Here is a 137,691-nt window from a genome sequence, read left to right as displayed (position 1 = left end):
CATGTCCCAGGGCTGAACAGGTGACAAGCCTGGAGAACACGGTTGCCACTCTCCTTTAGAACCAAAGAGCAAGTTACATTAGTCTCGAAAGAAAGAAAGAAAGAAAGAAAGAAAGAAAGAAAAGAAAGAAAAGAAAGAAAACGAAAGGCGCTTTCATTCTGAAAAAAAAGCAGAGGCACGCCAGGTTTCTGTGGGAAATCTCCCCTCTCCCCTGCCTGAAACTTTGGGGCAGCCGAAGGACTTGTGCTCCTTCTGCATTAACAGAACCGTGGCATTTCTGTCAGCCCCCCCCCCCCCGCTCTCCGGATCCGACCCACAAACATGCCACGAAAGCGCGAGGAGCAATCACGTTTCTATTCAATTCCATTCCCTTTCGTCCGCCCAGTTTGACCCGAGTTCTAGAGGAAGCTTCTGTTGTTTTGAAAAAAGCTTCTTCTAGAGAGAGAGATTATCTGGTTTCCATCCAAGGGCGAAAGTGTTCAGCAAAGAGCCCTCGACAAAACCTTTCGTGTTTCATTTAAGGAAAGCCTAGGGGCTTTCTTCTTCTTAGTTTTCAGAACTGGATGACAACTGGAACTGAGAACAGCGCCACCCTATGCTGGGTATGAGTCTCTGCAAAGGAGGGAGCATGATGCCACCACCCTGCTTATGTTCCAGATTGAGGAAACACGCAGCGTTGACCAATTGGTTGTATGTATCAGCAGCCTTGGGGGAACCTGTGACCCTTCAGATGCTGCTGGAATATAATATCCTCCATCCCTGACCATTGCATGGAAGCTGGTGCCCAACAACACTGGAAGAGCCACTCAGGTCAAAAAAACCATCTGTGCAGCTTTGCAACTCCAGAATTACAGGGGAAGGCCCCACACCCCTTTATCTGCATGTATGCAAAGCTAGACCCATCAACTGACACTTTTTTCTTTTTTCGTTTGCTTCTCGAGACAGTCACCAACTTTCCCAAGGTGGTCCTTTTGAAATCAGGCAGGGCTGCGCAAAAGAGAAGCAGGAAGATGCGGTTCATCGGTGCCGCTGACCGTTTTAGGGGACATCTAAAAGTCATGGGATGTGGGTGGCGCTGTGGGTTAAACCACAGAGCCTAGGACTTGCCAATCAGAAGGTTGGCGGTTCGAATCCCCGCGACGGGGTGAGCTCCCGTTGCTCGGTCCCTGCTCCTGCCAACCTAGCAGTTTGAAAGCATGTCAAAGTGCAAGTAGATAAATAGGTACCGCTCCGCTGGCAAGGTAAACGGTGTTTCTGTGCGCTGCTCTGGTTCGCCAGAAGCGGCTTAGTCATGCTGGCCACATGACCTGGAAGCTGTACGCCGGCTCCCTCAGCCAATAAAGTGAGATGAGCACCACAACCCCAGAGTCATCCATAACTGGACCTAATGGTCAGGGGTCCCTTTACCTTTACCTAAAAGTCATGCACACCCTTGGGAGCAAGCTGAGGAGCAGGCTGAACTAGCTAGCCAGGTTTTAAGGGCCAAGGCCTACTTCTAGATATCTGAAGTGGTAATTCAAGAAAACGATGGCTCTGAGAATGTGCAAAGTGCACTTCTCCCTAACCCCTGTGGAAGTAGTGTCCACACATATTCAGGAGTCAATTGCAATGTTTTTCTGGAAATCACTGAGGATCTATCAGACCCAGAGGACACCCTCCTTATCTCTCTCCTTGCTCTCTGAGCTTTTTGAAGCATTACAGTGGTACCTCGGGTTACATACACTTCAGGTTGCATATGCTTCAGGTTACAGACTCCGCTAACCCAGGAATAGTACCTCGGGTTAAGAACTTTGCTTCAGGATGAGAACAGAAATTGTGCAGCGGCAGCGGGAGGCCCCATTAGCTAAAGTGGTGCTTCAGGTTAAGAACAGTTTCAGGTTAAGAATGGATCTCCGGAACGAATTAAGTAATTAACCCGAGGTACCACTGTATCATCATCATTATTATCATGATCACTATAATTAATAATTATTATTATTTAGTACCTGCCCTTCACTCCAAGGTCCCAGGGAAAGTCACAACAACAATTAAACAATTCAATGAACTTCACTCCTATTGTTCTACCAGCCTTGTCCAGCTGAAGATAAGAGATCTCAGGTGGCGCAAGGGGTCAGTGGGTCGGGCTGTTAACCAGAAGGTTGCTGGTTCAAGCCCACCCAGGGATGGCTGTGAGCAAGATTCCTGCTTCGCAGGGGGATGGACTAGATGAACAATGGGGTCCTTTCCAACTCTCTTGCTCCTCAAAAATATTCAGCCCGTTCTCCCTTGCTGTGTTTTATGTTTGGAGTTTGCCTCCCAGAGCACTTCCTTCAAATCCTTTCTCAAGGCTTACTTGTTTATATCCACTTGCAGCTATAGGAAAGCCTGTAACCAAACCTAGGTATGGGCAACTGAAACAACTTCACATTCTTTCCCTCTTGAGCTTAATAATAATAATAGTAATTTATTATTTATACCCCACCCAACCCGCCACTCTGGGCGGCTTCCAACAGAATATTAAAATACAATAACCTATTAAACATTAAAAGCTTCCCTACACAGGGTTGCCTTCAGATGTCTTCTAAAAGTTGGATAGTTGTTTATTTCCTTGACATCTGATGGGAAGGTGCTCCACAGGGCAGGCAGCATCACAGAGAAGGCCCTCTGCCTGGTTCCCTCTAACTTCAATTCTCACATGAGGGAACCGCGAGAAGGCCCTCAGAGCTGGACCTCAGTGTCTGGGCTGAATGATGGGGGTAGAGACGCTCCTTCAGGTATATTGGACCAAGGCCATTTGGGCTTTAAAGGTCAGCACCAACACTTTGAATTGTGCTCGGAAATGTACTGGGAGCCAGTGTAGGTCTTTCAAGACTAGTATTATATGGTCTCCCCCCCCCCCCATTCCTTTGCCCCGACAACCCATGTCAAAGTTTCATTATAGGCTCCTTGTGAGAAGTTTCCTTATACTGAGTGAAACTACAGTGGTACCTCTGGTTATGAACTTACCGTATTTTTTGCTCTATAAGACTCACTTTTTCCCTCCTAAAAAGTAAGGGGAAATGTGTGTGCGTCTTATGGAGCGAGTGCAGGCTGCGCAGCTATCCCAGAAGCCAGAACAGCAAGAGGGATTGCTGCTTTCACTGCGCAGCGATCCCTCTTGCTGCTCTGGCTTCTGAGATTCAGAATATTTTTTTTCTTGTTTTCCTCCTCCAAAAACTAGGTGCGCCTTGTGGTCTGGTGCGTCTTATAGAGCAAAAAATACGGTAATTCGTTCTGGAGGTCCGCTTAACCTGAGGTACCACTTTAGCTAATGGGGCCTCCTGCTGCCAGCGCATGATTTCTGTTCTCATCCTGAGGTAAAGTTCTTAACTGGAGGTACTATTTCCAGGTTAGCGGAGTCTGTAACCTGAAGTGTTTGTAACCTGAGGTGTTTTTAACCCGAAGTACCACTGTATTTGTATTATGTAAGCTGGCTAGCAACGGATCTCCAGGATTACAGACCAGGATCTCTCTCTGTCCTGTCTGGAGATGTCAGGGATCCCCCCCCCCCCCACTGAGCCAGCATTGAGAGCCCCACCATTGAGAGCAAATGTGTCTCACTCACCTTCCTCAGCTTGTAGCCTACAAGGCTCAGGTCTGTTGGGCAACCCTAAACAAGAGCATTCTTAAGTGAGGTTGGCATATACTGCAACATTTTGTTGCAGCTGCCCCCCCCCCCCAGTTATAGCACCGAATGAGCATTCAAATGCACTTGTTGAAAATGGAAGGGGGCAGTTCACACAGTCAGATGCGGGTCTCAAGTGTTAAGAAATCAAGCAGCAGGAAATCAAGAGATATTGTGGATCTGTGAATGGCCTCACAACCGATTCCTGGGTTCAAACTGAGATAATTAGAGCAAATATACTTAGGATGTGACAGGATGCTACAATTTCCTTTGTAATCAGAGCATTCTCAATTTCCAACATTTTGAATATTAGAAGCGCAAGAAAAGAAGCAGAATGTATGAAGAAACCCGTCAAAGAAGATGAAATTAGGTAAGGCGGAACCTTAAAACGCAACTGTATGTAATTTGGGTTATAAAAATTGACGTTGGATGAGCAGGAAGTCCCTAGTTTTGCTGTTTTGGAATATAACTGCTGAGTAACAAATGTAACTTTCAATATGGAAGAAGAATAAAATATTATTATGTAAAAATATTAGAAATATTCTGCCCTCCCCTCCGTTTTTAAGCTATTCATACCAATTTTACCTTGCTTGTGAATCCCCTCGGCATATTGCCATTTCTGGGAAACAGTTACTTTACAAAAAAGAGAGAGAAAATCTAGCACAGACAAACTATCTTGAGTAAGAACAGATGTAAAACAGAGTGTACTAATAGTGCTATCCTATGAATGCCTACTCTGAAGCAAGTCTTATCAAGTTCAATGGGACTTACTCCCAGGGAAATTATTAAAGGACCTAAATTTTCAGCCTTTCAGGAAAGGTAGGAGGATGAACTCTGCACACAGGAAGGCCCATTTCGCTTTCTCGTAACCACTTTGCTACTCTGTTAACCACTGGTGTTTTTACACTTCTTTTGAAGTCGCACCAAGCATTTGCCAGAAATAGTTATTGTTTCTTCTAAACTCAAGGCCTTTGAGTATGTGACTGCTAGGGGGAAGAGGAGCCTAGTCTGTCCTTTAGCCTTTCTCTCTCTCAGCTAAGCCACAGGCAGAAATTCAGCAGGTGTCACTTTCCCTATCTCTACAAGGGGGAGACCACACCTGTTGAGTCAATACCTGTCTCACAGCAATTAAAATTGCTCCTGCCAGAATTAAAACTGCAAACCCGATTCCCAGCCTCAGGAAACCCTCAGGATGACATATTTATTTAGCATTTATTCTGATTTGCTTGCACAAAATTTATGCAGGAGTCAGACTATGTCCAGTCCAGCATTGGTTATACAGTGGTACCTCAGGTTAAGAACTTAATTCGTTCTGGAGGTCCATTCTTAACCTGAAACTGGTCTTAACCTGAGGTACCACTTTAGCTAATGGGGCCTCCTGCTGCCGCAGTGTGATTTCTGTTCTCATCCTGAAGCCAAGTTCTTAACCCAAGGTACTATTTCTGGGTTAGCGGAGTCTGTAACCTGAAGCGTCTGTAACCCGAGGTACCACTGTAATATGATTGCAGGGAGGTTATATGACAATGAACATCCTGCATTCATCCCGATTTGCTTGTGAGGTGTTTAACCATTTGTTCCTTCCACACTTTTTAGTGTGTCCACTTCCAGACAATCTGTTTATTGAGCATTTCTCCCGATCTGTTTGCAGGGAAATTAGGTAAAGATAAAAGGTAAAGGAATCATGGACGGTTAAGTCCAGTCAAAGGCGACTATGGGGTTGCAGTGCTCATCTCACTTTCAGGCCGAGGGAGCCGGTGTTTGTTTACATACAGCTTTCCAGGTCACGTGGCCAGCATGACTAGACCGCTTCTGGTACAACAGGACACCGTGGCGAAAGCCAGAGTGCACAGAAATGCTGTTTACCTTCCTACCGCAGCAGTACCTATTTATCTACTTGCACTGGTATGCTTTTGAACTGCTAGGTTGGCAGGAGCTGGGACAGAGAGACAGGAGCTCACCCCGTCCTGTGAATTCGAACCCCCAACCTTTTGATCAGCAATCCAAGAGGTGCAGTGGTTTAGACCACAGCCACTGGCAGAGGAATGCGGGGCGGCGGGGCAAGCACACCGCCCCTGGCACCATCGGGGAGGGTGGTACCATCGCAGCTGCCCCCCTGGACATGTGCCACGCACACCCCCACCGCACTGAGTGCCACACCCCCCGCAGATGGCGTGTCACGCCCCTGCCTGCTCTCCACCCCCAGTGTCAGAGCATGCAGCTTCGCCACTGACCACAGCGCCACCCACATCCCTATAGGGAGATTAGATGACATTGGCTATTCAACGAGTATCCATATTCTGTCTTGTTTGTGGGAAGGTTAGGTGACATTGCAAGAACACAAATGTTATCCCACATTTTCCAGTGCATTTCCTTGTCACAGAAAGGCCTACATTTTGGGGAAAGCAGGTCTGTTGTGCAAGAATCAGAGAATCATACAGCTGGAAGGGACCCTGAGGATCATGTAGTCCAGGCATGTCCAAAGTCCATTTCGGGGGCTAATCTGGCCCACTGGTCAGTTTAATATGGCCCCCGTGGCAGTTTGTTTCCTGGCGTAAAATCCTAAAAAAAAACCTCAACCACTTCAATCCTAAAAAAAGGTCAATAACTTTGGTTGGCCCTTTGGTTGGCCCCCATGGCCCTTCACTTCATCAAATCCAGCCCTCTTTGGAAAAAGTTTGGACACCACTGATCTAGTCCGACCCCCTGCAATGCAGCGACATTAGACACTGATACTAGAGATACAGCTCCCGGACAAGCAGCCCACCTGGGGACTAGATAAACTTCTTGACTTTATCCCCTACCTAGGACTCTCAAAACAGGAAGGTTGCAAAACAGCTTGCAGGCTGACAATACAGAACTGGTCCAGTACGTTTGGTTTGGTGGATCCTCTCACATTGCATGGACTAGGCTCCATGATCACTGCAGATGGTGACAGTAGTCACGAAATTAAAAGACACCTGCTTCTTTTAACTGACAAACCTACACAGCATCTTAAAAAGCAGAGACATCACCTTGCCAACAAAGGTCCATATAGTTAAAGATATGGTTTCCCCAATAGTAATGTATGGAAGTGAGAGTTGGACCATAAAGAAGGCTGATCGTCAAAGAATTGATGCTTTTGAATTATGGTGCTGGAAGAGACTCTTGAGAGTCCCATGGACTGCAAGAAGATCAAACCTCTCCATTCTGAAGGAAATCAGCCCTGAGTGCTCACTGGAAGGACAGATCCTGAAGCCGAGGCTCCAATACTTTGGCCACCTCATGAGAAGAGAAGACTCCCTGGAAAAGACCCTGATGTTGGGAAAGATGGAGGGCACAAGAAGAAGGGGACGACAGAGGATGAGGTGGTTGGACAGTGTTCTTGAAGCTACAAACATGAGTTTGACCAAACTGTGGGAGGCAGTGGAAGACAGGAGTGCCTGGCGTGCTCTGGTCCATGGGGTCACGAAGAGTCGGACACAGCAGCAACAACAACAACAACAACAAGGTAACCAGAAATATGCAAAGGGGGGGGGGGGGAATCCCTGAAGAGTTTACCTGGGAGTTCCCTCCCATCTCCTACAAATCAGGCTGCCACGAATTTCTTTGCAAATATAGGTGGCTTTAGGAAATTTGACCTAGTTTCTTTAGATATTAATAAAATAGTTCTAGTTTGATGTTCTCCTTCTTGGGAGCGGGTGGGGGTGAAACCAGACAGGAACCCCCCTCCCCCCAAATTTTTCTTCCTAAGTGGAAAGGAATTCCTGTTATGGCTGTGTAGCCAGCTGACTAATTTTTAGGAGTGGAGAACATTTTTAGGAGTGGAGGCCTGCGTTAGCCTTTGGCAACTTAATGCCCTGCAGATGTCCTGGACTACCAGGTTGGGAAATGAAAATCTGAATGAAAAGCAAGTATAAAGTAATGGGTAGATTAAGTACAGTGAGATTAATTGGAAGTCAGTTTTAAATTTCTTCTATATCAGTTTTATAATTGTGTTCAGTATCAGGAGTGTGGGATGTGAAACACAGGAGCAGCCAATTACAACACTCCTAGAGTGTACATGTTTAGACATGGGGAGGGATGTTTGTCCAGCCAGCAGGTAAACTTCCTGTTTCCCTCTGAGCTGGGACAGACTTCCTCTGCATGTGACTAGAGGTGGGTGTGGCATCACCTGTGCAGGTAAGGCAAAAGCACAGGGCAGGGGCAGCCATCTCTCTCTCTCTTCTCTTCCTTCGAAGAAGCAACATCTCTCCTGAGTGAAAGATGCCCTCTTGGCTCCCAGCCAAGAGAGGACAAAGGGACTATCTTCTTATAAGATAGAATCCAAATGTATATTACTTTATTAAGCTCTCTGCTTTCTGGGATCTGATTGTGAACAGAATGTGAGTAAACTCTTTTTTATACTTTTGTAAAGGACTTTGTCATGTCTTCTATTTTAAGAGGGAACAAAGGGGAAATTACCACAGTAATTATTATAGAGGTTCTAGCGAACCTGAGCACACGTTGCCATTGCGAACTTAAAATAAAGGGGAATGTTTTACTCTGCTGATATTTTGAGAACTTGTTAGCACAAGTTGGATAAGGATATAATCAGTCAATATATCCTCTCCTGCATCCCTGAACATTCCCACAAGGAGTATATAGGATGATAATTATATTAATCTTCTTGTATATTATAGTGTGGTGGTTTGTTTGATTCTTCTGTTATTTGTTTGTTTGATTGTATGTTTGTTTACTTTTATGTACCTCTGTTCTTTCATAAATGTATTTATTTTAAATTAATAAAGCTATATTTTTAAAAAATGAAAAGCAAGAGAGAGAGAAATGTATTGATTTGGATGTTAGCTGGTCGGCATCCATCTGTCTCGAGAGACAAAGGCGTGTGCACCCAGGGGTGAAGTCAAACCACTGAAAAAAAATTAGCGCAGCAACGAAGGGAGTGGGTGGTGTTACATTCATAAAGAATAAGTGTAGAGCCTAGCCCATGAAGAAGGAAGTCTAGGTTTATAAGGGACCACTGTATTTGTCCCAACACTTTACAGAAAATGATGAGTCACTGTTCTCAACAGCTCTTTGGGAAACGGCATGTTCACACAGAAGCTGCAAAGTGAGAAGGGCCATAGCTGAACAGATTTTGTGTCATAATTAATGCCAGGGAGCATAGAATCTGTTGGATTAGCATTTGAAATGATTTAAATAAGAAAACTGCAAATTTTAATAAGCATCTTCACATTTCTTAAATATTTTCATTGGAACACAGGGTACTAAAACACATTTTACAAAAAACCCCAAAAAACTACACACATTTAATTTTAATCTTTAAAAGAATTCTTTATTCATTTATTGAATTTATATACAGTGGTACCTCGGGTTAAGTACTTAATTCGTTCCGGAGGTCCGTTCTTAACCTGAAACTGTTCTTTGTGGGAATGTTCTGGGGTGCAGGAGAGGATATATTGACTAATTATATCCTTATCCAACTTGTGCTAACAAGTTCCCAAAATATCCGCAGAGTGGCGCAGCGGAAGCGTGCTGGGCCCATAACCCTTTGTGGGAATGTTCTGGGGTGCAGGAGAGGATATATTGACTAATTATATCCTTATCCAACTTGTGCTAACAAGTTCCCAAAATATCAGCAGAGTTTATAGACATTCCCCTTTAAGTTTGCAACGGTAACGTGTGCACAGGTTCGCTAGAACCTCTATAATAATTACTCTGGTAATTTCCCCTTTGTTCCCTCTTAAAATACAAGACACGGCACAGTCTTTATAAAAGTATAAAAGAGTTTACTCACGTTCTGTTCACAATATGATCCCAGAAGGCAGACAGCTTAAAAAGGTGACATACATTCAGAATCTATCTTGTAGCAAGATAGTCCTTATCTCCTCTCTTGGCTGAGAGCCAAGAGGGCATCCTTAGATGTTTCCTCATTGAAGGAAGATGGCAGAGAGAGAGAGTGGCTGCCTGCCCTGTGCTTTTGTCATTACCTGCACAGGTGAGGCCACACCCACCTCTGGTCACATGCGGAGGAAGTCCGTCCCTAGGAAGTTTACCTGCTTGCTGGACAGACATCCCTCCCCATGTTCTAACATGTACACTCTAGGAATGTTGTCATTGACTGCTCCTGTGTTTACATCCCACATTCTTAACCTGAAACACCACTTTAGCTAATGGGGCCTCCTGCTGCTGCCGCGCCGCCGGAGCACAATTTCTGTTCTCATCCTGAAGCAAAGTTCTTAACCTGAAGCACTATTTCTGGGTTAGCAGAGTCTGTAACCTGAAGCATATGTAACCTGAGGTACCACTGTACTGCCCTATCCCCAGTGGTCTCAGGGCGGTTCACAGAAAAGATCACATTATATAAAATCAAAATAAGAACACTAACCCAATAACATCCCCCCAAAAAGAGCCACATTTTAGAAGGGTGTTGGATGTCAATCAGGTCAAAGGCCTGGTTAAAAAGGAATGTTTTTGCCTGGCCCCTTAAGGTGTATAATGAAGGCGCCAGGCGAACTTCCCTGGGGAGAGCATTCCACAGACGGGGAGCCACTGCAGAGAAGGCCCTGTTCTTGTGTTGCCACCCTCCAGACCTAATCTCCATATGTGTATAAAGGTCCTGGGCTGTCCAGATGACAAGGCACACACACACACACACACACACACACACACACACACACACCCCCCTCAGCCTCGCCGATGTGATCCAAAGGAAAGCAGAGCAATACGTCTGGCACCAGCTTGGCTGCAGAAGTTGCCGGAAGGAGATGTGCAAAGAACCATCCAACCCTCTTAGGGACTCCGCTCTGGATTTATGTAGGGCTTACCCCCTAAACCAGGCACAGGCAAACTCCGGCCCTCCAGATGGTTGGGACTACAATTCCCATCATCCCTAGCTAATAGGACCAGTGGTCAGGGATGATGGGAATTGTAGTCCCAAACATCTGGAGGGCTGGAGTTTGCCTATACCTGCCCTGAACCTTTTCTCCTCCCAAAGGTAGAAGAAGTTTAGGATCAGAGTTTTCCTTCTCTTGGATGGGCTACCTTCCCAGGTGGATGAGCTCCACACAAAGGTGGACTTTGGGCAATCAAAATTTGCCAACGCCCCTGCTTCTCGTGGCCCGTTCTACAGCATTGTTGTGGTGTCTCCTACCAGTCGTACTACCTTAAAACTGCCTGTACCCCTTCTGCCCCTACAGCGCATGCAGAAACCACCTTATTGACCTATCGACCTGCTATTGATCTCGTCCGCTCAATCTGCCTGTCTTCCTATGCCAGGGATGTCTATTGATTTAATGGCTCCCTAATATGATACATGGGATGCAGGTGGTGCTGTGTGTTAAACCACAGATCCTAGGACTTGCTGATCGGAAGGTCGGTGGTTCGAATCCCCGCAACAGGGTGAGCTCCCGTTGCTCAGTCCCTGCTCCTGCCAACCTAGCAGTTCGAAAGCACATCAAAGTGCAAGTAGATAAATAGGTACCGCTCCGGCGGGAAGGTAAACAGCGTTTCCGTGCGCTGCTCTGGTTCGCCAGAAGCGGCTTAGTCATGCTGGCCACATCACCCGGAAGCTGTATGTCGGCTCCCTCGGCCAATAAAGCGAGATGAGCGCCGCAACCCCAGAGTTGGCCACGACTCGACCTAATGGTCAGGGGTCCCTTTACCTTTACCTTTCATATGATACATGCTTAAATGGGGTGGTGGTGGTGGAGTTAAGCTCATAGATTCTATGGCTCCCTTGAGATGTGACTGCTCCCTCATAAGCCATTTAAGTTAGGAAGGCATAATTTTGGTTTGTGGTTGAGCAAAGGTGGGGGAAGGCAGGTTTGCATGATAGCAAAGTCCTTATATCTGCACATGACAGTTATCGAGAGGCAGAGGGACCTCTTGGGTTGTGGCGAAGGTGTGAGTTAAGCTGAGGACTTCCTTGCTCACACCCTCAGTCACTGTTCAGTACTAGCTCCCCTCTGTGAGAGATGCTGTTCCCCCAATCCTGTGCCTCCTTCAGGGATTCCTCACCTAGCCTCAAACACCTACTGAGTTCTCAGGGGTTGATGGAAGTTCTTGAGCTGCAACAGAGGGTCCTACATACATTTATTTGCACCTGCAGGCTGTGTACATGTAGAGTTATAGCTTTTTTTTTACAACCTTGTGTTCCTGTAGCTGAGCTTAGATGAACATTTGCCTAAAAACAAAGGAATGAACTCCCATTTCCAAGTCTTTTGGGAAAAGGTCACCCCGAAATCAATAAAGCGATTTTTGTATATGTGACTGTATAATGTATTATGTAATATGCATGTATTACAATACAGGAAAAATAGAGATTATACTTGTACAATGTTTTGTACATTGTACAAGGTACAGGGGTACCTCGGGTTACAGATGCTTCAGGTTACAGACGCTTCAGGTTACAGACTCCGCTAACCCAGAAATAGTACCTCAGGTTAAGAACTTTGCTTCAGGATGAGAACAGAAATTGTTTGGCAGCAGCGCAGCGGCAGCATGAGGCCCCATTAGCGAAAGTGGTGCTTCAGGTTAAGAACAGTTTCAGGTTAAGAACGGACCTCCAGAACGAATTAAGTACTTAATCCGAGGTACCACTGTATGTCATAACACCAGCGCTCCTTGCAGCCTGCTGAATGCACCTATGTCTGAGCAGTTCTTTCCTCTCAATGAAGAGACGGAAGATCACACAGTTTGGCCCTTATTGCATAGATTAATTTGAGGTTGCAGTTCGTCTTTGTTTCTGTTGCAAGCACCATAAAGTTTCCACATTGCTTTGATTGCACATTCTGCACAGTGATGATTTCTTGGTATCTGGAGAATGGATGGCTCCTGCTTTAGGAAGATTCAGGAAGTTCCAGGCAGCTGTAAACATTCTAAACAGTTCCATAAAGTTTTAAAAAGTGCTAATACTTATGAGTAGTAACGTTACATATACAGTGATTTCAGCTTTTCATTTCAAGGTGACCTTTTTTCACAAATGACAGGACTCCAAACTTCCATCAGCCCCAGACACTTTCTTGCAAACATGTGTTGCTCTTCTTTCCTTTGGACCACATCAGTGAGACTGAGGGGGGCAGGGTCTTGCCGTCTGGGCAGCCCAGGACCTCCAGACACACTGCCCAGGCTTACACTCCAGAGAGATAACTGTGGTGCTGCTAACACGATAGTTTGACTTCACTCCTGGAGGTGCACTCCATTGTCTCTCGAGACAGATAGATGGCAACACGATGGGTTGTGGAAAGGAGGATTTAAAATTACATTTAATCAACTTTTGCAGAATTATAATGTTTTCAGGGTCAGTTGTAAATGGATCCATTCTGACTATATCCTTTTAGTTCTTCATCTACCCCCATTCCCCACCCTCATAAGGTTGTACACATTTGGGAACCTGCAAATACGCACATTTTAAACTCTCCTCCCTGTATCTCTGTGGCCCCGAGAACAGACATAGTGCAGCTGCTTACACAATTTGTTTTTCAAAATTTTCCACTCTTGTTTGTGGCTGGGGCCCTTGCCCTTGCTATTCCTGCACCACTCTCTGACCTTTTCATTTCTTTCAAATGAACAGTATGTGCACCATTGCAGACACAGATAGTAATAAAGGAAACAAAAGATGGCGGTGAAATTGAGAATTTCCCCCAAGTTTGTCAGTTTCATCATTGACTAGAAAGGTATTGGTGAAAACTCCCAGTTTCACCAGGGGATGGGAACATGAATGAAATGTTGAGAAAATGAAAGACTGCACGCACTGTCAAGACATTCATCAACCACAACATGAGAGGACCGCAGTTGTATCGAGTAGTAAGTCAGTACAGAACAGGATCTGGGGCAGTTAAGCAAGAAGGTATCTTGTCGTGCATTAGCTGGAGAGAGTGTGTGACTGTATTGAATTCAGTGAATGCAAAATTTTGTGAATGGTGGTATTGTAACATAAAACAGAGGTGGGGAGAATCCCTGTGATCATAAAAGACCTGAAAATGTTTGTGTGATTTCAACCTGGTGGTTCTTACTTCATTTAGATGTTTGTAATGTGAAGAGGTAGCCAATGATGGCTACAATGCTTACTCACATTATAGATGCCTGGCCTTTTCCTTTCTGCAAACAATTTCTGCAAACAGAAATAACACAAGGAAAGTTCAACATCATGTGCCCATAACTGGTAGACCAGCTAACTTATCCTGATAGGGGCTGGACTACATTAAGGTTACCAGATTTTTTTCAATGAATCTGGGGACACTTTTTTAAAAAAAGATTTTTATTGATGCAGCAAGAAAAAAAGAAAAAAACACAAATACCAAATTACATACAGGAATAACCATAGACACATAATTTTCTTAGCAATCAATAAAACATGTATTGGTCTTAACACTAAAGACCCAACCTCCCGTCTATTCCATATTTCGATTTCATATTACTTATTGCCAATACACACTTTTATCATAATTAAACTTTTTCTTAATATATCTAATTTCTTATAGCTACCTTGCAACTATTACTGAAGTTCCTCGAATGCTGCAACAGAATTTAAACTACTATATTTATTTTTCAGATATTCTTTGAAAACCTCCCATTTTGAAACAAATTCCTGTTTTGATTTATTCTTTATTTTTTCTGATAGATCATCTAATTCAGCATATTCTGTTAGCTTTTGGATCCAATCTTGTATAGAGGGGATTTCATTACTCTTCCATTTTGCCGCGATCAGAACTCTTGCTGCCGCTGTCGCATATAAAAAGATACCCTTCCTCTTTTGCGGAATATCCAAATCTGTTATTCCCAGGTGGTAGGCCTCTGGTTTTTTATTGAAAGAGATCTTTAGCATTTTTTGCAGTTCTGCATGGATACTCTGAATCTGGGGACACTTTTCAACTTCCTACTAAATAGATAGATTTTGTCAGGGGACTGAATTGTAAATCTGGGGACTGTCCCCAGGAAATGGGGACGTCTGGTAACCTTAGACTACATGGACTTTGGTCTGGTTCCAGCAAGGTATTTATTATCAAAGAACACGTATTAAGGGTTCCTTAATAGTTAGGTGATCTTGCAAATGCATTATTGCTTTGTGAATTTGTAAGACATTGGTTGGCTGTTGGTATCCATCTGTCTTGATTTAGCAACACCCTGGGACGCAAGCCTGGGCAGTGTGTATGGAGGTCCTAGGCTGCTGAAATGACGAGACCCCCCCCCCCCTTGATCTCGCTGATGTGCTCCAAAGGAAAGGAAAGCAATATGTTTGGCACCAGCTTGGCTGCAGGATTTGCCAGCAGGAGATGTATAAGGTGCCATCAAACCATTTTAGGGACTCGGCTCCGGATATGTGTATGGTTTGCTCCTTCTCCCAAAGATGTCCAACAAGGCAGCAGACGTTGAGGATCAGAGTTTTCCTTCTCCTAGATGGACTGCCTTTCCAGGCAGACAAGCCCCTCACCTGCCCCTCACTTCCGTCCACAGCATAACTAGAAACTGCCGTCTTGACCATTGGACCCACTACAGTGGTACCTCGGGTTAAGTACTTAATTTGTTCCGGAGGTCTGTTCTTAACCTGAAACTGTTCTTAACCTGAAGCACCACTTTAGCTAATGGGGCCTCCCGCTACCACTGCGCCACCACCGCACAATTTCTGTTCTCATACTGAAGCAAAGTTCTTAACCCGAGGTACTATTTCTGGGTTAGCGGGGTCTGTAACCTGAAGCGTCTGTAACCTGAAGCATCTGTAAGCCGAGGTACCACTGTATTGGTCTTCTCCGCTCAAAGATTCAGTGTTTCTGTTCGTTTCAATGGGACCTTCTTAAGCAATGCAAACTGCAGCCCCTCTTCCTCCGAGTCAGGCCCACCTATAGATGTAAATTTTCTAGATTTTTATAAAGTCAATGGGGGGGAGACACATACCTGAGTTTTATCCCAGGGAGGGGGAGGCATTGAGGGGGTACAGCAAATGTTTTTGCAAAAACGAAGAAGAAAGAAGGGCAATATTTCTCTTTAGCTCTCTTTACATTTCAAAAGTCACTTTGTTAATTTAGGAACATAAAATGCATTCTGCATAACTTGGTTTACTACGGAGTTGTCATGTTTGGTATGTTAAAATTACAGTTTGTTCAGATAATAATTACAAACGGGATTTCTTCTTCAAAGTTTTTGTTACACATGGAGCTGAAAGCTGCCGAACTGTTAGGAAACTAGAATCTCTTTGGTTTTGCCACTTTTGAGGAGCAGGCAAAAACAAAGAAAGCCGAAACCATCAACATTATAGTAAAACATATTATTATTTATTCTGAAAATTATTATGACTCCTCCAGTCCTCCACAGTGTCGAGCAGAGATAAATACTCATTTCCATAGAAAGAGCTGAGAAAAAGAGGGGTGGAGGAAGAAAACACTATATGAAACGGAATCAACCTCTTTTTCTAAGGTATCACTATGTTTCTGTTTCTTCCTATTTGTAATCATATTTATCATGGACTTCTAAAAACTGAAGGCTTGCCCAGATTGAAACAAGCTTCTACACTTTCATATGTCAGTTTGTTTCTTGATTTGCTGTGAGTATTTCCAGACATGGACCAGTTTCTTTCACATGCTGCAGAAGATGGAGGAATTTGAAGTAGATAAGAAGCAAGAGGTGTCTTTCTTTCTTTTTCTTTTGGAGATTTACTCAAAAAAGCTAAACAATTTTGCCTCCCCCTCAATTTTTTTTTTTTGCCGGATTTTCACTTTTTGAAATATGGCAACCCTAGCTGTGCAAAAGCTTTGCTATCACATTGCAGGAGGGATATACAGTGGTACCTCGGGTTACAGATGCTTCAGGTTACAGACGCTTCAGGTTACAGACTCCGCTAACCCAGAAATCGTACCTTGGGTTAAGAACTTTGCTTCAGGATGAGAACAGAAATCGTGCTCCGGCAGTACGGCAGCAGCAGGAGGCCCCATTAGCTAAAGTGGTGCTTCAGGTTAAGAACAGTTTCCTTTTTTAAAAAAATAATTTTTATTAACCGACCAATCAAATCAAATCAAATCAAATCACATAAATTCCGAATTACAAAGCCAAATTTTAAATTTTTGTTGGGGGTACCCATATTTCAAGTTCCGAAGGGGATTCCAATCATCTTCTTGCTGCTGCATCAATGTCCACAAATCTGTTCAAATAATGTTCACAGTTCTATTCAGTCCTATCTTGCTGTTTCCACATCTCCTCTTGTTATTTTTATATATTTTTCTTTTTTCTTTGTGATCTCTTCTGATAATCTCCTTAAGCAGGTAAACACAAATTGTAATTCTGTGTGAATTTTTCCGTTCGTCCAATAACCTTATCGAGATGGTTTCCATATATCATCACTTCCATAAATAAAAGCACTCTTTCCATCATTAATCTTCGCAAATCTGTCGCCTTCTTTTGTTCTCTGAAGAGGTTCGCACGCTGTATGAAAACAAATGAATTTTCTCCTCCCAGACATAAGTCTTTCGACAGAACTTGCCAAAATGGCGACGCTGTTTTTTTACTGCGTCATCCCAAAGCTCTTGTACTTTCCACGATCTCCTTGAAACATGCTTTTGGTTAAAAATTATCTCCACACAGTCTTAAATCATCCAGCTTAGGTCATTTAAGCGGCATTTCTGATTTGGGGGGGGGGTATTGGTTAATCACATAAAAGAAAGAAAGGAAAGTTCCCCCCCCCATCCAGTCCCGTTGCCGACATACCGAGCCTTGGTGTGTCTTCTCATGATGTATTCCTGTTTATCCGACCCGTCTTCTTTATCAGAGATCTCTTCAATTAGCAGTCTTTACTCCCCATGCTTCCTTGAAATATGTGCATTTGCTTCTTTCTAACTGTTTCTTTTGAAGTTGCTGCAGCTAGTGGCGCGAATTAGAGACAGCATCCAGGAGAGCCGAAGTCCACACAAGGGCTTTTTGCCTAGCGCCCCCACCCCCTCGAGTTCGGGGGTGATATATGTGGGCACAGCAGGCAAGGGTAGTCCCCCCCATCTCCTTGGGGGGGGCAGGGAGGCTGCATACTCCCATCACAGCCTCTTAATTACCTCGTGTGGGTCGGAGAGATGTTATTGTCGGCCATCTTCCAATGCGCCCCTAGTGCCCCCCCCCCCAGGTTAAGAACAGTTTCAGGGTAAGAACGGACCTCCAGAATGAATTAAGTTCTTAACCAGAGGTACCATTGTACTTGGCAAAATCCCAGACCAAATTCCTTGGTCAAATACCCCCTTCTAACAAAAATCCTGGCTATGCCCATGTTCTATACCCTGCAACATTTGAAAATACCTTTCCAGCATTAATAATAATAATAATAATAATAATAATAATAATAATAATATATTTATACCCCACCCATCTGGCTGGGTTTTCCCAGCCACTCTGGGCGGCTCCAAACAGAATATTAAAAACACGATAAAATATCAAACGTTTAAACCTTCCCTAAACAGGGCTGCCATCATATGTCTTCTAAGTGTGCTGCTTGCTTCGTAGTTTCATCATACGCAGATGCTGTATTATCATCACTTACACTTCTGCCTTTGAATCTTGGATCCGGCATATTTGCAACACCATGAAGTGGATGTCAACAGCAGCAGCAGCAGCAGCAGCAGCAACAACAACAATAATGGAATAGGATGCACCTATTTTCATCGGAGAAATGTTGGAGAGTATGAACCAAGCCAGCAAAAGGGAGCCCCATGCAAATACGACATCCTTCTTCCTTCTCTTCAGACCACGTCAGGGCCCTCCAAAAGGCAGAAATGCATCTTGCTCAGTGTACAACGCAAGGCTTGCTTGTAGTCAGTATACAGAGATTATAATGACCTGACTTAAATAAAAGTTTCAGAAATCATTTTGGGGGACTAAATATAGGAACACCTTGTCTTAAGTGTTCTGATCATCTTTCTAAAATACTATTTCATAAGGCTTTCTTCTTCTTCAGTTTTTTTTTGGGGGGGGGAGAAAGGCTTTGGGGCAAAATGGGGGAAGTCCCCCCACATCTGTCTTTTCCTGTTTGAGCCTTTGCATCTTTAGGCCCACCCACACACAGGATCAAAGGATTAGAGTCCATCTGGCATCCCCCCAAATCTGACATCAAGGTCCCAACCTTGTTGTTTTTCTTTTTTCTTTTTTTAAACCAAGCCAACAAAGCACAGACCTATGTGACTAACATCAGGTGTCATTTGCCTTTGGTCACAAGTTCATGGGACAGATTTGGGCTCCCATTAAAGGATAAATATATATAGGGATGCGGGTGGGGCTGTGGGTTAAACCACAGAGCCTAGGACTTGCCGATCAGAAGGTCGGTGGTCCCTGCTCCTGCCAACCTAGCAGTTCAAAAGCATGTCAAAGTGCAAGTAGATGAATAGGTACCACTCTGGCGGGGAGGTGAACAGCGTTTCCGTGCGCTGCTCTGGTTCTCCAGAAGTGGCTTAGTCATGCTGGCCACATGACCCGGAAGCTGTACACCGGCTCCCTCGGCCAATAAAACACCGCAACCCCAGAGTTGGCCACGACTCGACCTAATGGTCAAGGATCCCTTTCTATATATATATATATATATATATATATATATATATATATCATTGTGCATCTCTTCTGTATGATTCTGAGGCATCAACTGTCACCATCAAGTCATGGTATTACCACCTCCGTTATTGGTTATTGGTCTGAATCTCCCTCTGATCTAAGCAGCTATTTCAGTATGAAGAGTTCCCGGAAGATGTCAAATTCACATAGAAAACAGAAATTAGCCCAGCGTCGATTGGAGTGGGCGGTGTTACATTCATAAAGGATTACTGTAGAGCATAGCCCATGAAGAAGCCCATAGTCTAGGCAGGGCCTGATTAAGACCATAAGTACATAAAAGAGTTTGGTGCCCCCATATATATCTAATTCAAAATATAAACAATGATAAAATTTCATTTTTCGAAATGAAACAAAACCTATAGTGAGGTGGAAAACAATGTTTATTTTTTTATACTTCCACTTTATTGAAAAAATTCCCCTACTTTTTCCAATTGCAAAATCTTTTTGCAGACCCTCAAAACGAATCTTATGTAACACATCTGCTTCTATACTTAGTAGAGATCAGGCATCCAGCCTGCCTTGTTGCATGGTTGTTCTGTTGGGATTTTTAAAAATATACTTCGACTGAGAAAACGAATGCTCAGATGAGAAATTTGTGACCATTAATGTTAAAAATGTCTGTGGCGGCCCCCTTCTCTTGATGCCCCAAGCACGAGCTTATTTTGCTGAATGGTTAATCCAGCCCTGAGTCCAGATCTTCAAAGGACTACTGCATTTGACCCAACACTATGCAGAAAATGTTGAGTCACTGTTCTCAACAGCTCTTTGGGATGCAGCATGTTCACACAGAAGCTGCAAAAAAAGAAGGGCCATATCAAATTTTGTGTCATTATGAATGTCAGGGAGCACAGAATCAGTTTGACACAAGTACGAATAGCAGTTAAAAACATTTTCAAAAGAAAACTGCAGATCTTAATAACCAACTTCATATTTCATAAATTGATTTTAATTGGAACACAGAGTACTTAAACACATTCCTTAAAAAACCGTTTAATTTTAATCTTTTAAAACTTCCTTATCTCATATGCATCCCTTCATGGAGATCAAGCAGATGTACATTTTAGGGCTGTCATATTCTGAAGATCAGAAAAGAGGACACATTTGCCGGCTTCTACTTTGGATTGCTGTGATGACTCTCATTTTACATACCCACGAAAAAGAGGAGGTGTCCTGGAAAAAGAGGGCATATGGCAACCCTACATTTTATCCTCTTTCTCACCCTATAAAATAAGCTTGGGTTGACAAAGGTCCATATACTTAAAGCTATGGTTTTCCCAGTAGTGATGTATGGAAGTGAGAGTTGGACCATAAAGAAGGCTGATTGCTGAAGAATTGATGCTTTTGAATTATGGTGCTGGAGGAGACTCTTGAGAGTCCCATGGACTTCAAGAAGATCAAACCTCTCCATTCTTAAGGAAATCAGCCCTGAGTGCTCACTGGAAGGACAGATCCTGAAGCTGAGGCTCCAATACTTTGGCCCCCTCATGAGAAGAAAAGGCTCCCTGGAAAAGATCCTGATGTTGGGAAAGATTGAGGGCACAAGGAGAAGAGGGCGACAGAGGACGAGATGGTTGGATAGTGTTCTCGAAGCTACGAACATGAGTTTGACCAAACTGCGGGAGGCAGTGGAAGACAGGAGTGCCTGGCGTGCTCTGGTCCATGGGGTCACGAAGAGCCGGACACGACTAAACGACTGAACAACAAGTATTGTCCCACCCCTGGTTCTTGAAGCTGCGTACGCACAACTGTAAGCCACAACCCACACCTATCCTGTAGTTTCTTGAAATATACTTCATCTTGATGAATTTCCCCTAAAACCAACTACAATCTGATTTGAAAATGGAAGCCATATGAAAATATCCACATCCTCTGTGTATGTGTGTGTCCAGTGGTGTCAGAGCCAGCTCAAGACATTTTGGCACCTGAGGCAAACCACAAAATGGAGCCCCCCTTCCTGACAGTGAAGAAAGAATAAGGGAAGATTTAAATCAGGAACAAGGGGCATATAAAGATCCACATCAAAAATAAAATGAATGAACAAATGTTTCTCCTCATCTTTAGAATCTGCAAATTCATTGCTTTTTAGTTTTTAATAGCTTTTGGTAGTTTATATTGAATCTTCATTGTTGTATTCGTTTTGTTAGCAACTTACATTTTGGGCTGACTGTATAAATTCAGTTAAGAGTAAATAAATATATCCTAGTATGACTGAGGGGTTTTTTGTTAAAACTTTTTTCTGTGACCTGTTTCCACATTAACACCCAACAGATTTTTGCAGATGTATCCTAGACAGCACTAGAGTTGCCAACTGTTACTAGTCCTTCTTCTGTGTAGAAATTACTCAGGTGACACTTTTCTCACTCGCTGCCAGGAAAAGCTTCGCCTGCTTCATGTTCCCATGTTTTGAAATGCATGGAATCAGGATCAATAACAACCAGTGGGTCTAATAACAAAAGGTGGCCGTAGAGTATTCTTGGTCTAGATACCACATTCTATTCTCTCTCCCACAAATGCAACAATTATGATACATAATTGTTCTGTGGGCACTAAATATGCTCAGTCTTCATTGGACTATACTGGTAGGGGTCCCTGCTTTAGGGTTTCCCCCTCCTTTTTTAAAAAAATAAAGCACATTAGCAAACCCTGGGGTTTTCCTAAGTGTACAGACTTCTGCGTGGGCAGTGCTGTTTTGGTTACATAAGGACCAGTGCTAAGAAAATTAAGGGTTTTTTTTGTTAGTATACAATACTGTGGAATCCTAAACATTGTGACCATGTAATGAGAAAAGTTCTGTTGTTTTAAAATTAAATAACAAGGGAGGGAGTGCCATTAACAGATCATGAATAGAGTAAATTATAATCTTCATGGATATACGTAGCTTGGGGGAAATTGAGCCTGGGGTTTTTCCAGTCAGCTTTGATAGCAATATGCAGCATCCTTCTGGTTTTGTGACAAGTTCAACAAGTATTTTTAGATAATGAAAAGCCAACTTGTGACCCAGATAATATGAAGCCGTTGAGCTGGAGGTGTGAGGGGTGATTTCTGGACACGGTTGCGTCTCAGGGTAATACACAAGTCATACCAAGCTGTCACAGGATCATGACAATGGACTAGTTCATATATTACACATGCAGGTTTAACTTTAAATATATATGTGGCAGTCAGCTACAGCCAATCCCAGCTTTCTGATAACTGGGTGTCTATAATGCATATGTTTTTAAACATACATCACTCGGGGCAGGGGAGACATGCTCTTTTAAAAAACCATAGAGTTATATCTTTAAAAGTAACATTTAAAAAAAAAAACCACAAAGGGAACAATGTTGCAAAAGCAATCAGGACGCATCACTCAGATCAAACTGGATTTTAAAACACGTGCTTCATTGGTTTACCTGAGATGCGGGTGGCACTGTGGGTTAAACCACAAAGTCTAGGCCTTGCCGATCAGAAGGTTGGCAGTTCGAATCCCCACGACGGGGTGAGCTCCTGTTGCTTGGTCCCTGCTCCTGCCAACCTAGCATTTCAAAAGCACATCAAAGTGCAAGTAGATAATAGGTACCACTCCGGTGGGAAGGTAAATGGTGTTTCCGTGCACTGCTCTGGTTTCGCCAGAAGCGGCTTAGTCATGCTGGCCACATGACCCGGAAGCTGTCTGAGGACAAACGCTGGCTCCCTCAGCCAGTAAAGCGAAATGAGCACCGCAACCCCAGAGTCGTCCACGACTGGACCTAACAGTCAGGGGTCCCTTTTCCTTTACCTTTATCATTGGTTTACACGCCCTTGCCATTTTCTAAAGAACAGAAGTACCTCCCAGAAAACTCAGCAGAACATCTGAGTCAACATCTTGGGGGGAGATAAGAAACCTTCATCTTTGGTGTCTCCATGCAAAACTCTCCCATTTTTTCTTGGGGTGGGGGAACAACACAAGGGAATTATGTAGTTTAAAAGCTGCTGGTTTAAACACATGCAGGTGGTCCAGCAAAGACATTTCATTTGTTTCCGCCTCTGTTAGGAACATAGGAAGCAGCCTTATATCAAGTCAGAGCAGCGGTTCATCTACTCAGTATTTTCACTGGTTGGTAGCAACTCTCTGTTTCAGATATTTTCTCAGGTCTGCCTGGAGATGACAAGGACAGAACATCTTGCACGCAGAAGGTGTGAGGAGTCCCAGAAAACTCCACAGAGTTGTTGCTACTCCACAGTCTCAAATTTCAGCAAAAGGACCTTTTAGCACATGCAGTCTAATCCTATGCCTCCTTGCTCTGAATTCAGTGAAAGAAACATACATCAGGTTGCAGCCTTAAAGAAGAACACACAGAGCATCGAAAATCTGGCACCCCGTATCCCCCGTGAAAGACCTTTTGCTGTTTTAGAAAACAGTTGGAAGATCAGTAACTCGGCCTGCTCCACTCAACGATGAAATTATGAACAGGTTCTGAAGAAGATTGCGAATTTTTTCTGACAGTTAATGGTGACCCACAATTTTTCCCCCTCCAACAAGCAGCTGCAACGGCTGTTGACGGCTGATGGAATCTCAACTGCATCTCACTAAAGCCCAGAGAGAATCGCCTTCCTCTCTTCTTCATGAAAAAAAAGTGCCACTAAATGCCTGACTGCTCACCGTGAACAGGAAGGAGACTCGAAAGGTTGAGCTCCCAGCATGGCTGAGTGCTTTGCTTTTAATTGCTTTAAATGATATGCTTACAGGGGTTTTTTAAAAAAAAATGCAGAGAGTAACCACAACAACAAAAGTGGACTATGCACATATAGCCAAAGTAAAGTGAAAAAGGAGTCAAGAGAGGGGCATTGCATCTAAGTCACAAAAAGTGGGAGCTGTCAATCAATTGACTGAGAATTGAAATGGAGAGGAGACAATGTGCTTTTGCAACACTTTGGTAATGTTGTAGCAATGGCAATCTCCTGCTTGTCATAGCAATGGTAATGTGCTAGATCAGCCATAGGCAAACTCGGCCCTCCAGATGTTTTGGGACTACAACTCCCATCATCCCTAGCTAACAGGACCGGTGGTCAGGGATGATGGGAGTTGTAGTCCCAAAACATCTGGAGGGCCGAGTTTGCCTATGCCTGGGCTAGATGGTAATCCAGCTAGATGCTGAATGATTTTAACTGCATTTTTACAAACATGCCACGGACTACCTGAATGAAGCTTGCTGACCACTGGTGATCCACAGGTGACATTTTGAGAACCCCTGCCCTAAGTCATTTCCCCAAGTTTCCCTGAGCACTTGGGGATTCTATTAGCAATGCTGAAAAGGCTTTAAAAATGTGTAAAAAGAAAATGCATAAGCTACTTTTTCCAAGGGGTTCACAGATAAAAGTATAGATAAAACATAGCTAAAATCCTCAAGCCAATTAAAAAAGCAAATATACAGAAAAGCAAATATACCAAAATAAGCATTTAAAAAATGATTGAGGATAAGTTACTCAAACCCTGAGGGGTTTTCTGCCTACTCGATCAAGTCCCTGATTGTCGGTTAATGCCAACACATCAAGCTGCTGTTAACGGCACAGCTACAGAAATAGGCTGAATATTTGGCAATCTTGATTGACAGATGCCATTTACAACAGGGTTCCTGTACCATTGACAGCTGCATCGAAGTGGGAATTTCCTCAGGTGCACCCCTGCATGACAGACTGCACCTGCCAGTTCTTTTTCTGCAGTAACTGCAGTAACTTGGCATCTGGTTGCTTTATGTTAAACTTTAATACCAAGGCTATAATCCACAGCTTTTAATGTTCCTAACATTTTTACTGACCCAAAGGCCCCTGGGCCTTAAATAGCAGCACACACAGCACACAAACTTTTCAGGCAACACTCTCCATGGCAGGAAATGTTGTGCCTGGTTCATTTCTGCCTGAGGACACTCTCTCTTAGATGCAGAAGCAGGTTCAAGGTAGAAGGTGGCAGCTCTAACACTCCTCTGCAAAATACAGGTGAAACTCGAAAAATTTGAATATCGTGGAAAAGTTCATTTATTTCAGTAATTCAACTTAAAAGGTGATACTATAGGGACGCAGGTGGCGCTGTGGGTTAAACCACAGAGCCTAGGACTTGCCGATCAGAAGGTCGGCAGTTCGAATCCCCATGACGGGGTGAGCTCCCGTTGCTCAGTCCCAGCTCCTGCCAACCTAGCAGTTCGAAAGCACACCAGTGCAAGTAGATAAATAGGTACCGCTCCGGCGGGAAGGTAAACGGCGTTTCCATGCTCTGCTCTGGTTCGCCAGAAGCAGCTTAGTCATGCTGGCCACATGACCTGGAAGCTGTATGCCAGCTCCCTCGGCCAATAAAGCAAGATGAGCACCGCAACCCCAGAGTCGGCCACGACTGGACCTAATGGTCAGGGGTCCCTTTACCTTTACCTTTAATATATGAGATAGACTCATGACATGCAAATGATATGTCAAGCCTTTATTTGTTATAATTGTGATGATCATGGCGTACAGCTGATGAAAACCCAAATCAACAATCTCAGAAAATTAGAATATTAAATGAAATCAGCAAAACAAGGATTGCAAATAGAGCAATATTGGACCTCTGAGAAGTAAAAGCATATCTCGCTTTGCATGTCATGATTCTATCTCATATATTAGTTTCACCTTTTAAGTTGAATTACTGAAATAAATGAACTTTTCCACGATATTCTAATTTTTCGAGTTTCAACTGTAGATATTCTGTCTTGCTTCCAAAATCATGCAAAGCTAAAAACAAATAACAAAAAACACAGTGTTCCCATAACAACAATGACACCCAGTGCCTAGGGACAGCAGACGAAAAAGCTTTCAAAAAAACGGGGAATATTCAGGCCAAGGCCTTTTTTTAAAAAAAGCAGGGGTTTTGTTATTGTTTTATTGGCATCCTAAATCAAGGAAGAGACTGATTGTGGTGAAGCTCAGTCAGAGGAGAATTCCATAAGTAGCTCTCAGTGCAGAGAAATCTCTGTCCATGGTAGCTGTCCATGAGGCAGACTTGAGGGACCCAGACCAAACTTCCCAGGTTGAACAACGCATACAGGAAGGGAAAGAGGGGAAATTGTAGTCCTTAAAGTAAATGTAAAGGTAGAGGACTCCTGGACGGTTAAGTCCAGTCAAATTTGACTATGGGGTGTGGTGCTCCTTTCCACTTTCAGGCCAAGGGAGCTGGCGTTTGTCCACAGACAGCTTTTCTGGGTCAAGTGGCCAGCATGACTAAACTGCTTCTGGCGTATGGGTCACCATGATGAGTGCCAGAATGCATGGAAACACTGTTTAGCTTCCCTCCACAGTGGTACCTATTTATCTACTCGCGCTGGTATGCTTTCAAACGGCTAGGTTGGCAGGAGCTGGGACAGAGCAATGAGAGCTCACCCTGTTGCAGGGATTCAAACTGCCAACCTTACGATCGACAAGCCCAAGAGGCTTGGTGGTTTAGATACAATAAACTTTATTGCACTAGCCAAAGGCCTTGGCATCATTCACAAAGGAAAGGAAAAGAAAAACAACAATAACCATAAAAACATCAGGCACTGCAAATACAATAAACCACGGTCACATCTCCTAGAAATTATTTATTGCGTACGATAGAATAGCAGGGGGTTCTCAGATAGAATGTTGTAGAGTTGTGTTTTTAATATTTTGTTGGGAGCCACCCAGAGTGGCTGGGGCAATGCAGTCAGGTGGGCAGCATATAAATAATAAAATATGAATCATCACCATCATCATCTGATGCAGCCCTGGATTTTCACGTGAGCAAAGTCCCACCCACTTCTTCCAATGCCTGATACAATACTGGATAACAAGGATTACCGGGCACTGAAGCAAGAGGGGTAAGTAACACTCCCATAGTATTTCCCTGGCATATTGGACCACTGCATGTGAAGCATAGTTATTGGACTAGATCAGATGGAGCAATCCAAAAGACCACAACCACATGAAGCTCTCGCATTTGGTTTTGTCCTGCCTTAGGGTCCTGGGTATAACTGGAGACTCGGTGGCGTTGGCTCCCAGATAGCATAAGACTTGAAAGGTGTTGTTGCTAGCTAGATCACCGTCTAGGCCAGTGGTGGAGAACCAGGCATTCTGGGTAAATCACACCCACTTTCCCTGCACCTAAAATCATACATGATGTCCGCAGCAGGAAACTTCCAAGTTGTGGCTAAAAATGAAGTAAGATCAGGAATAGACTCTCCTCATTCTCCCTTTGAATCAAAAGTCAGCTCTTTTAAAATTCAGGGCTGTGGGAACTCATAATCTGCCTGGAATCTACTCTCCCCTCTTATTTAAACCAAGGATAGGCAGGCTATAGACATGTGAAATCTACTTGGTGGTGTGTTTTTTACTACAACCCCAGTTGCGAAAGACATACACTTATAATTAACAAAGAGGGTTAAGTACATTTTGCAGCTAGGAATTACTGTATTTTTTGCTCTATAAGACTCACTTTTTCCCTCCTAAAAAGTAAGGGGAAATGCGTGTGCATCTAATGGAGTGAATGCAGGCTGTGCAACTATCCCAGAAGCCAGAACAGCAAGAGGGATTGCTGCTTTCACTGCACAGCGATCCCTCTTGCTGTTCTGGCTTCTTAGATTCAGAATATTTTTTTCTTGTTCTCCTCCTCCAAAAACAAGGTGCGTCTTGTGGTCTGGTGCGTCTTATAGAGTGAAAAATACGGTAGTTTTCAGTGCCACAGCTCACAGACCTTTCACACAAAAGTCCACTGTGGGCTAGCTTTCTTCCATTCAGCAACCGAATTTAGGTAAATGGAAGTATTTTTGTTGCTGCTGTTGTTACATGATCGGGAGGTGGAAAAACCTTGCTGACCCACCGCAAATCACAAGTGGATTCCCATCTCCCTCCTGCCAACCTCTGATCTAAGAAATCACAGACAGCAGATAGCCGAGACGTCCAAATCGCATGAGGTATCCAGTCCCTTCTGTACATCAACATTGACTTTTGGACTGGAGAGAAATCATGCCCCATGTACAACTGCCACTGGTGGGAGATTCAGGGCGCCTTTTGCCTTCCTCTGTAACACATAACTTGCCTGGCTGGCTTCCGTGTTTCTAAGCTGCTTTTGAAAGCTCCCTCCTGTAATCTTCCTACTCTGCTTATGGCACACTGCGGTGGGGAATGACACAGTGGGTGGCTGTTTAGAGGGTGGCTGATCCTGCCTTTGAACTAGGACTTTGGATAGCAATGCGATGATGCCAGCTTTCTATAATTATCTAATTGACTCCCAAATCAGATCAGCCTGATGTCCACCAAGTAGCTTTCGTAATACATGCTGGAAGTGGCTCCACAATGGATGCAGGGTAACTGCATTGTTGGATGATGGGGAATAGTTGTGCGTTACAGTGGTACCTCGGGCTACAGATGCTTCAGGTTACAGACTCCGCTAACCCAGAAATAGTACCTCGGGTTAAGAACTTTGCTTCAGGATGAGAACAGAAATCGCATGGTGGCGGCAGCAGGAGGCCCCATTAGCTAAAGTGGTACCTCAGGTTAAGAATGGTTTCAGGTTAAGAACGGACCTCCAGAACGAATTAAGTTCTTAACCCGTGGTACCACTGTACAGAGTTGGAGAGGCAGCTAACCAAGTATTTATCCAAGTTGTTCCCTGGCTGAAGGCCTTTTTGATAGGGCGTCATTGCACACACACACATCTCAGCAAGCTTCATCTCCAGAACAGGAATTCATTTCCTTTTCCCAAGTCAGACTGTGGGTCTGTCCAGCTCAATGTTGTCCAGTGTTCTCTAGGGTTACAGATTGGGGTCTTTCCCAAACCTACCTGGAGATGCCAGGAGCTGTCCCTGGGACTTTCTGTGTGCTGAGTCTTTGTGCCACAGCAGTCAACCCCTACTGGAAACAATAACCTGTTGCTTAGATTATTGGCTGAAGGGATGAAAGAGATAAGGACACAGTGGTACCTCGGGTTACAGACGCTTCAGGTTACAGACGCTTCAGGTTACAGACTCCGCTAACCCAGAAATAGTACCTCAAGTTAAGAACTTTGCTTCAGGATGAGAACAGAAATCGTGTGGCGGCGGCAGCGTGAGGCCCCATTAGCTAAAGTGGTACCTCAGGTTAATAACAGTTTCAGGTTAAGAACGGACCTCCAGAAGGAATTAAGTTCTTAACCTGTGGTACCACTGTATTTCTCTTCTGCCTGTCCATGCCTGAGCACAGAGCTGGCCTCTGTAGATCAAGGGAGACCAGATGCAAATGAGGACAAGACTCTTCTACCTATGCTAGGGGATGAAGGAGGGGAATTTCACAGCAGCTGCAGCTCCACCTGCTTGCATGGTGAACTGTGTTGACCTAATTTCCCTTTGCCACACAACTATTAGCAAGCTGCAAGACAAGCCATGCCATCTTTTGCAGCTGGCTGTCTTAAGCTTTCCCACGGCCCATTTCCCCCTCATATGTAAAAGTCTCAAGGTGCCAACTTTTATTGGCTCCTGCTCATCTTCCTAACAGTGGCATGATCTTTCCAGACATTAGGAGGTGATAACGCTAAATAAATTCAGTGCTGTGAAAAGCCCCCACTCTACCCATTTCTGCCAGGGACACTGCTGTTAAAATCGGAAGACCATAGGTCATTTGGCAGCCCTAGTTAGGTCAGAATGAATGCCTAAAGACAGCTTGTCTCTGATCCTAAACAGATACCTGGAAATAAATCCTGATTTTGGTAGAATCCATGTAACGTGTATTGAGGATTACTAATTTTTTTAAAAATTAACTTATTGATACTTATTCAAAGATATACAAAAATACACACCCATTACAAAGTATCTTTTTAATAATATACTGAGATAAAACAGCTACTTAGTCTAAAAGAGAACAAAGTCAGGAGGAAGAAAAGACAAGGAAAGGAGAAACCTGAAGAATGAGGAAGGAGAGAAAAGGGAAAGAAAGAAAAAACTAAAGAAGGATAAAGAATGTGTGTGTGTGTGTGTGTGTGTGTGTGTGTGTCTATTTACTACCTTAATTTCCCAACTCTAAACACAGAATGATTTAAAGAACAACCATCACCCATCAATAACAACTCATGTGTACAAAGGATAATGATTTGGAAGGAAGACACGCCCCCCAATAGCTCTCTACTAGAGATATTTATTAAAAATTCTAAACATTCCTTCACCCAAAAGGAGTCCAAGTTGTTAATAATAAGAATAAGAATAAGAATGTGCAATAAATGCAAAAGACCAAAACCAAAGAGCAGACCAAAATGCAAATGTATGCCCCTTTCCACCTGCCTGGGCAAACAAGACTTAACCGGGCAGCTCTTATTGTCCTTCAGTCTAGAGTCATCCAGAAGAGGCTATTGAAAGCAACAGCCACTGGGGGGCCTTCATAAGCTTTCACAGGAAAAAAAAAGTGAAGCCAACTTTACAGTGCTACTTGCAAGGTTTAGGGAAGCTTCGCTGCCGTTTACAGTAGCATCTTCAAAGCAGGTAGTGTTTTTCCCTGAACTGTGACTGTGGTGCAAGGAGCAGACAGACACATCTAGATTCCAGACAGATAAGGAGATTGAATGCACCGCCAGCCCTAAGAGGTTGGAAAATCAAACAAAGCAAATAATACTGAAAGCAAATTGGAAGTGAAGGTGCAATCCCTCTTAAATCGAATACTTAAGGAGCAAGGGGGGGGGGAGGAATAAGAATGTGAAGATGAAGGAGAAGATCATTTAATATTAATTATACTTCTACCCTCCTGCCAACCTAGCAGTTCGAAAGCACGCCAAAGTGCAAGTAGATAAATAGGTACCGCTCTGGCAGGAAGGTAAACGGTGTTTCCGTGCGCTGCTCTGGTTCGCCAGAAGCGGCTTAGTTATGCTGGCCACATGACCCGGAAGCTGTACGCCAGCTCCCTCGGCCAATAAAGCGAGATGAGTGCCGCAACCCCAGAGTCAGTCACGACTGGACCTAATGGTCAGGGGTCCCCTTTACCTTACACTTCTACCCACGTCTTCCTGAAAGGATTTCTTTCCCCTTCAATTTATCCTCACAACAACCCTGTAAAGTTGCTTAGGCAGAGAGATCGTGAGTGGCTCAAACTCACCCAGGGAGCTCCATGGCTTAGCTGAGATTTAACCTGGGTTTTCTTAGACCTGGTCCTGCAGGCTAACACTATACTTGACTTTCCGGATGGGCACCTTCTTCCCTGCACAACCTGATCAAAATGCTATTCGCTCCCTCTCACAATCTGTGGCAAAAATGGCCCAGGATACCAAAAAATGTTTGATAGATATATTTGTTTTCCCATCCCTAGCCCCACCTTTTAGTTCACAAACAGCCCCTCCAGTCTCCTCTAACATCCTAATACATAACAGAAAAACAAGGGAAAGCATCAAGATTCAATAAAACAACAATGGAGCCACACTGATAACAAATGCAAATTAATACAGCTAGTAGTGACTCTGAATGCTCCTGCAGTGACACACACACACAAACACACAAACACACATACATACACACACACACACACACACACACACACACACACACCCATGGATGCCAAGCATCAAAAGTATGGTAATGTACAGGTTTTTCCCACCCACTTTCTGAACAAAAAGCTGGCCTTTCAGAGAGATGTGCCATAACTGTACAGTGGTACCTCAGGTTACATACGCTTCAGGTTACATACGCTTCAGGTTACATACGCTTCAGGTTACAGACTCCGCTAACCCAGAAATAGAGCCTCAGGTTAAGATCTTTGCTTCAGGATGAGAACAGAAATCGTGCTCCGGTGGTGCAGCAGCAGGCCCCATTAGCTAAAGTGGTGCTTCAGGTTAAGAACAGTTTCAGGTTAAGAATGGACCTCTGGAACGAATTAAGTACTTAACCCGAGGTAGCACTGTACAGGTGTTGTTCTACAGGGATGCTGACAGTGCAATCCTAAAACTTGTCCACTCAGAGTAAGTCCCATTGGGTTCAAAGGGACTTACTCCCAGGTAAGTGGGGCTAGAATTGCAGCCCTAATATACAAGACGGGTCAGCAAACTTTTCCAGCAGGGGGCCGGTCCACTGTCCCTCAGACCTTGTGGGAGGCCGGACTAGATTTTTTGGGGGGGGGAATGAACGAATTCCTGTGCCCCACAAATAACCCAGAGATGCATTTTAAAGAAAAGCACACCTTCTACTCATGTAAAAATACCAGGCAGGCCCCACAAATAACTCAGAGATGCATTGTAAATAAAAGGACACATTCTACTCATGTAAAAGCACACTGATTCCCGGACTGTCTGCGGGCTGGATTTAGAAAGCGATTGGGCCGCAACTGGCCCCCAGGCCTTAGTTTGCCTAGCCATGCTCTAAGAGCAGCAACAGACATAGCAAAGCCTCTAACAGCAACGCCAGAGTTTAGAATCAGAAGTTGTAAACACAACAATACAGGCATGGTCCAGTCTGTTAAAATCATTTTTAAAGTTCTGTCAGTTTTTATGGGAGACACAAGTGCAGCATGGCAAATATGCCAGTGTTAACTGAAAAAGACATTTCATTACCTTGTGCTTTCATTTATTCTAGGCCAGCATGATCCTTATTCATTTTAGGGTGTATGAATATCCCATGAGCCTCAGCAGCATCCAGCCATTCAGCTGCTTTGAGCCGCAGCCATGAAATGTAACAGAACCAGAGAGCTGTCTTCTTTCTGAGACAACCAGAGAGGGGGAAGTGTGGGATTTTTGAGTGTCGGTCTTTGGTGGCCAATGACTGTGATCTTTCTTTTCCCCTCATGTTATCATTACATCCAAGGATGACAATTATGGTCATCTACATATCTCAAATGACTGGTTGTCCTCACTCCTGTCTGAATCATCAACTCTTGGGTTTTTTCCTTCTCGCTTTCTTTTATCACTCAGGGATGGTTTGTCACAAAGGGTGGGTGGGCCTTCAGACCTAATGGAAATATGGGTTTCTACAAACACAAAACCCCATTCCTGTTAAGTACTAGGGACTGCATTTTCAAGAAGACACGTTCTACGTCTGTATTAATGTTCAGTTGTTTTGATTTGAAGGCCTATACATTTGCCAACCTTGTGCCCTCCATATATTTTTGGACAGCTCCTGCCAGACACCAACAGAACATGTACACAAGTGTGTAGCCAACTAGGGTTTTACTTAGAGTAGACCCATTGAAATGGAGCTCAGTTACTCATCTGGATTTCAGTAGGTCTACTCTGGTGTGGACTAGCCATGGATACTACCCTAGGAGAGGCACTGAGTCTGTTCAGATTTTAAAAAGCTGTCTATAGAAAGTGGAGCAGAAACCTACACGTTTATCAAGTAGCATCAGTACCACCAAAACTAGCTCTCTTCTTGAGATCCCTGCCCTGAGGTCCCACCTGCCTGCACTCATGCCTCTCTTCTGCTTGCTTGGTCCACCTCAGGCATAGGCAAACTCAGCCCTCCAGATGTTTTGGGACTACAACACCCATCATCCCTAGCTAACAGGACCAGTGGTCAGGGATGATGGGAGTTGTAGTCCCAAAACATCTGGAGGGCCAAGTTTGCCTATGCCTGGTCCACCTCATCTCTTTAGCTTGTTTCCTAGCAACCCAGGTGGGAGTGGTTGTAGGGTTGTCAGGACATGAACCTGTGAATTCTTTTAAGAGAGCATCACACCTAATGAAAATAAGCTAAGTGGACAAGGCAGCAAGCCACGATGAGTGTGCAATAGGTGACACAAAAACCACGATCTGATAATGCCCCCAGATACTTGCTTTTCAGAAATGAAAGAAGGCATTTCAAATCTGCCTTTTCGTTGTTGCTAAATCAATAACCACACCACAACCACTTCCAGATATGCTGTAACAATCGAGAGAAGCTACCCCAGCAGGTCAGGTATACAGTCAGTCTCCTTTTGTGATCAGCCCATGATGCCAAACACCCAATGGGAGAATAATAATGAGAATTATTATTATTATTATTATTATTTATTATTTATACCCATCTGGCTGGGTTTCCCCACTCATTAGATCCCAGTATTTAATAATCTACTGTAGTGATAGCTAGATGTTGTGAACGACAGCTGTGATCACCCCTGACTGTTGGCCATGTTGTTCAGTGCTGATGGGAGTTGCAACATATAAAATCTTACTCCTGATCTAGCGAGAAAGAGTGAGCCAAGGGAGTAGCACGTTTTCACATGCAAAGCTTATTTTGAAAATGTATTTGTACTTACAAGCCCGTGAATGGTCCTAAGGTGCAAAAAAAGCACAAAATAAAAATGAACAAGCATAAAGGTAGAGGCTAGGCATTTGCAATAAAGCCCAAAGGGTTTTATTCACATGGGAAACTAGTTTGAAGCAAGATTCACTGTAAGCTGCCTTGAACTTAGTTCAGATTTTTGACTCTGCCATGAACTATTTTTGGAGGGACCCTTTTTGCTTTGTTATATGCTTTTATACTTTACTGGTAGACCTTATGACGAATTGTAAGAGGTTTTAATTTCATGGAATATTTATCAATGAAATATTTCCATCAACATATTTTTTATTATTTAAATTTGGTTATATTTTGTAACATAGTGAATTCTGAGCATTGTTGGTGCTGAAGACAGGATGGGGGTGAACTTGCTTTGTGTGTCTTAACCAAACACTCTTCTCCCTATTATTCACCCTCCCCATCTACAATACAGTACAAAATACCTTGTTTGGCATTCATCCTTCCTTGTTCTGTGGCTGTAAAGTACTTAAAGCACATTGAGTACTAAAGTGCTACAAGTGTGACCAGCAACAAGAGGTTGCCATATGGAGTGCTCCGATTCTGAATTTTAGGCAACCACACCCTTTTCCAGGCTTATGAAGAATTGGGGCACATCCACGCCAATGGCTTCCCCCAAAGAATCATGGGAACTGTAGTTTGTTAGGGGTACCTCCAGGATTCTATGGCCTGTCCTAAACACATAGTGTCATTGTGTTCTTGAAATTGCTATCAGGCTATAGGACATTGATTTTACTCCTCCTGCTACCACTGCTTCAGGCAATCAGTATTCTAAGCATTGGATCTTCAATGTTTTAAAGAAATTCTAGCCCTAACAATCTTGGGAGGGGGTTCCCCACTTCTTAACTTTAGTGGGGCATTTTTCACCGCCATGATGAATCCAGATGGCTCGTTTCCCCTATAGATAAGACACAGCTCACAAAACTGATTGTCTTCTGGGAGTTTGTCCAGATTCCATAACACACTCAGGTTGGTTGATCATTCAATGGCATCACCAACAACTGATGTCAACCGCAGTCATTCTTATCCAGAAAAATGCAATGAGGTAACACTGGCTTTTTTTATTTAGAAAAAGACTGGAGCTTTTATTGAATATATGCCATTGGGGAGGGAAATTAAAGATGGAAGTCCATCAAGCTGACTAATATACAAGAAACCTTTTTTCAGTAGTACTGTGAGAATAACATTTGGAACTTTAATTCAGCACAACAGCCATTGTATCTTTAGTTTCTCTCTATATATACATCTTGCAATATACTCTCAGATCCCTCCAAAATATAAAAATATTTTGAGTGAACAACTTCTCTGAGGTGAAAGCCATGACAATAAATACTGATGAGGTTATTTGTGATACTTCCGCTTCACTCTAGAGCAAAATATATAACTTTATTAGCCATACATTCCAAGATAATTTAAGAAGGGATATACACAAGAGGAGACAACTATGCACACAGCCAGAGCTTTGTCCCCTGATGGGACTGCAGCATTTCCCTGTCGCTGAAGAGAGCAGCTGGTTTTTTTTTACATTGGAAAATGGCTTGCCTCTTCAGCCAAGGGGCTTCCTGCAGCAAAACCAGAGCTCAAGGTGAGCACAAAGGCCTCCGTGAATGTCCTTATTTAGAGCATTGTGTGCCGAAAGAACCAGAAACTTTGAAAAGTGCAGCTGTGCCAAACCCTGGCTATACAGACAACCTGAAGAACACGCGAGGGATACATAGAAAACAATTTGGCATCTCGACAGTTGGAATGTGGCATCCTCTTTACACAGCCACTGGGAGAGAAAGTGGGGCTTGGTGCCCACACAATGGAAGCCAATGTCAACCTGCGAATGTGGTGCCAAGTTGGGAATTCTGGAGTCCTGCTCCTCATATCTCAGAGATGTGCCTACTAAGAAAACGTAAGACATCTCATCATGGAGCCAACACATACAAAACAAGCCCTCTTTGTGCATGTGCAGGAGGGCATCAAAGGTGCTCTGTCTAGTGACTGGCTGCATTCAGACACCATGATTAAACTACAGTTTATTGTGAGGCAAATGAGTCTAGGAGGGCCTTGGCTTCACGTGTTTCCTCCCTCCCCTCTCTAGCACATCCACAAGAAGTTTTTTTACTTCTGTTTTTGATTAACTACCGTTTGTTGTGTCCTCTAAACTTGGGCATATCCATGCCAATAGTTGGACATAGTTAATCTTAACTACGGTTTTCTGAAACAATCCAACGTCAAGCCATGGTTTATGAAGCTGTCTTGTTTCAACAAACCGTAGTTATGATGAGCTACAGTTTAGGGTTCAGACACAAGCGAAACTGTGGTTAATCTAAAACCTCCATTCTCTGTGTGGTTGTGCGGGGAGGAGAGGAGGGGAAATGCGTGAGTCCCAGACATACTTAGGCTCATTCCCACCATGATGATTTATCATGTTGTCCAAACGAAGCCACGGAAAAGCAACGCATTAGTGTCTTAGTTGCTGCTACTGAGGAGCAGGCATTGACAAGGAGGCCACCGATGCAAAGCTGTCATTCCACTGCCTTCCAGAAGTACTTGACTGAGCTGCTGCTGCTGCTGCATGCGCCTTGAACTTTTGCAGAAGATCTTGGGCTTCTTGCTTGTCTTGCAATGGGCTTTCTCCATACTCAGCCCTGAGCCACTCTCTGACCTGGAGGGACGAAACAAAGAAAAGGCAAAGAAAAACAATGAAACACAGCATAATATAAAAAGGGTTTGAGCGGCTTTAAATGTTTTAGGTAGTTTTAAAATTGATTTGGAAATGATTACAGATCTCAGGGAGGGATGGATGCAGTGCCGGATTTGTGTATAAGCTAAACAAGCTATAGCTTAGGATCCCACTCTCTTGCGGGCCCCCAAAAAATTTAAAGGCAAAAAAACCTGGATGTACATTTCCAAAATATAACATAAAAAACAAATAAAATAAAACCTACATACAGTAACAGTGTTTTGTGTTGTGTAGGCTCCTATGATGTAAGTAATGGGTCCCGCCTGCTAGCCTGCTCCCTAAAAATATCACTGGTTTGCTCATTTCTATGTACAGGATGCCTACATTCTGCATGTGCAAATGGCTTTGGGTCCATAAATTACCATGTAGCATATATTCAACACAAAAAACAGCGACAATTTGTTCTTGACAAAGGACAGCTGGATATATAAAGGGCGCCATTACCAGTAGCTTAGGGCCTCATCAAACCTAAATCTGGCCCTGGATGCATGTGGCCCTCAGCTTCGTTTCATGAACCCCTCGGCCTAATGTCAAAAAGCCCTCTGTGAGTGGCCATTCAGACCTCTGGCAAGGGCAATACCTCCCTCCGCTGTTGGATGAGGAGGAAAGTGGAGGCAGCATCAAAGAGAGAGTGAGGAAAAGGGGTAGCCCTGCCCACTTTTGGCTCTGGCCCCTCCCACCTGTCCCTTGCCCCACCCACTGTTCACATGTGGCGCCCTGACAGATCCTCTCCAAGTGGATATGGCCCTTGATCGAAAGGCCCTTGATCGAATGTCTACTAGGGAGAACCCCTGTTCTGCCTAGTAGACTTAAGCTATAGGAAGGAAGATGTCAGGTGACTATTAAGAGAAAATTCTTAGCGGTATATACAGGCAGTGGCAGAGCGTGTCTTCAAGGCACCGAGGGATAGAGGGCAGGGTATACCGGGGGGAGTATGTGGAGGGCATGAGGACGCAGAAGGGCAAGCCTGCATCCACGAAATCAGTCAGATTGGGCTGATTTTAAGGGCGCATGCCTGTTGCATCCTTCTAACGCCCTGCCAGCCCCACGCTGCTTTGAGAGGCTGGGATGAGTGATCAGACTCATAAAGCAGCGCAGTGCTAGCAGGGGTGGCATGAGGAGCAAAATGCACCCTCAAAAAAATCCACAAACTTACGCCCTAGCAACGGCCCCCCTTGCCCTGCCTATGACACACCACTGTGTACAGGTGAACTGTGGAACCAATTGTTGTTGTTGTTTAGTCGTGTCCGACTCTTCGTGACCCCATGGACCAGAGCACTGCCTCCCACAGTTTGGTCAAACTCATGTTGCTACAGGATAGGTGTGGGTTGTGGCTTACAGTTGTGCGTACACAGCTTCAAAAACCAGTGGTGGGACAACACGTGTTGTTGTTTAGTCATTTAGTCATATCCGACTCTTCGTGACCCCATGGACCAGAGCACGCCAGGCACTCCTGTCTTCCACTGCCTCCCGCAGTTTGGTCAAACTCATGCTGGTAGCTTCGAGAACACTATCCAACCATCTCGTCCTCCTTCGTCCCCTTCTCCTTGTGCCCTCAATTTTTCCCAACATCAGGGTCTTTTCCAGGGAGTCTTCTCTTCTCATGAGGTGGCCCAAGTATTGGAGCCTCAGCTTCAGGATCTGTCCTTCCAGTGAGCACTCAGGGTTGATTTCCTTCAGAATGGATCGGTTTGATCTTCTTGCAGTCCATGGGACTCTCAAGATTCTCCTCCAGCACAATAATTCAAAAGCATCAGTTCTTCGGCGATGAGCCTTCTTTATGGTCCAGCTCATTTCCATACATCACTACTGGGAAAACCATAGCTTTAACTATACGGAACTTTGTCGGCAATGCTTTCTAATTGGATTGAAGCTGGTTTGAGGGGTGAAACACACACACCGAAAATCAGTATTTTTGTAGGAACTCGTGGATCAATATAGATTTTGGCTAATGTCACATGAGTGCAGCTTCAAAAACGAGCAGAGGGTGTGGAGGAAACAGTAAGGTGAACATATCCTAGCTCTGCATTTCCTGCATCAAGCAGGGACTTGGGTCAAATGTCCCCCTGCCATTGGATGGTTCTTTTTTTTTAATAAAAAAAAGTTATGATTGGCTAAATAGGCCTTCAATTAATCAGGAGGCACTTTGAAAACATAAAAAAGCACTCTTTAAAATACAAGTACCTATACTAGAAAAATATTTAAAGGGTATAAAAAGAACAATATGGGAAGCAGCACTTAAAATGGAGGCATCTTGTCCTGTGAAAAAATAAATGTGGAGGTGGAAGTTTGCTTTAGCTCTTCTGGGAAAGAAGCGAACTGAAAATTTGCATTCAAAACTGGATCGTCAATACAGAATTCTTTTTAAAAACCACTATATACCTAAGCGATTTTAATCTAGGTAATTGGAATTTGAATAAAATATGATTTTTATCTAGTTGATTTGAATCTATGCAAAAAAAAATCCACCTCTCGGTCCTTTTTTAATGCAAGCCTTCCCCCCCCCCCCTTACACAAAAGCATTATGGAGCGTCTGTCTGTCTGTCTGACATGTGGCAAAAATGGTATACCTAGGCTATGCAAAGATGTAATATGACATTAGATGCTATTCGAAAGGTCAAAAGTTTGGGGAGAGATCTTTCCCGGAACTACCAGAGGCTGTTTTCAGAAAGAAATCTAAGTACAATTCGTGGTTATCTGACGCAAGTTTACATTGCCCCAGTGCTATTTTTCTAGAAAAAGAGGTGCCAGAACGCACCATGAACGCCTCCCTTGTTTCCTTATAATGTCAATGGCACCCGTCAGAGAGGTGCAGGAACTGTGGTCAAGCGAGTTCCAGCTGAAATAAAGCCCTGATCATCCCCAACATTTTAAAGGTTTACAGTGCTACCTTGGGTTAAGTACTTAATTTGTTCCGGGGGTCCGTTCTTAACCTGAAACTGTTCTTAACATGAAGCACCACTTTAGCTAATGGGGCCTCCTGCTGCCGCCGCACCACCACAGCATGATTTCTGTTCTTATCCTGAAGCAAAGTTCTTAACCTGAAGCACTATTTCTGGGTTAGCGGAGTGTGTAACCTGAAGCGTATGTAACCTGAAGTGTATGGAACCCGAGGTACCACTGTATTTGAAAATACTTTATTTCGGGCTGAGGCCTCTACAGCCACCTTAATGTCCACTAGGATGGAGCTCAGCACCCACAATTTAGAGAGGGGGCAGAGGAGGCCTGGCAACATGTTACCCCGGGAAACATAGCGTGGCCTGGCAGGAATCCGCCCCATGCTGCACAGCGTTGGGAGACGCCACACGGACCAGCGCAGGCTGGTGGGCGAATGTTACATTGGGAGGAGGCCCAATCAGCCTGCAACATTCACCACGCACGTGACATGCAATATGTGCAACGTTAGCCTCCCCAATGTCGGGCGCAACTCGGCGCCTGTGTTTGGTAGTGTTACACAGGTTTCAAATACAGTGGTACCTCGGGTTAAGAACTTAATTTGTTCTGGAGGTCCGTTCTTAACCTGAAACTGTTCTTAACCTGAGGTACCACTTTAGGTAATGGGGCCTCCCACTGCTGCCACCACGCGATTTCTGTTCTCATCCTGAAGCAAAGTTCTTAACCCGAGGTATTATTTCTGGGTTAGTGGAGTCTGTAACCTGAAGCGTCTGTAACCCGAGGTACCACTGTATATCCAAATATATGGCTGCATCTTCTGACAGCATAAGCTTGAATTAAATACTTATTGTACTGCCATCCTGTTGTCTATAACTGGGTAGCCTTATGTAGGCCTGTTCTGGCTACTGCTACCAATGTATGTCTGTGGTTCCCCTCGATAGGTCTCCTGGCTCCTCCTCTTGGCTGCCTGCCACCCATTTCAACCCATCTGGAGCTGTCCCCTTGACCAATTCTGCTCACACAAGCTAAGCTGGGCCAACCCCCACCCCCAAACAAAGGTTTTTGAACCCATCTGCCCTTCTTAAAAAGAAGAGAAAACAAGTAGAGTCTGCAGAATCAGGCCAGTGCTTGTTTCGTGGTTGTTGTTTAGTTGTTTAGTCGTGTCCGACTCTTCGTGACCCCATGGACCAGAGCACGCCAGGCACTCCTGTCTTCCACTGCCTCCCACAGCTTGGTCAAACTCATGTTGGGAGCTTCAAGAACACTGTCCAACCATCTCGTCCTCCGTCGTCCCCTTCCCCTTGTGCCCTCCATCTTTCCCAACATCAGGGTCTTTTCCAGGGAGTCTTCTCTTCTCATGAGGTGGCCAAAGTATTGGAGCCTCAGCTTCAGGATCTGTCCTTCCAGTGAGCACTCAGGGCTGATTTCCTTCAGAATGGATAGGTTTGACCCAAAGAATGCTTGTTTTAGAAAAGATAATGACATGTGTGCAACAACAGCCCATGCACAAGCTAAAGTGTACTATGCACCACTCACAGTTCAGTGCAATCTAGGCATACTTAAGTGAGAAACCCCCACTAACTAAGAGGAATGATGGGTGCAGTGGCAGAACATATACTCTGCATGCAAAAGGTCCCAGATTCAATCCCTGGTGTCTTCCTGAAGCGATGGGGAAAATTTCCATCTGAAATCCTGAAGAGCTGCTCTCCATCACTGTCGATAAAGTTGATAGAAGCAGGGCTTTTTTTATATAGCAGGAACTTGGCAGAACTGTGTTCCCTTACCTATTAAAAATTAGTTTTTTGTTTGTTGGGGGGGGGGGGAGTCTGGAACAGATACACACCCAATGCCTGAGCCAGAATTCCACCTCTATCTGTAATCAATAAAGCTGTGGCCATTTCTAATTCAGATCATTGTCTGCTTGAGTTTATTAATCACATCTTACATTTAGCCACTGCCAGGGTGGGGTGGGGCTGTGGCACTGTGACTTTGGCCCACAATAAACAAACAACCAAACTTTGTGGTGAATTCCCCCACCTCCCCCCCCCCCCAGAAAAAAGTACTGACTAGATGGATTAGCAGTCTAGCTTGGTATCAAGAGCTTCCTAGTTCAGTGTGGCTCACTCCCTAGCACAGGCATCCCCAACCTTCGGCCCTCCAAATGTTTTGGACTACAATTCCCATCATCTCTGACCACTGGTCCTGTTAGCTAGGGATCATGGGAGTTGTAGGCCAAAACATCTGGAGGGCCGCAGGTTGGGGATGCCTGCCCAACAAGTGTGTTTAGGATTGCAGCAGCTTATAATATTTATACAGTGGTGCCTCGCAAGATGAAATTAATCCGTTCCGCGAGTCTCTTCGTCTTGCGGTTTCTTCGTCTTGCGAAGCACGGCTATTAGCGGCTTAGCGGCTATTAGCGGCTTAGTGGCTATTAGCGGCTTAGTGGCTTTAAGAAAAAGGAAACAAACTCGCAAGAACTCGCAAGACGTTTCGTCTTGTGAAGCAAGCCCATAGGGAAATTCGTCTTACGGAACGACTCAAAAAACGGAAAACTCTTTCGTCTAGCGAGTTTTTCATCTTGCGAGGCATTCATCTTGCGGGGCACCACTGTACATTGAATAGAAAGGGAATATATAAATGACAGGAGTGCCAACTATGAAGGTGCGTAAAGGATGAAGGCAGCAGCATCTCTCCCCAACTATTCTCATACTAGGATAGCCAACCCAGTAGTAGTAGCAGCAGCAGTTTTCTGGTTGTGGGAGGTGGATACAAGCCTGGCAGTAATGTGGTCTTTAAATAAAACAAACAGGAAATAGTTTCCCTTGGGGGACCAGGAAAGGACAGCCGGCATCCTTTGAAAGGGGGGGGAAAATCATATTAAAAATATTTGTGAAATGGCTAAACATAGCTGAGAGAGAGAAATAACCTTAGCCAAAGGAGGTTTCTTTTTCTGCTCCTTTGAAAAGGCTCATGTAGCAGAGAAAAGCAGTGCTTACCCTAATGGGTAACTAACGGAGGGAGGTAGAATTAAATGAATGAATTTAAGTCAATTTATTTCCCTGGCTCTAACTGTTGGGATCTCATTCCAGATGTTACTGAGAGCCAGCTCCCATCATGCCTGACTCCTGGTCATGATATCTGGGGCTGATGGGAATTGGGAGTCCAACAAGAGTTGGAGGCAGCCATATTGGCTACTCTGAGCACGACCATCCTTAAAGCAAAACGAACGTTAAATGCCTCAGACTGCACTAGGTGAAGAGGAGAGATGGATTGCATCTCATCCATCCTTGGCAGCTACATTATTCTGAGGTGTCACATGACTTGAAGGGGCAGGGAAACGCAGGGATCAGGGCTGCAATGCACACTTACTATAGAGACCCACTGAGCTGAGAAGGATTCATTGCTAAGAGCTCCATGCTGTTAGCAGTCAACATCAAAACTGCCCATTTCTTGGCAACAGATACATAACACAGAGCATAGGAGCCAACTCCTAGGGGCAAAAGTCCACCCGATAAAGTATTGGAGGGTCCCACCGCAAAGTTGATGGGCATTGCCCATCAAGTGTCATGTCATGTGCAAGCGTCATGTCATGTGATTATGTGGGGTGGGGCTTACCTCCCCATCCCAATATTTGATTTCAGTTGGCACCCCCGATTCATAGGGAGAAATGTACAGATCCCATACACACAGTGCTTTTTTTCTTAAAAAATGTTTAGGGGTAGTCTCATTTTCCTACTCATATTGAAATACTGCCCCTCAATGAGGCCGAACTTAGATTCACAAAATGTTTAGGGGTATGCGTACCCCTGCGTCCGTCCCCCCCGAAAAAAGCACTGCATACATATATAGCAGGGATGAGGAACACGATCTGGTCTGCAAGCCAGGTTATTTCCCCTAACCTTCGCAGGCCATGTTTGACAGGTAGGCAGGGCTACCCACCTGCCAATCGCCCGAAGTTCCAATGACATCAGGGGAAGCAATGTGTTCCACAAGATGGCGTTTTCAAAGAGGCTCAGCAAGATTCACCAATCAGATGATTGTTTAGTCTTGACTTGAGAGCCTCTGAAAGTGCTATACAGTGGTACCTCGGGTTAAGTACTTAATTCGTTCCGGAGGTCTGTTCTTAACCTGAAACTGTTCTTAACCTGAAGCACCACTTTAGCTAATGGAGCATCCTGCTGCCGCCGCGCCGCCAGAGCACGATTTCTGTTCTCATCCTGAAGCAAAGTTCTTAACCCGAGGTACTATTTCTGGGTTAGCGGAGTCCGTAACCTGAAGCGTATGTAACCCGAGGTACCACTGTACTGGGAACTGATCCACCTGCCACCCCACTTTTGGCCCAGACAGGTTTTCACCTTCGCTATATGGACATGGACATGGCACCCCTGCCATATGGGCAAGATGGATGGAGCAGCCCCTATTTGTAGGAATATATTTTCGCAAGATAGCATGTGCTTTTCTATGAAAGCTGCAGGCTCTTCTCCTACATGGAATTGGGGGGGAAAGGAAAGGGGGGGGGACAGCACGAATCCAAATACATGCTATGATCTTCCTAAACACCATTTGCATAATGCAAGGACAATCCATCATTTCAAGTCAAAACTTTATCAGATCAGAAATGACTGTGAGGGTTCAAATTAAGGAGGGAGGCAACCAGGCTGGAAAGTCCCTCTGTGATGTAAAGTCAGTTTATTTCCATGGACTCTACTCCTCCATAGCTTGGGAATGGTAAGCCTTTGAGATGAAACAAATATTCAGAGCTGAATTATACATTCATGTTATATGCAGCAGCCGATTCAGAGCTACCAAGCATGCTCTAACAAAGCCAGTTTGCCTCTCCTTTAAAAGGTAAGGGACTAAACAGACTTTACAAATGCACTGAGCTGCCCAAAATGTACTAACGAATGCATCATATATTAGAGGACATTTGACATGTCAGATCCATGCTGCCATCCAGGGAGGCCTTGGGGGCAGAGGTCCACAGCCCCACTCAGCAGAAAAAAGCAGAATGGCCCCCAAACACAGGAGGAAAGACTTACCACATTGTGAAGTGAACTAATACACATTGCCATTCTTCTGGGGTAGTCCGCACCCTGCGCTCAACTCTCACCTGTGGCTCCTAGCAGCTGCCAGCATGCGACAGCAGCCACACCCCAAGGAATGGTTTTGATTGGCCAGGTGAGGGTAGCCGATGGGTCTCAAATGCTTGGCAGGTTTGGGACTTCCTCTGCATGCAAAGACAGACTCTGGCAGATAGAGTGGATGAGACGAATAGTGGGTCCAATGGTCAGGCAGGCACTTTCTGCACATGCTGTAGAGCAGTGGGTCTCAACCTGTAGGTCCCCAGATGTTGTTGGACTACAACTCCCATCATCCCTGAGCTCTGGCCTTGCTAGCTAGGGGTGATGGGAGTTGTAGTCAAACAACACCTGGGGACCCACAGGTTGAGAAAGGCTGCTGTAGAGGGAAGTGAGGGGCAGATGGGGCTCATCAACCTGGGAAGGTAGCCCATCTAGGAGAAGGTAAACTCTGATCCTCCGTCCTCTGCCTTGCAGGATATCTTCGAGAAATGGCTAAGGAGTAAACCCAGAGTGGAGTCCCTAAGATGGTTGGATGAGGCCTTGTATGCCTCCTTCCAGCAACTCCTGCAGCCAAACTGCTGCTAAATGTCTTGCTCTGGCCCCACCCACTGTTGGCAAGTGGCCCCAGAAGGCTACCAAGAGACGGAGCGTGATCCTCAGGTTAAGAGAAGTTCCCCCACCTTGATTCTCGCGTGGAGTCCTTACGTACTTACGTGAGCAAGCTCAGTTTTCTCAAACTCTTCCAGCTGCCGTTGGAAGCCCGCGTTCGGGTTGGCGCACGATCTCGACGCTCGCACTACCGAGAGCGCGTCCTCCCAGCCGAGGTCAGTGATGGTCATGATGTAGGCCACAACCAAGGTGGCACTCCTGGAAACGCCGGCAAGGCTGGATTGCCAAGCAGGCGTGGACAAGTAGATACACAGAGGTTATAGTAAGCTGAAAGCACATCATGGACGTTAGGTTTGACAGAAAGCATGTTTTTCTTTTTTTAAAAAAACACCAAACAAACCATGCAAAATAATGATGATTCTCATTCGGCAAGTGTATAAATTTCAAGTTTCAAAGCAAGGCATACTTCCCAAAGCAGTGCAGTGCTGAACATGATGGCAATGTTCAAAAAGACGAGCGTTTACGGAAAACGTTACAGGAATGCACCACAAGCTTATACCAGTTCAGTGGGCACAAGTTCCCGCTAAGAATTCTGGGAGTTGTAGTTTGGTAAAGATGCCCTGCCCTCAATGAACCTTATTTCTAAAGACATTGCACCAGCAGGCAACCTAAAATGGGCAACTTCATGCCTTCAGCAGCATAGATGCTCCGTGCAACTTGGAACAATGCACAACTGGAACGTGGTATCACATGCATGCGCACAGTCAGGCTTCAGCAACATTGGGAGCATAGCCCGGCTCTCAATGCCACATTTTTTTCTGGACCCATGGAAGAAATGACCAAAGTGGGTGCATTGCCTCTCTCCAGTACAATAAGCAACAGGGGGAAGCGGCAATGCTTCAGAGACGCATTTGCTTCCCCCAATCTTCGGGAGCGGAAGGCAAGATCATGACTGAGACTGGAAAGGCTGAGAAGCAAAAAGGGTGCATCCTGCCAGACTGCATGGTAATCTAATGGGGCACAAATTATCTCTTCCCTGCCCTGTGCTCATCCCAGAACACTGTTTTGAAGTCAAGCAGAGGCCGATGCACTGAGAAGATTCCCATTTGGCTAAGCATCAGGCTCATGGGGCTTGGCCAGCCTCCCTCTGTCGTGATCTGTACAGGCCCAGCTCTACTCCAGCTTCATTCAGCGGAAAAGCTACCTTTGCCAAACTGAAAGATCATAGAAGCTACTGTTGTTGAAACCCTGTCCCCAAAATACTCCTCCCCTCCCCACCACCACAACGGTGGTCTCAAATTATTTCGCCTTTTCTGAAATTCAGAGCTGCGTGTGGATCCTTACGCAGCCAAGACACACTATTCACACACCAAACGTATCAGCAGAGGGAACCCAAAGGGTTACAGGACTACAAAATATCTTCACAGGGGAGAACCTAAGGAGGGGAGCCTGAAAACAGACCAGTGAGCATGAAACCAGGAATAATCAAATGTAGAATAGTCTTAAATGAAATACGTACCAGTGAACAAGGCAGCTCTGACCTCCAAGTCGGCATTCGTGGATAAATTCAATGCTTTCTTTGAAGTGTCTGACCCTTAAAAATTAGATGTAGACTTGATTTAGTCCCAGTTAAACTAAGGGATTTCTTATTCCTCTGTCCCACTGATTTGCCTTCTGAAGGTGGTTTGCAGTATTGCCCAGTGCTGTCTTTTAGAGTGACATGGTTGCCTTTGCAGCCAAATATTTGGATAGCAACTGCAGCATACTGAGTAACACCAACTTAGTGGGTTTCTGGGGAGAAGCTGCTTAGTGGGCTTCTGGGGAGAAGCTGGGTAGAAGGGCAAAGGCATTCTTGTTCTCCCAGGCATGTGGAACTTGACGTGGTTTGATTTGTGGCCTGTTCTTGCTTTTCATCTTTTCGTTGGGCGGGGAAGGACATTCCCCTTGTTACTGAAGGAGCGTCCCTACCCCCATCGCTCAGCCCAAACACTGAGCTCTAGCTCCGAGGGCCTTCTGGTGGTTCCCTCACTGCAAGAAGTGAAGCTACAGGCAGTGGTGGAGCTTCATGCTCCGGCACTGCGGGCGGAGAGCAGGTGGGGGCAGGGCTGGCGCACGTCCCGGGGGCATGGCGCCCGGCGCAGGTGGGGGGGCAGCCGCAATGTCACCCTGGGGATCGCGCTGCTGGGGGAGGTGCGCTCCCCCCGCACTCCTCTTCCTCTGCCAGTGGCTACAGGGAAACAGGCAAAGGGCCTTCTCAGTAGTGACACCCACCCTGCGAAACACCCTCACATCAGATGTCAAGGAGATGAGTAACTATATAACCTTTATAAGATATCTGAAGGCAGCCTTGTATAGGGAAGCTTTTTAATGTGTAATGTTTTCTTACGTTTTTATAAATGTAGTGCCATCTCAAACTCTGCATGTTTGATGGCTACCTTGCCGGTGATTATCACAAGGAGACTGAGGTAGTGAGCATCCTCCACCCTCATTTCTTCTTCCCAAATTCCCCGGCCTCCCACTTTTTGCAGCCAGTAAATTGGGTGGTGACTTGTGGCTGTACGCACACACAGTGTGGTCCAGATGTACGAATAACACCAAGCAGCTCAGTGGTTAGCAGCACACTCTGTGTACCAGGACTCCTTGGTCCAAGTCACAACTCCTTGGCTTGATCTAATCTCAGCCCAGCCATGAAGCCTATGGGTAACCTTAGGCAAGCTACAGCCACAGCTGTCAACTGTAATAAAGAGATATTTCATTTATTTATTACATTTATATACCACCTTTGTCTTCCAAGGACTTCAACATGGTGTTCTAGTCTATTTATACAGCTGTTGTAAGGATGGGTGGGATAATGGGTGATAAAATACAGTGGTACCTTGGGTTAAGTACTTAATTTGTTCCGGAGGTCCGTACTTAACCTGAAACTGTTCTTAACCTGAAGCACCACTTTAGCTAATGGGGCCTCCTGCTGCTGCCGCGCCACCGGAGCACGATTTCTGTTCTCATCCTGAAGAAAAGTTCTTAACCTGAAGCACTGTTTCTGGGTTAGCAGAGTCTGTAACCTGAAGTGTATGTAACCTGAAGCGTATGTAACCCGAGGTACCACTGTATTAGAATTTAGTGCTCCCCCCCCTTCCCCAAACTGTAACTACAGTGGTACCTCGGGTTAAGTACTTAATTCGTTCTGGAGGTCCATAGTTAACCTGAAACTGTTCTTAACCTGAAGCACCACTTTAGCTAATGGGGCCTTCTGCTGCTGCCACGCCGCCAGAGCACAATTTCTGTTCTCATCCTGAAGCAAAGTTCTTAACCTGAAGAACTATTTCTGGGTTAGCGGAGTCTGTAACCTGAAGCGTATGTAACCTGAAGCGTATGTAACCTGAGGTACCACTGTATAGTGTTAGTAGCTCATTTGAAGCAGCTGCTCCACGGTTGGGGACACTTCACCACCACCCACAGCACAGTCTGAAATAAACATTTGTACCCAACACAGAAGAAATCCCCACAATCGTTCTCAGAGTGTAAACTTCCTAATTCTTACATCTGCAAGGCTAGAGTTTTCCCACCCACCCCAAGCCTTTCAGCTCTGGCAGCACGGCCTTGGGAAATTACAACCCCTTTTGTGGGGTTCATCTTCAGCTTAAGCAACAATGTCTTGAGAGAAGGTACACATCATGGAGGATAAGTCTATCAGTGGCTATTAGCCACAATGGGCATGTTCTATCTTCACTGTTGGAGGCACTATGCCAGGCATAGGCAAACTCGGCCCTCCAGATGTTTTGGGACTACAAAACCCATCATCCCTAGGTAACAGGACCAGTGGTCAGGGATGATGGGAATTGTAGTCTCAAAACATATGGAGGGCCAAGTTTGCTTGTGCCTGTACTATGCCTTTGACTACCACTTGCTGGAAATCACTGGTGGAGAGAGTGGTGTAGCAATCAGGTCCTGCTGACTGGCTTCCCATGGGCATACAGTTGGCCGCTGAGAGAACAGGATGCTAAACTACATGGGCCTTTGGGGCTGACCCAGCAGGGCTCTTTGCATTTGTTCTTACTGCTGCAACAGGTCTTACAGCTATCAAGAACCCATCTTCTCACTCTTGCCATTTTGTAGCGCCACTAGATGCTTGGGCCCTTCCTAATGGCGTAGCGTGGCTTGCCAGTGCCCAGGGCCACTCGGAAGGGGTGGCTGGGAGGGAGATGCAAGGCGTACACATGCATATTCAACGGCCTAAGGGTGTCCATGTCACCCAGGAGATTGCAGCCACAGAGATAATAAAAGAAGAGTCATTACGTTGTCCAGAGAGAGGTCACTTCCCGGTTCGTTTTCAATGAAGCCCAGCTATATTGAGGCAGCACTGGGTGTTGAAATCTCACACATCCTAACAATGTCGTGCCCGGGGCAACCGCCCCTGTGGCCCACCCGAGGCAACGCGAGAGCCACAGGGGAATAAATGGAAGGCCCAGGGAAATCCAGAGCACAGGAGATCTGGGGCTTGGTTACTTAAATTGGGAAAGCTACCAGATCACACATACGCAAAGGCATCTACTAGTATAGTCGCGGTAACCACAGTGAGCGGCACAGTGTCTCAAGGGAAGTCACTGAACCGAACAGCCAGGAGGGGAAGCCTGTAACTCAGCGGTTAGGTTCATGTTTTGCATGCAGAAGGTACCAGGTTCTGCTGAGGGATTCCTCTTTGAAAACTGGTGAGCCATTGCCAGTCAGCATCGATAATCCTGGCCTAGATGGATTTAACAGTCTGCCTTGCAAGAAGGCAGCTCCCATGTCCCCATCTTGCCCTTTTGCCCAGCGACAGCGCCAAGTGCACATCTGGTTTCTGGGAAAGAGCTGCATGCTGGTAGCTTGTTCAACAACCAGTTCAGCAGGCCGGAAGCGCGACTCATTAGGAAACAGGGATCACAGTGGGGGCTTTTCCACGCTCACCATTTATAGTGGTCTGGCAGCTGTTTGATCCAACGTTTTCAAGAGTGAATTTGTAGCTGCCCCGGCTGCACTTTTGGTCACACATTGCCATTATTAGACTGCGAGTGTGGGGTTTTCCTTTCCACACTAATGGCGGGTTGTGCCCAAGTTGAGAAATGTTCCGTGTCCGTTAGTCACACCCCTTGTGTACTCTTGTTCTCCTCCAGCCCAGTACACATTGGAGTTAGGAGCATGCTTCCTTTGGGTATATATGTTTAATGCTCAACAGCCCTGTATGTAATAATAATATTATTTTTTTATTTATACCCCACCCTTCCTGGTTCAGGAAACCACGCTCAGGGCGGCTAACAACAAGTTAAAAATACTTAATTGATGCTACATAAAAACCCAGCATAAAATATGGTATAAAGCGTAAATAACAATAAAATCAAAAATCAATTTAAGGGGGAAATCCATCCAATAAACATTAGATGATCACTAGGGCTAGCTGGCTAAATTAGTCCCATTTGGGCCAGCGAGGAGACCAGGGGAGAACCAGCTGTGGGATCCCAGAGTGGGCAATCTTCACAGAAAGGGGAGGGGGAGGGAAGGAAGGAAGGGGAACAAAAGATCAGGCCAGGTTCAAATTGAAAGCCAGGTGGGATAGTTCTGTCTTACAGGCCCTGCGGAAGGAAGTTAAATCTTGCAGGGCCCTGGTCTCATGGGACAGAGCCTTCTACCAGGTCGGAGCCATCACTGAGAAGGCCCTGGCCCTGGTGGAAGATAATCTAACTTCCTTAGGGCCCGAGACCTCTAATCTATGATTATTCATGGACCTTAAGGTCCTCTGCGGGGCATACCAGGAAATTAGAAAAAGAACCACGTTTGTGCCTGAGCTATGGAAAACCTGGCTACTGTGATGAAATTTTGTCTGCAGCTAATGACTGCTGTCGTGGGCAGGTCTTTGAGTCAGGACCATCATATCTCTCTCTCTCTCTCTCTCTCTCTCTCTCTCTCTCTCTCTCTCTGCCATCTCTTTTCTTTGAGCTGAGATCACAGACCACTTGCACAGGTCAAAGGGGAAGGGGTGCAAGACAAGAGTCTCCTAAACCACACCCAACAACCCCTCCTGCACAGAAACTGGGACCATGATTGGCACATGCCACACAAATGGAAACAGCGAGGTTCCCTCACTGCGAAAAGCTAAGCTACAGGGAACCAGGCAGAGGGCCTTCTCGGTAGTGGTGCCTGCCTTGTGGAACGCCCTCCCATCAGATGTCAAAGAAATAAACAACTACCTGACATTTAGAAGACATCTGACAAACTTCAGGGAAGTTTTTAATGTGTGGCATTTTAATGTATTTTTAATCTTCATTAGAAGTCGCCCAGAGTGGCTGGGGAAACCCAACCAGATGGGTGGGGTACAAATAATAAATTACTATTACTATTCCAGATCTCTCCCAAAAGTTTGATATTTATTTTATTTTATTTTTTGCAAGAGAAAGAAATGGATTTTTGGAGTATATTGTTCTGGAACCATGCCATTTTTTAAAAAAACAAAAAAACCAGCAACTATATCACTATAAATGGTAAGTTTGGAAAGGCCCTTAGACCAGGGGTCAGCAAACTTTTTCAGGAGGCCAGTCCACTGTCCCTCAGACCTTGTGGGGGGCCGGACTATATTTTGAAAAAAAGAAGAACGAATTCCTATGCCCCACAAATAACCCAGAGATGCATTTTAAATAAAAGGACACATTCTACTCATGTAAAATCACCAGGCAGGCCCCACAAATAACCCAGAGATGCATTTTAAATAAAAGGACACTTTCTACTCATGTAAAAATACACTGATTCCCAGACCGTCCGTGGGCCGGATCTGGCCCCCGGGCTTCAGTTTGCCTACCCATGGCTTAGACTCACAACCTTCCAACATTTTGATTCACCGGGGGGGGGGGTGCCACATAATTCACTTCAGGGTGGTAGCTTTTCAAGACATCCAAATGCACCTGAATTCATTGAATCTATAGCTGGAAACTCTTCCAATGGTACAAAAATGTCACATCTCATTTTTTGCTCCCAGTTATTATTATTTTAAGTCTCTTAGCTAATAGATAAAAAGTCTTAACTAGTCTAACATACAGATGACCCAAGAGGAACTGCACAAAGGCTTAACACAGAGATAACCCAAGAGGAATTGCAGAAACCATCAGCAAAGAGGAATATCCTTCCAACAAAGAGCCTGGTCACCAGGAACAGCCAACTTCCTTTGCAAAGAACCCAACATGGTGCTTTGACGTCCCAGTGAGCAGCTGATTGTCGGGACTCTAAAGCGCTTCATCACTCATTGTAATGCTAAGTGACTGAACAAGAGGCGTTCGTGCCAACCTGTTATATTTAGCCCGAGGTGGGGGATAGATTTAGGGGACAGAGGATTTGGTCTGCTGGCCTGATCCAATTCCCTAAGCCACATTAGAACTCTTGGGAACACCAGTAAACACAGATGAAAATATTCCATGTGCCAAGCACCAGCAGAGTATGGCACTGTATCTTCAGATCAGCAAATATAGGGAGTGTCAATTTCAGCCTCTCTCAATACTGTTACAACTCTGTGAGGCTCTATGGGCATAAATGGAACTATATATGCAACAGCACCATGGAAAGAGAAAAGGTGCTCAAACATTGCTCCCCAGATCAGTATTCCCAACATGAACTGAAATAATCAATCAACTCGTTTTTCAAGATATTTGGGATCTCTCTGTTGCATGAGAGAAGCAAATCTACTAAAAATATCTCTCGAAAGCATCAGGCCAAAGGCTTTGATCTGAGAGAAAAAAAGGCAGTGCTGCGTTTCCTTCCGTAGGCACCAGGCAGGCCCTTTGAAACTACTTTTGTTTCTCTATAAAACAAATTATCAGGAAGTGGCTGAAACCCCCCCTCCCTCCTCACCTCTCATACGCATAAACAGTGAAGACGAGAAGAAAAACTTGGTTCCTGTCCAAGTGTTCTTGTAAAGTTGATGCAATTACAGGGATACCTCGGGTTAAGAACTTAATTCGTTCTGGAGGTCTGTTCTTAACCTGAAACTGTTCTTAACCTGAAGCACCACTTTAGCTAATGGGACCTCCCGCTGCCGCTGCCCCATTTCTGTTCTCATCCTGAGGTAAAGTTCTTAACCCAAGGTGCTACTTCCGGGTTAGACGAGTCTGTAACTTGAAGCGTCTGTAACCTGAAGCGTATGTAACCTGAGGTACCACTGTACTCTTCAGAGTCAAGGTAGCCCAAAGCCCCTTTGCATCGAAACAATATGGGTGGAGAAACCTGACAGGTCAACCCAACCTGAGAACTGGCAACTCAAATGCAGCTCCCCCAGCCAGCTATTGTGGCCTGCGAGGTGCATGGCAATCTCTCCTCTCCTCCCCATCCCAATTCTTGCATTTCTAGGTAGGGGGCAACAAAAGAAAGAAAGGGGTTTTTAGAACATTTGGCTGCATTTGGCTTGGTGCATCTCCAGTTGTACAGACCTGTTTTAGGAGACTGTAGCCAGGCTCACAGACACCATGTTTCTGATTCCCATTATCTACCACTTTTCTATCCTGGCATAACTCTTCCAGGAGAACTGATTCCTTTTATCCTCCCAACAACCTTAGGGCTGCCATACATCTGGAATTTCCCGGACACAGCCAGGATTCGGCTCTCGTAAACAGCGTTCGGGGGGAAATCGCTGAAATTCCAGGAAAATCCAGCAACACATGTCGGAAGTGTAGATTTTGGCAAGTTTCCTTAAAAATAGCTCAAAACTTCTTTTCTTTTTTGAGATTTTGGCCAAAAATTTTAAAAAGCTCAACAACTTTTGTGTTTTTGAAATATGGCAGATAAGGAGACATCAACTTGAGGAAACCTCATGGCACAGATAGACATTTGAACCCAGATCTCCCGAGTCAAAGAGTCTACCATTACACCTATCTCTCACCAGTAACAGGGCTTTCAGACATAGGGCTGTATCCAGCAAACTTCTACACAGAGTAGAGCCAACGAAATGAAGGGACACAAACCAGCCCATTAACTTAAGAGGAACTATTCTGTGTAGGATTAGCACAGAATACTGCCACCTGTTGCATGTAAAAATAAAAAGGAAAATGGAGTCGTTAAGAAGTCAAAGATATTTACATATCCAAGAGGGAGGCATTCCATATCAAACAGTACCGGGTCTACTGTTCACTTGTCTAGTGTTGCCATTTAAAAAAAAAATACTTACAAATTCTGTGAGGGCGAATCTGCAGCAGGAATGCACAGATACTTCACTCCCTGCATAAAAAAAAATATAAATATATCAAGGAAGAGAAAGTGCACACACATTCAAAGACTGTCTTCTTTCACTTTATTGGTGCTGCTCCCGGGAAGCCATTTTAAGACCTGGTTTCATCGGAGCACGATCACAAACCACCACTTACCCAGACGTCAAAGTGAATCTTGGCGGTGCAAACATGACCTCCAGCCCTTCTGTTGCATTTGTCATTTTAACATGCCTTGTTTATCCTGCAATGCTATAAATTGCTAATGTGCTATCTTACACAATTTACCGCTTTCTTAAAATGAATGTAGATTAAGTAAGTGTGCATTCAATGTTGGTTGGGGAAGGCTGTTACTACTTGCAGTGCTATACTGAATTCGTTAAATAAGTAATGGAAAGCATGGGTATAACTTTTTAATAGATGTTTTCGTTCTCAAGATTATTACAGTGCTGAGCTGAATGAAGCCTTCCCTCCCCACAATAAAACGTATTCTTAATCAGTCCTCACCAAAATAATTCAATCTCAGACAGAGCTAGAAGTGGGTGTCTCGGTAGAAAGAGACAGAGAAACCTAAGCTAAAAATTGCTTCACTATTTCCATTCTACTGATTTCATAATGGGAAATTAAAAGAAACTTTATTGGATGTTAATGACAATATGAATTAAAATGTAAAATACAATCAAGGTAACCAATTGTATCTGTAAATGAATATAGACAAACAACAAGATGTGTATATACAGAAAAATTTATTTTTATATAGACACTGTATGGATAAAGTTGAAAGAAGAACAACAATATACAAAATCAATAAAGACAATGCGAAAAACATAGAGACGACATTAAAAAGCTAGAAGAAGGAAGGAGGGAAGTCAACTCATAGGAGTAAATGTAAATGTAAATATAAATGTAAAGTAATGTGTATCTGTATAGTATGCAATCATAAAATCAATAAAGATTATCTTAAAAAAAAATTTGCTTCACTAGATATGTATAACTCGTGGAAGCGTCTCATCTAGTCCAACATTTCAACAGCAGCCAGTCAGACAACTTTGAAACTTCAAAAGCTGGGCACAAAGGTGATACTCCCTCGCTCACTGGAAGCCAACTTAAACCAAGACAGACCTTTGACCAATCTTATAGACTCATCAAACTGTAGAACTGGAAGGGACTATCTTGCTAAGTGTTGCGTATAGAATGACATCTCTCTACAGCATCATTCCTTCCTTGGTATCCTCCAAATGAATTGGACTACAACTCCCATAAGCACCAGGCAGCACAATCAAAAATGTATGGGGGGCACCAGGTTGGGGAAGGGTGCTCTAGGGCAGGGGAAGCCAATATGGTGGCTTCCAGATGTCGTTGGATTCTCGGTTCCATCAGCCCCAGCCAGCATGGCATGGGACGATGGGAAAAGTTGTCCATCAACATCTGGAGGGAACCAGGATGCTCCAAGGCCAGGGTAGCCAACATGGTGCCCTCCGAATGTACAGTGGTACCTTGGGTTAAGAACTTAATTCATTCTGAAGGTCCGTTCTTAACCTGAAGCACCCCTTTAGCTAATGGAGCCTCCCGCTGCCACCGCACAATTTCTGTTCTTATCCTGAAGCAAAGTTCTTAACTCGAGGTACTACAGTGGTACCTCGGGTTACAGACGCTTCAGGTTACATACGCTTCAGGTTACAGACTCCGCTAACCCAGAAATAGTGCTTCAGGTTAAGAACTTTGCTTCAGGATAAGAACAGAAATCGGGCTCTGGCGGCGCAGCGGCAGTGGGAGGCCCCATTAGCTAAAGTGGTGCTTCAGGTTAAGAACAGTTTCAGGTTAAGAACGGACCTCCGGAACGAATTAAGTACTTAACCCGAGGTACCACTGTATTTCTGGGTTAGCGGAGTCTGTAACCTGAAGAGTCTGTAACCTGAGGTACCACTGTAGATGAATTATAACTTTCATCAAGCCTGAGCATTGGCCATGCTGGCTGGGGGCTGATGGGAGTTGGGAGTCAAACAGCATAAGGAGAGAACCACAATGGCCCCAGGGTTCCTTACAGTGGTTTCCTCCAGACCCACATAGAGATTCATCTCCTCCTGCTTGCAAAGCATATGCTCTCCTGCAAAACTCTTGCCTTCCCCGTCTCATATGTTCCTTGTTTTGTGTGTGGGATTCCACCACATGCAGGTTGCACAATAGCTTGGGCAACAAATCCATTCCCCTTGCCCACAAAACTAGACTTCTCTGCAATGAGGCTGGTGCGGAAGAAATGCATTGGAAACTACAAGGTAACAACTACTTGATGGGTTGTTGTGTAACCTGCCTGCAAACAAATGCTCAGTGAACAGTGGGTACCGTGTGAGCCCCCCACAAATTCTGTGCGAACGCACCAGAATCAAAGCTCACAAGTCACCTGGAAGCGGCTTTAGTGTTGCACTGCCGCAGAACAAGAAGATAGCTTTCATTTAGCATTGCCACTGATGGAGCCAGTAAGAAATCCTCGAAAGAACAGCCCTGCCCTTGCACTTATAACACACAGCTAAGGGACGCGGGTGGCACTGTGGGTTAAACCACAGAGCCTAGGACTTGCTGATCAGAAGGTTGGTGGTTCGAATCCCCGTGATGGGGTGAGCTCCCGTTGCCCGGTCCCTGCTCTTGCCAACCTAGCAGTTTGAAAGCACGTCAAAGTGCAAGTAGATATATAGAAACTGCTCCGGCGGGAAGGTAAACGGTGTTTCAGTGTGCTGCTCTGGTTCGCCAGAAGTGACTTAGTCATGCTGACCACATGACCCGGAAGCTGTATGCCAGCTCCCTTGGCCAATAAAGCGAGATGAGCGCCGCAACCCCAGAGTCGGCCACGACTGGACCTAATGGTCAGGGGTTCCTTTACCTTTACCTTAAGTTCATTACTTAAAGTCTACGCTTATTTTAGCTATGAATGCTAAACCTGCTTTACTGCTTCAATCTAAATGCCACTGCTTAAAAACTAGATTTGCAAAAATTGTGTCCCCCCCTTTCCATGCGTTATTAATTGAAAATTGTATAACAGAAATTATCATTAGATGTTGAAGACAGCATAAAAAGTAACAAAAGGAAAAAATTCTGCAGTCGTTCATTCCTCAGTTATTTTCTTTTTACATCTTTTTGCAATTGATTTCAACGTGACCTCTGATCTTCCCATTATGTTCCCAGATTATATTTCTTGGATGCACACTTAACTTTATTTTCTCCATGTTGTTTGACTTACTTTAAGTCTTCTAATATTATCCTATTCACCTACAGAAGTTCAATCAATACCTGCCAACGGATTAATATTTTGACAATGTTCTTTTACATAAACTCTATATATGTCCCACTCTCTGATAAATTTTTCATCTGTAACATCTTGTAACCTCGCTGATAGTCTCGCTAGTTCAGCATACTCTCTGAGTTTATTTTGCCAGTCTTATTTGGATGGGATATCTTCTCCCTTCCAGCCTTTTGCAATTAAAATTCTGGCAGCAACTGTAACATACATAAAGACTCTCCTAAACTTTTTGGGAATTTCATTACCCATAATTCCTAGCAGGAAGGCTTGCAGCTTTTTAGGGAAGGAGCATTTGAACATTTTCTTCTGCTTGTTATAAATCATTTTCCATTTTACAGTTCCACCACATGTGGATCCATGTGCCTTCGGCCTCCCTGATTTGCAAGAATTGTTACACACACACACACACACACACACACACACACATATTGCAGGGCTTATTTTGCAGTCATAGTTGAGCAAAAGCAGAATCCTTACTGTGCACCCCTCATGCAAGTTGTCTAAGAATTGTCCCAAAATGACCTCCAATTGTCAGCAAGCCACTGTTCTAGTGCATATATTCTATCTATCATAATCTATCTATTTTTGATATGTATACATTACATTCAACAACAACAAACTTTGCTGCTTATTATGCAAGCAGACTTCATCAGGGGTTTTGTGGCTAAGTGTGGACGACTAAAGGAAACCTGGCTGCAAGAGAAAAAGGGAAACGACAGCCACCAGTGTAACTGATTCAAGGTGCAGATAATATCAAAGGCAAGGTTGGTGAATACATGGCAGTGGGGTGAATGGAAGACCCCGCCGATTCCAGCTGGTCTTTGAATCACATCCTCTGCAGGTCCAATTTCAATGATTCTGTGATTCTGCGAACAACTTCATCCAATCTGCATTGAATTTCACAATATAAAGAGCAGGATAGATGCATAAAAATTGGGTTACTTACGTATGGTGAGGGAAGCAGCAACAAACATAGTTACCAGGCATGAGCAGTTTCATGCAAATTCCCAATTTTGTGTAGGCATCTTCTAAGTAACACCGTAAAAAAACCACCTGTCTTATCACAGGTCATCATGACAAGAACATCACCCTGAAACTTACTACATCAGGGTTGCATACCCCACAACTGTCCCAGAAAAACAGGGACATCCATTTTTCCCTGCGAGAGCATGGTGGATATTTTGGGCACCATGGTCTCATGTGATTTCGGGGTGTCCTCTCACCCCCAAAAAACACCATCTCACACATTTTGGGGCACTATGCCTGAAAAAAAGCTTTGGGGGGGCATGATCTTGTGTGGTGCCCAAAAATGCACTTTTTGGGTGCAGTGTCCAAAAAAGTGCTTTCTTTGGGACTGCAATCTCACGCAGGTCACATGACTCACATGGGAGTGCGGCCCTGGAATATGGCATTCTCATTTTTCCTGACGTCATATTAGAGGGTATGGGGTTGCTGGCATAATATCTAGAGTGGGAAATCAACCAACAAAAACCAAAAGTCAGTCAAAATACAACTAGGCCAATTTCTCCAAATTCCAGTGCCTTCGAAAAGGCGTGCATTGGAAGCCAATAAATTCATTTTCCTCTCAGTTTTCTATTTCATCAGACAAGAGTAACCACAAAGAGAAGCTTTTTTATTTCTTTTTAGGCCCTGAAAGTCAAGCGAACTGTTAAACCGATACAAAGGGAGAGTTAACAAAACTAGCGCAAGTATTCAGATTTCAAGATTGTCATAGCTGAAAGAAGCAAGAGTTCAGCTCTGCAGAATATCTGATATTCGCTCTTATTACTCTAACAGCCATCATGCTGGTACCAGGTCAAGATGCTGGAAAATTCTGATGCTAGGTAAATTGCCTCACCAGGGCTTTGCCCAGATAAAAACTACTCACTCAATTTTACATTTTAAAGAAAAGCTGTCATCAAATTTTACATATATTTCAGATTTTCCAAACCCATGTATTCGTTTTCAGTTAACAGGAAAATCATGACCATAAGTATTTTAAGCTAGTTAACAGATTTGCTCATGAAACCCACAATGAGTTCTACATTTATATAGAAAATACAAATAAAAATTGTATAAAGAAAATGCTTTAAAATTTCTAGGGCATGGAACTGAATAGCTGGTTATCTCTTTAGAACGGTATTTTAGCCTCTGTTTTAACACTCTAGAGAACCGACAACAATTTGAAAATTCTGCTTCACAATTTTGTTAGCCACATAACACCACTTCTGATTCTGAAGGAGACAGACCACTCAGTAATTGTTGTTGTTTTTAACTAAGTCCCAATTCTTGTTCATTTAAAAGAATAAAGAATGAGCAAACACAGAATAGTAAGATCAAAATCTCCAGAATTTACAATAGCAACTTGCATTCAATTGCTATAAATGAATCTGAACAACAGATTTTTAAAAAATCTTTACTTTCAAAGAAACTTAAATGAAACAGATGTCCACATTAAAGATCATTAAATGAATTGTTTCATTCTTAGATGCACATTCTCAGCGAAAAGAATACTTATTCAAGTTCTTTAAGCTAGTAATCCAAGTACTCTAAATTTGTGGTGAAAGAAGAAAATGTAACCATCTACTTTTAAGTACATTCTATCAGCTACATGCTGTTCAAACAAATGTAGGATCAGATATTTAATTCCCCTGATCTAACACCAATCTCCCGTTTGAAAGTTTGCTTTGAGACTTCAGAAACTTTGAAACTTTAGATGCCTGTCTTCTCGGAGACTTATGAATCATCATCTTTTTAAAATGGAAAGGGCAATAACCAATCAGGACTTTTGAGCTGTCCTAAATGACCACAAATTTCTAGGCTGAAATTAAGCAGTTTAAAAAGAAAGAAAGAAATGCCTTATTTTTGGCATTGAACTTCTCGGTATTTAAATTTATGTAAACCTGTCAACGACAGCTTCCAAGAAACACTTTAAGAGCCAAAAACAAAACCCTGGGGCACCTCATTTTGAAGGAAGATGCAAATAAAAACCCTCAAACACCTGGCAAGTTCTTTCAGGTTAGCCCAGAAAAAAAAACCCCATGTGTTATTTTGACTTGCCACATCAACAGATGAGGGGTGGACATACCTCTTTCGAATGAGAGGCATTTCATCAAAACGGCTTAATTAGGAAACAGTTGGTTTCTCAAGGTTTTCTCGAGCACAACAAGAGGTTATCAAGAGTTCTGCCCAGTACAGCTAAAGAACCGCTTCGGGGGAGAAGGGGGAAAAAATCCCCCCAGTAATTTGTTTATTTGTCCTTTCAGTTGCTTTAAGGAGCAGTCGCCCAAGTACAGTACAAATGCTCATGACTCATTTTATTATTGAAAATATTCAAAAGTTTCAGCAATAAGCAAAGCCATTTTGCCGTTATTTTATCGTTGAAATATTTGTTGAAAACGCATGAGGGAAACAGGCTGTGCAAAATTCAAATACAAGAAGGCAACCAAATAAGGTGGATTGTGCAATTGTTTCCGAACTCAAGAGAATAACCGACCAGGACATGTTCCATTCTACCACTAATAAAAGTGGTCGTTGAATCACACTCTTAAGATTGAATTTGCTTCAGAAATGCCCTGACCATCATTGAGCATTGTTCCTATTGACCTCGCCTTACAAAAACAGATCCTCATGCAACTGAATTACTGGTGTTGAGAACCAAAATATAAGAAACATTAAAACTCCAATGGTAAACTCTTGAACTAAAACTTCTTCAGGCGAAGTCAAAATGATCATTTCAAGTAAACCTAATGCTTCTCTGAAGAGATCAGTGGAACCTGGGCTTTCCCCAGATTCCAAACAATTGTTTTCAGATCACGATTCTGTTTGATTCTTTAACGCTATGAGGGCACAGACTACAGAAGAGGCAGGGGGGTGTCCTGCCCTCAGCTTGGAGAATAAGAATTAAAATTCAAATGTGCTTAGTAACAGGGAAACTGATCAACCCATCAAATGAAATCCGATAGTGCTTCACACATAGAAAGATCTCAAATTCAAAACAGAGAAACATTTAACTAGCCAGTACTATGAAACCTCTGAATCTTAAAAGCCACAAATTTGACAGTAAATTGATAAAACGGATCAAGGTATGATGAAATTTAGAGCACCATTCCCCGCAGAATTGCAGCTGTGAAGAGGTCAACAAAATTGCCTCCCAGATTTCTTCAGTCAATTCATAAAGTATTAAGAGTGAACAATCATCCCTATTGTAATCTGGAACAAATCCAAGTCAATGTCTTATTGACTATTTTTTGAAGATATACATGCACAACTCATGTGAAACTATCCTGCCAGAAGCATATAGGTGGAATGGTGTTGTTTTTTCTTAGCAGAGTTTCCCCCATCAGTTTTGTAAAACATGAACTTGCTGTGAAAATTTACCCTGTAAACTCTGAAAGACATGTTAGTCAGAGTGCCCTTGTGCCTTTAAATTTGGATCTTCTTAAAAGTGTGCATCCACATCTAAAAAGAAGAGATGACAACTCCCACTGATTTTTAAGCTCAGTGCTATCCAAATCAATCCATCTGTACTATACAGTTAAAGAAGTATCTTGCCAGCCATGACTTCCTCCAAAGAATCCTTTTTAGGGTGCTGAGTGTAGGAGATTCCTATTCCTCTCGCAGAGCTACGATTTCCAGAGTAGTTTAACAATCAACTCCTCTTCCCAGGGAACTATGAGAACTCTGGCTCTGACCATGGAATTGGTGTTGGGGGGGGGGGGTTCTCCTAACAACTACCAGCACCCTTAAACTAAAATTCCTAGGATTCTGTAAGGGAAGCCAGGGCTGTTTAACATAACATGGTACTGCTTTAAATGCATAGTGCAAATGGAGTCTTTGTCGCTGATCACAGAAAATTCAACTTTCCAAGTGGATGGCAATATATGTCAAGAAAGAATAAACCCAGCCCATTAAGCTCGCCAAATCTGTTACACACCAAATAACCACAGTGTAACCTAGACTTTCAAACTGAGCAAACTTTCTTGCTGGCGGGGTGTGTGTGTGTTTAATTGTGATATTATGCTCTTGGCCGTAAATTTCAACCTTTCTGAATGTTGCCATCCAAAGACAGGCCTCTCCACCCCCCTTGCAAGCAAGCAAGATGGATTATCACAGCCCAAGGATCCTAACCCAAGTCCTGTGAAAACAGATGGGGGAGAGAGCTTCTGCATCATCCGTTGTCCAGGATATTGCTCCGCCATCAAACAATTGCTCCAATTCAGCACTAAAGATTGGGTTTCCCCTGGGGAAAAGAGGGGAGACAAGGGGAAGTCTGAATGAACCCATAGATTGTTTCCCAGCTGAACCTGGGAAGTCGGCAAGCAAACTGTGAGGGCAACTGGGAGCTTTGCCCTGCTCCTGACCAGGATCCTGAAGCTGCCCAGGAGCAGTGGAGCAGTATAGATTTGGAACGGTGGTTTGCAGAGGGGCATAGTTCGGAAGACAAAAGTTGGGGCGAACTGGGAGGTGGACAGCAAGGTGAAGAAGAACTGGAAGAGAGAGATCTAACAGACTCTCTCTGGCTGGAAAGTGTCCAGCCTATCAGTCCAAGGTCACATAGAGCAGATAAGGTGGCGATACAAAAACGGGGGGGTTGCGAGATCAGGTTCCAAGACAGAAGTGACTAGGGGGAAGTGGGAACACCTTTGTGCTTTGTTCTTTTGCTGTGATCATTAAAGACTCTTTAATTATTATTATTATTATTATTATTATTATTATTATTATTTATATCTAGCCCTCCCCAGCCAAAGCCGGGCTCAGAGCGGCTAACAACAGTAAAAATAACACAGTTTACATAAAATCACAATCAATTAATTGAAATACATTCTGAAATCAACTCATTCTAAAATCAACTCAGAGTCAAATTAATGGCAACCATTGGGCTAGAGTTCTATGAGGATTGCAGAAGGAGAGAGGGTGTCAGACTGTGCCTTGGCCAAAGGCCTGGTGGAACAGTTCCGTCTTGCAGGCTCTGCGGAAAAATGTCAAGTCCCACAGGGCCCTAGTCTCTTGTGACAGAGCGTTCCACCAGATTGGGGCCACGGCCGAAAAAGCCCTGGCTCTGGCAAGGGACTCTTTTCGCTTTGTCCTGCTTATCTACAGCCAACGGGGGGGGGGGGGGAGGAAGCCAAGTCCCCGGAGCCTGACAGATCAGGTGAAAGCCAGGTGACAGTGCCCACGATGCACTGACCATTGTATGAGGCAAGTTTAAGACACCATGATGGAGTAATGTAACGGGGAGTTTAAGAGAAGGCTGTGGCGAGGGAAGCGATGATGGCTCAAGCTGTACCAGCTTTCTTCCCTTACCTCCAGCATGGGCCTGGCGCTGTCATGGATTGAAAGAATGTGTGTTATGTTGTTCTTTTTCAGCTGTTCGGTGTCACGAGCATCTGTGGAAAAGGAGACCAGGGAGGAAAAGCCATTAGCACAGTCAGCCATATTTAACTCAATTATCAAGTACCACCACAAAAAGCATAACTTTGAAATGTGCTCCTCTCCCTATTAGCAGTGGATTGCTGAGCTACAAAGAAGAGAAGCTTTCCTGAGCATCAGCTGCTACACAGAAGCACTGACTGGCTACTTAATGGTCTTAAGAGAGCCAGTGTGGTGCAGTGGTTAAGAGCAGTAGACTCGTAATCTGGTGAACTGGGTTTGCTTCCCCGCTCCTCCACATGCAGCTGCTGGGTGACCTTGGGCCAGTCACACTTCTCTGAAGTCTCTCAGCCCCACTCACCTCACAGAGTGGTTGTTGTGGGGGAGGAAGGGAAAGGAGAATGTTAGCCGCTTTGAGACTCCTTTGGGTAGTGATAAAGCAGGATATCAAATCCAAACTCCTCTTCTTCTTCTTCTTCTGTCAACAACAGTGTGCTGTGCTGACTAGAGTGCTGAGAGTAAGACAGCGGAGACCCGGGTTGAAATCCCCACTCACGAATGAAGTTCACTGGGTGAGCTGGGCCCAGTTACGTTTTCTCAGCCTAACCTACCTCACTGGGGTGTTGTGGGGAGAGAACAATGGGTGCCGACTTGAACTCCTTAAAGGGACGGGAAGATATAAATGCTATAAATGGATTGTGCTGGGTGAGTTCTTTTTTGGGGGAAGTCAATGGCTCTTTTACAACCAGACATACATGATCACGAGAATTGTCACCGTATCACAAATTGGCTCAGGCACCTTTAAAAGCTGCCTAATAGCTCAAAATTCAGCAGTCACAATCTTTGTCACCAATCACAGCATCTCCATGCTGGGCGGGGGGGGGGGCGGACAGAGAAAAGCTTTTGAACACATAAACTGGAGAAGGATGTTTTCTGAAGAAGGGAAAATCCCTGGCATCTCCCATTATAAACCACGAGCCCCAAAAGCAGTTCATTCAATGGAAAGTGCTGCTCTGTAGATGTTCAGTTAATCTTCTTAATCATTTAAACAAACAATTCATGTCACAATGAGGAGAATAGAGGGGGGCGGAATCTAGATTTATCACCAATTACGACCTTAAAAGTTGGACATTAGACGTCAAATTAAATGGAGGGGGGGGAGTGAATTCTAGGCCAGTGGTACTGACTCCTGGTTCATTTCCAGGCTCAATTCAAGGTACTGATTTTACATTTTAAGTCCTAAATGCACCCACCTCTCCAGCTACTGAGCTCTCCCCCAGAGGACCTGGTGGGGATCTCTCCTAACTTCACCAAAAAAAAGGCCATGGGTTGTTTAATTAAGACTTTATAGGTCAAAACCTAGAAATATACTCATGCTGTGACGCGGGTGGCGCTGTGGTCTAAACCACTGAGCCTAGGGCTTGCCGATCAGAAGGTCAGCAGTTCAAATCCCCGCGACGGGGTGAGCTCCCATTGCTTGGTCCCTGCTCCTGCCAACCTAGCAGTTCAAAAGCACATCAAAGTACAAGTAGATACAGTGGTGCCTCGCAAGACGAAATTAATCCGTTCCGCGAGAGTCTTCGTCTAGCGGTTTTTTCGTCTTGCGAAGCAACCCTATTAGCGGCTTAACGGATTAGCGCTATTAGCGGTTTAGCGGCTATTAAAGGCTTAAAGGCTTAGCGGATTAGCTGCTAAAAGGCTATTAAAGGCTATTAAAGGCTTAGCAGATTAGATAAAGGAGGGGGGAAGCGAAAAAAAAATCTCTAGACTCGCAAGACATTTTTGTCTTGCGAAGCAAGCCCATAGGGGAATTCGTCCTGCGAAGCAACTCAAAAACGGAAAACCCTTTCGTCTAGCGGGTTTTCCGTCTTGCGAGGCATTCGTCTTGCGGGGCACCACTGTAAATAGGTACCGCTCCGGCGGGAAGGTAAACGGCGTTTCCGTGCACTGCTCTGGTTCGCCAGAAGCGGCTTAGTCATGCTGGCCACATGACCCGGAAGCCGTACGCCAGCTCCCTCGGCCAGTAAAGCGAGATGAGCGCCGCAACCCCAGAGTCAGCCACAACTGGACCTAATGGTCAGGAGTCCCTTTACCTTTAAAGGGAAGAAAGGTATTGCTAGCCTCCTATATACCGTACCGTAAAACGGCACCCAAAATACATGCATTGAAGATTTCTTGCAGGAAAGAATTCATGGGCGATAAGACTATCAGTGGCTACTAACCCTGTTGGATACCTCTACTGTTTGGACACAGATGCTTCTGAAAACCATTTGCTGGGAACGAAGAGAGTCCTCCTCTTTTTTTTTTAAATATATTTTTATTAAAGATTTCTTGGTTTACAAAAGCATGTGCAATGTCCCTTTTTCCAACTTACATTTTCTACAGATCAGTTTCATTTGTTGAGACATTTGTGTTACATTAGGACGAAAAGGGGGAAAGAGGTGGAGGGGGGACTGTTGAGTGGGGGTGGGGTCCGGTGGCAATGCTTGTGTTCTACTTAGTGTATGTGTGAGGCTTTGTGTCAGTGTCACTTGAGCGAGTTCTCTTTACTATTCGCTTGTATTCCTTTGGTGGTGAAAGAGGTTGGCCTAGGGTGTGGTTGGTTGTCTTTGATTGGGTCTAGTGAAATCTGCTTTTGTGTGTGAGTGGGGTGTGGGTCAGGTTAGCCAGACTGATTTGAATGCTGTCGGCGGGTTCTTGTCATTATCTTGTTGGGCTGTGTATGTGATAAAGGGAAACCAAACCGGGGTGAAGGCGTCTTCTTCTATTTGTCCCCGTGTCAGTTTCAGTTTGTTGGCGAGTTTTTCTAATAAGGCTGTTTCCCATACTATTTGGTACCATTGGTCTATGCTTACTCCTGACAGGTCTCTCCAGTGTCTAGCTATGATGCTTCTGGCTGATGAGAGTAGGTGGTTTATGAGCTCTTTGTGTTATGAGTGGGCATTATTGTCTTGGAAAATGTTGAATAGGGCCAGTTCTGGGGTGACTTCTAACACTTGCTTAGTTATTTTACATATTTCTTGTATGAATGATGTCCAGAAGAGTTGGATTTTGGGACATTCCCACCACATGTGGAGGTATATACCTGAGAGTCCTCCTTGCAATAATAATAATAATAATAATAATAATAGTAATATTGTGGGCTTCGCTGCTGGACTAGATGGGCCACTGATCCAGCAGGACCTTATATTCTTATTTACTCATTTATTTGTATATTTTCTTACACTTGTACCATACCTTTCTTCTGCATGGAAACCCAAGTCAACATACACATAGGCTCTAAATGGTGGTGACCCACTGAGGCACTGACCAGACCAAGGCCTGTTGACCTTCAGCAAGGCAGTGACCTCATGTGCTTGCAGACCATACCCGGAAATCTACAAATCTTGCCTAGGTTCTAGCGACACTCAACATTTGAAGTACACATTGGTGTTTTGAGTAGATGTATGCTCCTCTCCTACCTAGCAAATATCAACTTTGGATTTGTGGGCAGCTTGGCTTTACAGTCTATGGAAAGTACAGATAGAACCACGGCTTGGTTGTAGGGCATGTGCTTTGCATGCTCCCAAGGACCCATGTTCAACTCCCGGCTCCTGCAGGCAGGGCTCTGAAAGACTCCTGTCTGAATGCAACCAAGAAGAGCCATCATCAGTCAGCACAGAGTCTAGACTGTGTAGACTGTTCTGAGCTAGATGGGACATGCTCTGACTCAGTAAGGCGCTGGCAGGTTTTTAATGTAACAAAGCTTTGTTTTGTTTTGTTGCTGTGTTATTTGGTGGCCTTGAGGTAGGTGGAGGAGCATGTTATGAGTAGATTCCAGTTTCATGTGGAGAGACCAGAAGAAACCAACTCTCTCATCTTTCTACCCCTTTAGATATCTTCAAATCTCTAAAGAGCTGTCACACATAGGATGGAGCAAGCTTGCTTTCTCCTGGTCCCAAACCAATGGATCCAAGTTACATGGAAAGAGACTGTGACTAAACAACAGGAAGAACTTTCTGACAATAAGAGCTGGGTGCCACATCTTTGAGGGGGAGCGCCACCAGTGACAGGGTCTTTTCCCCCTCATGGTGCCCTGACTATAGAACGCCCTCCCCAAACACGTTCACTCGAGGCCTACTTTGTTTTGAAGTTTTGTGACTTATATACATGCTACAGAATATGCCATTTTTACATCTCATAGAATAAATTTTAGAACATTTCTCCATTCAAGATTTCCCTAATGTCAGTTGGACACTGCCTAAGGATAAATGTGATCCAGACTTGAAGTATCAGTAATTCCAGTGGAACATTGAGGGAGCCAATAGCTGGGGTGAGGAGTTGCGAGCTTCAAATGCACTAGTCTGTTCCTTCCAAACAAGAAAACTGTAAAAACCACAGCAGTTAAAAAGGGGCCTTTCAAATGTAGCCATCTTACATTTTAAGTCCAGAACAACCAAGACAAGAGGAGAGAGTTATTTAGAAATTGGCCTGTGGCGTTCCACTTAGCATGCCAAAACACAACCAACTGTAGATCTTATTGCTGAATTGGGAAGCGTTCCCAGCAGTCGTCCTGGTGAACTAACGGGCAGCTTGCTGAAGGATTAAACTGCCGCAGCTTAACCACCAGCATTTATATATCGCCTCCATAGAAACAGTGGACAACACTTCACAGGCCAACTGATGCAGCAGCCAGCAGAGGTTGCAAGTCAGAAAAGCTGCACAGTTCGAAGTCGGTGGTTAAGTGCTGACTCACTCTGCAATATCAGCCAGCTCCTCTTTGCCTCGACTCAATCACAGAGGGAGAAATCTAAAAAGAACCAAATTGGGAAACAGATACCAGGTCTCGGTTTCGCCGCGCTGGGTGTATTCAACCTTTAGCCACCAAGGTCTCGGTGTTACAGCCGACGAACCTCAGATCAGTTTGTACGTTTGTTTCTCACAAACGCAAAACCACACCACCGTGTTATTTAATCCACATTACTTACCTTCTTCCCATGTTCACCAGTTTTATTCTTTATCCACCATTTAATCGTTTATTTACATTCCCCAAATGACACATTCTTGTCAACTGCCAAAGCACTGAACCAATAAAGGGGCTAAGCTTTTAGTCAAACCTGATAAAAACATAGTGCTGTCAAGGTTACACAACTAAGCCTCTTTGGTTTGAGGCCTGTTTTTGGAACTGTAGAACGATCCTTTTCAGGTATGAACTTAAGCAGTGCTACTCTCCCAAGGTGTGGCTTGGGATGCAGCTGGCAACAGTGTCTAACCCTGCCATCTCTTCCTTGCCGCCCATCCAGACTTTAGGTAAAGGTAAAGGGACAATTAAGTCCAGTCGCGAATGACTCTGGGGTTGCGGCGCTCATCTCGCTTTACAGGCCAAGGGAGCCGGTGTTTGTCCACTTCTGCAGACAGTTTTTCCAGGTCATGTGGCCAGCATGACTAAGCTGCTTCTGGCGAAACCAGAGAAGTGCACGGAAACACCATTTACGGTACCTTCCTGCCGGAGCGGTACCTATTTATCTACTTACACTTTGACGTGCTTTCGAACTGCTAGGTTGGCAGGAGCTGGGACCAAACAACAGGAGCTCACCCCATTGCGGGGATTCGAACCGCCAACCTCTCGATCGGCAAGCCCAAGCTGCACAGTGGTTTAACCCATAGCACCACCCGCGCCATCCGGTCTTTACCTGTTTGAAAATGCCATTACTCTGCCACGAGGCTGAAACTGTACCATGGCCCACTATAACTTTAGAGCAAAAAAGAAGTACTGTATGTCGACATAGGATTTGCCATCGTCATCTTGTTTTCCCTTAAAATGGTTGTGGGCAGAGGTGAAAAGGGAAAGCCTCTCAATCCCTCACTTTTAAAAATTAAAATCTCTACTGACGCACAGTCTGGCACTGGTGTTGGTGCAAATATTCCAACATTAGTCACATGTCATAATAAACTACATGAATTGCATGAACAAATCTGGGAAAGGAGGCTGGAAGTTTACCATTACATCTAAATTTAAACTGAGCTTAATCTGAATAATGGATTATTGAATAGTTTAATGAAACAAGCTAACTCCGTAAACTGCAATCTGAAGTTGGTTTGTTTCAGGAAACCGGAGTCAAGTCTTACCACAGTTTGTTGAGGTTTGGCCAATACATAAACTGTGGTTAATTGAAAACAGAAGTAAAAACTTCCAAACTTCTGCACTGCAGGGGGTTGGACAAGATGACCCTTGGGTTCCCTTCCAACTCTACAGTTCTATGATCCTTACAGATCATGCTTGAGCTATGTGGCCCATGCAGGGGAGAGGGTGGCGCTGTGGTTTAAACCACTGAGCCTCTTGGGCTTGCCGATCGGAAGGTCAGCGGTTTGAATCCCTGCAACGGGGTGAGCTCCCATTGCTCTCTCCCAGCTTCTGCCAACCTAGCTGTTCGAAAGCACACCAGTTCAAGTAGATAAATAGGTACCACTGCAGCAGGAATGTAAACGGCATTTCCACGCACTCTAGCACTTGTCATGGTGACCCGTTGCGCCAGAAGCAGTTTAATCCTGCTGGCCACATGACCCAGAAAGCTGTCTGTGGACAAGCGCCAGCTCCCTCAGCCTGAAAGCGAGATGAGTGCCACAACCTCATAGTCGCCTTTGACAGGACTTAACCATCCAGGGGTCCCTTACCTTATACTTCTGTGGCACCAGATGCTGAGCTTGCCCCTAGAGTACCATTTCACATACTACTATGTCTCAGACTTACAGCATGGGCCTCATTCATCCATTCCTCAGCTAATGTCTACAAAGGCTGTGTTGAGCTGAGGAAAGCAGGGTAGCTGAAGACCAAAATGAGTAGGTAGCAGTGATGGAATAGATGTGGGGAACCATCATTCCTGCAGCTCCCTCTCTTCAGGCAATGGGAACTAGCATCAGACTTGCCACTCAGCAAAGCTTCTTCATATTGTTCTGTGAGAACCTGCTGAGCTCTGCCCCATGACCATTTTTATTTTCTTTAATTGGGCAAACCCGAATTTGCCTTCCTCAGATTTTGGAGTGTGCACCATGCTAGCTTCAAATACAAGACTCTATGGGCTGTGGCAATGTACTCTGCACCAAAGGGGAAGGAGTAGGCAGATACCCCACTTGAAAGCTTAGTGGTGATGATCACAAAACCAGACAGGTTTAGGTAGAGACTTGTGTCTCTTTCACATAAGCAACTGTAGGCCAGGGGCAAGGAACCTGTGGTTTTTGATGGCTTTTATTAGAATACAATTCCCATCAGCCATGACATCAGCCAAGGTAGCTTAGCCTGATGGTTAGTCCAACAGTAACAGGAGGTCCACAGGTTTCCTACTCCTGCCTTAGAAGAACCATCCAAAGTTTGGGAGAGACAAAGTAAAAGTAAAATTCCTGACATTCCTGTTCAGCTTTTTTTTAGGAAGCCCTCCCCCCCAAATAGTGATACATCCAGGTTTTCCCTGACATTTTGCCAATTCAGCAAATCCCCCCCATGTAGTTTTTACACCCAAAAACCAGGACATGCCAGGAATTTTCCTGACGTATGGCAAGCCTAGACAAAGCTGTCACACACAGAGAGACACAAAGTTTGGAAGCAAAATGTGGTTGGGCACTATGACTGCTAATGACACTGAACTTACCTTTAAAATTTCCAAGGAACAAGCCAGGAAGAATCTGTGAGACAGAAAGAAATATAATATCAAATGTACATCTCTTGTGGTAACATGATCTGACGCAGTTCAATTTGCATACAGAATGGAACATAACACTGTTTATATCTGCAGAGTCTGGCAACATGGTAAGGGCAGCGTGTTTTTCCTTCCAATCTTCCCCACTTCACTTTGAAGCTTTTTTCTTTTTAGTTTCAGGGTCCCATAGCTTAACAGCAGTTTAATAAAGGCGGGAGGGGACCAGTAAAAGAAACCTAAACCACTGTTTCTCAAACTCACGTCTCTAGGGATTTTTTTGGATTACAATTCCCATCATCCCTGACCATTGGTCCTGCTAGCTAGGGATGATGGAAGTTGTAGTTTGAAAACAGCTAGGAAACCCTGCTCTAAACTAAGAATCTATCACTCATTTTACACCAAAAATACTGTAACTTTACTTAAATCAGTAATGGGAATGGCTTCATTTGAAGCTATCTCTGAACTCAGGGCTGGTCCTCAGTTGTCCCTTAGATGGTTTCTGACTTCTTTTGAAGTGTCCTGAACTTAATGACATTACATCTTAATACAGTGATACCTTAGGTTAAGTACTTCATTCGTTCCGGAGGTCCGTTCTTAACCTGAAACTGTTCTTAACCTGAAGCACCACTTTAGCTAATGGGGCCTCCTGCTGCCACTGCACCACCGCTGCACATTTCTGTTGTCATCCTAAAGCAAAGTTCTTAACCCGAGGTACTATTTCTCGGTTAGCGGACTCTGTAACCTGAAGCGTATGTAACCTGAGGTACCACTGTATAAAGTTGTAGCCATTGGTTTATGTGTCCTTCAGCATGGGTCTTCATCACCATCCACAATCTATCTCTTACACATTTGGAATTAGAGGAAGGAGCAGACACTGGCAGTCCAAGGACCATATCTGAACCTTGAGGGTTTCACTAGGTCTCTATTTGGAAACTTAAGAGGCAAAAGAAATGAGGAGATTGTGGCTGTGGAAACAGGACTGGAGATTATGGGAGACGGGACAACTCTCCATGCCCTCTTCATTATATGGCCATCATATATATTGATAGCCAGAAATTTTGGGGTTGACTATCCGTGTCCATGGTATGATTTTCAGCCCAGATCTGCTATGAGCTCCCAGCTACGTGGTATCTGTTGGACAAAGGGAGCTATTTGTGTACGGTGGCTTTTGTGGCAGGGGATCTCCAGCCCTTCCGCCATTTTGCAGAGGTGAGGAGGGCACCGAGAGGGTTTGAAGTAACAACCACATGCAAACGAACAGCTCCTGGCCTATAAAGCAGCTCCAATGTCAGATTAGGGTGGTTTTGGTTTGCCCTATTTAAATAGCTGCCAGGGAAGGAGGACACAGAGAGAGAGAGAACTCACAGCATGTGAAAGAGGAGAAGCTGGTTAAATCTTCTGCCACATGCTGCAGCTCTGATGAATATATACCTCCCCTAAGGTGCCATGGCCATTAGTGGTATCCCCCATATGACTAAATGGGTCACTTGAAGCCGCTTGACAGCCGAGGCTGACCAGTACCTCATTTTTAATCATTCCCGAGTCCTGAACGAAATCCAAACTCAAAGCAAGCAAATGCAAAGAACTGCAAGCCACATGGATCGAGCGTGGCAAGAGGTTATACATCAAAAACCTGCCAGCTTGAACAAAGAATGTGCTCAAGATTTATCCGGTCTCTCATGATCTTTGGCAGACCAGCCCTCTTGTGACAATGACACAGAAAGGGGGGGGGCAGGAAACTTGCTCGTCATTTTAGGAATGTACACAGGCTGATATCAGAGGTATGACAATGGCAAGGAACATGCAACTTGACTTTTTTTAAAAAAATAGGCCAGCAGCAAGAGGCACATCAATCAGAAGGTCAGCGATTCAAATCCCCACGACAGGGTGAGCTCCCATTGCTCAGTTCCAGCTCCTGCCAACCTAGCAGTTCGAAAGCACATCAAAGTGCAAGTAGATAAATAGGTACCACTCTGGGGGAAGGTAAACGGTGTTTCCGTACGCTGCTTTGGTTTGCCAGAAGTGGCTTAGTCATGCTGGCCACATGACCCGGAAGCTGTATGCCAGCTCCCTTGGCCAATAAACCGAGATGAGCGCTGCAACCCCAGAGTCGTCACGACTGGACCTAATGGTCAGGGGTCCCTTTACCTTAAGAGGCACATGCCAGTTAAAGTCACAGGAAGCTTTTCCATGCCCTGTTTCACCAGAGAACCATGACAGCCAGAACAATGCAACCCTCGTACATCACTTATGCTTGCCTCTCTCTGAAGGGACCTGAAGGTACTACGTGACCTGCATATGTACCAAGACATGTGTGGACTAGGGTGCCATCCCCTTTCCCTGTCACAGTTGCCATTCCTCTCACCACAACACTTCTTAGGGCAGGCGGGCCTTTGCACAAGGACCAGGCCACATCACAGTCCTGAGGGATTGTTCAACCAGCAGAGGATGAGACTCCTAATCTCATGTTGGGTGAAAGATTCATGCATTGCAGTTATGCTAGATGATCCTTGTGGTCCCTTTCCAACTCTACAATTCTACATGATAAATGAGGCTGCACTCTCGTTAACATGTAATAATAATAATAATAAATTTTTATTTATACCCCACCCTTCCCGGTTCAGAAAACTGGGCTCAGGGCAGCTAACAACAAATTTAAAACACTTAATTGATGCTACAAAAAACAGCATAAAATACAGTATAAAACGTGAATAACAATAAAATCAAAAATAAATTTAGGGGGGAAATCCATCCAATAAACATTAGATGATCACCAGGGCTAGCTGGCTAAATTAGTCCTATTTGGCCAGCGAAGAGACGAAGGGAAAATTACCGTAACTGTGGGATCCCAGAGCGGGTAATCTTCATAAAAAGGGGAGGGGGAGGGAAGGAAGGGGAATAAAAGATCAGGCCAGGTTCAAATTGAAAGCCAAGAGGAATAGTTCTGTCTTACAGGCCCTGCAGAAGGAAGTTAAATCCTGCACGGCCCTGGTCTCATGGGACAGAGCATTCCACCAGGTCGGAGCCATCACTGAGAAAGCGCTGGCCCTGCTGGAGGATAATCTAACTTCCTTAGGGCCCAGGACCTCTAAACTATGATTATTCATGGACCTTAAGGTTCTCTGCGGGGCATACCAGGAGAGGTGGTCCCGTAAATATGTAGCACTGCTAATGCACAGGAATTGCCACAAAACAGGCCATGTTGTTTCCATGCCCTTCTCACACTTTGGCCCCTTCGAACCAACGCTAATCTCCCTGATCAGAACTTTCTCTTGATGCATGCCATACTTTTCAGATGGTCTCGAACCCTCACTCCATACGATGCCACCACATTAGCACCGCACGTTCTGTGGAAGAGACTGACATGGAAATGATGCTACGTGAGGAGAAAATAGCATGCGTTCCCCCATGATTTAGATCACAGTGGCAAAGAGCCACAAGTCGGCATAAGAAGATGCTTGCCTAGTCCCTAAACTTTAGTAGCGGTTCCGCCTGAGAATTATAAGATCCTCATAAATGCACTTCAGTATGCTTTGGTGTTGCCCACTGAACTCCAAAGCACAATGAAATGAAGCCACAAATGGTCTTGATGCATAAAACTCTTTGCCCATGCTTTTGGGGCAAGGGTTAAATACAGGGGAGGGAAGTATTACTTACAACAGGGATAGGGAAACTGTGGCCCACCAGATGTTGCTAGACTACAGCTCCTATTATCCCTGACCATTGGCCATGCTGGCTATGACTGATGCGAACTGAAGTCCAACAACATCTGGAGCGTCTCAATTTTCCTGTTCATGATCTATATTCTTATAGATTTGGGGGAGACCCCCCCAAACCCTAGAAATTAAGAAATTGTACGATTTAAATTATTTGGAGTGTGAAGGGAGAAACAAACTGCAGATGAATTCCTGGGCTACCCTATGCAAAATGACCTGGCCAAGCTAGGGCCATTAAGAAACAAATTAGGCCCATTGAGGGCCATGGGCAATGCAAGAGAACTGTCCTTCCCCCTCTCCCCACCTGAGGAAGGAACAGAGACAGGGGTTGGAAGGTTGCCAAGGTAACTGGGTGTGAGGTGAAAGGAAAAGTCTTGAGCAATGATTGCTGGGAAAAAGAAGAGGGAAGGAAGACTAGGATCCATCTTGGGCAGGTTGGCTGCTGGCTGGCTGGCGTACAAGCCCCTCTTGAAATGACCATGCTGTAAGGTCTGGACTCCCTCCTTGCAGACTGAAGGTGTAAATAGGTAAATAAACCATCTTTCTGAAAGCTGCAACAGTCTCCGCTGTGTCTGGAACCCCATGGGCTCTTGCCACCGCTCGGCAGACAGAGGGGGACGCACACAACTTTTGTAACAATATCATGGCACATCAGATCCCAGAGGAGGGAAGTACAGTTCAGCAGTAAAGCACAAGCTTTCTATTCCAAAGATGCCAAGGTCAATCCCTCACAACTCCAAGAAGGGCCGGAAGAGACTCCTGCGTGAACCCCTGGAAACCTTGCTACCGGTTCCGTGTGGACAAGAGCATTGGTCTGACTCGGAACAAAGCATCTTCGATGACTTGCCAAAGTTACTGAGGCAGATCCCCGCCCCCAGGGAGCTTACAAGATGAAACAGACAGTGGGGGGAAACCGAAGGTGCAAAGGGTGGGAGAGACCACAGTGTGTGAGAGGAAGAATGTGAGCAAATGCTGCCGATTCCGCTTCAGGGAGGTTCCAGCAGCAGGCGAGCGACTGAGCGCAGCATTATAGACGGGTCAGGCAATGGGCAGGAGCAAACAACAGCCAGATGATCCAATTGTGGCAACAGCAGCTGTCAGCAATCTCTGGGGGTTGCCTTTTGTCAGAAACATTAAGGAAGCGAGTAAGCCTGTCTGGCTTACGAACAAAGGGCTGCGGTGTTTTTGGAAAAATTCAAGTAATCCACTGCTGGCCGATTTCTCTTGCCTACACCATACATGGTTACGGGAAAAGGGTACACACCATTTACCAACTAAGGGCATTGATACCAACAGGCCTGGTCATCTCCAGGGGTGCGTGGCTTTGCAGTTAGCCTCTGAGCTTCTTGCGATAAGTCATTACAGCCCCATCACGGTAATTACGGATGAAAAAGGTGGCCAAAAGCAGCTCGCAAGCCCACTCACTCAGCAGCCACTTCCTCTCCTAATTGCACACTTATGACCCCAGCTACAGCCAAACTTGGCTGTTGCTGTTGGGGCCAAGATCTAGCCTGGCAAATCAAAGTACAATGTGGGTGGGACTCTTCATGGGCACGCCCACCTTTCCTACTTAGCCCCGCCCACACACTTGGCCAGAGGATCCTATCAATCTATGCGAAGGAAGCCTTTTATGTAAGCTGCATTAAAGGCCATCTCCAAGTACCTTAAATAATAGTAAGTGGATTAGAACCCTAAACCATCTTACACGGACACTTCATTGTGATGGATAGGACTTCCACTTCCATGATGTTCTAAGTAACCCCAGCAGAGTAGTAGAGAATATGCTTTGTACAGAAACAGCCCCAAATTCAAACCCCAGTATCTCCAGAAAGGGCCGGGATATATTCATGTCAGGAACACTGGAAAGCCACTGCCTTTGGGTCCCTAGATGTTGCTGGACTACAACTCCCACCATTCCTAGCCAACATGGCCAATGGTCAGAGATGGTGGGAGTTGCAGTTCAAGAACATCTGGGAACCCAAGGCTGAGAAAGGCTGGTGTACATAATACTGAGCTGGGTGGACCGATGATCTGACTTAGAATCATAGAATTGTAGCATTGGAAGGGTCCACAAGTGTCATCTAGCAATGCAGGAATCTTTTGCCCAGCATGAGGCTCAAACCCATGACCCTGAGATTAAGAGCCTCCTACTCGACCAACTGAGCTCCTGATATAAGGCAGCTTCCTGTGTCCTCCTTTTTATTAAGAGAGACATCACAGTGTATCATGAGGTGGGCATGAAGCATATCATCCAACTTCTTGTCAGGCAGACATAACCAAGTCTGGCCAAAGTGTTCTGCTTCTTTCCTCTTCCCCCACATTGAAAATATCCGGCTTCCTTTTGTCAGCCTCCCACTTTGCAATACGGGCATCACTCCTTGGTACAATGTGGCATCAGGAAGCCATGGGTAGCAGCACCAAGCCATCACACACTGAACGCCACCAACTTCCAACACGATCCGTATCAGTGGGAGCAGCTGGGATGCACACACATGCAAACCACCAGCCCCTGTGGAAATGTGCAAGAAGCCCAGGATCTCTTCTTTTTATTTATTTTTAATATAAACCAAGGATGGGGAATCTGTGACCCTCCAGCTTCCATCAGTCCTGACCACTGGCCAAATGCGAGTCCATTCCTGCATTGCAGGGGGTTGGACGGGATGATCTTTCCAGCAATACAATGCTATGATTCTATAAAGCTAACACCACCATTCTTATGGCCAAAGGAGAAGGCGACTGCAAGAGGCTCCTCTAGCGATTTAAAGAGCATGCACGAGCTGGCCAAGGAGGAACCCAGCTGCAAGTTCTTCGACTAACCGGAGCGTTTCCGCCTGCCTATGCAAAAGACAAAATGCGCCTCCAGGAAACGAGCCGTGAAAACAGCACACTATGTGCGGTGGTGGTGGTGGTGGAGGAGGAGGTTGTTGCGTGGCAAGGTTGGCGCAGATCCAGCCGCGTGAATTATGGGGCGTTTGCTTTCCCCACTATTGGGGACGGAGAGGCAAGACACGAGCTTGCCCAACTGTGTAAGGCTTCTGTCCTACACAGGCTCACAAAACCAGCCTACGCACATGATGATGCGTGTGCCCAAATGGAAGTCCCGCTGACACCTTACCCTCCCCTCCCCAGAAGCAAATAAACTTGCAGCCTCAAGTCTCAGACATTGACCTCGCTGCAGCTTACTTCCGAGTAAACAACCGGGGGGGGGGGAGGTCGGGATGCACGTGCGGACGGCACTCGCCCTCCCCGGAGGGGGGGGGGGAGCAGAGACGGGGCAAACCCAGCCTCCCATTTCTTCAAGCGCCTTCGTTTGCCAGCCACCCACCACCACCACCACAAAAGCAGTCGCTTGTTGCCATTCAGTATCCAGAAAGTTCCCCTTAAAGGAAGCGTCGCTTTTAAACGCCCTATTTCCCACGGATCAAAACAAGCACCGAGTGGGTGGCTTAGTTTGGGGTGGGGGGAAATCCTCTCTATTTGTTTCTTCACTGGATCGTTTCTGAAACCTCGCGCGCGAACGCATTTTTTAAAAAAAACAACAAAAACCCCAGAAACAAAACAGAATAAGCAGCGTTTTTTTACCTTGTTCATCCCATTCCCCATGGCTCTAAGCGGTCTGAAACTTTAGCACCAGAGACTGGAAGCAGCCCAATTGGTGGCACGCCGCAAATAATAAAATAAAATAAAAATGCGCGATGGGCAGAGGAGGAAGTATTTACTCCGTTGTGAATGGGAAATTGGGTAAACGGGGTGGTTGTGTTGTTATTTTGCTGCGCAGCTCGCCAGCATCTCCCCCCCCCCCCCCGCCCGCAAAACTGCCTGCGAGCCCGGGACTTTCCTCCTAGGCGTCTTATGATCGGAGGTTTTTCCGCCCGGCCGCCCCTGGACTCGGCTGGAATCGGAGAAGCAGCTCAGCTTGAACTAGTTGCGAGCTCGCCCTTGCCAGGAATTGCGTCTCGCTCCGGCCCTCCTTGCCTTCAACCACTCCCACGTGCGGTTAAAATCCAGGCGCCGAGCGAGCTTCCCCCGATCTCGCCGCCAGTGACTCTGGGGCTCGTAGTTTTCACGCTAACCCCGCGCCGGGCTAAGCCGCGGCTCGAAGACTACAGCTCCCGGCATGCGCTGCGCCAAGCACGGGCTCTGCCCTTTCGAACGCGTAGCGGAGCGTGAGCTTTCATTCCTGGAAGGATGAGTAAGCGGCGTCTGGGGCTTCTAGGCGAACTGTGGGCGTGGACGTTCAGTTTCTGAGCAGGGGCAGCCCAATTCCGCGACTTACTTCTCTTGCATATAAAATATTTCTATTTTTTGCCGTTCATGCAAATCAGCACTTTGTCAGAAAAGACTTCAAGCCCTCGTTGCAGGATCTTTTTTTTCTTCCAGTAAATGGCTACATTGGAACATTGTTTACCACGACGTGTATTTCGATGTTCCAGTTATAGCAAAGTTTTCGGAGCTGGAGATAAGCAGGAGTTGTTTTGTGGGCGTGTCGAAGGTAGTGTTATCGGCTGTGGTGTGTGCCGTGTTTTCATCCCATCCGTTTTTGCAAATTCCGCCTCCATTGCCCTCAAAACCCCTGTTGTTTTTTACCAGAAGCTATCGTGGGGATTTCTGCATGCAGTTTTTAATCCATCACAACCTACTCAGCTTTAGTGCAATGGAATCCTATTCATGTTTACACCCAGTTAAATTGTTGTTGTTTAGTCGTGTCCGACTCTTCGTGACCCCATGGACCAGAGCACGCCAGGCACTCCTGTCTTCCACTGCCTCCCGCAGTTTGGTACCCAGTTAAATACTCCCTTAAAAAGAGAGGTGGAGCTTAAAGGTAAAGAGACCCCTGACCATTAGGTCCAGTTGTGGCCGACTCTGGGGTTGCGGCGCTCATCTCGCTTTATTGGCCGAGGGAGCCGGTGTACAACTTCCGGGAGGTCATGTGGCCAGTTTCCCTTTCCGCCACAGTGGTACCTATTTATCTACTTGCACTTTGACATGCTTTCGAACTGCTAGGTTGGCAGGAGCAGGGACCGAGCAACGGGAGCTCACCCCGTTGCAGGGATTCAATCCGCCGACCTTCTGATCGGCAAGTCCTGGGCTCTGTGGTTTAACCCACAGCCCAGGTAAAAGAGCTACAAGCTTTAAGAACTTTTTGGGTCTCCTACAGTAGCTAATGGTTTTCTGGTGCTTTGGGTACCTCAAAAGTTAGAGAAACAAGCTTGAAACAGCTGCACGTTAAAAAAAGAATAAATTTAAAACCCAAATATAGTTTACAGCAGGAGTGGGGAACCTGTGGCTCTCCAGATGTTGTTGAACTACAACTCTCATCTTCCCTGTCTGTTGGCCATGCTGGACTGGGGCTGATGGGAGTTGGAGTGCGGCAACTGGAGAGCCAAAACTTTATGGAACTGCACTATTTAAAAGCCATTCTTATAGTTGACAAGCCTTTTTCTTTAGAAGCATCTGCAGTTGCTAGTAACTTAAACAGACCACACCTCCTCCCTATCCTTTATTCTGTTTGCAATAGCCTGTTAGAACATTGATGAAAGGGACCAGGAATCAACATACCAGCAAAGTATGACACAGGTCTGACAGGTCACAAGTAGATTCCACTCTGAGGAGCAAAGTCACCTGTGGTCAGGCTTGGAACTGTGTTTGGAAAACTGGAATGGTTTCCCCCAAAACTTGGTTTATTCTGAGACAAGCTGGATCTAATGGCATCCCTGTGGATATACACCTCATTGAAATTACGGTACATATCTTCTCACTCCTGCTTGTTTGCCAGAAGACAGAATAACAGAGTTAAAAGTCAACTTCAGGTGCAGTGTTGGAAATCCAGGACATTAGTGGTGCTATGCATATATCCCTGTGCAGCTGATTCACAGATGTAGCAGGGGGCCTTTTACCTTAATGGGGGATACAGTAGTACCTCGGGTTACATACGCTTCAGGTTACATACGCTTCAGGTTACAGACTCCTCTAACCCAGAAATAGTACCTTGGGTTAAGAACTTTGCTTCAGGATGAGAACAGAAACCATGCTCCAGCGGCGTGGCGGCAGTGGGAGGCCCCATTAGCTAAAGTGGTGCTTCAGGTTAAGAACAGTTTCAGGTTAAGAATGGACCTCCGGAATGAATTAAGTACTTAACCCGAGGTACCACTGTACTTCCCACCATCACTGAAGCAACAAGGTAGTTAGAGAGAGAAAGGAATGACTTGACCCCCTTTTCCAGCTTTGATTCACATCCTGGCCAGAGAATAATTTATAGGGCTGGAATGTTTGTCTTGCAAGCTAAGACAAGATTCCTTTTTTGAAGCCAGGAAATAAGATTCATAGCATCTCAAGAAGAACCCTGCTCATATTCCATAAAAGAAATAGGACATAATTAAGACATTACTCCAATACAGTGATACCTTGGGTTACAGACGGTTCAGGTTACAGACTCCGCTAACCCAGAAATAGTACCTCGGGTTAAGAACTTTGCTTCAGGATGAGAACAGAAATCGTGCTCGGGCAGCGTGGCAGCAGCGGGAGGCAAAGTGGTGCTTCAGGTTAAGAACAGTTTCAGGTTAAGAACGGACCTCCGGAATGAATTAAGTTCTTAACCCAAGGTACCACTGTATTAGGTGCTAATTTATCATGTTTGTATCTCTCTCCAAGCTGTATTGTTTAATTTAGGCTATGAGACAATTGGCTGCACAATGAGCTTCTGCTAGAATTTTCACATCGAAATCCCAAGGACTCTTACAACTGCAGCATGTATATAGTTCAGTGGGCACCCATGATTGTGATAGTATGGAGAAAATAGATATCTCGGACCGGGGGTATGGATTTTGTACATTACAAAACCCACTCAGGAAGCCCTATGGTCATTCCGATTTAATGCCATATACTAAATGAGCCACACTTCTCTCTCAGCCTAAAGGGATGGCTGGGATTAGGTACAGTCCACCAGGCAAAATAGTGTCATCCTTCAGTAATCTGTCATACAGTGATAAGAATAAGGCATTCCTCCAGCAACAACAAAAAGGCATCATAGCTAATTTTGCACAGCTGAGAATAATAGAGATAAAAAGCCAAAAATACTTTGTTGGTTGACTTCCATATCTTTTGCTTGTATGTGTATGCCTATTTATAGCAAGGAAAGGGCCCAGGTGACTTTCCTGATGTAGTTGGACCACAGCTATCATCACCCCTGGCTGAGGCCAAAGGTAGCTAGAGGTCAGCAACATCTGGAAAACCACAGGTTCACTACCCTGACTCATAGCTCCATTCTCAAAAGCCCAAGTCCCTTAAAAAATGAAGAATAACCAGAGTTCCCTTTTGCAATCTGAAGGATGGTTCTGCACATTATTGGCCTTTGTTCAAATTCAGCAAAGGTCCTAACCAGATGCAGAAAAGGGTAGTACTAGAATGACACTTGTTGCAAATCTCTGTCTTGATAAATTGGGCAGATGGAAAAAGGAAGGTCTGTCAAGCCCAGGACCTGTTGTAGGAGGAAGGGCGCCTTCATCCCATTGTTATTGTGACTGTGTAGATGGCATGGCCTGTGTGAAGTTCCCAAAGCTTCCTGTGGCCTACATTGTGGATGGGAAGTGACAGGCAAACAATGACATACTCCCACCTTTAAGACCACAAAATGCATAAACCTCAGCCAGTTCCTCTCTGTCCAGGTTCTGTCATTGCATGGCGCTGGCCAGTGCAAAGGATGAAGTCCTCTAAAAATCATTGCTCTCCATTGTTAAATTTCACCTTGGAAAAAGCACCCAAAGTTAACCCTCACCCCAGACATAAGAGGAGAAAGAATTACTTTGCAATCAGGGTGGCAGCTACTGCAATGACAACCCACCTCTCCCTGCTAGAAGGCAAGTATGTAATCAAAGAGACAGGAAATACCATATTTTTCGCTCTATAAGACGCACCAGACCATAAGACGCGCCTTGTTTTTGGAGGAGGAAAACAAGAAAAAAAATATTCTGAATCTCAGAAGCCAGAACAACAAGAGGGATCGCTGCGCAGTGAAAGCAGCGACTCTCTTGCTGTTCTGGCTTCTGGGATAGCTGTGCAGCCTGCATTCGCTCCATAAGACGCACACACATTTCCCCTTACTTTTTAGGAGGGAAAAAGTGAGTCTTATAGAGCAAAAAAATACGGTATGTGAACTGGTGACTTCTACAAAGTGGAAGCTGAATGGGCTGAATGGACCGGGGAGGTTTTTGTGCCACTGTCCTGCTTCATCCAAAAATTGATCTCAGGGTAGATAAAATAATTTAAAAACAAGAATTGCAAAATAAAGCATCACCAACAATTCCCTAAAGTTAATAATGAAAAACCATTCAGCCAGCTAGAAATGCCCTAATGTAAAACGCTGAGGCAAAAGGGGTTTAATCTGATGCTGGAAATAATACGGTGTCAGTGCCAGACCTTACCTCAGAGCAGGCTATTATTATTATTATTATTATTATTATTATTATACCCCACCCTTCTGAACCTCCATGATGCACTTCATCTAATGATGGAACATGAGGAAAGGCACCCAAAATATAATAGTCTTTGCCACAGCTTTCCACTGGAAACTGTCACCCTCAGCGAAGTCATTTCACTAGCAAACAAATCACTTGACCAAATATTTCTGTAAATAAAAGCAAGCAGCCACTCCAGGAAATTTCACAATATCCTTTTATATTATTGTTGTTGTTATTTCACCTGCTGTGATGGTTCCTTTATTTGTCACTGTCGCACAGAAAATGAAACTTATCTTAATCTGCTTGAATATCTGGGCAGTGCAGTAATGTAGAGAGACAATTTCATATTTAGGAGCTTTTCCACTGCTGAGTAATTTTACTGTTTAATATAAACTGATAGTATCTGGCCAAATATTCGGGGGGTAAGTCACTATAGAAATGAAGGTAGGTTTCCTGTGTTGGTTGGAGTATTTTGCCAAAATGTCTTGTCGTAGTTTCAGAGCTGAAACCATATCAAACCATTTTCAGAGTTTCACTGTTTCTTCTGTCGTCGTGAAGCAGGTGTGTTTCACCGTCTTAGTCAGCTGTGCATCTCAACATGATTTTCAGCACAGAACCAGTCAACAGTATCCTCTAACTCAAAATTGCATATACAGGAGGACATCTCAAAATGTACGATGACAAAGGGACTTGAATTGCAAAGCCAGAAGGGCAAAAACTCACCATCCCCTAATTGGTGGTCTGAAGATCTTGCTGCCCTTTCTACGTTTAAACACGTGGCTTATAGTGATCAATATTTAGATACCTGTTTGGACATATGGACTGCATATGTCCTGTTGAGTGCAATGAGGTTTAGGTAAAGGTAAAGGGACCCCTGACCATTAGGTCCAGTCATAGCCGACTCTGGGGTTGCAGCGCTCATCTCACTTTATTGGCCGAGGGAGCCGGCGTACATGGCCAGCATGACTAAGCCGCTTCTGGTGAACCAAAGCAGCGCACAGAAACGCTGTTTACCTTCCCGCTGGAGTGGTACCTATTTATCTACTTGCACTTTGACGTGCTTTCGAACTGCTAGATTGGCAGGAGCAGGGACCGAGCAACAGGAGCTCACCCCGTTGCGGGGATTCAAACCGCCAACCTTCTGATTGGCAAGCCCTAGGCTCTGTGGTTTAACCCACAGCGCCACCCGCATCCCAACACAATGAGGTTTACTTCCATTTAAATTAGTATAGCAGCTTCTACAACATCTGGAAAGCCAAAGGTTCCCCACACATGAAGTATAGAATTGGAGGATGTTTGTAACAGAAGTGTGTAGATACAAATACATATAGGCAACAATGAGTCCTGTGGCATCTTCAAGACTAAACAAATTTGTTATGGTATAAGCTTTTGTGGACATTTTATGCCACAATGTATTTGCTGGGTGTGTGTTTTTTACTTTTTCTTTGCCACAATGTATTTGTTACTTTTTAAAGTGCTGGAAGACTCTTCCTTGACTGTTTCCAAATGTGGTGGATGTTGACATTCATAGGTGTTTATAATCTCAGATGAGCTTCGTGGATTTGCTTCTATATTCCCACACCAGAGATTACAAGCACACAAGCACATTATAAGAGGCTGCCAACCCCAAACTGCAGATGTGTTACTCTTTGGCATTCATAGTTTGAAGTCCAACACAGGATGCATACTATGGTTTGTTCTCAGTGAACCAAACTACAGCTTAGAGCTTAGTGGAACTACGTGAATGTGTGGCTCCCAGAGAGAAGCTTGCAGCCTCCCTGGTCCTTTATGTTCCTGCACCACACTGAGCTAAGCCAAGGTTTGGCTTAATTCAGGGGTGGGGAACTTTTGGCCTTCCTGAGAGTTGTTGGACTACAACTCCCATCAACCTTGACTATTGGCCATACTAGCGAGGGCTGATGGGAGGGGTGGTCCAGAAACATCTGGAGGTTCAAAGGTTTCCAACTCCTCGCTTAGTAGGAGTTCTCTCCTCACTGAACACAAACTGATCTAACACAGGCATAGATGCAAGGGAGCCAGTATGGTCAGGGATGATGGGAGTTGTAGTTCCATAACATCTGGAAAACACCACATTAGCACATTGCCAGAGCACCCCAGTGCTACAGTGCCCCGAAAGCAGGAACACACCCCATAATGTGTTTTTGTGTGTGTGTGATGAAAAATTGCAGGATTTCAGCAGGAAGCTATGGGCCATGTGTGGCGTACTAATCATGCCACATATCCCTCCAGAAATATACTCGGAGTTGAGTGTTGATTTCATGCTCTTTATTTCAGCTTGTGGTAAACAGTGAGTGAGTGGCTTTCCCCCAAAACCTCTGGCTATATATATATTATTTTCACAATGGGTCCCGTGTGATTGGCTGATTCAACTCCCCTCCTGGAACCTGATTGGACTGTTCCTGCTGGCCAATCAGGTTGCTGATTCACTTCCTCCTGGAGCTGGATTGGGCTGCTCCTGCAGGCCCATCAGGTTGCTGATTCACTTCCTCCTGGAGCCAGATTGGGTGGCTCTTGTAGACCAATCAGGTTGCTGCCTTCTAGGATCCTACCACCCTATTGTTCTAGGATCCAAGCTCAGTACATAACACCTCCCTAGAAAGTTTTAAGTTCACAGACCATCTTGACCAGGCATAGGCAAACTTGACCCTCCAGATGTTTTGAGACTACAATTCCCATCATCCCTGACCACTGGTCCTGTTAGCTAGGGATGATGGGAGTTGTAGTTCCAAAACATCTGGAGGGTGGAGTTGAGTGCACATTAAAAGACTCGTCCAGTGGTGCCCCCAGCTCTTTTCCTCCTGAGGTGCATCAGAGGTGCTTTAAGGCCTTATCTTTTGGGAATCAGCTGGGAAAGCCACAATAAAAGGACAGCCAAAGTGATTGGGTGGCTTCTCTAACAAAGAATGCTGGGACTTTTTAGTTTTTAGGCCAAGGAACGCGTACACGAATGCTTATACTTGCGCAACATGTTCATCAAAATGCATATATTTGTGAAAATAACAGATTCTGTTAAAGGAAATGGCATGTAAAAATGCATATATCAGGCAAAAGTGTGTTAAAATGTAGATGTTCAGGGAAAATTTGCACTAATTCGCCGGTGAATTTTCATGCGGTTTTAACAATAATAAATGAACTAGCGAAGATGTGAACCTAAGGCTGGAAAAATAAGAAACCGAGAGAAACTGAAATTGACAGGTACATCCATTCTCTGCGCCTCAGATGGCATTGATGAAGATTCCAGGTTTCAGGGAAAGAGTGGGCGAGCGCATAACTGCAGTGTGCTTTATGCTTTCTGTTCTGCTAAAAGTCTGTCACCTTCCTAGAGACTTCGCTCTTTTGTCTTGAGTAGCTCACCACAGGATAGCGATATGAAAGCCCCTAATTCAAGGCCCAGCTATTACTGACAGCTTATTGCTTCCATTTTGATCATGTTTTAAATTCGTCGTTTTGGTTTCATAAGATCATGCAATCACGTTTTTCCTGGTTTGGTCCAGGAACGTTACTCAAGTTGCATTGTGCTCGATCCGTTGAAACGTGATAGATATGATGTCATGGACTGACTGGACGGACTAATGTTGAAGCTTTAAGAAATATGGCTTATTCACCTATTTACACCTTCAGTCTGCAAGGAGGGAGTCCAGATCTTACAGCATGGTCATTTCGAGAGGGGTTTATACCCCACAGCAGTGCAGCCCTGGAGTCTAAGGCATTTCTCCCAGCCAGCCTGCAGCCAGCCTGCCCAAGATGGATCCATGTCTCTTCCTTTTCCTTCTTCCCAGCAGCCCTTGCTCAAAACTCTTTTCCTGTCACCTCAACCACAGTTACCCTGGCAACCTTGCAAACTCTCAGTCTCTGTTCACACCTCAAGGCAAGGTGAGGAGGACAGTTCTCTTGCATTGCCAGTGGCCCTCAATGGCCCTGTATTGTGTCTACCTTTGCCAGGTTGCTTTGCCTAGGGTAGCCCAGGAATTCCTCTGAAGCTTGTATTTCTCTCTTCACATCCCAAATAATCAAAATCCTACCATTTATTCATTTCTAGGGTTTTGCCCCCACCCTGGGTCTATAACAATATGTACAGGAGTCAAGAGCTTTGTAGCTTTCATTTCTGCTGCATTGTTACTTTCATTTATGTATTTATATAAAAGTTGTGCATAAATGCTCAAGGAGCATAGTGGGGTATTACATACCCTCCAACACTTCTCTGACGAAAATAGGGAAGTCCTATTCCATAATAATATTTTTATTATTTATACCCCACCCATCTAACCGGGTTGCCCCTGCCACTCTGGGTGGCTTCCAACATTTAAAAAAACATAATTAAACGTTGTTGTTATTTAGTCATTTAGTCTCGTCCAACTCTTCATGACCCCATGGACCAGAGCATGCCAGGCACTCCTGTCTTCCACTGCCTCCCGCAGTTTGGTCAAACTCATGCTGGTAGCTTCGAGAACACTGTCCAACCATCTCGTCCTCTGTCGTCCCCTTCTCCTAGTGCCCTCAATCTTTCCCAACATCAGGGGCTTTTCCAGGGAGTCTTCTCTTCTCATGAGGTGGCCAAAGTACTGGAGCCTCAGCTTCAGGATCTGTCCTTCCAGTGAGCACTCAGGGCTGATTTCCTTAAGGATGGATAGGTTTGATCTTTTTGCAGTCCATGGGACTCTCAAGAATCTCCTCCATAATTCGAAAGCAATCAATTAAACATTACACTTTTTTAAAACAACAACTTCCCCATTCAGGGCTGCTCTCAGATGGTTCAGGGGTTGGATAACTCCATACCCTCCAACATTACTCTGATTAAAATAGGGACCTCCTTCCATACCCTCTGACATTTCTTCAATGAAAATAGGGACATCCTAAGGAAAAGCAGGGCATTCTAGGATCAAACCAAAAAGTGGGACAGATTCTGTAAATCTGGGACTGGTGTCTGGAATTAATAAATAGCTGTGCTTCCGAAGAGCACTGTTGACAATTCTTGCTCTCCTCTCAAATTATACCCACTGTAGAACAAATAGGGTTACTGCAAAAGTTTTTGTAGCCACATGGCCATTTTTGCAGAGGAGAGGTCTTGTGCACTGTGGTCTCATCATTGGGGACTCCCCCCCCCCCTTTTGTGACTACACCTGAATTTCCCCTGAGAGGGGAGTTCCCCACTCACTCAGAAGCACATGCGAGCAGCATTTGTCTTAAGAACTCCCAAGAGAGGCTGAAGTGAACACTGTGTGGAGGAAGAATGAAACTCTTTCAAGCCATCCTTTTATACTAGGTCATTAGTTGTTATAAAGATTTTGTGCTCTGAGAGAAAAACCACTTGAAGAATTTGTGAAGTAAAAGGAGTTTGACACACTGGAGTCTCCCTTCCTGGCTCTTTCTCGATGGGAGAGGTTTTCTCTCACGCCAAGTGCAAATGTACCTCACTTCAATGGTAGCTTTTCCTTCATGCAAGTTGTGTGGATGGGGCTGAGCTAAACTAGGACTACAGCAGTGGGCTAAACTCCCTTACCATCCCTCTAGGGTCCCAATCCAGATTGGGGTGAGCTCCCGTTGCCCGGTCCCTGCTCCTGCCCACCTAGCAGTTTGAAAGCATGTCAAAGTGCAAGTAGATAAATAGGTACCGCTCCAGCAGGAAGGTAAACGGCGTTTCCGTGCGTTGCTCTGGTTCGCCAGAAGCGGCTTAGTCATGCTGGCCACATAACCCGGAAGCTGTATGCCGGCTCCCTCGGCCAATAAAGTGAGATGAGCACCGCAACCACAGAGTCAGCCATGATTGGACCTAATGGTCAGGGGTCCCTTTACCTTTAACTTTAAATTGGAACTAAGGCTATCTTGAGATACTATGTTTATCTCATGCTTGTTTTCTCCTGCTCTGGAGGGTAGGACTCGAACCAAAGACTTCAAGTTACAAGAAAGGAGGTTCTGACTAAACATTCGGGGGGGGGGGAGACTTTCTGAGAGTAAGAGCTGTTTGGAAGTGGAACCAACTCTCACGAGAGGTTGTGGACTCTCCTTCTTTGGAAGTTTTTAAGCAGAGGTTGGATGGTCATCTGTCATGGATGCTTTAGCCGAGGTTCCTGCATTCCAGGGGGGCTGGACTAGATGACTCTATGGTCCCGTCCAGCTCAAAGATTCTATGATTCGTGGCAAAGCAGTATTAGAGTCACATACCACATTTCACAGATAACATCCATTTGTTGCTGATAATTGGCACTGTAATCCTTGGTAGAAAAATCATGACTGTTGATTTCACTTATAGGATACAGCCTAATATGTGAAATCTGGTAATAAACTGTGCAGTAATGCTACATTACAGGATACAATGCTAGGGTTTCTTTGTGTGTGGCTTGGACAGTAATTTGGATTGAACCAACTCTGATCATGGGTGTAGCCAGGGGGGTTGCAGGGGGAACAGCTGCCCCCCCAAATCAAGTAAATAAATAAAAATACTTAACTGACTGACCAAGTGCATCACAGATAACTCGATTCTTCCTCCCTGACAAAAAAACCCTGCCCCCCTCCCTAAAATAAATCCTGGCTACGCCCATGACCCTGATACTGAATTTCCAGGTTTCGTGTGGACCAAAATACTAAGACACATTCCTGCAGCTTTTTGTCAGTCTGATGTGGATACACAGATATCATTGGACTACAGCTTCCATCAGCTGAGCTGGCTGGGGCTGATGGGAGTTGTACACAGCATTGCCACGTTGGCAATTCCTGTCTTCCTGAGATGGCATAGACTTGGTTCAGGGCTTATATGAATCATCACTCGCTGCAGATATGGACAGAGAGGGGGAAAAGCTATCCCCATAGCCCACTGGAAGCTACCGATTCTCCTATACAGACAGGTACACACACTACTACTGTATGTTCGTTTTCACCTGGTTCGTTTTTAAAAATAAGTAAGTGTTTGACTTCTAACTAGCATACCCACGTGAAGTAAAGGTTTAGTGTTCCAAGACAAAGGAGGGGTAGAAGAGACGGGAAGAGTTAGAGGAGTATTGAACCAGAAAATATTTGGAGAATGGAGAATATTTAAGGATCATATAAGATCATATTGTACCAACCACACCATATTAGCAGAACTTGAGAGACACTTGTAAACACAACAAATACCATTTGTGGAGTAGATGGGAACAATATTAAAGGATAAAAAAACTGTGCGAAAAAACGACAGTATAAACAGTACAATGAGAGTGATTGGAAGACTCATTTTGTCAGAAGTCTTTTTTATTTAAGTGTTTAATTAAGCATTAATTAGGAAGATTAAAGTTTTTTCATGTACGTAAATTTGCTTTTTCTTCTTTCTTTTTTCTGTATTTTTTTCTTTCTTTCTTAATACTTTTTTCTTTAATTTTCTTTTTGTAGTATGAGATTGTAAATTCTTTGCATAAGTGTGTGATTTAAATTAATAAAGATTATTTAAGAGAAAAAAAGAAAAAGAAAGGAGGGGTAGAATTATGCTAACAGGAGGGGGGGCACCAGTTGAGAGAGAAAGCATGAGAAAGATGGTTCAAAATGAAAAGAAAAGCCTGAAGGAAGTTGCTGAGTGGGGGAAAGCCCCAAAGTAACGGTCATACTGCCCGTGACCAGGCAGCAAACCCTACAAACCAAGGGCCTGGAAAGAGGGGTCACATACACGATACGAGTTTGGCTACTGAGACCCACAAGGTGGAAGGAGCACTGAAGCCAAAGAGGAGGAGGGTCTCAAGGTCCCAGCTTCTCAAAGGTATATACTGATTCAAGTTGCCAGAGTAAACTATAATCTCCTGCTAAGTTTGCGAGTCTGTCAGTCAGCATGCCTCCATGACTGAGGCCCCGGCCATTTTGAAACTCCAGAAACTCGCACGCCATCTCAAATTGACCGCTTCCTGTTAGGATAAGCTTAGCTCTCAGACTTGGAGCCGATTGTGGTAGAGCACAAAGTTTGCATTCGCAAGGTCCCAGATTCAACCCCTGACACATCCTCTCTGGAAAGACAAAACATTCCCTCAGAAAAACTACTCTGGGTGTTGCTGTTTTCAAACGGGATTCAGTCACATGCTGTCCAATCCAGGATGAAATATACTCGGAGTCAAGTGTGGATTTCATGCTCTTTATTCAGCTCATAGTAGTGAGGAATGGAATGTAAAGAAAGCAAGTGCTATCCCACACTTTCTAGTGCATTTCTGATCTCACGGAGACGCCATCTTGTGACACAGGACCTCCCAATCCACAGTAATAGTACAACCTGTGTTATGTACTGAGTTGAATACGATCCAAATTGCAGCAGTCTGATTGGTCCTAGAACAATAGGATTCAGAATGCAGCAGTCTGATTGGTCCGCAGGAGCCACCCAATCCAACTCCAGGTGGAAGTGAATCCGCAACCTGATTGGCCTACAGGAGAATCCCGGAATTAGCCAATCAAGTGGGGCCCACTTGATTGGCCCATTTCCCCAACCAGCCTTGACACACCAGACCGTCCAAATGTCCCTATTTTCCAAGGATTTGCAGAACCTGTCCCGGTTTCTGATTTGATCTCAGAATGTCCCACTTTTCCTTAGGATGTCCCTATTTTCATAAGAGATGTTGGAGAGTATGGAGTTATCTGACCCTTGAGCCATCTGAAGGCAGCCATGTATACTGTTTTTTTAAAAAAAGTTTAATGTTTTATTATGTTTTTATATATGTTGCAAGCCACCCAGAGAGGCTGGGGCAACCCAGTCAGATAGTATAATTCTTATTATGGGATGGGACACCCCTATTTTCATTGGAGAAATGTTGGAGGCAGGGTATGGTGCACATATAACTTTCTTCTTTCCTGTTTCTGCAATCAGCGTCGTGTAAAGCATGATATTTTTTCCTCATCCCACGAGTGTCTAGCACATAAAATTTCCTCCCCCAGTTCTCTTTTCTCCTCCCCTCTTGCGCTTTCTATTCTCCATATTCTCCTCCTTTCACAGATGTGTAGTGATTCACCCCATCTCCTGTTAACTTCACCCCATGCTTGTCATGTGACATTCTGTTGTTCACCTCAACCCAAGGTTCTGCATGACTGACTGAAGGCAGAGCCTGGGGACAGTGACAAGAATGTGGAAACATTACTGAAGGACATCTTTTAAAAAGATATATAGCAAGCATTTTGAGGAGCTGCTAGCAATGGGGGTTCCCCTTCTTTCCCATGACAGAGCTTTGCTGAACTTTCCCGGCAACAGTGTAAATATATATACAGTGGTACCTCAGGTTAAGTACTTAATTTGTTCCAAAGGTCCATTCTTAACCTGAAACTGTTCTTAACCTGAAGCACCACTTCAGCTAATGGGGCCTCCCGCTGCTGCTGTGCCGCCGGAGCACGATTTCTGTTCTCATCCTGAAGCAAAGTTCTTAACCCGAGGTAATATTTCTGGGTTAGCAGAGTCTGTAACCTGCAGCGTATGTAACCCGCGGTACCACTGTATATATATATAATTTTTAACTGCTCAGGAATATGCTAGATCACAAAGCCTTGCAGCATAATATTAAATGTAACATCTTCTTATGCAGAATGAGTTTGGTTTATAACCATGTGGAAAGTGAAGGACTCGAAAGAACAATATTACTCCTGTAGTGAGAAAGCCATCTTTACTGAAAAAACAACATTTTCACTAAGGACTTTAGCCATTATTGTTGCTGTTGCATATTTACTCAAATCACAATTTGAGATGCTGGATTTGCTCTTTATTTTCTTTAGGCTGTGCTACTTGTTTACACTTCCACACTCTGAAAACCAGTGCTTCCAGAGCACCTGTATCATGGACGTATTATAATTTTAAATTCAGAAAACGGTTATCTGGAGTTCGGAAAACACTGCCTTGTGCACAAAGTACTGTTGATATCACTCATATTGTACTCAGCAGGGAAACCTCTCTGAGAAGAAAGGAGATCTCAGGCACATTGAAACTAAACGGTGAAGAATGAAAGTACCACCTGCGTTGTAATAACAATAAAAAATAAATCTGCCCCTTCTCTCTCTCTCTCTCTCTCTCTCTCTCACTCACTCACTCACTGAAGCCTACTTATTTCATGGGTTATGGATCCAGCAAAAGAGAGAGATGAGGGTGAAATGTGCATTTTTCAGATCTTCTCTTTTTTATCCTCACAACAAGAAAGTTGTAGGGCAGGCAAAGGTGAAATTCGAGTCAGCTCTAGAGCAAACTGTGCGGGGGCAGGCAAGCAAGAGCATCTTTAGCAGTGGCACTGCCAATCCTATCACTTGTCCAAGCATCTGAACATCTTAATTCTCATCACCTTCTGTTATGTACTGAGTTGAAGAGGATCCAAAAAGCAGCAGTCGGCTTGGTCCTAGAACAATAGGATTCAGAATGCAGCAGTCTGATTGGTCCTAGAAAAATAGGGTCCAGAATGCAGCAGTCTGATTAGTCCTAGAACAATGCAGCAGTCTGATTGGTCCGCAGGAGCCACCCAATCCAGCTCCAGCTGGAAGTGAATCCACAACCTGATTGGTCTGCAGGAGATTCCCAGAATTATTTCACCTTCATTTCATGTACACAGTGGCAGCCGAGCCAATACAGCGACTGGGACAATGCTCCACCAACCTCAGTCTGCCCTGCTTGCCTTTTTCCCCACAAGCATGGCACTGGTGGGCAGCTTCCTCCTCTTTGTAGATCTTGGAGAAGTCAGCAGGGAGGAGAGGGGCGGGACAAAACCAGAGTTAGTCGCCCTTGCCTGCGATTGGCTCTGGCTCCACCTACTGTTGGGCTCCTTGCCTTTCGCCCAACCAGTCCCAACGGGCTCCAGAATGAGCATTGGCACACAGGTCAAATGTCTACATTTGAATCTATAGAGAAAAATGGGCCCACGTGAATTTTATGCAATTCTGTCCTCTTTTTGAGGTGATGCGAAAATGGCCATGAGCAGGCAGTGAAAACAAGAGGGGGAGGAGAGGATATAGGCCAGGAAGCTCCAAGCGTTGGAAGAGGAAACCCTGCGTGAGTTTGGTCCTCTACCCCGATGGTCTTCTCCATTGTTGCTGACATCCATCCATTTTGGGAGCCAGTAATAATAATAATAATAATAATAATAATAATTTATTATTTATACCCTGCCCATCTGGCTGGGTTTCCCCAGCCACTCTGGGCGGCTTCCAACAAAACACTAAAATACAATAACCTGTTAAAAATTAAAAGCTTCCCTAAACAGGGCTGCCTTCAGATGTCTTCTAAAAGTTTGGTAGTTATTTTTCTCTTTGACATCTGATGGGAGGGCATTCCACAGGGTGGGTGCCACTACAGAGAAGGCCCTCTGCCTGGTTCCCTGTAACTTGGCTTCTCGCAGCGAAGGAACCGCCAGAAGGCCCTCAGAGCTGGAAGTGTGTACCTTTGGGGGTAAAGTCAAACTGTTGGAGAGCACCCGCTGTGGCTGTAGAGACCGATAGAAGAGAGACATGTTTTATTGCAGGTGGGGCAGATGAAGGCGTCCAGTTCTGCTGCTACAGATGTACCATGACATTTCTTCTCTCTGCACTCCTCCAGAGGCAGATTTAGGGAGCACTGACAGCATCTTAAAAAGCAGAGACATCACCTTGCCAACAAAGGTCTGTATAGTTAAAGCTATGGTTTTCCCAGTAGTGATGTATGGAAGTGAGAGCTGGACCATAAAGAAGGCTGATCACCGAAGAATTGATGCTTTTAAATTATGGTGCTGAAGGAGACTCTTGAGAGTCCCATGGACTGCAAGAAGATCAAACCTATCCATTCTGAAGGAAATCAGCCCTGAGTGCTCACTGGAAGGACAGAACCTGAAGCTGAGGCTCCAATACTTTGGCCACCTGATGAGAAGAGAAGACTCCCTGGAAAAGACCCTGATGTTGGGAAAGATGGAGGGCACAAGGAGAAGGGGACGACAGAGGACGAGATGGTTGGACAGTGTTCTTGAAGCTACCAGCATGAGTTTGACCAAACTGCGGGAGGCAGTGGAAGACAGGAGTGCCTGGCATGCTCTGGTCCATGGGGTCACGAAGAGTCGGACACGACTAAACGACTAAACAACAACAACAACAGCAACCCATGCCAGTGCCTGGGGTGGATTAAAATTGTTGGGCTTTGTTTAGGAAGCAAACAGCAGCCACCATGATGACGCACTACAGACCCCTCCCCCCCCCAGTGCGGACTGCTCCCACCCCTGGCTAACTATGCTACTGTGAGGAGATGCTACAGGGTGGGCCCCACAACAATGGGTGAGAGGCAGGCGCACCGAATTGTGATTTCGCACTGGGAGCCGATGAAAGCCCAAAGTCCAACACTCTTCTCAGCGGTCATTTCCCCATTCTGATGAGATGCACTGTATTCAGATTTAAATTTAGAATTGCATCTATACAGAAGCCATCTATAACTGAGCATATTGAAACTTTAGGCAAACCCATGCCTCTCCTTTTTCATTCCCCATGAGACATATACATATACATATACATACACACACACATCTACTACTAACAATGACAACAACCTGCCTTTCCTCAAGGAATTCAAGATACCATATGTGCTTCTCTTTCTCTGTACTTTCTCCTCACAAAAACTCTTTTGAGAGATGTTAGCTGGCAGGTGGTTAAGCTGAGAGGTGGGGACTGCCCCAAGAGCACAGCAGGGGTATGAAACCTGGTCACATTTGCGCCATGCGTTTAAAGCACTATGGTACCACTTTGAATAGTCACGGCTTCCCTCAAAGAATTCTGGGAGCTGTAGTTTGTTAAGGGAGCTGACAGTTGTTAAAAGACCCCTATTCCCCTCACACAGTTACAGTTCCCAGAGTTCCCTGTGAAAAAAATGGACTGATAATCCACTCTTGGGACTTTGCAATCATTATCATAATTAATATGGATACATCCATATACAGTGTAAATGGGTTACAAATGTGATCCATGCGGGAGGCACGTTCACAACCCGCAGAGCCGTATCTGCGCACACGTGGGTCACGATTTGGTGCTTCTGTGTATGCACGAGTGCCAAAACCCGGAAGTAACCTGTTCTGGTACTTCTGGGTTCGGCGGCGTGCGCAACCCAAAAATGTGCAACCTGAAGTGTTTGTAACCTGAGGTATGACTGTAGTGCCCATGCAGCAAAGTTCTCTGGGAGGTTTACATAAACCATAAGGTACATTTTGAAACACACACATTCAAACAAAGTCAAAATGAATCAGAACAGCAGAAAATCCCAGTCAGAAAAGTCCTAAAACAAAACCAGTGCAAGGGAGAACCTGCTGCAAAACTGGAAGCACCCAATAGATTGTGATCTGGGGAGCAATTCCATAGTGAGATCTGCCAGGATGAGTAGGTTAGGATCCAGCAGGTCTCCAGCTGAGCTGGGAGATTCCTAACACAGCCTGGCTAAACCAGCATAACTCCTTTATCCTCAGTTTAGCTGGAGATATGTATCTCACCTATCCTGGTGGTGCTTAGGCTGGTGTAAGCCCTGAAAAGGGTGTGTGAAGGGGATCCTAAGCCCCTTCAGCTAGGTCACATGACCTGGCAACCCAGCGTTAGTTAAGCCAGCAAAAAGGGTTCTGTAGCATTGCTTAAAAGCCTTGTTGGACCTCTGCCAAGCCTAGGCCAGCTCAGCCAGCGCTAGCCCACTGCCGAATGAAGTTTGGATCTGCTACAACCTTACACCAGTTTAACTTCTTAGCACCAGCTTGCTTTACTGGTGCACAGGATTGCTCTCATAAACATTTGAGCAGCTCCAAGTCGGGGGCCACCTCTCCGGCCCCAAGGGGACCCTAAATCTCCTGCCTACTCACCAAGCTCTTTTCCCTTGGGGGAAAGTCGTGACAGAGCAGTTTAAATTTGTAACGTTAGATATGCCTGAACTGCAACAGAGAATGTTTTTAAAATATATAAATTGAAGATATGTTGAACTGATAAAGAATCCCTTCCTTTTTTCTTTGCTACCCACATGCATAGGGAAAGGGCACATAATTCCTCTCTACAAGGTAAACAGAAAGGTACACACGCAAACTGTTTTCTTCTTCTTTCTTCTTTCTTCTTTCTTCTTTCATAAATGCCTGTTGCTTGGCTGCATAGCTACCCCTGGTGGCCCACGTTTTAGTAGTAAAGTGGTGCCTGAATATAAACCAGAGATTCAGGGCTGTTTTGTTTGTTTGCTTGCTTGTTTTAAAAAAAACACCAAGCTACATGTCGTGAGAGGGACGTGAGTGGCGCTGTGGGTTAAATCACAGAGCCTAGGACTTATTGATCAGAAGGTTGGCAGTTCGAATCCCCGTGATGGGGTGAGTCCCCGTTGCTCAGTCCCTGCTCCTGCCAACTTAGCAGTTCGAAAGTACTTCAAAGTGCAAGTAGATAAATGGGTACCGCTCTGGAGGGAAGGTAAACGGCGTTTCCGTGCGCTGCTCTGGTTCACCAGAAGTGGCTTAATCATGCTGGCCACATGACCCGGAAGCTGTACGCCGGCTCCCTTGGCCAATAAAGCGAGATGAGCACCGCAACCCCAGAGTCGGTCCCGACTGGACCTAATGGCCGGGGTTCCTTTACCTTTACCTTTCGTGAGAGACAACCAGAGACAGGGGTGCCAACTTGAATAAAATATTGGAGGGCCCAAGTAAACCTTGCCCTGCACACTCAATCGCATGATGCAGTGAGCAGACAGCATTTGAATGGCAATGCCCATCAACTTGGGGGGAGGCAGCCCCCTCAAATATTTTATTGGGGAGGCTGAAGACCCCACAGCCCCTAGGAGTTGGCTCCTATGACCTGCAATAAAGTATAGTCATGCAAGGCTCTGAGTGATCTAATGGGAATTGCTCTTAAACCTCAAAATTTAGTATACTGTCGCCAGTTATTCAAATCATTAACTAAAGAAAAAATGAATCAATCAGCCGTTAGAGTGTCTATTTAAAAAGCACGTCTCATTGGCTGACGGGATAATGACATCAAACATTGAGTGCAAATGACCTGTTGACGGATCATCCATCCCGATTGCTTTGCGCAAAGTTTGCAGGAAAGCTACACAGCAGCTATTTATGGGGTATTTGTGCTGGCTGGTTTGCAGAGAAGTTAGACGCCGTTGCATCAATGTACACAGCGCTTCAGCACCGAGTGAACACAGCAGCGATCTAGAGCACCAAGAGGGGAAAGGGATTCCCCATTCTTAAAAAAAAAACTATTCAAATCTCAACAGGTGCAATAAGGTTCTGTCCCAGCAACGATCATATGCAATAATAAACTGAGTCAATAGCAACCACTTTTTCTTCCCAGGTGGCTTTTAATAGATGTTCTTTCCACTGTTTCGGTGACCTTTTGTAGGGAAAGGTCCAGGGGGGGGGGAATGGCAACCCATTATTCTTTTAGCAACAGCTCTTTCTCTTCCGTCTCCAGCTGCAAGCCACCTTGAGAGGGGGCACGGCTGGAGACTAAAGACACCTTAGGCTCATCACATCTACTTTGATTTTGACCAGAACCCTGCTGAGAGCCTCCTGCCTCTCTCCACCTGACTCAAGCAGGGCCTGACAGCTTTTATAAGGACTGTTGCTGCTGCTCAGAGAGGGCTTCTTCTCTGCTTTTAAATTGCTTTTTATATCCTTTTAAATTGTTTTTTAAAAAAGTGTTTTAACTGTTTTTAACTGGGTTGTAAGGGCACTTGGTGGGATGTGCCTGGGAGTAGAGGAGCGGGGTAGAGCAGAGGCAGGCCCAGTTACAGTGGTTATGAGTAGGGGGAGGCTGTCAGGAGTTCAGCCTACACTTGAGTAGGACCCTGGCAGAGACACATGCCCGTCTGGCATGTTCTCTCCCTCCTGGTCGATAGTTTGGGAACTTCATAAGCTTTCTTCAGCCCGAACATCACAGCGACTGATGCCAACCGACACCGGCACACTTAGGGAACCGCAGAGTTTACGCATCATGCATGACAGAACCTCAGCAACTCAGCATTTTGGCTGATCTACTTTATTTACATATAAATACACACAGAGCACTGCAACATGGCTCCCTCTCTCTCTAGCATCAGACAGCAAAGAGAAAAAGGACAAAGGACAATAGTCCCATTTCACAGAACACAGTAACACAAACATCCTGTCCCCGTCACTTCCCACTCTATGGAGTCAAAATATACACCGTCATGTGAAAGACAACAATCCCATGACTGCAATCATGGAGCAGGAATTCTAACAGAGGTATGGTGTGGGAGGAGGGGCAGGACACATAAGGGGCACACACGGCACAGGTAGTTAGTGACAGTGCCGTGTGCCAGCCCCTCCTCCAACCTGGGTGTTATGTACTGAGTTGAATAGGATGCAAAAGGCAGTAGTCTGATTGGTCCTAGAACAATAGGATTCAGAATGCAGCAGTCTGATTGGTCCTAGAACAATAGGGTCCAGAATGCAGCAGTCTGATTGGTCCACAGGAGCCACCCAATCCAGCTCCAGGTGGAAGTGAATCCGCAACCTGATTGGCCTACAGGTGAATCCCAGAATTAGCCAATCACGTGGGGCCCATTGTGTAAATAATGTATATAAAGCAGACATTCTGGGGGAACTTCCATTCCTTCTCACCACTATGAGCTGAATAAAGAGCATGAAATCCACGCTCGACTCCGAGTATATTTCACTGGGGAATTGTGGTTCTCATATCAGCCAGCTCTCAGATCTGCAACTGTTGCTATTGAATGCCAGGTTAGCCCAGAATAAAATCTCCCTCATCTATGATCTGATTATGGATGAGGAGGTTGATCTGGCATGTATCACTGCAACCTGGGTGGGTGAACAGGGTGGAGTTGGTCTCACCCAGCTGTGCCCACCAGGGTACAGGCCAGACTTGAGGGTCAGGGAGGGGAAGTTGCTGTGGTCCATAGAGATTCTCTCTCTGTCTCCAGGTTCTCTGTCCAGTCAGGGGGGGGATCTAGAGTGTGTGTTCCTGGCGCTGGGCAATCGGAACAGATTAGGGATTCTGCTGGTTTACCGGCCGCCTCACTGCCCAGCAATCTCGCCACCTGAGCTGGTCGCGGAGGAAGTGTTGAGGACTCCCAGACTGCTGGTTCTGGGAGACTCCAACATCCATGCTGAAGCAGCTGGCTCTGGGGCGGCTCAGGACTGTTAGGATATAGTTCCATTCCACCTTTAGAACAGGCATGTGGAGTTGTTGTATGTCACATGTCTGTTTACTTCCAGCACAGTCTGCTGGGAACTTCCATTGTATATAGCTTTTGCCTATGCTGCTGTTTGCTTGGACACGAAGGGAAGCAGACATGTTTTTCCTTTGTCCTGCTGCTGAATAAAATGCTGTAAATATGCTTACATATGCCTCTGTCCGCCACTTCCGTTGTGAAGAGTTATTCACTCTGCTGATCAGAGCGTGCTCAAGTTTCTGAGGGCTTCTGAAGCGATGAGTCGCTGATTGTTGCTGTTCCAAGGGAGACCGGAGTTCGCCCGGCAGCTGGCTGGTGGGCTGGAGCCAACTGGGGGCCTGCAAATTGCCCCCGATCCCTGGATGCATCCCAACAAGGACTTCATGGCTCCCAGGACAACAATGTGGCTGTCCCAACATGTCACCGGCCCAACACACATGGCAGAACACACTCTGGACTTTGTTTTCTCGACTGGACAGGAAGAGGGTGATCTGAAGGTGGGAACATTGACATCAGTCCCTTGTCATGATCAGATCACTTGCTGTTGAGATTTAGGCAGCCAGTACCTTTTCCTCTCTGCAGAGGTGGGGGACCTAGTAGGAAGGTCCACCTTCGGAGGCTGATGGATCCAGTGGGATTCCAAACAGCTATGGGAGTTTTCTGACTGATATGACTGGCGCCCCAGTCAAAGCCCTGGCCGACCTCTGGAACACCCAAATGGCTCAAGCTATTGACACGATCGCCCCTGAGTGCGAGCCCACTTTGTGGAGCCAGTTTGGCCCCCTGGTATACTCCAGAACTTAGGGCGAGGAAACAAGCTGGGAGACGGCTTGAATGCAAGTGGATGAAAGATCCAAATTAATGCAACCAAACACTGGTAAAGGCTCATTATTGAGCCTACCTAGTGGCAGTGAAGGCAGCAAGAAAGATACTTTGCTACATCCATTGCATCTTTAGTATGTCGCTCTTGATGGGGTCACACTTCCTCTGAAGAAGCAGGTTCGTAGCCTGGCGGTACTCCTGGATCCTTTGCTGTTGCTCGAGGCTCAGGTGGCCTCACTGGCCCCAAGTGCCTTCTATCAGCTTCAGCTAATAGCCCAGCTAGGCCCCTATTGGGACAGGGATAGCCTAACTACTGTTGTCTATGCTCTGGTAACTTCAAGTTTAGACTACTGCAATGCGTTATACGTAGGGCTGCCTCTGAAGATGGTTCAGAAACTTCAGCTAGTGCAGAATTCAGCGGCCGGGTTGCTCACTGGAGCAAGACACTTTGAGCATATTACACCAATCCTCGTCTGACTGCACTGGTTACCAATTACAGTGGTACCTCGGGTTACACACGCTTCAGGTTACAGACTCTGCTAACCCAGAAATATTACCTCGGGTTAAGAACTTTGCTTCAGGATGAGAACAGAAATCGTGCTCCGGTGGCGCAGCGGCAGCAGGAGGCCCCATTAGCTAAAGTGGTGCTTCAGATTAAGAACGGACCTTCAGAACGAATTAAGTTCTTAACCTGAGGTACCACTGTAGTTTCCAGGCCCAATTCAAAGTGCTGATTTTGATCTATAAAGCCTTAAAGGGCTCAGGACCGCAATACTTCAAGGAACACCTCTTTCCATATGAACTTACCCGGACCCTGAGATCATCTTCTGAGGCCCTCCTTCATGTGTGTCTCCTCAAGAGGTGCGGAGGGTGGCAACACAAGAACAGGGCCTTCTCTGCAGTGGCTCCTGTCTGTGGAATGCTCTCCCCAGGGAAGTTCGCCTAGGGCTTTCATTATACACCTTTAGGCGCCAGGCAAAAATGTTCCTTTTTAACTAGGCCTTTGCTTGATCTGTTTGACATCCTGTGCCCTTTTAAAATGTGTGGTTTTTTTGTGGCGGAGAGCTACTGGTTTGTTGTGGGGGGTTTTTTTGGTTTTTTTTTTTATTATGTATTTTGTGGTTTTATATTTTGATTTTATTCTGTGAACCACCCTGAGACCTCTGGGTATAGGGAAGTATATAAATAAAATAAAATAAAATAAAATCTACCAACCAGAGCTCAATGCACAAAGACATACAGAGAGAATCAAAAGCACAAATCAACTCCGAGCACAGTCTTTGAGGGGAGGATTTATTTATTACATGTATCTCCCACTTTTCCTCCAAGGAAGTCAATGGAGTGCACATGGTTCAGTGTTTTCCATTTTGCCCTCACAACCACCCTGTGAGGTAGGCTGGGCTGAAAAACTGTGGCAAGGAATGCAAGGAAGCAACAATTTATGTCTCACCTTCTCCACTTTACAGATGATTCCCTGCCTGGTGTGGCTTTTTCTACACACCGTGAATGACCAGCTGAATGGCTATTTACTACAAGACTGAAATAATCCTGTCCCACATGGAATTTGCCCCCCTGGTTTGGAAGAACATGTTTACATTGTCTTTGTGTGTGTGTGTGTGTGTGTGTGTGTGCGCGCGCGCGCATTTCTCTCCACACTTTTGCTCATGATTTCCCAACCCTAATTTTTGCCACCAAGTTCCTCTTGCGATTGACCTCAGAATGGAAGACGAAAAGCCACATACACCCATCTTCTTGCTTCCTTTTCCTCTGTTACTCAACTCTCTTGCTAACTCAGCAAGAGAAAGAAAAATTCTGAGGAAAAATAGTAAGAATAGCTAGGTAATCAGTTGTGTGTGCCCACAAATATTGTGACTTGCTGATGTGTTGTGTGGGAAGAACCTGTGATTACTGGTGCTTTGTGTGTCCTTTAAAAGAAAAGGCACCCATTTTCTTTTAAGCATCCACAGTTCTTCCATTAAGAGATATAATCTGTTTTATGATTCTGTTTTATGATTCTTGTGTAAATGAGTCTGCTCACACCCACACTATACGTTTAAAGCATGTGGCTTCCTAAAAAATAATCATGACAACTGTAGTTTATCTCTCACAGAGCGTTAATTCCTTGCACCCTTAACACACTACAGTTTCCAGGATTCTAGAAAGTGGTTTGTTTGTCTGTCTGCAAGTACATTTATTTGTTCCTTAGATGTTCAGATACCTCCTGAGATAATGCCACCAAACTTGGCACAAGGGTTTCTGAGGTAGGGGTAGCACTCTTCATTGATGTTTGGAAGATGGTTGCCATTTTGAATCAAAATGGCAGGCTGAAACATGACTTTGGTGTGAGTTCACTTCTTTTTTTGTCATAAGTTCAGCCACCACTTGAGATATCATCACCAAACCTGGCACCGGGGTTCTCAAAGTGAAGCAGCAGACATTGTCACCATTTGGACACCAGGCTTCATTTTGAATCAAGATGGCAGATCAAAATATCACTTTGGAATCATTAAGTCTTGAGGGGCAAACTGCAGTGCCCAGAATTTACTGAGGGAAAGAAAGTTGTTTCAAATGTGCTTTCAATATATATAGTGTGTACGCAGCCATGGTCTCCCTTCAATTCACAGAGACAAAGAAAAATGTGGACATTTATTTATAGAGATCTTTGATCTTAATTAATATTTGTTATGTGCACGAGACTTTTAAAGTGACCCATTGAAACAGTTGTTTTATTCTTTAGCAGTTTATGTGTTAATATATCAACACTGTCAAGTCGCTGATTATTATTTTTAAAAGGAACACTTTCAAATGAATTTCTTTCATATAGCCACCAGGCGGCACTAGACAAATATATGGTCTACATGCCTGCCAAGAGTTGAGGCATTTTATACACACACACACACACACACACACACACACACGATGTTGTTGTTGTTGTTTAGTCGTTTAGTCATGTCCGATTCTTCGTGACCCCATGGACCAGAGCACGCCGGCAAGCCACTCCAGTATCCCTGCCAAGAAAACTCCACACACACACACATATTTGCAAAGATCTCAAGGCCTTTCCCTGTACAGTGGTACCTCGGGTTACATACGCTTCAGGTTACATACGCTTCAGGTTATAGACTCTGCTAACCCAGAAATAGTGCTTCAGGTTAAGAACTTTGCTTCAGGATGAGAACAGAAATCGTGCTCCGGCGGCGCAGCAGCAGCAGGAGGCCCCATTAGCTAAAGTGGTGCTTCAGGTTAAGAACAGTTTCAGGTTAAGTACGGACCTCTGGAATGAATTAAGTACTTAACCCGAGGTACCACTGTATACATACATACATGCTGTGGTTGCACTGCCCATACAACTGCCCGCTCTTAGTGAAGAGGCTGAGCACAGCTCATACTCACTTGAAGTTGACTGTTCCCATACAAATTATCCGAGGAGACTTCCAGCTCACTAACATCTCCAGACAACTGAGTGATCAAACCATTCTTTTTCCAGACATTACTTCTTCCATTCTTTTAGGAGGCTCACTTATTCTGACTTTGCAATTTTCAAAAAAAGAATAACAGAGAAGCCGCAGAAACCCAGCTGGGGTAGGTCACTTTAGCACCTTCTTAAAAGAATTATAACGTAGCTTAGGAGTGTAGCACCTGTAGCCCTACAGAGGACTCGAACTCCTGTCAACTTGCTGATATGGCCCAAAGCAAAGCAGAGCACTGCGTTATTGCACCAGCTTGGCTGCAGGAGTTGCTGGAGGGAGGTGTGCAAGGACACGGCATCAGTAAACTCTTTATTCAAGCTAACAGAATCAGCTCAGGAGGCCAGGCCTCGTGAGCACAGCAACGCTTCCCGGGAGAACTTACCCCAACGAGGCAGTTGTGAGGACTGAAGGTCCCTTGCCTTCCAACTCATCTCTGACTCTTGGTCCCTCTCCTCTCCAGCCTCTGATTGTATTCAAATGAAAGAGTAAGCAGCGATATCTGTTATATTCTGTGGCCTATGAAGGGTAATGGCTGTATAAATGTGGTACCTCTAGCAAGAGAGCAACACCAGACCACAGCATTTACTGCCTGAGGTGGAACAGCATATGGTGCCCCTTTTCCTGATGCCAAGTTTTTTTTGGCACCTGATAATAAATAATAATAATAATAATTATAATAATAATAATAATAATAATTTATTATTTATACCCCACCCATCTGGCTAGGTTTTCCCAGCCACTCTGGGCAACTTCCAACAGAATATTAAAATACAATAACCTATTAAACATTAAAAGCTTCCCTAAACAGGGCTGCCTTCCAATGTCTTCTAAAAGCCTGGTAGTTGTTTTTCTCTTTGACATCTGGTGGGAGGGCGTTCCACAGGGCGGGTGCCACTACCGAGAAGGCCCTCTGCCTGGTTCCCTGTAACTTGGCTTTTCGTAGCGAGGGAACCGCCAGAAGGCCCTCAGCACTGGACCTCAGTGTCCGGGCAGAACGATGGGGGTGGAGACACTCCTTCAGGTACAAAATACCCCACAAATTTCTCTCCCTGGGAATTGAAACATAACACTAATAAATTGAATAATAATTCGCTTTTTTAAAAAAAACTTCCCGTATCAGCTGCCTGAGGAGGCTGCCTCCCTCTGCCTAATGGGAGAGCTGGCCCTGTTCCAGGTCTCAGGCCTGGCTTCTCGACTACTATGCATTGATGTAACTTGTCTTGGAAGATGTCTCCATCCACCTGGCATGGTACCCAGCAACAGGAATAAATCTATCTGGCAGGTCTCAGCATGTGTAGCCAACTCTGCTCATGATTGGACACCATTTCCCTTGCCCGTAGCAAAGCGTGACTAAACGATTGGAATCGGCTGTTTCGGCTGCTGCCACTCAGACAACATTTAGATGGATAATTTGACAAGCAAAAAGTCAGCATCCCTTTTGTGTTTCTAAATATGTCCATCCTTGTGATGTTCTACAAGGCCCTGACCATTGGAAGCTGCACTCCTATAAGTAACAGCTGAGTATTAATATCACAGATAAAAAATATTATCCTTTTGTTATTGTTGTTGTTTCCATTGGCTTCATTATTCCTTCCCATCTGCTCTGTCTTCGTACACTGGGAATGACTGAAAGGGGATAGAATCAGAGGCCTGGTTTCATGCAGTGACTACCATGCAAACAATTCCCATTTTTAAATCTGTGAACCCATTTCCTTGACTTCAAGACTGATCTAGTGCTGGAAAATCAGTTATTCTGTTGCAGTGAAGGAAAGCAGTGGGGATTTGGTTCTGTGGCACACAGTGGGTAATTCTGCTTGACTAATCTATTACAGAGTTAGTCTGAGCTTATCTGCTACTAGTTCATGTTCACTTTGTGGCATATCAAATGAATACCTTAAGTCTCCTGTGCCAAACGATAATAAACATACTTCCAGTTCTGTGTGAGAAGTATTTTTTGTCTCCATTCATGCTTCACTAACTAGTAAGCATTGTAACATAAGAGGAAAAATGACTATTAATCGAAATGCAATCACAAGGGTGCCTGATTAGGCATTCAGCTATGTGATCTTGAATGTTGTACGTTAACTGTTCTATCCTGTTTCCCCTTTGTTTTTGTTTAAACCAATTCATGAACCAAGAATATATACATTGACCACTAACAATGAACCATATGTTGTAGATATTACTGCAAATTTATTATGCTATTTTTTGTGATATAAAAATAACATGAGAAGACTTGGTCTATATATTTGTATCATTTATTATTCCTATGAACCTTGTTTATTTGTTGTTGTTTAGTCGTTTAGTTGTGTCCGACTCTTCGTGACCTCATGGACCAGAGCACGCCAGGCACTCCTGTCTTCCACTGCCTCCTGCAGTTTATAAAACCCAATAAAAAGATATTCAAAAAGAAGAAGAAGCATTGCTGCCTCGAGTATAGGCATCATTCAAACATTATAAACATTAAAATGAAACAAACACTAAAAACCACAAAACAAACAACAGATCCATGAAATAATCCAAAGGAGCTTTGTGTTTTCATGTATTTATGCAAATGAAGCAGAAGACATGAACCTTGGATTGGATTTTCTACAGACGGAAAAGCCCCTTTTAGTTTTATTTTATTTCCTTCTCCCCCCACCCTTTCTTCTCTTTCTTCCCCCCTTTTTCTTTTCTTTGGTGTCCTCTGCTCTGGACCTGTAATGGTACCTCAGGTTAAGAACTTAATTCATTCCAGAGGTCTGTTCTTAGCCTGAAACTGTTCTTAACCTGAGGTACCACTTTAGCTAATGGGGCCTCTTACTGCCGCTGCACGATTTCTGTTCTTATCCTGAAGCAAAGTTCTTAACCCAAGGTACTATTTCTGGGTTAGCAGAGTCTGTAACCTGAAGCGTCTGTAACCCGAGGTACCACTGTATTGAGATCCAAGATTATACCCACACATGAAGGTGATGGATGGGTGATGAAGGATCCTGAGTGAGAGGCAGGGAAGATCTCCCAGGGTGAGAGACGGGGAGAAGAAAGGAAAGCTTTCAGGTAAGAGCTGGCAGGGCCCACCACTTTTTTGTGCATTAAAAGGGTTAAGAATTACCTTTGCGAAAGGACTTCACTTTCTCTTTTTGTTTTTATTTAGATCGCAATTTAATCTTACTGTATTATGGGAAAAAAATCTTATTGGTGAGGGGGTTTTTTGGTGGGGGGATTTTCCATACCATAGCCTTACTACATATTTGCCCTCCATGCAAATTAAAAAGCCACCTATTTGCCTCAAATTACTGCACATTTGGGATGCAGGTGGCGCTGTGGGTTAAACCACAGAGCCTAGGACTTGCCGATCAGAAGGTCGGCAGTTCGAATCCCCGTGACAGGGTAAGCTCCCGTTGCTCGGTCCCTGCTCCTGCCAACCTAGCAGTTCGAAAGCACATCAAAGTGCAAGTAGATAAATAGGTACCGCTCTGGCCGGAAGGTAAACGGCATTTCCGTGCGCTGCTCTGGTTCGCCAGAAGCGGCTTAGTCATGCTGGCCACATGACCCGGAAGCTGTACGCCGGCTCCCTCGGCCAATAAAGCGAGATGAGTGCTGCAACCCCAGTGTTGGTCACGACTGGACCTAATGGTCAGGGGTCCCTTTACCTTTACCATACATTTAAAAACCTGTGTGATCTATATTACACAGTACAGTCATCCCTTGGCTGTCAAACGCTTTGGTACTCGGACGTTTTGGCTCCCGAAAGCCACAAGTTCAGCAACCAAGTTCAGCAACCAAGGAGTTAGTACGGGGAGTTAGTGCATCTCCTGTGTTATGCACATAGAAAGCCATCCTGGGCTGAATAGAGGCAGATTTTAAAATGCAAAACTAGAAAGTAAAGCATGGACAAGGAATCTGTAGTACTACATGTTGCTGCCGATTCCAACTCTCATCAACCCCAGCCACTGGCCTGGTACAGTGTTCTCCATTGCAAGGTACATTGCATGACTTTTGTGTTGCAGCACATAACAGCATATCATTTAGTTATTAAACATGATCTATCTACATCTCAGGAGACTACTGTGCTGCAAGCAGGCCTGGAAGAAAATAAAGCACATTATTAGAAGAGTGTGATAATGGAAGGAGCCCTATCTACTAACTCGGAACAGTTGTAGTTGTCTATGCAATTCTCTTCCAGGGAAGCGTAAACTGGCCCCATTTCATATATATATAATTTTTTTGTTGTTTTACACTTTAAAGTACTCATTTTTACATCCTTAAGATATCAGTGACTTCCCTTCTCTTTCCATGGTTCATTTTACATATCATGAATCCTTGCATATTTTACAAAAACTATACCATTCAGTATTCCATTATTACATCCATCAAAAATTATTTACACTGTTGAATTTATCTTAATGCTGCCAGCGTTTTCAGCTGTACACAATTATTCCCCATATATTCAATAAACATTTTCCAATCTTCTCTAAATGTATGTTCTTCTTGTTCTCTTATTCTATATGTTAAGTCTGCAAGCTGCACATACTTAACTCAAGTTAAGTTGCCATTCTTCTTTGGCTGGGACCTCACTTGTTTTCCAACTGGCCCCATTTCTATCTGATTTTCAGCAGGCATCTTTTCTGCCTCAATTTAAAAGGTTTTAAATAAGAGGCTGAGTGATCAAACCTCTTGGTTTTGAAGATCTAGTTTAATGTGGCTTATTGCTTAAACTTTGCAATTTGATTTTTGTTCATCATCTTGCGGGCTCTTAATTGGGATGAAAAGGCAGTTTACAAACGATTTGGTTAGAAGAAAAAGAAAACAAACGGTTTAAACTTTCTGTGCTAGTATGTGCTTACACTTACCTGTTGCTCACTTTTTCCAGGCACAGGTGCCCAGTTAAAAGCTCTTCCTCAGATTGTGTAGGTTTTTTCTGCCCCTGAGGTTTCCCTGCAAAAACCCGCTCTTTAGTGCTCAGTTGGAGCAAATGTCAATTTGGGTTTTCCGTGGATTGTCGTTTGCTCTGATTCCACTTCAGAGAGAGTTTTTGCGGGGAAAGCACAGCAAAAAAGAAAAGAGCGAAGGAAAGTTAAGCATGACTAAGCCCGGAGCAGTCCTTAAATCGCATTGAATCAGGAAGCACAAACTCAAGATGGTTGGTTGGCATCTGTCTGTCTCAGGAGACAAGGGAGGAGCATGCCAGGAAATTATACTGAGGCCATGCAATCTTCAGGTTCGCCAGAAGATGCCACCATTGCTCCTCGCATTGCCAAGTGAAACAAAAATACGCCCCCTAAAAAATGCAGGTGGTGGTGGGGAGAGTCTAGCCCCTGTACAGCACAGGCGCTTAATGGAGCGACCCTGTTAGGCTGGATCCTCAGTCCATTCCAGCTCAGCCACATGACCTGGCAAACAGGCATAAATGAAGCTGGCAGAAAGGGTGGTGTAATTCACAAACACTATTCGGCAAGATGACACAACATTGATGGCAGAAAGTGAGGAGGAATTAAAGAACCTTTTAATGAGGGTGAAAGAGGAGAGCACAAAATATGGTTTGAAGCTCAACATCAAAAAAAGAAGATTATGGCCACTGGTCCCATCACCTCCTGGCAAATAGAAGGGGAAGAAATGGAGGCAGTGAGAGATTTTACTTTCTTGGGCTCCATGATCACTGCAGATGGTGACAGCAGCCGCGAAATTAAAAGACGCCTGCTTCTTGGGAGCAATGACAAAGCAATGACAAACCTAGACAGCATCTTAAAAAGCAGAGACATCACCTTGCCAACAAAGGTCCGTATAGATAAAGCTATGGTTTTCCCAGTAGTGATGTACGGAAGTGAGAGCTGGACAATAAAGAAGGCTGATTGCCAAAGAATTGATGCTTTCAAATTATGGTGCTGGAGGAGACTCTTGAGAGTCCCATGGACTGCAAGAAGATCAAACCTATCCATTCTGAAGGAAATCAGCCCTGAGTGCTCACTGGAAGGACAGAACCTGAAGCTGAGGCTCCAATACTTTGGCCACCTCATGAGAAGAGAAGACTCCCTGGAAAAGACCCTGGGAAAGATGGAGGGCACAAGGAGATGGGGACGACGGAGGACGAGATGGTTGGATAGTGTTCTCGAAGCTACCAGCATGAGTTTGACCAAACTGCGGGAGGCAGTGGAAGACAGGAGTGCCTGGTGTGCTCTGGTCCATGGGGTCATGAAGAGTCGGACACGACTAAACGACTAAGCAACAACAAAATTCGGCAAGGCAATTCTATACCCAAGATGATGGTGCAAAGTCAAGGAAAGCTGAAGTACACCTGATCCAAACTCCATTCTGGAGCAGGGCTGCTACTACTACTACTGAAGGTGTTGGCTTAAGCCTGGCGTCCCTTTCTGCCCGAACAGACCCAATTTATTTCCTCTTAGTTGCGTCGTTATTAGGATCCCACACAGCTAAAGAACTCAAGAATGTGAAACGAGCCTGCTCGACCAGGCCAAGGGCCCATCAGTTCCAGTATCCTGTTCTCACGGTGGTGCCTGTGGGAAACCAGGGAGCAGGATCTGAGCACAAGAGCATCTCTCCCCTCCTGTGGCATCCAGCAAGTGAGACGCAGCAGTATCTCCAGCCGCGCAATGCCCTTGTTCGTGTTCCTTCGTGTTCCTCCTCTCCCTTTCAGCAGCTATCGACGCCACCCATTTCCGCACTGGAATCTCTCTTCGGATATCTCGCCCCGCTGATCCCTCCCCGAGGGGAGATCCGAAAGCCTCGCTGCTCGCCCCGCCTGCGGAGAAGAGAAGCCTGGATCATAGGTTGGGAAGGGCTTGCGTGCGCTTTTAACACCGCCTGACTCCGCCCCGGCAAAGTTCGGCGAAAGAGGAAGAAAAGCGCCAGGCGAGCTCCGGGCAGTGGGTGGCCCCTTTCGGGAGCAGGAGGGCGAAAGGAAAGAGAAGAAATCGAGGGGATCGCTCCCCGTGGGGCGCAGCGTACACTAACTGGGGATCTCTGCTGCTCGGGGAGAGGAGACGGTGGAGAGGGATCTGGTCCCTTCCCCGCTGCACGTCGATCTTTTTGGAGCCGAGGAGGTGGTGCCCCCACTAGCGCGGGCTGGCCGCTTCCAGGTTTCCCCCTCGGCATCCCTGCAGAGAGAAAGACTCGCCCGGGTAGGTTTTCCTGAGGATCGAACTTGTGGGAAACTGCCTCCGGCCGCCTGCTTCCTTCCCGTTGCGCTCGAGGGAAGCGAGAGGGGAAAGGGGAGGCGCGCAGGAAAATGAAACTAAGTTTGTGCCTCTGTGAGGCGCGCGCGTAAACTTCATCCGGCAGCCTTTCCTCAACCTGTGGGTCCCCAGATGTTGTTGGACTACAACTCCCATCACACCTAGCTAGCAAGGCCAGAGCTCAGGGATGATGGGAGTTGTAGTCCAACAACATCTGGGGACCCACAGGTTGAGAACCACTGCGCCCTGAAGTCCAGGATTTCAAGAGGCGGCTCGCTGAATGAGGTGGGAACTCCTTCCCATTATTAGTCACCACCCGGATCCTAAGCTAAGTGCTTCCCTTTGTGTATTGTGTGGCTAGGAGTGCAGCCGGGTGCCTTCATGGGTTTGGCTCAAAAGTTTTAACCAGCCACAATCTCTCTCTGCTTTTGCGGATGTGGAGTTGGAGAGGGGTTTGGGCATGAGGGAGATGAAATCCACTTACCAGAAGACTTAGGCCCCTCCAAACTCGTACTTTGCTTAATAGCATCTTTCTTCTTTGGCGATCACTCCTAGCTGAGTAAGATTGTCTTCCATAAACACGGTTTTAACAGTGAGTCTGTAGGTGACTGTGGAGGCCAATTCTGGACATAGGTTTCCACAGTGGGGACATAGGTTTCCGGATGAGAGTTGATCACAGTGATGGCTTGCCAAGCGTGCCTTCCTCTTAGCGTATTTCTCCCTTTCATCCTGAGTTTAAGCATCTTCAAAACCCATGACACCTTTGGTAAAGGCTGTTCTTCAACTGGAGCACTCACAGGCCAGTGTTTCCCAGTTGTCGGTGTTTATACTACATTTTTTGGATTTGCCTTGAGAGAGTCTTTGAACCTCTTATGTTGACCATCAGCATTACATTTACCATTTTTAAGTCTGGAATAGAGTAGTTGCTTTGGAAGACAATCAGGCATCCACACAGTACAACCAGTCCAACGAAGTTGATTTTGAAGAATCATTGCTTCAACACTGGTGATCTTTGCTTATTCCAGCACACTGGCGTTAGTTGGCCTGTCTTCCCAGGTGATATGTACATTTTTTCAAAGACACTGTTGATGGAATCTTTCAAGGAGTTGGAGATGGCGTTTATACGTGGTCCATGTTTCACAAGCATACAGGAAGGTCGGTAGTAAACAAATATTTTGGTTTCCCTGCAAAAGTCCCAATCCTCTGCACTTCAGTTGGGAGAAAGCTGCCTTTGAATCTAGTTTTTTAAATACCTTTTTGTACGAAGGCATGTTAGTGGATAGGGGAGGAGGAGGCTGTGAAATGATTGATTCCTACAATTTCCATAATCCCAGAATTTCCTGCCTATTTTTCACCTTGCCCATCCTTGGTCGTCCTGTTCCTGTTTGCTTAACAAATGGGTGATAGTGGGCACTTATCTGAACCTAGGCATCTCTGCCTGGGATCTGCCTTTAAATCACTTTACCATTGTGTGGATGGATCCCACTGAGGGTCTGGGTATCCTGTACTTAGCAGTCCTATTTTTGCATGTGTTAAACATTAGGTCAGATGTAAAGGTAAAGGACCCCTGACCATTAGGTCCAGTCATGACGGACTCTGGGGTTGCGGCGCTCATCTCGCTTTACATGCCGAGGGAGCCGGTGTTTGGCCTAGACAGCTTCCGGGTCATGTGGCCAGCATGACCAAGCTGCTTCTGGTGAACCAGAGCAGTGCATGGAAATGCTGTTTACCTTCCCGCTGGAGCGGTACCTATTTATCTACTTGCACTTTGATGTGCTTTCGAACTGCTAGGTTGGCAGGAGCAGGGACCGAGCAACGGGAGCTCACCCTGTGGCAGGGATTCAAACCGCCGACCTTCTGATTGGCAAGTCCTAGGCTCTGTGGTTTAAACCACAGTGCCACCTGCACCCCCTAGGTCAGATGTAGGTGGATTCAATTGGATATGCACCAAGTGCCTGGCTGATTTCTGCAAAGTGGCAGATATGATTCTCTTCTTTCCCATTTTATCCTCACAGCCAATTCTGTGAGGTAGGTTAAGTTGACACTGTGACCAGCCCAGGGTCACCCAGTGAGTTTCATGGCTGAGCAGGTCCTAGTCCAACACTCTAACCACTATGCAACACAATCTCTCTTTTGAGAGGCATGCTGGTCCTGCGTGCCCTTTCCGTTCTCCCCCTATCCCCCTGAAGATGAGGAATCTGAGACCAGGACCATGATGTCTCCTTCTGTTCTATTTGCTACAACAGAATTCTTTTTCCCCAACCTGATTTCAGTAGCAGGGAGGTGAGCTTGCAGGTGCCGGAGGAGGCCTCTGGGGATGCAAGTGCACCCAGTGGGTACCAAGATGGTGACCCATATAAGGAAGATTCTTTTTGTTTCTTAACTCTTGTTGCAACTTTTGTTGCCACTACTTCTATTGCTCAGGATACAGTGCTGTACATTGTTGCCTGGGAGTAAATCCCATTGCCTTTTTGCCTATATGCCCCCAAAGGGCTTTGTAACAATAGTTGAGAAACATAAGAATCTGCCTTATATGTAGCAAGACCACTGGTCCATTCAGCCCTGACTGGCCAGAGAATCATAGAATTGTAGGGTTCAAAGGGACCACGAGGGTCATCTAGTCCAACCCCCTGCTGTGCAGGAAACTTTTTGCACAACGTGGGGCTCAAACCCGCAACCCTGAGATTAAGAGTCTCATGCTCTACTGACTGAGCTATCCTGTTGGGTTGGGAAAATATGAGCTTTACCCAACCCAACAGGGTAAAGAACATGCATACCCTGTGAGCTAAAAAAATACTGCAAATTAAAAGTAAAGGTAAAGGGACCCCTGACCATTAGATCCAGTTGTGGCCGACTCTGGGGTTGTTGCGCTCATCTCTCTTTGTTGGCCGAGGGAGCCGGCGTACAGCTTCCGGGTCATGTGGCCAGCATGACTAAGCCACTTCTGGCGAACCAGAGCAGTGCACGGAAACACCGTTTACCTTCCCTCCTGAGCGGTACCTATTTATCTACCTGCACTTTTGATGTGCTTTTGAACTGCTAGGTTGGCAGGAGCAGGGACCGAGCAACAGGAGCTCACCCTGTCACGGGGATTCGAACCGCCGACCTTCTGATCAGCAAGTCCTAGGCTCTGTGGTTTAACCCACAGCACCACCCACGTCCCTTAAATTAAAAGTAGAGTTGCCATATTTCAAAAAGTGAAAATCCGGACACGAAAGTTGCTGTTGTTTTGTTTGTTTGTTTGGAAAATCTCCACAAAAAGAAGTTTCTGAGCTACCATATTTTAAAGAAAATTCACCCCTAAAATCTACACTTCTGACATAGGTTGCCATACGCCCAGGTTTCCCCGGACATTCCGCCCGGACGCTATTTCTGACAGATGAATCCCAGAAATATGGCAGCCCTAAAAGAAAACATTAAACAGTAATACATTAAAACAGCTAAGCAGCCAGAGAAAAATGGGAATTAAAACTAGACCCATGAAACCCCAAACCCTCCTACTTCCCAAAGTAGCATTCAGCTGAAATGGGGACTAAATGCTTCATATTATGCTTAGCAACGTGTGTGTGTGTTTGTGTGTGTGAAGCCCATGACATCCCCCCCAAAGCCCCCCCTCACAGAGCTCTACTTCCCAGCAACCTTTGAGAAAACACAGTTCCCAGGATCCTTTGGGGGAAATCATGTGTTTTAAATGTATGGTATGTACACAGGCTCCGTGTGACTGGCACAGAGGTGCTGTTGGCAATGCCAACCTGTTAAGAATTATAACTTGCCAATAATTGTCCTAGATAGACCAATGCCATTTATCCTGTTACCTTGAGGCTGACCCCCCCCCCCCAATTATTATTATTATTATTACAATTCAGCCATAGGAACCAATGTAGTAATAGAGCAGACCCATTAATTTAAGTCCATTGTTTTCAGTGGGTCTACTCTCAGTGAAATCTACTCCAATACCACTCGTTAGATCCTGTATATATTTTTTTAATGTCTTAATTACCTCATACAATAAGGCTCAGCAACCTGGAACACTAATATGAAACCAAAATTTTAAAACACAGCAGTATACAAATGATTCATATTAATAATCAAGTTTAGCAGAAAGAAAGAAAGAAAGAAAGAAAGAAAGAAAGAAAGAAAGAAAGAAAGAAAGAAAGCTGATTTTGGCAATGATGCAGTCAATTTAATTATTTAAAGAGAGTTAATCACTATCTTTAAATGTTTAGATTATACTCTGGTATAAGGTTCCTACCAGAGTGGACTGACAGACTAAGCTATTAAACTATGCAGAGATGGCAAAAATGACTGGGAAAATCAGAAACCAAGAGGCTCAAAACTTCAACAAAAAATGGGGAAAATTTATATTATATTTGAATGACTACTGTAAACATTTGAACTCTTTGGCAGGTCTTAAATAACTCTTGTAATGTTACATAGACTTTGGGTACAATGGAGGACTGAAAAATTAGGAGGATTTATAGTATGCAGTTGAAAAAGTTTACTAAAGAACCCCCAGAGAGGAGGAGGGAAGTCTAGAGATTCAGAAGAATCTTGTGTAATTTTTATTATTTGTGATTTTGAGTGCGAATGAATTTGTAAAACCAAATAAAAATCATTTTACAAAAAAACTATGTTTAGTTTATATAACATAGAAAAAATATTTAAAAACCTGGGAACATAGAAGTCTTTTGTCTGCCATTAAGGTGGGTGACAACCTGGCCTCTTCTCAAACAGGAAGCCACCATTAAAAATCCCCTCCCCTTGTAGACACCCTCCATTTTTTATAATATAGACTCTCAAGAGAAGGTTCTTCATGAATTTTCCCTACTACTCTACAAGATGTCCCATACTGACCAGACCAATAGCAGCATGAAGGACGCTGCTTGTTACCTGTGCTCACTTACCTGAGAGTAAGCCGCCTTGAACACTCTGGGATTGATTTCTGACTAAACGTGCATAGGATTGCGCTCTTACTGTCACCTTCGTGCCATCCTTGGGTCTTTGGTAGGTCTCCACAGCTTTCTTTGTGGCCTTTTGGCCATCGTGTCCTGTAGCAGTGGAAATACAGACCGCACAATGCCTTCTCTTCTGTTTTCACATTGTAGGCCCTGGGATTTCTCTCTACGAATTGCTGGAGCGCCCCACGAGCCACAAACATGTCCTTGGATGACATTCAGATGAATTCGGAGGACTTTTTGCAAAAAGAGCAGCTGGATGCCGGCGGATTTGGAATGGTTTCGCTGTGTTACCACAAGAGGCATGGGCTTGTGGTGCTAAAAACGGTGTACACAGGGCCTCAGCGCACAGAGTAAGTTGGTTAGAGGGAGATCCTTTGCAGACAAGAGAGAGCAGTGTAGAGCTACCTACCACTGAGCTCCTGCCAGTTTCTTTTCTTTTTAAAATTAGTTTTATTAAATATTTTGTTGTTGCTTAGTCGTTTAGTCGTGTCTGACTCTTCGTGACCCCATGGACCAGAGCACGCCAGGCACTCCTTTCTTCCACTGCCTCCCGCAGTTTGGTCAAACTCATGCTGGTAGCTTCGAGAACACTGTCCAACCATCTTGTCCTCTGTCGTCCCCTTCTCCTTGTGCCCTCCATCTTTCCCAACATCGGGGTCTTTTCCAGGGAGTCTTCTATTCTCATGAGGTGGGCAAAGTATTGGAGCCTCAGCTTCAGGATCTGTCCTTCCAGTGAGCACTCAGGGCTGGTTTCCTTAAGAATGGATAGGTTATTAAATATTACAAGGTAAATAGAAAAGGAAAATCAAAACAAAATCCATACATAACAATATAAACACAATCGTCTACATATTTACCAGATGCAGACTAAAGAAGAAAAAAGACAAAAAGATAAAAGAAAAGAAAAAAAGAAAGGGGGAAAAAATAAAAAAATACTTTCCATAATCAGTAATACCAAATTTATACTTTAAACATTACATTATAAAAATCCTAGTTAAAATATTATAAAAGACTTCCACCGCATTCACCGCACGTCTCTTAATTTCTAGTTCACCTTTACATCTGTTCTTCAGTCACTTCCTTTCCTTAAGTTCTTTCATAGTCCATCAAATCCATATTCTTCACAAGGTTAGTCTAAGCACAACCAAACTTTCATATTTGAGCCCTGCTTGTGTAAATATTCATTTAGACAATTCCATTATCTCTGTACCATAATTTTGGATTTGTGCCTTATTAAGTCCGGCTCCTACCGGTTTCTGATTGGATAGGCTCCTCCCTCAACTTTTCCAGGGTTTTGCTTGCCTAGAGATCTGTGTGGCGAGAACAAAAGATGAGCCCGGCTAGATCAAACCAAATGACCGTTATCACCAGTCAGATGCTTGTGGGAAGTCCACAGGCAGCTCACAAAGGCAATGACTGTCTCCCACTCTTATTTCCCAGCTTCAACAATTAAAGCTTCCTTTAGGCCAGCCTTTCTCAACCTGTGAGTCCCCAGATGTTGTTGGACTACAACTCCCATCACCCCTAGCTAGCAAGGCCAGAGCTCAGGGATGATGGGAGTTGTAGTCCAACAACATCTGGGGACCCACAGGTTGAGAACCGCTGCTTTAGGCTCACATCACCCATCCCTAGAGAAGGCTGCCTCCTAGTTAGCCTAGATGGCGCCTCTGCTCCAGATCTGATTGGAAACTCGACAGATCAGAGCTATAGCTCAGTCGGTAAAGCACGAGACTGTTAATCTCAGGGTTGTGGGTTCAAGTCCCCCATTGGGCAAAAGATTCCCGCATTGCAAGGGGTTGGACTAGATGACCCTTGGTTCATAGAATCATAGAGTTGGAAGGGATCCTGGGGATCATCTAGTCCAACCCCTGCAATGCAAGTGTTCCTTATGGGGATCGAACCTGCAACCTCGATGTTATCCGCTCTAACCAGCTGAGCTATCCAGCTTGCATTCTGTGAAATCATTCTCTGTAGGGCTCCTTGCTATAGCAATGGTCCTTATCTGATGGTGGCTGCTGCAGCACACTGGGCCGCTGGGTGTGGGGGAGGCTGCCATTTCCCACAATGCCTTGGGGCAACCCATTGATGGGGCATTGTGGGAAATTAAAATAGTGTCTTCAGCAGACCCAGCTGCCCAACACAAATGCCAGTGGGGGATTAAAAAGGGGGCCCGGGCCAGGCATCAGTGTGGGTCCTGGCAGTTGCCCAAGCATGCTACTCATTGACGCTAGGCCTGACTGGATTATGTGTCATTAGATCATTCGGCCACGCCTGGTGTGACAGCTTAGCAGACCTACCTGCCATTTTGCCACCTTGCACACTCTGAAAGAAAACCACCTGTGTGTTAAGAGTTGAAGCGTGTCTCCAATTTTGCTTCATATTTTTAAAATGCATTATCCCGCTGTTATAAATTTGGGAAGCACTAGCTTGCAGTTCCTAGCCAGAACGCTATGCAAATGACTGAATGAATAATTAGTACAGTGGTACCTCGGGTTAAGTACTTAATTCGTTCCGGAGGTCCATTCTTAACCTGAAACTGTTCTTAACCTGAAGCACCACTTTAGCTAATGGGGCCTGCTGCTGCTGCCGTGCCGCCAGAGCACGATTTCTGTTCTCATCCTGAAGCAAAGTTCTTAACCTGAGGTACTATTTCTGGGTTAGCGGAGTCTGTAACCTGAAGCATATGTAACCTGAAGCATATGTAACCCGAGGTACCACTGTAATAACAATGCTAACTAATCACCACTCAGACACAAGGCAGGATTTCACCCAGCCATTTCATTCGCAGATTATGCTGCAGCTTGAGCTGTGCAGGTTTGGCTCATCATTTTGGAGAGCTCAGGTGAAGAAGTTGACATTTCTGCCTGTCACCTTGAAATGTCTTACCGGAAGCTTTAGTCTATAGCTCTATTCCCTTCTTGGCAGTCATGCACACTGGTAATCCCATAGTACCTGTTCCCCCCCTCCCAGGTGTAACACGTCCCTTCTGGAAGAAGGCAAGATTATGCTCAGACTAAACCATGACCGTGTGGTGAAGCTACTGGGCATCATTTTGGAAGATGGCAACTATTCCCTGGTGATGGAATATGTACGCAAAGGAAACCTGATGTCCGTACTGAAGGCAGTGAGTAGAGAGCACGATTGATAGACTGGGAAGAAGCCAGGCGGTAATTTTTGAGATTGTACCACAACCTCGGGAAATGGTATTCAAACATTGTCGGTCATCTCGGGTCTGTTTCCATCAACACCTTTTTTGTCCGTTCCAGTGAAAATGTTTTCATCATTGGTTTGGACCTGGATCAGGTCTAAGACATGCCAATAGTGAATGTTAGGGACACACTAGCACTGGGCTCTGCAACTCATAAATGTGAGTGTTTGCTCTGTATGGGGGGGATCATGATTTCTGCACCAGCAAACCTTCTGTTCATAATTTGCACTGCAAAATGGAGCAGTCTTGCATTGCTCCCAAGATCCAGATTTCCAAAGTATTGGGAAGGTTTGGGCCAGATAGTAATAAGCTTATATAATATGTTTAAGCTTCTGTCTGGCAGTGTCTGTTTCCATCAACATCTTTTTTGTCCGTTGGCACTTTCCCAAGGATGCCAATCCCTGTTGCCATCTAGAATCTGCCCATCATAATGATGGGTAGTTGGTTATCTGTTAATATTTCTCATCAGCAGACAGATCCCATCCTGATTTTCTAAAATGTGCATCTCCAGATCTGCTGAATTGCAACTGGATTCTAGACTCAGTGATGAGGATCCTTGTTGCTTATTCAAAAAGCAAAGATAATTGGAAGGCACACTAATTCGGTATGCTTTATTCAAACTCCTTTAGCAACCATGATTCATAAGACTTAATATCTATTCCTGATGGATGTTCGTTCAGCAGAGGACTGAATAAGTCAGTGCTCTTTTTAAAGATTTTAGCTGGGATTCAATTAGGTTTAACCCCTAGTATACCCACTGAAATGAATGAGCATGGCTAAGTTCAGTCCATTAATTTTGATAGGTCTAACGTGAGTAAAACTTAATTGAATACCACTGCTTTTCATTTTTAAAAAAGGCAGCTTCTTGATCATGGCAGGTATAACTCAGTATATATACTAATATTCTGCTGTTTTTGCTTTATTGCAGACCTCTATTCCTTTGTCTGTGAAAGGGTGCTTCATCCTAGAGATCATTGAAGGAATGCTTTACTTAACTGAACAGGGCTTAGTTCACAAAGACCTAAAACCAGAAAATATCCTTGTAGACGAGGACTTTCATATTAAGGTACCATTAGCACATAATTCCTCGATGGGTGACATGTCAGTCTTAGGGCTAAACCAGATGTGGGCATGATTTATAGCAGAACCTGCCTGTTTGGCAAACCATGGTTTTGTGTGACTGCAAATGTGCTGGCTCCCAGAGAGATCGCAGCCACTTTGCTTCTCTCCTGGTCCTTGTCGTTCAGTGTAATGTGGCAACTAAGACAAGGTATGGCTTTGCATGTTGTCTGAACCCAGGATTGTTGTTCTGCTCTCTCCTCCTTAACCAAGATCTGCAGCCAAGGTTTGTAAAGTGGGCACAATCTGCTCCAGAAGCCAGTATGTTTACACAGTTGCAGTAAGCTAACCAGGCTTTTGCCCACTATGCACATGTGGATGAGAAGGAAAACACACAGTTTCCCAGTGTTTTGCATTCCCTTCCTGGTATAGCAGGCCAGGAAAGGCTATACCACATGCTTTTCTGAATGTTCAGATCGGTGCACTCCATTTGACCTGGGTAACTTAAAAACACTATATTTAATTAAATAACAAATTTCTTTGGGAAACATTTGATGTCGCACCAAGCATGTCGACTGCAAATTGTCCTCGACTGGAATATCCCCTAATGGGCACTGAACTTTATAAGAAGGTGACTGGGAGCGGCCGCCGAGACCATATAACACTGGTCTTGAAAGACCTACACTGGCTCCCAGTACGTTTCCGAGCACAATTCAAAGTGTTGGTGCTGGCCTTTAAAGCCCTAAACAGCCTCGGTCCAGTATACCTGAAGGAGGGTCTCCACCTCCATCATTCTGCCCGGATACTGAGGTCCAGCGCCGAGGGCCTTCTGGCGGTTCCCTCACTACAAGAAGCCAAGTTACAGGGAACCAGGCAGAGGGCCTTCTCAGTAGTTCTGCCTTTGGAACGCCCTCCCACCAGATGTCAAAGAGAAAAATAACTACCAAACTTTTAGAAGACATCTGAAGGGAAGCTTTTAATGTTTAAGAGTCCACTGTATTTTAATATTTTGTTGGAAGCTGCCCAGAGTGCAGCTTGCTTATTTATTTATTTATTTATTTATTTATTTATTTATTTATTTATTTATACAAACTGAAATGGGGATAGAGAAAGGCAACAAAAGACTGTCAGCATTAAGTAAAATAAGTCCTATGTGGAATTGTTTGAAAGAACTGGGTATGTTTAGCCTGGAAAAGAGAAGACTGAGAGTGTCGGGACATCACAGGCAAATGTGTGTTCTCTGCTGCAGACTGAGGTTGATTTAGTGGGCTTAAGATACAGGCAGGTAAATTTTGGTTGAGCGTTAAGTCAAACTTCTTGAACAGCTGTGACAATGGAACCAATGACCTAGAGGGGTGGTGGGCTCTCCCTTTAAGTAGAGGGTGGATAGTCCATCTATAGTGAATGCTCTAGCTCTGGATTTCCTGTCCCAAGCAGGAAGTTGGAGAAGACGGCCTGCGAGGGTCTCATCAGCTGTGTGCTTGTGTGATCTCAGTTGGACCTTGCTCCTAACGGTTCTCTACCCTTTCCTGCAGATAGCAGACCTTGGTGTGGCCCGCTTCAAAAGTTGGAGCAGGCTGACCAAAGAGGAGAGCATCCGGAAAATGAAAATCAACTGCAGCTCGAAGAGCAACGCCGGCACCCTTTTTTACATGGCCCCAGAACACTTGGCATCAGTTAACACCACGCCTGTGGAAAAATCAGACGTGTACAGCTTTGGCATAGTATTATGGGCCATCTTTGCCAACAAAGAACCCTATGAGAGTGAGTGTTTGTGATCAAATAACTCTGCTTGCTGAAGTGTTTTTAGCTGCATACGGTTACAGTGGTACCTTGGGTTAAGTACTTAATTCGTTCTGGAGGTCTGTTCTTAACCTGAAACTGTTCTTAACCTGAAGCACCACTTTAGCTAATGGGGCCTCCTGCTGCCGCCGCGTCATTTCTGTTCTTATCCTGAAGCAAAGTTCTTAACCTGAGGTGATATTTCTGGGTTAGCAGAGTCTGTAACCTGAAGCGTATGTAACCTGAAGCGTATGTAACCCGAGGTACCACTGTATATTTTTTTTATTAAAAAAAACCTGTTCAATTCCTCTCTCCCGCACCAGATGCTATGACTGACGCGCAAATATACTTCTGCATCATGAATGGGGACAGGCCTCTCATAGAGGAGATTGAAGAAAGTTGTCCAGGAGAGATCATTACACTAATGAAACAATCTTGGAGTCAAAAGCCGGAGGCACGGCCAACTTTTGCAGGTAGTGAGAGGGCATTTTTGCTGAAGTGGGTCCGGCATTATCTGAGTGCAAGAGGAAGGTAGCCTTAAGATCATGCGGAATATTCCAGATGTTTAGTTTTTGGCTGGGTCTACAGGTGCAGTGGGATGAGGAACAGCAGAGAGGTAACACTGCACTCCTTATAGGTGCCAAATCCATGGGGAAGTACGTGAGGACGGGGCTGAGCCCCACCCAATCTGTACGTTGAAATTTTGCACCCCCTAACAATTTTGCGCCCAGGGCAACCGCCGCTGTGCCCTCCTGCCATGCTACGCCACTGCCATGTCACTTCTTACTTGCCTTTATAAAAGACAGTATAAGAACAGTCTTCTCTGTTTTTCACTGAGACCGCTTTGGGGTTTTTCTTTTACTAATTGACTAATCCTTTACTACAGAAATCAATTTGACGTACAAGCCATTTTATCAGCAGAACTTTGAAAAGGATGTTGAAGATGACTTGAGAAAGTTAAAAGTAAGTTTTTCAAACATTTATGGCTGAAAAAAGGAAAAGGGGCGAGAATCACTGGTGGAAATTGTAGAGAAACAGAGTCCAGCTATTAGGTAGAAGAAATTTCCTGAAAGTAAGAGCTGTCACACAGCCGAGCAATCTCCTTCACTGGAATCATTGAAGCAGAGATTGTCAGGGACACTGTCGCTGCATCTGCATTGTAGATCCTGCAATAATCAGAGGGGTGTACTAAATGACTTCCTCAGTCCTTTCCAATTCTATCCCTAAAAGCATACAAAATCATAAGAAGAGCTGCTGGATCAACCCAGTGGTCCAGAATCCTGTTCTCAGCAGTGGAACACCCTCCCACCAAATGTCAAGGAGATAAATAGCCATACAACTTTTAGAAGACATATGAAGGCAGTCCTGTATAGGGAATATTTTTAAGGTTTGATGTTTTATTATCTCTTTATATCTGTTGGAAGCCATCCAGAGTGCCTGTGGCAACCCAGTCAGATGGGCAGGCTATAATAATAATAATAATAATAATAATGGACCCCTGACTGTTAAGTCTAGTCACGAACGACTCTGGGGTTGCAGCGCTTATCTCGCTTTACTGGCCGAGGGAGCCGGCATTTGTCCGCAGACAGTTTTTCCAGATCATGTGGCCAGCATGACTAAGCCACTTCTGGCGAAACCAGAGCAGCGCACGGAAACACCGTTTACCTTCCCGCCAGAGCGGTACCTATTTATCTACTTGCACTTTGCCGTGCTTTCGAACTGCTAGGTTGGCAGGAGCTGGGACCGAACAACGGGAGTTCACCTCGTCGCGGGGATCCGAACCACCGACCTTCCGATCGGCAAGCCCTAGGCTCAGTGGTTTAGACCACAGCACCACCCGCGAACCTGTAATAATAATAATGTTGCCCTAATGCCTGTGTCAGGCTTCAGGGAATCTGATCCCCCTCCCTCACGGCAGGCTGCCAGTAATGAAAATACAAGAAGCTCTTACCAAGGTATTTTATTCAATAGTCACAGAGAGAGATGCAGGATGCTGTCTCTAAGATAATGGCGTTGCTCTCAGTAATCTCCTCCCCCCTTTTACTCTCAGTCGTCAGCAGCTCCACCCCTTTATACAGTGGCTGCGTGAGGACCTTTTTCTATTCGCTTTCTGTTCTCCCACTTTAACAGCCCTCCTCGTTTTAGGAGAAGGGGATTGGGTTGGAAATGCTTTCTAATGATAATGTGTCAACCAGCTGTCCTAACTCTTCTGCTCCTCCTTCCTCTCCTTCCATTATCTCCCAGCTTTGTCCTTCTTCTGTCTCAGAGTCATGACCTTCTGCAAACCACCGTTGTAAGTCTATACTGTCCTCCTCTTCTTGGGAAGGTTCAGGAGAATGGGGGGGTGGCCTCCACCATTCCTCTTCAGTCCAATCCCTGATAGCCTGTGAGAAACATTACTGTCTCCGGATGTGGAGACACAGCATAGTCATCATGGCTACAGCCTTGCCCTCCATGACTTTGTCCACTCCTCTTTTAAAGTCATCCAAACTGGTGGCCATTGTTGCCTCCTGTGGAAGTGGGTTCCATGCTTGAACTATACATTGCATGAAGAATTACTTTTATCTGCCATGGCTATTTCAACACTCAGCTTCATTGGGTGTCCACAAATTCTAGTGTTAGGAGAGAAGCAGTAGTGGGGCTGCTCCCTCAGTCTCTCTCCGACATTCTCACATTAACCGGAGTGTCTGAAATGGGAAAGCCTACATGTGTAAACCTCTAGACATGTAGGTTTCCCTGTGCAACAGGGTTCCTGACATCCTTAGTCATACAGTCCAGCGGGATTTTGCTTGATGGGCACCCTAAGCAACATTCCCCTAGAGGTTCTAGGTTCTTCCAGTGATTCAATCAGGTATTTAGTTGCTCTTGTTCTCTGCGACAGGAAAAGTACCCTGAGCCAACGGAACTTATAAAAAGGATGCAGTCTCTCCAAGTGGATGCTGTGGCAGAACCACCAAGCAATGGTCAGACAGGTAATTCATTTCAGTTGCTTAAGAGTTCGTTCTTTTGCATCCCACATTTGGGATGCAACTGCTGCACATTTCTTTACAATAACAAGGACACCCATTTTAAAAAACACACAATCAAAGCCAAAGTACAGCGCAGATCACTGTTTCAGTGCTGATTAGGGCTAGTGCAGATTACAGTTTCAGTCTCTACATTGTAAATAAATCATATCAGAGCTGGAGATTTTGTCTGGACTCTGGTTTATGACTCAAATTAGAGTATGTGTATATTTTATGATAGCGTCACAGAAGTGATGAAGTCAGTTTGGGGTGGAGAATTCATCATCCCCTCTGTTTCTCTTTTTTGGGGGGCAAGGGAAGCCCACACAGACAAACAGACAGTGCCTGGTGAAATCCCATAGCATGGAAGCAGCAGGGGCTGAGCAGGATTTCCACAACAACAAGAAGCCAAGAACCATTCACACTTCCAAAAGTCATTATTCTTGCCGTCTATATTCAGAGTCTATAGCTACCAAAAGGCTCTTGACCTTTGGGTATTAGGCTGAAACCCACTGCCTGAGGTGTAGCAGCTGCCAAAGGAAACCTGCCAGCAGGCCTCAGGGCGGATCAATACCAAAGGCCCCTTTGGGTCATCCTGTTGGGTTGGCATAAGAACAAAGACCACACCTACTTTTTACTTTGGGGGATTTCTGCTTCCTTTTTGTAGCACCTGTTAATATTGGAAGTGGTTTTTTAAAAATATTTGCTGGCAGTTATTTATGCTGATTACTTGTTCAACCTGAGCTTCTGAATAGTCAGAATAGAGCAAGGCTGGGTGGTACCTGGTTTTCCAACATCGCAATACACTGATATATCACATTGACATTTTAGTGTATTTTTTGTCTTTGTTGGAAGCCGCCCAGAGTGGCTGGGGAAAACCAGCCAGATGGGCGGGGTACAAATAAGTTGTTGTTGTTGTTGTCTGAAGTAAGGATTAACTGCCTTCACGGTTTTTCCTGCATCGTGATTTCTGCATAGCGCGCAAGCACACACACATCCTGATTGTGATATATTGCCAGGTCTAAAACTATGAAACCAACATCATGATATGGACTTCAAACCAGTTTGGGACAATATATCGATACACTACTCAGCCTAGAATAGGGTGGTGGTGTGAACACACTTAATTCTTCCAATTGGAGAGAGCATTTAGTATTCCTTTGTTTTTCTAGGCTTCTACCCCCCACCCCCAAGTGTGTTGAGTGGAAGTTTAGTGAGAGCACTTTCTATAATCTTCTGGTTTTGGAAGGCTTCCTTCTAGTTCTCTCTGGTTGTGATTTTGAAGTATGATACCTTCACTTACCATTTGCTGGGCTATGGGAAATGGCAGGCGATGCTAGAACTTCGTGCCAGAGTACAGTGGTACAGCAATACAGCAGTTTATGGCATTTCCCAGATGATAGCGTTAGGCTGACTGTATAAGACAAATTCTTGTGGAAGAGGACCAATAGCAACCCAACAAGCTATTCATGCTTACAGCACAATTCAGTGCAAATCTACTGAGAAGTAAGTCCCATTGAGTTCATTGGGATCCAAGGTGAGAGTGTAGGATAGGTCAGGGAAAGCTGTGACCTTCCCTATGCTACTAGACTGATGGGAATTGTAGTCCAAAGGTTTTTGGAGGCCCATAGGCTCCCTGGCCCTGGATGCAGCCTTGATCTCACAGCAGTAGAGTCTCACCAAGCTGCTAAAACATGGGTAGGCAAACTAAGGCCCAGGGGCTGAATCTGGCCCAATCGCCTTCTAAATCCGGCCCACGGACAGTCTGGGAATCAGTGTGTTTTTACACGAGTAGAATGTGTCCTTTTATTTAAAGCTAAGCAGTTGGCTCCTTACCTCTCTCGCCCTGACCTAGCCACTGTGATCCATGCGACGGTCACCTCCAGACTGGATTATTGTAACTCGCTCTACGTGGGGCTGCCCTTGAGACTGACCCAGAAATTCCAGCGGGTGCAGAATGCCGGGGCGAGACTCCTTACAGGGTCTTCGCTGTGAGATCACATTCACCCGGTACTATACCAGCTGCACTGGCTCCCGGTGGAATATAGGATCAGGTTTAAGGTGCTGGTTTTAACCTTTAAAGCCCTATACGGCTTAGGACCCTCGTACCTACGGGACCGCCTCTCCTGGTATGTCCCACAGAGGAACCTACGGTCTTCAAATAAAAACATCCTGAAGGTCCCAGGCCACAGAGAGGTTAGGCTGGCCTCAACTAGAGCCAGGGCTTTCTCGGCTGTGGCTCCAATCTGGTGGAACGCTCTGACACAAGAGACTAGGGCCCTACGGGACTTGACATCTTTCCGCAGGGCCTGCAAGACAGAGCTGTTCCACCAGGCCTTTGGTCAGGGCGCAGCCTGACTCCCTCCTTTGGCAATCTGCACAGAATTTTTGCTTAATGGTTGCCATTAATTTGATTTTAATTAATTTTTATAATGAAATGTTTTTAGAATGTTGTATTATTTTATTGTTGTTAGCCGCCCTGAGCCCGGCTTCGGCTGGGGAGGGCGGGATATAAATAAAATTGATTATTATTATTATTATTATTATTATTAAAATGCATCTCTGGGTTATCGGTGGGGCACAGGAATTCGTTCATTCCCCCCCCCCAAAAAAAATCTAGTCCACCCCCAAAGGTCTGAGGGACAGTGGACCGGCCTCCTGCTGAAAAAGTTTGCTGTCCCCTGTCTTAGAGATTAGGACTGCAATTCTAGCCCCACTTACCTGGGAGTAAGTCCCTTTGAACCCAATGGGACTTACTCTGAGTAGACAAGTTTTAGGATTGCACTGTCAGCATCCCTGTAGAACAACACCTATACAATTATGGCACATCTCTCTGGAAGGCCAGCTCTTTGTTCAGAAAGTGGGTGGGAAAAACCTTTACAATACCATACTTTTGATGCTTGGCATCCATGGGTGTGTATGTGTGTGTGTATGTATGTGTGTTTGTGTGTGTGTCACTGCAGGAGCATTCAGAGTCACTACTAGCTGTATTAATTTTATTTGTGGGGCATAGGAATTTGTTCATTTTCCCCCCCTTCAAAATTTAGTCCGGCCCCCCACAAGGTCTGAGGGACAGTGGACCAGCCCCCTGCTGAAAAAGTTTGCTGTCCCCTGTGCTAGAACATTGCAATGGAATCTCTGCAAAACGATCAATCCTCTTAGGCCTCTTCCTTTCTGCCCTGCAGATCAGCCTGGCTTCCTGCACAGCTCTCCGTCTCCTGCGCCCAGCAACACCGTAGACGAAGCCATGTTTGCGGCTTGCCCGGTGAATGAACCTGTGGAGAGCTGCGAAACGTCCTTGGATCCTCCGGTGAGCTTGGAGCGGAAACTGGAGGACGAGCTAAACTATCACGTGCACGGCAGCAGGATGGACAAGGGGGATGGCCGTTCCGTGTCGTACAGCGCCGAAATGCTGGAGCAGGAGAGGAGGAGGAAGGTGTCTCACGACCCGTATGCAAAGGCGACTGCTGCCCGCCCGATGCAGGAGTCACACCTGAGGCCTGAAAAGGTCGAGCCTGGTGCCCGTCATAGCAACACCACTGTGGACCCATACAGTCGTCCGTGGAAACCACCACCGCTCAGAGCTACTCTGGAAAGGGAAAATAATAGCCGGCTGAATCCAGTTAGGCACTATGGGCCCGGACCTGCAAATCTCAGAGCATCTCTAAGCCCAGAAGATCTCTACGGATCAGCCAATCCCTTTAGCGTCAATAAACCACCCGTACCTGAATCTGGTGTGGATCGTCAATCTAACCCATTCAGACCTTACTATTTTGGCAGAAGCTTCAGTACAGAAACTGGTAAGTGAACTGATTGAGGGTCTTCTTCTTTTTTTTTAAAAAAAAAAGATATTTATTCCAAGTTTAAAATTACAAAAAAAGAAGAAAAAACAATACAGAATACAAAGAAAAATTTAACCATAACAAAGCGAAAATATAACAAGAAAAAATTGAACAATAAAATAGAATAAAAAAAAGACGAAACAAAAGATATAAAAATGCATTGAGTTAAAATAGAACAAAAACAGATTAAACCTTTACATGACCTTTTCCCTTTACTTATTTCCATGACCTCCTCTCACCTCCCAATTTTGTATTCTAGTTCAGATCGTATTTCCAGCAAATCCTTCTAACCTTATTTTCATTTACGTATTTTAATTTAGTATAATGTAGTTAATCATCCTCTGTTTCATCAATTTCATCAACTCATTTTTGCTTAATCCTTTATATCATATCTACCAAAACGACCTAATTTTCTTTTTCCAACATCTTTCTAACAGTCTTTTATATTACAATATTTTTGAAGATATATTTTAAATTTTCTCCAATCTTCTTCCTGGTCTTGAGGGTCTTCTTCTTGTTCCTTCAGGGAGAAAGAGCACACATGCAGTAAAATGGCTCTTCTTCACTACCTTCTATGAAGAAAATAAAAGCTGTCCCATTTTTTATGAGCCAGTCTTTCGTCCCATCCTACTAACCCTGGGCAGCTAAAATGTAATAGCAATTCAAAATCTGTTGAGCTTTAAGGTTACTATGCATATTTATATTTATGCCTTTTATTAAATTTTCATCCTGCCCTCCCTTCAAGGAGCTTGCGGCAAACAGTTCTCCCCACTCTCATACCATTTCACTTCACAGCCTTCTGAGGTTGACTGAAATGAATATTTGTCTGAGGTCACCCAATGAGCAGCACTGACTGGGAAGCTTTGTGGAATGGAATCGCTTTTGTCCAAGCATTTGAATCGCGAAATACTGTTTGTGGTGCAGTTTCTACAGAGAGCATTAGCGCTGCTGTTCGTTGTGCTGTATTTTATTTGTATTGTTTTCTTAGGACTGTCATGTTTCATTATCAATGTTGTAAGCTGTGCTCCATTTTGGGATATCCATCTGTACATAAGGGATACTCCAGCACCCTAAAAACTGGGTGGTGGCCCTTTCATGCCATTGTACTAAAAGGGCTTTTGATCCGGTGGAATCACCTCAGAAGACGAGAGAAGGTTTTTTGCCAATCCCCTTTGCCCAGCAATCCCCAGTGTGCTTTGGAAACCTGTTCTGGAGCAGTTTTATTTGTTTGTTTGTAATTAGATTTCTTAACCTGCCCTTCAACAATAATCCTGTGGGTTACAACAATAAAATATGCAATTAAAAAACAAATAAAAGCATTACAACCATAAAACAAACGCAAACAAGCGTTTTGAGGGAGAATCGGCAAAAACTCCCTTGATTTCTCTCTTTGTCGGCATATGCCTCCTCTGGTGTAAGAGTGCTAGTTGTAATATCATTCTGTACTGCACTGGCTGTGGGCTGAATAGAAATTGGTAACTTAATTATATTGATCAATTGCATCTATATGCTACCTTTTGGACAAGGTGCCTCAGGCGGGATATTAACAAGTGGTGCCAAACATCCTCAGGCCTATTTCAGGAGCTGATGGTGCTAGCTCCCTTGCCTGGTGTCTTCCCTCAGGGTACACACATCCCAGGGAGCTCCAGGGAAGGTGGGTCTTGGGTGGTCCCAACTATGAAAGAACTCTCTGGTTCATCAGCACTGTGGGCTGCAAATGTGGCTCCGTGACAATCAGCAAGTACAGTGGTACCTCAGGTTACACACGCTTCAGGTTACAGACTCCTCTAACCCAGAAATAGTGCTTCAGGTTAAGAACTTTGCTTCAGGATGAGAACAGAAATCGTGCTCCAGTGGCGCGGCAACAGCAGGAGGCCCCATTAGCTAAAGTGGTGCTTCAGGTTAAGAACAGTTTCAGGTTAAGAATGGACCTCCGGAACGAATTAAGTACTTAACCCAAGGTACCACTGTACAGCACTGGAAGCTTAGACTGTCTATCTGGGAGGACTTCATTCTGTCGGAAGTCACTGTGGTCTTCTGAAAAGTACTGGGGCTTGATGTCCTCACCTCTCCCTTCTGGCAGCTGCTGCTCTCCCGAGACCACCACTTTGTATCGTGAAATATCCACCTGTTGAAATTCCCTCATCTACATTAATGATGCAAGAGCTCATTTGCACTTGGGTAGGTTTTTGTCTGAGTAGGTTTTTGCACTGTCAAGAGTCCAGTATACCTGAAGGAGCGTCTCTACCCCCATCGTTCTGCTAGGACACTGAGGTCCAGTGCGAAGGCCTTCTGGCAGTTCCCTCGCTGCAAGAAGCCAAGTTACAGGGAAACAGGCAGAGGGCCTTCTCGGTAGTGGCACCCGCTCTGTGGAACGCCCTCCTACCAGATGTCAAAGAGAAAAACAACTACCATACTTTTAGAAGACATCTGAAGGCAGCCCTGTTTAGGGAAGCTTTTAATGTTTAATAGACTATTGTATTTTAAGATCTTGTTGGAAGCCGCCCGAGTGGCTGGGGAAACCCAGCCAGATGGGCGGGGTATAAATAATAAATTGTTGTTGTTGTTGTTGTTTAATGTTTCAAGAGCAGTGGTACAGTTTTGACACAATTTGCATACCTCTTTAGATCCAGAGGAATCAACCTCTTTTATGAAGACGAACTTCGCCCATACACCTATACACAAACAGAATTCAGGTAAAAAACTCTAGTTATTTCTTGATATGAGCAGTATGATCTCAACATGAGCGGCATGAGCAGTCCGGACTCTTTAAGGCTATAATACCATTTGGTAGCTCTAAAGCAGAAGTAGGGAAGCTCCAATCCATGGGCCAGTCTTGGCCTACACGGCTATTTCCCTCCAATCATATCCACCTGTCCATCAGCTGATGTCACACGTGAAATGAACTGATCGACCAGGGTGGGTGGGATCCAATTCTGCCTTGGCTGAGTATGCCTATTCCCAGCAGCCAATTTTGTAGGATTTAACCCTGCTTTCCCAGGGTTTATTTGGCACACTAGTTAGATTTTTGGAGGGGCCTAAGGTGCAAACAGCATAGACTAGTGTTAGGTTGCAGAACTGGCCCCTGCAATCTGCTCTTTCCACAAGGAGAGAGTTTGAGATTCCCTTTTGTGGTCCTGTTCCCTTTCAAAATGAAAAAAAAACAACAGAATTTTGGAGCTCCAGAAACAGCTGCTTGCTTGATCTCAACAAGATATAGTCACATTTGCTGAACGAAGTCTCAAAATGCATTATCTATTTGACTCAAAAGACTTAATTCTCGCAACGGTTTTGAAACACTGTTGCTATAGAACAGCGATGTCCAACTGGTCAACCACGATCAACAGGGTAGATCCCCCGGAGATCACAGGAAACTTTTAGTCCTTGCGAATAAAAAAACAGTTGAATGAATGTATCGGGCCCCCGCTGTGTACGTTTGCTTGTGTTGGCATTTACTGCAAGCGATTTATGGCATTCACCCCCAAAAAGCTGAACAACTCTGGCCTCTCCTCCTAAAAAAAATCCCAACAACTCTGGATAGATTACTGCCAGGTTGTTTAAACTGGGAGTAGATTGCAGTCTCTTGGGAGTTGGACATGCCTGATATAGAAGAGCCAACATGTTTTCTCTTTGGGGAGTTTGTTGTCTCATCCTACTGATCTGACTGACACAGGTTTGCTATGACTTTTAACTCTTATCAAAGAACTATTGGAGCAGCCTGGCTTGCTGAGTTGGTTAGAGCACGGTGCTAATAATGGCAAGGTCACAGATTCAATTTCCGTATGGGACAGCTGTATATTCCTGCATTGCAGGGGGTTGGACTATATGATCCTCAGGGTCCCTTCCAACTCTACAATTCTATCCTTCCATGATTAACTATACCAGACACCAACCTGAGAAATAAACCTGGTTGTGTAAATATGCCCTTGTAACATAAATTCTAAGAGCAGGAACCGTTCTTTCCTTGATGTGAAACTACCCAACATATAAGTGCAGCGTTCAAATAATGCATTTTTGCCATTTTACTATTTCCATCATAAAATTAACATGTGTCAACACACTGGTCAGTAATTTATCCCCCTGCACTGTCCCTGTGCTCATTTTGCTTGTGTGTAGTTTTATACTTGCTTTATTAAACGGGTGTTTTTTAAAAAAATTGTCTTACATACAGGAGAACCTGCAAGCTACAATATATATAATAGTAGTGCAATTCAGATAGGCTCTCACAACATCTTAACCATTAAACAAAAACCTCAACAAATATGTACTATGCCGGAAAATACTCATTATAATCCTGCAGATTACCAGAAACTCTTTGGTAAGTACTGAAGTTAAAACTTTTTTCTTCCTTCATGAAATAGTTCTTGCTTTCAAAGTCATACGTTTTCCTTTGAAACTCTGTTCAGGATATGTAAGTTAGGACTGAATAGAACTGAAAACATCTACCAAGGAAAGATACGACATGCTTAGACTGAGGTCCAGCTCTGAGGGCCTTCTGGCAGTTCCCTCCCTGCGAGAAGTGAGCTTACAGGGAACCAAGCAGAGGGCCTTCTCTGTAGTGGCACCTGTCCTGTGGAACACTCTCCTTTCCGATCTCAAACAGTTAAACAACTATATGACTTTTCATAGAAATCTAAAGGGAGCCCTGTTTTGGGAAGTTTTTAATGTTTGATGTTTCCCCCCCCCTCCCATTCTTTCCTCTGTATTTTGTTGGAAGATACCCAGAGTGGCTGGGGTATAAGAAATAAATTAGTAGTATTAATAGTAACAAAAATATTAATCTGTAGAAACATAGGTGTTAGTGATCTCCACAAAACACAGACTTTGCAGTCAGATTTTGGGATTCTGACCCTGAAGATTCTGGTCTTCTAGCTTGTATCCCTTAGTAGTAGTACAGTGGTACCTCGGTTTAAGAACAGTCCTGTTTACAAACGATTCGGTTTACGAACTCCGCAAAACCGGAAGTAGTGTTCCGGTTTGCGAACTTTACCTCGGTAAAGTATTTAGGCCCCTTTATGAATTCATTACACAAGAAGGGGTGCCATGAGTAAAGGAGGGAGCAGGAGAATACCTGGTGGCTTCCCCCACAACATGGCATGAATTCCCTGCAACCCCCTTTGATGTCAATACATAAAGTACGGACATCTGCAAGTGGAAAGTCTTCTGCACAAAAGACTATAAGGCTTCCATGGGATCAGGAATTCTGTACCACTGTGGTTTATGATCCCATGGAAGTCTACACAGGTGGGCTGCTAAAAAAAAAAAGTGCAGAAAAGTAACTCTGCACATGCTTTGTGGCCTTGCAATGCAGTCATGTGGCATTTTCAAGCAATTCTGACTGGCTCAGAATTCACACTCAAATGGAGGTTCCATGGTGAATATATTGACATAGGGACGCGGGTGGCGCTGTGGTCTGAACCACTGGGCCTCTTGGGCTTTCTGATCAGAAGGTTGGCAGTTCGAATCCCCACAACTACCTTGCTCTGTCCCTGCTCCTGCCAACCTAGCAGTCCGAAAGCATACCACCACAAGTAGATAAATAGGTACCACTGTGGCGGGAAGGTAAACGGCGTTTTCATGCACTCTGGTTTCCGTCACGGTGTTCTGTTGTGCCAGAAGCGGTTTAGTCTTGCTGGCCACGACCTGGAAAGCTGTCTGTGAACAAATGCCGGCTCCCTCAGCCTGAAAGCGAGATGAGTGCTGCAACCCCGTAGTCACCTTTGACTGGGCTTAATTGTCCAGGGGTCCTTTACCATATATATAGAGAGAGAGAGAGAGAGAGAGAGAGAGAGAGATTGACATGCACTCAGAGCCCTGCATTCACTGTTAGCAGCAGGGTTGGCCAGCCTGCCCCCTCACACCCATGTTTCTCACGCAAGATGGAGTTTGTCAGGATCTTCCTATTGCCTCTGAGAACAAAAGCAACGGTGTTCCATCACCAAAGCACTAAAGAAACATTTTCCTTTTGTCGCCACCAGAGAACACTGCTCTCGTTTCGGAAGTTCAACTGAACCTCGTGAGAGAAAATATGGGGAAGAAGTGGAAAACCACGGCACGGCAGCTGGGCTTCAGCGACCCTGATCTGGAGGAAATTGACCATGACTACGAGCGGGATGGCTTAAAGGAAAAAGTTTATCAAATGTTTCAGAGGTGGCTGATGAAGGAAGGGAGCAAAGGAGCAACGGTGGGAAAGCTGGCCAGAGCTCTCTTTGCTAGCCAGAGGATAGATCTCCTTGCCAAAATAAAGCAGGAGTCAGAAATGAGTAACAAATGAGAGTCATAAACCAGCATAAACTACTTTGCAGGGGAAAGTATGGACATTTTGCTTTACATTTTGCTATTATGAATGCTCTGGTGCTGCCTGTATAGAATTTGCCGTCAAATGAATGTATTTGTATAATTTTAATTAAAAAAACCCCAATATAAATGGACGCAAGACTGCTCTAGCTTTAATGTAAATAATAAAATATTATCAGATACAAAAACTGAAAGCATATATCAATCTTGAGTCACTCACTATTAGCATATAGAAGAAGAGTTTGGATTTGATATCCCGCTTTATTACTACCCGAAGGAGTCTCAAAGCGGCTAACATTCTCCTTTCCCTTCCTCCCCCACAACAAACACTCTGTGAGGTGAGTGGGGCTGAGAGACTTCAGAGAAGTGTGACTGGCCCAAGGTCACCCAGCAGCTGCATGTGGAGGAGCGGGGAAGCGAACCCGGTTCCCCAGATTACGAGTCTACCACTCTTAACCACTACACCACACTGGCTCTCAGTAAGAACCA

At 44.9% G+C, this 137,691-nt stretch overlaps 2 protein-coding genes and 1 long non-coding RNA gene across 4 annotated transcripts; 1 reads left to right on the top strand and 2 right to left on the bottom strand.

Annotated features, from left to right (window-relative positions):
• Positions 1-35,472: 35,472 nt before the first annotated feature.
• Positions 35,473-79,949, bottom strand: DUSP22 (dual specificity phosphatase 22). Its single transcript, XM_081015035.1, has 7 exons — positions 79,589-79,949; positions 72,243-72,276; positions 64,552-64,634; positions 54,914-54,963; positions 47,252-47,326; positions 45,837-46,008; positions 35,473-37,069 (listed from the first exon to the last, which is right to left on the bottom strand). Exons 1-7 carry the CDS (start codon positions 79,607-79,609, stop codon positions 36,884-36,886), a joined length of 621 nt encoding a protein of 206 aa, XP_080871161.1. The 5' UTR covers positions 79,610-79,949; the 3' UTR covers positions 35,473-36,883.
• A 23,739-nt stretch (positions 79,950-103,688) lies between these two features.
• Positions 103,689-106,253, bottom strand: LOC308482180. The gene is made up of 2 exons (XR_013989121.1): positions 105,734-106,253; positions 103,689-105,487 (listed from the first exon to the last, which is right to left on the bottom strand). It is a non-coding gene; the product is annotated as an uncharacterized lncRNA (long non-coding RNA).
• Positions 106,254-112,490: 6,237 nt separating this feature from the next.
• RIPK1 (receptor interacting serine/threonine kinase 1) lies at positions 112,491-137,336 on the top strand. Of its 2 annotated transcripts, none has more exons than XM_081014796.1 (12): positions 112,491-112,997; positions 118,157-118,359; positions 120,980-121,133; positions 122,146-122,283; positions 123,812-124,040; positions 124,382-124,531; positions 124,945-125,021; positions 126,940-127,030; positions 130,249-130,863; positions 133,533-133,601; positions 135,077-135,223; positions 136,884-137,336. In XM_081014796.1, exons 2-12 carry the CDS (start codon positions 118,208-118,210, stop codon positions 137,177-137,179), a joined length of 2,118 nt encoding a protein of 705 aa, XP_080870922.1. In that variant the 5' UTR covers positions 112,491-112,997; positions 118,157-118,207; the 3' UTR covers positions 137,180-137,336. The 2 variants fall into 2 exon arrangements, with proteins under 2 accessions (XP_080870922.1, XP_080870923.1); XM_081014797.1 differs by lacking the exon at positions 112,491-112,997 and adding an exon at positions 117,851-118,055.
• The last annotated feature ends 355 nt before the right edge of the window (positions 137,337-137,691 follow it).

Source organism: Podarcis pityusensis (assembly GCF_964106645.2).
Source record: "Podarcis pityusensis genome assembly, chromosome: 7".
NCBI classification, from domain to species: Eukaryota; Metazoa; Chordata; class Lepidosauria; order Squamata; family Lacertidae; genus Podarcis; species Podarcis pityusensis.
The sequence above is the reverse complement of the archived record's forward strand: the minus strand, read 5'-3'. Positions and strand labels throughout refer to the sequence as shown.

Excerpts from the sequence above, each read along its gene's own strand:
- DUSP22 (XM_081015035.1), bottom strand. The coding sequence starts at position 79,609 with ATGGGGAATGGGATGAACAAG. Across the intron at positions 47,327-54,913 it reads GATTCGCCCTCACAGAATTT|GGTCAGACACTTCAAAGAAA; the intron begins GTAAGTATTTTT and ends CTAATTTTTAAG. Across the intron at positions 37,070-45,836 it reads AGAAAACTGAGCTTGCTCAC|GTCAGAGAGTGGCTCAGGGC; the intron begins GTAAGTACGTAA and ends TCGTCCCTCCAG.
- RIPK1 (XM_081014796.1), top strand. The coding sequence starts at position 118,208 with ATGTCCTTGGATGACATTCAGATGAATTCGGAGGACTTTTTGCAAAAA. Across the intron at positions 118,360-120,979 it reads ACAGGGCCTCAGCGCACAGA|GTGTAACACGTCCCTTCTGG; the intron begins GTAAGTTGGTTA and ends CCCCCCTCCCAG. Across the intron at positions 130,864-133,532 it reads AAGCTTCAGTACAGAAACTG|ATCCAGAGGAATCAACCTCT; the intron begins GTAAGTGAACTG and ends ATACCTCTTTAG.